Source organism: Hemitrygon akajei, chromosome 11 (assembly GCF_048418815.1).
Source record: "Hemitrygon akajei chromosome 11, sHemAka1.3, whole genome shotgun sequence".
NCBI lineage: Eukaryota > Metazoa > Chordata > Chondrichthyes > Myliobatiformes > Dasyatidae > Hemitrygon > Hemitrygon akajei.
The window spans coordinates 28,116,623-28,260,801 of NC_133134.1; positions in this window are offsets into that span (position 1 = coordinate 28,116,623).

Genomic DNA, 144,179 nt, shown 5'->3' on the forward strand with positions numbered 1-144,179 from the left:
AGAAGGAGACATAAGAGACTGCAAATGCTGAAACAGAGAGCAAAAGCTCTCCTTTATTCTCCTCCAGAGCAGTTCCCTGACGCACTTAGTCCTCCAACAGCACTTTATTTTTCTGGAGTTTAAGAAACATGGCCATCTCCAGAGGCTCCCAACAGCTTCTGTTGGTTGAATATTTTGAGAAGTGGGATTGGTGTCCAAGGAAGTGACTGCAAAAGGGAGGTGAGCTAATCCATTTCCAGTACAGAAAGTTATATAGTGCTGGTCTGAATAAATAGATGATACTTTGAGTTGGTACATTCGTCCATGTTCAAATACTCAGTAGCCAGCCTAGATAGGTATGACACTATTGCTAAAGACTTTTATCAGTAAGCGTATAGAGGGCTATGCACCAAAGACAATCCAAGTGTTTCCAAGCCAGAGACCGTGGATGAACTGATGGAGGTCCACTTTCTACTGAAGTCTATGATAATAGCAGTCGAAAATAGACCGGCCATCATTTGTGGCAGGGCTTACATGATGTAACAGGCTACAAAACAAAATTAGGTAACGTTGCCAACAACACCACATTCCTTCCTGATGCGATTAACACATTCTTTTCATGTTTTGAGTAGAAGGAGATTGAAATGTCACCATCTGCCCCACTAGGCTTTGGTGCACCTGAACACACAGTCACCTTTGCGGATATAAGATCGGTGTTCCAGAGTCTGAATCCATGGAAAGTGTCAGGGCCAGATGGTCCCGGGCCGCGTCCTTAGATCTTGCACAGTTCAGCTGAGGGGGGTACTTGCAGGCATCTTAACCACCTCCTGCTTCAATCTGAGGCTCCCACCTGATTTAAGAAGACCACTATCATCCCAGTAACTTTGTGACTACGGCTGGTCATGATACCCAATAACATCAGCCTCTGAGACAACATTGACCTTTGTGCAACACATCTACGATGGACGCCATTTCCCTGGCCCTGCACTCATCTCTGGAGTATCTGGAAAGTAAAGACATCTACGTTAGACTATTGTTAATTGATCACAGCTCTGCCTTCAGGCTATAATTCCAAGTAAACTCATTTCCAAACTCCTACATCTGAAACTCCATCCCTCCATTTTCAACTGGATGCTTGCCTTCCTGACCAACATAATGCAACAGTAAGGATAGTCAGTAACTTCTCTGCCATGATAATCCCCAACACTAGGGTGCCGCATTGCTGTGTCCTCGTCGCTCTGCTCTTCTCCAAAAATAGTCATATCTGTATAGTCAGGTTCTGCGCTAACTCAATTTACAAGCTTGTAGGTGATTCCATCGCACTGGGCTGAATCTCAAATACTGATGAGTCAGAGTACAGGAAGGAGATAGAGAGCTTAGTGACATGTTGTCATGGCAACAGCCTTTCCCTGCATTGGATGCTGTTGGGACAAAGCTGAAGAGATGGTCATTTATTTCAGAAAGGGGGCGATGCACATGCTTCTGTTTACATCAATGGTGCTGAGGTGGAGAGAGTTGAGACTTTCAAGTTCCTAGAAATAATTATCACCAATAACATGTTCTGGCCCAATCACATTGAAGCCATGACAACAAAAACTCACCAGCAGCCACCACATCCTCAGGAGGCTACGAAACTTGGCAGGCCCATTTGACCCTGACACATTTTTATTGATACACTATAGAAAACATCCTATCATGTTATAGCATGGCAAGTTCTCTGCCTGTGACTGTGGAGAGTTGTGGATATAGCTCAACACCTCACAGGATCCAACCTTTCCTCCATGGACTCTGTCCACACTTCCCTTTATCTCAGTAAAGCAGCCAACATAATCATAGAGCCCACCTGCCCCGGACATTCTCTCTTCTCCCTCCTCCCTTTGGGCAGTAGTTACAAATGTCTGAAAACACCTACCACTAGGCTGAAGGAAAGCCACTATCCTGCTGCTATGAAACTTTGGTATGGTCCTCAGCATTCTTGACTTCTCTTCCTATATGACCTTCCACCTTGTTGTCTACCTGTGCTGTACTTTCCCTGTGTATTGCAAAGGGTTGATATCTGTGCTTGTCACTGTCACTGTGGTCTTGGTTGTATGTGAACTAACTGCAGATGCTTTGCTTATGACTGTAGGAATACAATATGGTGACCATGGGGATGAAATATACTGTGGGATTACAACAGTGGAAGCATCCAAGTCAGGTGAACACGAGGGTGGGACGCGTGAGATCTGGTGACAAGTGATGATCGGTTTTGGTTTGGTGGTTTGAGCTGGTGCTGATGCTTTGGTCTACTTACCACAGCATTTGCTACCCGTGGAGAGGGTACAAATGTAGAGTGCTCAGGGGCTTGAGGGTACTTCTTGGAGCTTCACCTCGGGCTGGAACATGAATGGTGCCACAGATCAGATAGAGCGGGAGGTGTGATGTAGTTAAAGGGGCCCATGAACATCTAGGTAAGTGTTTTACTGCTTGCTATTCTGTCCTAATAAACAAAGTTTGTAGTTTTAAGTAGGTAATTGGAGTTGGTGTCTTTCTGCCTTAACGAGCCAGTACACAAACCTTCAAGTGTAACAAGACATTTTGGCATAGTCGGCAAAGGTGTGTAGGAGTAACAGTAGGAAGGAAGACCTTTCCTACCCCTGTGTGAAGAATACTGGGGTGGAGCGGTAACACTGTGGGGGTTGGCAGCCTGGCCAGTTTGCTGGTAGAGTACAGTGCCCTGGTGGATTGGACAGACAAGCTTGACCCCCAGGGGTAGAGATGGGACACCATTTTGTGTCTGTACTAAAGGGGGTAGGGGTTCCTGGACAGCAAGGGAAGCTTGAGGGGGGCTTTTGGCTGTTGTCGGCCCATCATCGAACAACAACACGAGACAAACTCTCAGAGAGAGGAGGACGTAGGGAATCTTAACCACGAGGTGGAGGCAGTGAATCAGCACTGTACAACCATGGTAGAGACTGCCCAATTGGCACCTACCTGGGCTAAGGAGGCAGAGGAAAAGAGTGTCTGTCACCTGGCCAAGGTCTGGCGGCAGGAGCCAGTACAAAGGGAAAATTGACAATTGAACCGGTGAAGGTCCAGGCTCTCAGATTGCAGGATGATGACACGGACACCTGGGATGGGGATATTTGGTTTGATAGTGAGGACTGCGAAGAGAGGGTGAAATGCCCTTCTCTTTCCTATGCTCCCCGGCCTTTGAAAGCACAACCACTAGGGTTACTAGGTCCATTGAAACTTTGACTGACCAGTCTCCCTCTCCAAGCTCCCCTCAGCCTGCAGGGTCTCCGGGCACCCCGAGACAATGTATCACAAACAAGGGAAAATCTACAGATACTGGAAATCCAAGAAGCACACACAAAATGCTGGAGGAGCTCAGCAGGGCAGGCAGCATCTTGTGTGTGGGACGACGTGTCAGCCAGCGGGATGAGCGGGAGTGGAGACCCGAAATGGACACCACCTCAATGATGACGAAGAACTACACCTCCAAGGAGCTGATGGAACTGGGGATCAGTATAGTAAAAAATCAGGGGAACCATTAGCAACGTGATTGTTAAGGGTATGAGACATGGGTGGAGGTGTAGTAATCTCATCCATCTGGGAAAAGGGTGTCCTTGGAGGACTGTAATCAAACCATGGGGTAAACAATGACTTACGGGGAATGGTTTGGGAATATATCTCTTTGTGGGAGACAGTAACAGTCATGGTAAAAGTATAGCACCTCTCCATGTTATACAGGGATTCAAAATTTCGAGAAAGTAGAACACAATGGAAGACGGGACAAAGCCTCTCCATCAGAACCTAAAGAATGGAATGCAGGTGTTGAGGAATGCAGAGCAAAGACATGGTCACCAGCTCCTCCACAATAAGAGGGGCAGAAAACCAAGATGAGCCAATGTCAGAGAAATCAAGTTAACTGAAGTTGTAGATATGTCAATTGCCTTAACTTAGGAAATTGCTTTGGAGAGAAGAAAAGAGGAAATAACTAAGCAGAAGATTTTGCAGGATCAATTTCCAAACAAATCTAAATATAAAGTCATCAATCTTAAACATGAACCATGGATCAATTATTCATCCAGACAAGATTATGTGCTTCCACATGAAGTTTCCCAGCATTTCACATTACAATATCAAATCTATTCATATCTATTTCTCAGTCATGTTAAACCAGAAACACAGTGTAAGGAGATTCACCTTCAGAACCTTTTTTAAAAGTCAATTTTAGAAGTGTGTTTCTTCTTTTTTGAAGAGGTAGTTTGAAAAGGTTTTCTGTCATTGGGCGAATGTCTTACCATGAAGCTTGAGAGGATTCTGTTTTATGTGATACTCGTTTTCTAAGTGTTCAAATGCCTCCTGGTTGCTAACAGACCAATTGGTGAATATACTCAAGCTGTGGTAAAAGAAAAGGGTGTTCTTTCAAGGCTGAGATGGCCCTAAATCGACATAATCTATGTGGTGAGCATTTGATAGACACTTAGCTTCTAAAGTGGATTTAGTAATCAAATGCCATTGCACAAACACAGTGGCTCATCAACAGATTCAGGAAAGGGTAGACTTGGACTGAGACTTCTCATTGGCTGTAGTCTGTGGTGACTACAGCAAGTGTGTGTGTGTGTGTGTGTGTGGGGGGGGGGGAGTTATCGTGCTCAACTCTCAGAACTATGAAACTAAAATGCGCTTATAAAGGTTAAAGGGTTCAGTTATTATCAAAGTTTACAACTCCGAAATTCTTCTTCTCTGGGTAGCCATGAAACCAAGAAAGAAAATAAGGTAGCACGATCATCAACCCCCAAATCCCCCCTCCCTGCACAAAAAAATGAACAAAACTGGAACAGGCACGTTGACCCCCAAATCCCTCCTCCCACACAAAAAAAAGTGACTAGCTAGATAGTTGATAGGGTGTTGGAAAGCTACATGGTAGCTGAAATTTCAGTAGAAACTCATCAACATTGCAGGTACCTGGAGCTGGACTATATTGAAGTAATTTCTAGATGTATCTAAGTGTGCAAATTCAGTAGATCGTGGTATATCTTAGACACCCATCCCTCCCCACAAAATAATCTTAAATGTTTATAACCAGAAGTTAATGAAATATTTCTGCCTAAGATGGCTGGATTCTTTTGACTTAAGAAGAATACTTGCCTGAATGTTTCTCTATGGTAGACAAAACACAGGAATTGTGTTTGCTAAAGTCAATTACTGTATATTATGCATCTTATATTAAAAAAAACCAATTTGGGTCTTTTTACAAAGCCAAGGATGTCAGCACTAATGGCAAAAAAGCGTGAAATTGCATTCCTTCAAATTAGTTACAAGGAACTGAGTATATTTTTCTTTCGATATAAGGCAACCAGGCATAAATATCACATTTCTACAGAACGTCCATTTTGCTTGGTTCAGAAAAATAACAGCTTTAGTTTTCAAATGACATTAAGAAAAAATCAATTGCTCTGTAACCCCTGCAAATGAATTGTGCTTTGAATGATATGCAAAAGGCCATTTGTCTTTTTCTTGAGGTTTAAACATCATACCAGTACCTAATCAATGAAAACATTTCATTCTGGCTGACAGAATTAGTCAGCACAGGGTTGCAGTTCTAAATGGGGCTCAGGTGGCATGTTGGCTTACTGACATTACCACTCTACATTTCAGTCAACACTGACGTCTGTGGCTATATCGATCACCTGCAAAATGAGTTTGGCATTTCTTAGTTTGGGTCTTAATGTACATAAACTGACTGCATACCTGAAATTCATGAGATATAATTTCTATTTTCCATTAGCCCCGTAAAGTTGTGGATATATGCCTTTCAGCTCAGCTTGTTCAAGTCAAACACAATGTTCCCTCCAATTTGTAATGACCAGTGTGTGCAAAAATCTTATGCTGTGCAATTTTTTGCCCAGAGATAACAACATGTGCACAATAAGTTCTTCAATAAAAACAGTATCAACAAGCCAATTCTCAAACTTGCAGACAAATCATTGTAAACTTTATGTTGTCAACACCATCTGCATCAGAAACCGTAAAAGGAAATGTTATTGGACTATAAGACCATAAGATATAGGAGCAGAAGTAGGCCATTCGGCCCATCAAGTCTTCTCCGCCATTCAATCATGGGCTGATTCAATTCTTCTAGTCATCCCCACTCCTCTGCCTTCACTTCATACCCTCTGATGCCTTGACTAATCAAGAACCTATCTATCTCTGCTTTAAATACACCCAATGTCTTGGCCTCCACTGCCGCACATGGCAACAAATTCCACAGATTTACCACCCTCTGACTAAAGTAATTTCTCTGCATCTCAGTTTGAAAAAGATGTCTTTCAATCCTGAAGTCATGCCCTCTTGTCCCAAAATTCCCTACCATGGGAAATAATTTTGTCATATCTAATCTCTTCAGGCCTTTCAACATTTGGAATGTTTCTATGAGATCCCCCCTCATTCTCCTGAACTCCAGAGAATACAGCCAAGTGCTGCCAGATGTTCCTCATACAGTAACCCTTTCATTTCTGGAATCATTCTCGTGAATCTTCTCTGAACACTCTCCAATGTCAGTATATTCTTTCTAAAATAAGGAGCCCAAAACTGAACACAATACTCCAAGTGCAGTCACACAAGTGCCTTATAGAGACTCAACATCACACTCCTGCTGTTATATTCTATACCTCTAGAAATGAATGCCAACATCGCATTCACCTTCTGCACAACCGACTCAGTCTGGAGGTTAACCTTTAGGGTATCTTGCACAAAGACTCCCAGGTCCCTTTGCATCTCTGCATTTTGAATTCTCTCCCCAGCTAAATAATAGTCTACCTGTTTATTTCTTCCACCAAAAAGTGCATGACCATGCTCTTTCCAACATTGTATTTCATTTGTCATTTCTTTCCCCATTCCCCTAAACTGTCTAAGTTTCTTTGCAGACTCTCTGTTTCCTCAACACTACCTGCTCCTCCACCTATCTTTGTATCATTGGCAAATTTAGCCACAAATCCATTAATAAATACCATAGTCCAAAGCATTGACATACATCGTAAAAAGCAGCGGTCCCAACACTGGCCCCTATGGAACTCCATTGGCAACTGGCAGTCAGCCAGAGTAGGATCCCTTTATTCTCACTGTCTGTTTTCTGCCGATCAGCCAATGCTCCACACACTCTAGTAACTTCCCTGTAATTCCATGGGCTCTTATCTTGCTATGCAGACTCATGTGTGGCACCTTGTCAAAGGCCTTCTGAAAATCTAAGTACACCACATCTACTACATCTCCTTCGTCTACCCTTCTTGTAATATCCTCAAAAAATGATTGTGTACAATCGTAAAATATACTTAACATGGCAACAAGGTACAGGGTGTCAACCTTTTATGCGCAGTTTAAATTCCTTAGTGCACTGGTAGCAAAAGATGTGAGCACGCACACACCTTCGAGGGAACATTGGTCAAACAAGCTGAGTCCATCCAATTTGCCTGAATTTTGCACATATTCCTCTAAACCTTTCCTATCTGTGTATCTGTCTGCTGAGTATACCTACAGGGAGCACTGCCGCAAGAAAGCAGCATCTGTCATCTGGGACCCCCACCATCCAGGTGATGCTCTCTTCCTGCTGCTGCTGTTAGGAAGGAGGTACAGGAGCCTTAGGTCCTTCCCACACACCAGGTCCAGGAACAGTTATAACCCTTCAGCAACCAGGCTCCTGAAACAGCATGGTAAACTTCAATCACCTCAACACTAAACTGATTCTACAACCTCTGAACTCGCTTCCAAGAACTCTACAACTCATGTTCTCAGTATTTACGTATATCTATCTATCTGTTTGTTTCTTTACTTAATTATTTTTATTTGCATAGTTCCCTCTGCAGCTTCTTTCGGTCCTGTGTAGTAGCCCCTCCATACCAGACAGTGATGCAGCCTGTCAGAATGCTCTCCACGGTACATTGAAATGGTGACATATGCATACCTTGATAATAAATTTGCTTTGAACCTTGAAATATCTTTTAAATGTTTAAATGAGTCCATCTCTATCAGTTCATTTTTCATACCCACCACCCCTTGTGTGAAAAATCTGCTTCCTGGGTCCCTTTTAAATCTTTCTCCTCTTTCCTTAGACCTCTGCCCTCTAGCTTTAGACTTCACTTTCCTATGGAAAAGACTATGACCATTCATATATCTATGCCTCTCATGCTTTTTTTAAACTCCATAATGTCACCCCTCAGCCTTCTATGCTCTAGGGAAACAATGCCAACCCCCCCAGTCTGCCATTTTTTTCTGCAATTCTGTAAAGTTTATTTATAAAAACTGGCAAGAAGCTGTACTTAAATGAACGTTAAGAGTCATTTGATCAATTGCTATTTAACAACAATATTGAATAGCTACTTAACCACTATTCGCTAAGTTCAAACACTATAAGACTAAATGAATTGGTTACGCTCTGCAGACCTGCTCACTTAAAACTGGTAAAGAAAAGGTATTTATTAACATAGTGCAGAAAAACTCCAATTGTCTTAATTGACAATTAACAATGTGCTGTTACAGGATTAAAACAAATATCCCTGTACCTGTATTCCAAGGTTCCGCATACTCTGCTGTGTCAGGGTCTCTGGGCGAGAACAATATACAAAAAGGCAGCTTCTATTCAGATTGATTCCTGCTTTACTCAGGCTGCTGAACATGTGTGGACAACTTCGCTCACCACAACACTGAACTGATCACTAAGCACAACCTATGGACTCACTTTCAAGGACTCTACAACTCGTTCTCCACGTTATTTACTTATTATTTGTTTTTTTTTGTATTTGCACAGTTTGTCTTCTTTTGCACATTGGTTGCTTGTCAGTGTTTGCTCAAAGGTTCAAAGGTTAATTTATTATCAAAGTATACAACTCTGAAATTCTTCCATTCTCCAGGTAGCCACGAAACCAGGAAAGAAAAGAGAAAGAAGGACAGCACGATCTTAACCCTCCAAATCCCAAAACAGTCAAAAATGGAACAGACACATCACCTCCAAATCCCTCCTCCTGCATGAAAACTGAGTAAAACAGATCAGGCAGGTTGCCCCCAAAATCCCCCTCCCCGCAAAAAAAGGAACAAAAACAGATCAGGTACATTGACCCCCCCCCCCCCAAATCTCTTATTGCACAAAAAAAACAAACAAAATGGATCAGGCACATTGACCCCCAAATACCCCTCTCACACAAAAAAAACCCAGAAGATTGGATGAAAAACACAGAATATAAAAACTACGAGACTGAAAAATGAAGTCTGTAGTCCAAAGTGCACATCCAAAATTCAGAAAAAAAGCCGGACGGACAATACTGGAGAGAAGAGAAGGCTCTCCCTTCTCTGGTACAGAGCAACCGATCAAAGGGCAAACAGCCAGCGCTCATCCACTGCACGCGTTTTGATGCTTCAATCTACCGTGTCACTCTAATCGGCCAAGAATGAGAGCTTTAATCAGTGAAATGAAGCCAAACGATCGGCTTGCACCCCATCCTGCAGCCTGCCCGCTACGAGGTTCGTGCATGCTGCCTCATAGTATTCTCTAGGAGAGTGCAGAGTGCTGAAACACACGAGCAATCTCCAAACTTCCACACACTCGCCTTGCTGTTTCAATCACCCTCGTCACTTTAATCGGCAACAATGGGGTCAAACATCGGCTCACGTGCCATCCTGCAGCCTTCTCACCTTTGCGTGTAGTTTTTCAGAGCTCATCTTGTACTTCTTTGTTCTACTGGGAATGCCTGAAAGAAGATGAATCTCAGGGCAGTAACTGGTGACATTTACATAATTTGGCAATGTAGTTGCTTTGAATTTTAAACTTTGCAGAGGGTTCAGGCCATCGTGCCCGGAGTCCCACGTCTACTTTGTACATGTTGCTTGGTTATTAAGTCTTGGCCTACATCTGGCATGCAAATGTTGGAACACTAACCAAGGAAAAGCAGCCATCTAAATCCTCTGCCACAAATATCTGCAGCATGGCTATGGCTCCCTGAACAAAATAAATCATAAATCCTTATGAAATAGCACAGAAGGGGAGGAAGCCTTAGACATATGTCAAATAGAGACTGTATGGCTCAGTGGCAAACATTAATTATATCTGTTGGACGTAAGTTCCACGGACTGCACTGATATGAAATTAAATCACTAATTTTGCATGGTGGCTTAACTCTCCATATGTGAAAAGTATAATATGCATAAATTTAAAATTAAATTATCTTCATTTTGTAATACTTCAATCTCTTTTGACAATATGTTACAATTTAACATTGAATGCTTCAGTCTGGAAAACTGTTTTGCAGTAATCTTTGTGCATGATGAGACTTAACAATTTTCTACATAATTCCTAAATAAAGTATCTTCTTTTTTAAAAAAAAGTCATGTAGAATCGGGAAAGGATTGATGGATTTAAAGCTAAGAACTTGGGCATATGGACTAATATAATGTTCCTCACCTTTCCCATCAAATTTCTGACAGCAAAGAGGTGTAATGGGAGACATAACTTTCCCTGTCTACACCAGTCAAACGTGTGTGTGTGTGTGTGTGTGTGTGTGTGTGTGTGTGTGTGTGTGTGTGTGTGTGTGTGTGTGTGTGTGTGTGTGTGTGTGTGTGTGTGTGTGTGTGTGTGTGTGTGTGTGTGTGTGTGTGTGTTTTAGGAGGATGGGTTATTAACATTGACCCTGTGAGTCAATAGTAAGCTCATGTTATATGTTAGCTTTACTGATGATAATGTTAGCATTCTTCTCCTTAGTCTGTTTAGCTTCTTGTTATACAAGTATGTGGAACATACATGAAAAAAGGAGAGTTGTTACATTCAAATATTAAAAAAACATTCCGCTCTAATTCACCAGAATTAGGAACCTGATGTTACATTGGATTACCCCAATCACAATGGTACTTTGTCACATGAGTACATATTGCAAGTACAGATTCAACATAAACAAAGATGGAAGATGTACATTTGTACCAGGTGAGATGCCTAACCTTGAAGGGATCACCAGAGAACATCCATGGAATGGCTGCTCTAAAAATTAACTGGATGTTTCCACTTCTTTTTGACTGGCTCGAGAGGAATGCTCCACACGGCCCATCGAATGAGATCAGATGCCTTCACACCAGGATTACCTTTGCGGGCAACATGGTAGCATAGCGGTTAGCGTAATTGCTTCATTGATTGGGGTTCGATTCCTGCTGCTGTTTGTAAGGAGTTTGTACATTCTCCCCATGACAACATGGGTTAGCCATGGGTCTCAGATTCTCCAAATTGATAGCACTGCTCATCAATCGAGGATGACGACGTGCTGCTTCAGGAAGAGGGGAGAAATGTTCAGAGCAATAGAATTGAAAGGGAGTAAGAATGAGAGAAAGACAAAAACAAAGCAGGAAGAGGGAGGAATAAGAAATGGCAGCAGCTAATCTTCAAAACTATCCAAAAAAAAACTGCTAAATATTTCAAAGGAGCAGTGAAATAAATAACTCCACTGAAAACACTGCTATAAATCAGAGCCCAGCTCAGCACAGGTTTGTCATAAGTCAAGTTGCAATTACAGAAAAACATTTTATTGTTTAGATGGTGAGATTGTGCTAAACTTTGTAAGTTTTTCTTCGTTTATTGAAGAGAAATTGTGTGCTGCAAGGACGTCACCAGTCTTTACAAAGATAACACCGATGCCTGAGAGGATCCCTGTTAGGAGTGAGGCTCCTTCCTCCAGAAAAGTAAAGATTGAGGTGTTGAGGGTGTGAAAGGGTTTAGATGGACTGATCATTTAGAACTCATGTTACTTATCCAGTAACCAGGCCCTGCAATAATCAATTGCCTGTGTCTAAGTACATTGATTCTTCACACGAGAAATCAAAATCTAATACCTAGAAATGGGATTTCAGTCATTTTTGATGTGATAAATCTTTGATGCATTGAATACAAAACCCAGTTAGATCTCCTGCAAACATTCATGAAATACACGTAGGTTAGAAATAGCATCATAATCATCAACACAGAGAACAAAATTAGACTTGCATGAACCCTAGAAGGACCAGACTCGACTGAACACATCTTCCTATAATCTGCTGCGAGCTGGGGCTCCCAGGAATCAGTGACATACTGTACATCTGAGTTGCTGTGGGAGACACGGAGGCTGCAGGGAAGAGAATGTGGGTAAAGGTCAAGGGTCATCCTACAGGTCACATACCTCAGTGAAAACAGCTTGGGGCTGGAGTACATTTTTATCAGAGGGGCCCAGCTTGAAAGCGATGTCTCTGAAGATCCCATGTGAGTAGTATCTTTGCAGACGGGCACATCCATGTCTCCCACCCTGAGGCCCTATCATACCCTGCAAGGTCAGTCAATTCCATACTGATGTCCCCAGCTGATACAGGTTGGAGGAACAACACCTTATATTCTGTCTGGATAGCCTCTAACCTGATGGCATGAACATCAATTTCTTGAACTTCCAGTAATGACACCCCCTTCACCATTCCCCATCTCCTTTACCCTCCCTCACCTTATCTCCTTGCCTACTCATCACCTCCTCCTGGTGCTCCTCCCCTCTTCTTTCTTCCATGGCTTTCTGTCCTCTCCTACCAGACTCCACCTTCTCTAGCCCTGTATCCCTTTCACCAGCCAACCTCTCAGCTCTTTACTTCATTCCACCCCCTTCAGGTTTCACCTACCACCTTATGTTTCTCTTTGCCGTTCCCTCAACTTTTAAATCTACTCCTCAGCTTTTTTTTCTCTAGTCCTACTGAAGGCTCTCGGCCTGGAACGGCGACTGTTCACTCTTTTCCATAGATGCTGCATTCCTCCAGTATTTTGTGTGTGTTTCTTGGATTTCCAGCATCTGCAGATTTTCTTTTGTTTGCATTTACACTTTTATCTAATTTATAACATCCCTGTGCCGATCCCGGCAGAGTACCACTGGTCAAAGAACACTGAGGCTGTCTACAAGAAGGGTCAGAGCCGTCTCTATTTCCTGAGGAGACTGAGGTCCTTTAACAACTGCCGGACGATGCTGAGGTTGTTCTATAAGGCTGTGGTGGCCAGTGCTATCATGTTTGCTGTTGTGTGCTGGGGCAGCAGGCTGAGGGTAGCAGACACCAACAGAATCAACAAACTCATTCATAAGGCCAGTGATGTTGTGGGGGTGGAACTGGACTCTCTGACGGTGGTGTCTGAAACGAGGATGCTGTCCAAGTTGCATGCCATCTTGGACAATGACTCCCATCCACTCCATAATGTACTGGTTAGGCACAGGAGTACATTCAGCCAGAGACTCGTTCCACCGAGATGTAACATTGAGCGTCATAGGAAGTCATTCCTTCCTGTGGCCATCAAACTTTACAACTCCTCTTTAGGAGTGTCAGTCACCCTGAGCCAATAGGCTGGTCCTGGACTTATTTCCACTGGGCATGATTAACCTATTATTATTATTTAATTATTTATGGTTTTATATTGCTATATTTCTTCACTATTCTTGATTGGTGCAGCTGTAACGAAACCCAATTGCCCTCAGGATCAATAAAGTATGTGTGTCTGTCTGTCTGTCTGTCTGTCTGTCATGTACCTACAGCCATCCACCCTACTCCCTCTCTTCCATGGACAAGCCAGTTTTGAATTCTTAATTCAGAATTCTTAACCTTCTAGATCAGCCAACCACAAGGAACCTTGTTTGCCATGGGAAGAAGAAATTAGTTTAGTGAGTGTGGTGAACTAGATATACCTGTCTGACTGCTCCTGTGGCTCCTCCCACAGACCCTGCTGACTGCACCTGTGGCTCCTCCCACAGACCCCTGTATAAAGGCGACTGTGGGCTGCTGCTCTCCCTCATTTTCCCCAGGATGTAGTGCTGTTTATTCTTCCAGTCAATAAAAGCCGATAACTCACTTCCTAAGTCTCAGCGTGAGTTATTGATGGTGCATCAGTGAGCTGGAGTTTTAAACTTCAGACAGTTGTGTGAAATGAGCAATATTGATTTGGTTGTGTATCAGACATCATGGAATGATTTTAAGAACATAATAAGTTGGAGATGTTGTAGGCCATCTGGCCCTTTGGCAGATCTCCTACCTTAGTGTATTTTCCAGCACAATCCAGAATCAGAATCAAAACCAAGTTTAATGTCACTGGCATATGTCATGAAGTTTGTTGTTTGGTTACAGCAGTACAGTGCAATACATAAAAAATCCTAAAAATTACTATGTATGTAGCAATTTGCAATATTACTACATAGATAGCTAGGGTACCTAAGAGTTTTGCACAGTACTGTATTTGTCAATGTGGAGTGGAGAGTGAGTTTGTAAATCTGGTGGGAGCAAAGGATGTTGGTACTGGTGAGGGCGGAAGACTGTGGAAGGGGTGTGGGACAGGTGGCAGAGAAGGAATGCCAGGGGCATGGGTTGGCGCAGGTGTAGATACACCCAGGCCTGAGATTCCAAACAATTGGTTTATTGATCGTTACAGAATGTCTCTCAGGTTCTTCCTGCCCCCTCCCCTCTCCCTTCCCCTCTCCCTGCCTCCTTCCCACTCTCAGTTCACAATAGAGACTCAATTCAAAACCTGGTTTATCATCACTCACGTATGTCCTGAGATTTGTTTTTGTTTTGTGACATCAGTATAGTGTAATACATAAAACTACTACAAGACTATGCAAAAGTCTTAGGCACCCTAGCTACTGTATATATAGAGTTTGTGTCCAAGACTTTGGCACAGTACTGTATATATTTGTAAATTAAAAAAAGAGGTGCAAAAAGAGAGCAAAAACATAGTAAGATAGTGTTCATGGGCTGCTTCATTGTCCATTCAGAAATCTGACGTGTCTTCAGATTCTTGTAGCTCCACCTTGATGAGAAGGTGAGATTTTGAGATCTCGAGACCAATGAGAAGAGGGCATGTGCTGGGTGATGGGGGTCTTTAATGATAGATGAGGCATTGCCTTTTGAAGAATCCCTTGATGTTGGGGAGGCAGGTGTCCATGATGGAGCTGGCTGAGTTTAGACCCCTCTGCAGATTTTCTGTTCCTGTGCAGTGGCCCCTCCTGTGATGTAACCAGTTAGAATGCTCTCTGCGGTACATCTTTGTCTTTGTCCTCAAATACTAATGAACTGTAGCTGCTGACTTGCTTTCTTTGTAATTGCATCAAAATGTTGGACCCAGGATAGATCCTCAGAGATTCCCATTAACTTTGATTTTCTTAACATCTGGAAATCTATTGATCTATATTCTGACTTAACAGAATGACTGATATCTTTACACCACTCCCCCATCCCCATCCCAGTGTAGGAAATTCCAAAGGTTAAGCATCTTTGGAGTGAATCAATTTTCACAAAGGTGGTGACATATTGGCTTAAAGGATGGTGACTGGAAATCTAGTTGGTGGAAAGTGTCATAACTGGTTGCATCGTGGGCTGGAATGGAAACACCAGTGCCTAGGAGTGAAAATGGCTACAGAAAATGGTAGATATAACCTGTCCATCATGGCCAAAGCCTGCCCCACCATGTAGTACACTTACATGAACTGCTGCCACACGAAAGCAGCACCCATCATCCAGGCCATGCCCTCTTCTCATTACTACCATCAGCCAGGAGGTAGAGAAGCTTGGGGTCCCACACCACCTCGTTCAGAAACAGTTATTATCCTACAGACATCAGGTTCCTGAACCAACATGGATAAGTTCAATCACACTATTCTGAACTGATTCCATTATACCAGTGCCCAAGAAGAGCTGGACAAACTGCCTTAACAATATCATCCAGTAGCACTCACATCGACTGTGATGAAGTGCTTTGAGAGGTTGGTTATGGCTAGAGTTAACTCCTGTCTCAGCATAGACCTGGACCCATGACAATTTGCCTATCGCCATAATAAGTCTTATTATGGTGAGCCCATTGGCCCTTCATGCATCCTCGGATCACCTGGACGATACAAATACCTACGTCAGGGGGCTGCTTATTAACTACAGCTCAGCATTGAACACAATCGCTCCTGCAGTTCTGATTGAAAAGCTCCAGAACCTGGGCCTCTGCACCTCCCTCAGCAACTGGATCCTCGACTACTTAACCGGCTGACCACAATCTACGTGGATCGGAAATAACATCTCCACCTTGCTGACAATCAACAGCCACACACCTCAGGGATGTGTGCTTATCCCACTGCCTTACCCTCTCCATACCTACGACTGTGTGGCTAGCCACAGCACAAATCCCAACCATAAATTTGCTGATGACAAAACCATTGTTGGCAGAATTTCAGATGGTGATGAGAGGGCATACAGGAGTGAGATATATCAGCTAGCTGAGTGGTGTCACAACACATACAATAACCTTGCACTCATCGTCAGTAGACCAAAAAGCTAATCGTGGACTTCAGAAAGGGTAAGACGAGGGAACACACACCAGTCCTAATAGAGGGATCAGAAGTGGAAAGAGTGAGGAATTTCAAGTTCCTGTGTGTCAATATCTCCAAGGATCGATCACTTTGATGCAGCTAAAGAGAAGACATGACAATGTCTATATTCCATTAGGAGTTTGAGGAGATTTGGTAAGTCATCAAAAACACTCGCAAATTTCTTCATATGTACTGTGGAGAGCATTCTGACTGATTATTCACCATCTCGTATAGGGGGAAGCTACTGTACAGGATCAAAATAAGCTGCAGAGAGTTGTAAACTTAGCTAACTCTATCATGACTCAAAAACGAGGCATCCATCATTAAGGGCACCCATCACCCAGGTCATGTCTTATTCTCATTGCTACCATCAGGTAGGAGGTACTGAAGCTTGAAGACACACACTCAGTGATTCAGGAACAGCTTCTTCCCCTCTGCCATTAGATTTCTGAATGGATATTGAACCCATGGACACTACCTCACTACTTTTTAATTTCTATTTTGGCACTATTTATTTAATTTAACTATTTATCACACCACTCCCACAGAGCAATGATTGAAACTGTGAGCACACACATGCACACACAAGGACTCAAATACTTGCACTAATGGCACTTTGTGCATTACTGTGATATTCTGGTGCTGCTGAAACTTATTTTCTGCTACATCGATTTAATACTGTTTTTCTATTACTGTCTTGTTTTTATCTACTGCTTTGTTTGATTGCCTGAGTGGAAGTCAGAGTTTCATTGTATCTATTTATAATGACAATAAAGATCATTCCATTCAATTAATATGTTTACTTACTGTAAGTCACGTTTCCCCTATATTATTATGTTTTGCATTGTACTGCTGCCACAAAGTTAACAAATTTCATAATATATGCTGCTGATATTAAACCTGATTCTGATTCTATGACCTATAGACTCTTACAATTCATGTTCTCAGTATTACTTTCTAATTTGTGCAGTTTGTCTTCTTTTGCACATTGTCAGTCTTTGTATATCCATGTATAGTTTTCTCGTATAATTCTATTGTGTAACGCCCTGGCTAAGATTTTTACTTCTATGATGTAGCTATTTCATTTTAGCAGTTCTGTAAGAGCAGTCCGCTCTGCTTTCTGACCGTTCGGGTTTGAGCTGACATCAGGGGCGTTGCTGTTCAACTTCAGAATGTGGTGTCTGCCAATCAGGATGGTAGAATTGGGAGAAGGTTGCAGAGAACACTGGGTAAAGAGTTTTTTTTTGTGAGGGTTACTGGCGTGGGGTGAGGTCTTTGTTGGCGGGAGCTGGGAGAAGACACGAGGAAAGATGGCTGAGAATATCGTCCCTGTTTCACAAGGTTCTTTGTGCAGATGAATGGCTTCACGGAGAAAGGATCAATACTCCTGTGGGAGACTCGTTTGTTCGAGATGGATTCCAAGCAACATTCGGAAAGTTGTACATCAAAAACAATGGCTTCTGGAAGATCTGAGCTCCACTGTACACATGTGATTGTTTAAGTATAATGGCCCATTTTGTTTATTTTTGTTCTTTTCTTTAATAACTGTTTGCTTAAGGTAATATTCTTAAACATACTTCTTTATAATTGTATGCAGTGAACGATCTGTTAGTGCTTGCCGTCAGGTGATTGCCAGGGTCAGTAAATCACACAGCGTTCACACAAATCGGGATCGGCGAGACATCACAACCTTATGGATTTGGTGGGACCAAAGTTGTATACACTCCAGACGTATGAAGCCCAAAAAAGCTGGGTTTCTCGCCTCAGAGTCCAGTGGTTGTTACCAAGGGATGGATGCCCAGTAAAAAGGGGTTCCATTTGTATTTCTTTTCCAGCAAATACCTGCAAGAAAATGAATCTCAAGGTAATATATTGTAACATAAATTTGAACTCTGAACTCATCTCAGTCTTAAATGGTCTTATTCTCAGGCTGATTTCCCTTGTTCTTGACTCCTCGGCCAAGGGAAATTTTTCAATGGAACCAGCAAGACAAGCCCGTAAAGAACTTTATAAGTCTTGATCTCTCATATGGCTCTCCTGCCATCCATGGAAACCATCTAGTGAATTGTCACTGAACTTCTTTGATGGCAAGTGCATCTTTTCTTCAGTTTGGAATTAAGACTTACACAAAGTTCAAAGTACTTATTATCAAAGTATGTATATCTGATACAATCTTGAGCTTTGTCTCTTAACAGAGAGCCATAAAACAAAGACACACAAAAGAACCCGTAAAAAAGACCATCGAATGCCCAATGTCCAGAGAAATAAATACACATCACGCAAACAATAACTGCAAGCAAGCAACTGCTGTTCTGAACTGAAGTCCACAAAGAGAGAGCCGTAGTTCAGCATAGAACTGAATCATGGTGCAAGCTGAACCTCATCTCGGGCACCCTGATCCTTTCAATCTGGTCCAGCGGCTAAATCGATGTTGAAATCTTGGATCCAATCGCCTCAATACCAGGTATGATTTCATTAAGGCCCTATACGATTGCAATGTCCTGTTGCTTCTGTGATATAAACTTTAAAAAACCACTCGCTGCACCTGCAGGTTGGCCAACAAGAACACCTAAGTCCTTTCAATGTCAATAGTATCTGATCTCTCACCAACGCTACACAGTCACCTTAGCAATGGCTGGGAAAAGTGAGCACGGTCAATGTTACATATTTGAGGAGTAAGAACGACAACAGTGTGGTGTGATGAAACATTTTTACTGCGTCATGTTAATAATGGTACACACTGGGCAACTGATGGAGAACTTGGGAGTGACAAACCAGGCCTGTCGAGACAAAAAAACATGTGCACTCTAAAGGCATACCAAAAGAGAGAGAGCCCTCTTCGCATAGGAGGCCCAATCGATTCACTGCGTGATCAATTGGCCGGACGCACACTTGCCACATTCTAACAAATGATCCAATACAGTTCATCCCTTCTTCCTATAGATGGGAACCACAAAGTGAGGTAATCTGAGAAAAATGATGAAATATTTGTTCCGCTTGGTAGCAGTCAATTGGCCACATACCCAATCGCCACATTCTCACAAGACGGTTCAGTGACCATTTGGATATTACCTCTCGCACTCAGTCTGCTACATTTAAAATACAACAGATTATAACAAAGACTGAATTTAAAGTGAGTATGTAAGCAGTTCATACAGTGATAGCATTTTTACTCTATGTTTGTTTATGCATTAATTCCTGGTTATTGAGTTTGGCCATACATTCAATAAAAAAATTAAGACTTCAAAGATGTCAAAGTTTTCAAAGTACATTTATTATCAAAGAATATATAAATTATACAACCTTGAGATTACATGACCTGCAGAAACTCTCTGATGACTTAGCAATAGTTGGGTGTATAAAGGTAGGATGGGAGGATGAATGCAAGGCCCTGGTGAAGGGCTTAGTCAAATGGTGCAATTTGAATCATCTGTAGCTCAACGTCAGTAAGACAAGGGAGATGGTGATGGACTTTAGGAAGACTAAGTCTGCATTGCTCCCTGTACTATTGATGGTGGGGACGTGGATATGGTGAAGACGTACAAGTACCTGGGGGTGTACCTGGATGACAGATTTGAGTGGAGCACCAACACAGAGGCTGTGTACAAGAAGGGCCGGAGTCACCTCTACTTCCAGAGGAGACAGGTCCTTTGGCGTATGCAGGCCTCTCCTTCACATTTCTACCAGTTTGTTGTTGCCAGTACAATCTTCTATGCGGTGGTGTGCTGGGGCAATGGCATCAATGCTGGTGATGCCAATAGGCTCACTAAACTGTTTAGAAGGCTGGCTCTGTTATGGAAGTCAAACTGGACACACTGGAGGTTGTGTAGAACAAAGGACCCAACAGAAAATTCTGGCAATTCTGGACAATGTTTCTCACCCTGTGACTGCCACCTTACCTGAACAGAGGGGTGCTTTCAGTTATAGACTAAGACAACTACGCAGCTCCGAAGAGCACTATATGAGGTCATCTTACCCACAAGAGAGCGAGTGAAATCGGCTCTTGCCTCCGATCCCAATGTTCTGTCTTTCCAGTACATCATTTAAATTGTCCAAACAGCGTATCATACCTCGCACTATGACGCAGGAACTGCTGCAGCAAAAGGCTCCGGGTCCAGTCCAAAGCTAGTTTGTAATATGCAACTACCTTTCTTAAATGGGAATTAAGTAAATAGAAGAGTACTCTGCCAAAAAGCAAACAAATAAGGCCCAGATGCTGTGGGATGCTCCATTACTGGATAGTGTTGGTTTTGACAGCAGCAAGTATTCACAATGAAAATATGATTGGATGAAATATTTGACACTGAACGCTGAACTAGAACTTGGGTGTTAATGTTGCTGTGACTGTTGGAGATGAGATAATCTACTCTCAGCACTTCCTTAATGACCATGACAAATGAATTATCTTGTAATTACATCTAGATCACAGCTTACCAATAATCAGCTACACACCTCATTGAGAAACTGGCAGGAGGAATACAATTGTTGATATTGTACCACTAATCAAAAAGGAGCACAGCATGCAAGTTTTTTTTAAAAGTAAAAGCTGAAACAGGAAGGGATTAAAAAAAAGCAGAGAATTGATGCCACCATCTGCTTCTTCTGATAGACCTTTGACCTTTGAGATGGATTACCAGAACTGTTGCATCGTTAGAGAGAGGTGGGGTGGGAATTACCAAACCACTACCTCAGGAGACCAATTAGCTATAAATTTGGAAGGTCATTTTTCTTTTCCGTCCTGTCTGCAATTGGAAGACAGATTTTGCTTCAAAGCTGAGGTGGTGCCCTCTGGAGAGAAGCCATTTAAAACTTGTGGATTTATATTTATGCTTAAAATTTAATTCCTAACCTGAATTATTCATATTTTTCTGCACTGGAAGTGCATTCTAAGCTGGATTTAGCTTAATACCTTGTTAATCAAATTTGAGTGGCAGCAGGTTCTTGAAGTGGTAAGAATGATTATAATCACAATAATTATTTATTTTGGGTTATTTTCGACCTCATGTTGTCAGGAAGTTTCAAGGCTGGATGGAAATAGTCACTTGGGAATTTAACCACACCCAGCTTCTTCCAAATCTGGATTGAGCTGGGTGATTTATCCTAAGTATAATTATCAGCCTGGGAATTGCAAACAATACAAGTGGCTTTTAGACAGGTGTGTGAACAGGTAGGGAGTGGAGTGTACGAGATGGAATTAGTTAAAATATTACATCCTGGTCCAGATGGACATTGTGGGCTGAATTGTCTGTTTAAGTGCTGTACGATGTTGGGGGAAATTGGGTAGGTTCAAAATATATATAATAATAATAATAATAATAATAGAGTAAGAAATGCTGAAGATTACACTAGTGCTTGGTGGAGTTGAGTCTGTGCATCCTATAGTAGAGAAATATCAAATAGATATCAAGATAATGAGAGGCATTGATCGTGTGGATAGTCTGAGGCTTTTTTCCCAGGGCTGAAATGGCTAATACGAGAGGGCATAGTTTTAAGGTGCTTGGAAGTAGGTACAGAGGAGATGTCAGGGGTAAGTCTTTTTTACTCAGAGGGTGGTGAGTACATGGAATGGGCTGCCGGTGGCGGCTGTGGAGGCAGATATGATAGGGCTTTTAAGAGACTCCTGGATGGCTACATGGAGCTTAGAAAAATAGAGGGCTAGGGTAAAGCCTAGGTAGGTCTAAAGTAGGGACATGTTCAACACAGCTTTGTGGGCCGAAGGGCCTGTATTATGCTGTAGGATTTCTATGTTTCTAAGTATCTTGTGTATAATCTTGTATGATAAAATCCCCTAGAAATATATCTAATTTATACTCAGTAGTCACTTTATTAGGTACCTCCTGTACCTAATAAAGATGCCACTGTGTGCATGTTCGGTGCCTTCTGCTGCTGTAACCCATCCATTCCAAGGTTTGAGGTGTTGTTCATTCACAGATGCTTTTCTGCACACCACTGTTGTAATGCGTGGTTATCTGAGTTCCTGTCGCCTTCCTGTCAGCTTGAATCAGTCTGGCCATTCTCCTCTGACCTCCCTCATTAACAAGGCCACAAAATCAGCTGCAGAGACCCCGAGAGTCATAGGTTTTAATCAAATTTGGACAAGGTCTTATCACAGCTTCTTCTGTGCAGCAGAGAACACCCACAATGCACCAGAAGCAGCCAAGTGAACCCGCCCGTGTTAGACCACTTCTCACTCTATGTTTTTCACACCATTCTCTATAAACTTGAGAGACTTTTGCGTATGAAAATCCCAGGAACTAATCAATTTCTAAGATTCTCAAACTATCCTGTCTAGTAACCAACAACCATTCCCCAGTCAAAGTTACTTAGATCCTATTCTGATGTTTTGTCTGAACAACAACTGAACCTCTTTTTATTTATCTTTTTCAATCTTTTTATTAATATCAACATGATAAGATTAATACATAGTTATTGGGATTACAAAATTACAAAATTAAAATGAACATAAAAGGATACACAAGCAATAAGTACAATATAGTTAAGTCTTCCCAAATCATGCATGATACAAATATCATATAGATGAGACAAAAAAACTAGGTATATTATGTTGAAGAAAAGAGAAAAGAGAAAAAGAGAAAAAAATATAATAACAACTGAAAAAATAATAACAACTGAACCTCTTGACCATGTCTGTATGCTTTTATGCATTGAGTTGCTGCCGCATGATTGGCTGGTTAGACCAATGAGCAGGTATGCCTAATAAAGTGGCTATGAGTGTATTTATTCATTCATTCATGGAATGTGGCAACACCTGAATTTATGACCACCCCTAATTCTTCTGAACCGAGGAGCGTGTTAGATGTCAACAGCATTGGACTGGAGTCGGGTTTGAGGCAGACTGGGCGAGACAGGCAGATCTCCTTCTCTGAAGTACTCTTGTGGGCCAGATGGGTTTTTACAACCATCAAATAGTTTCCTATTCCTTCAACTAGCTTTTTAAATTCTAGATTTATTTAATTACTTGAATTTAAATTCTCCAGCTGCTGTGGCAGGATTGGAATTCGTGTCTCTGGATCAACGGTTCAGAATTCCATCTGCTGTCCCAGTAACTTAACCGCTATCTACCCTGCCAAGCGTCACCCTTCCTGTATGTAGTGCAATTCTCCTTCTGTTTCTTTGTTGGTACTCCAGTCTCTAGCTAACTTCCTGCTGAGCATCTACAGTTACATCTTCTCCTGCAGAACCAGTCGAAAAGTGTTCCCTAAGCAAGAAACGTAGCAGCAAAAGCAACGTGTGCAATGGACTTTTGCTGACGTCTAAGAGGGGTGGGGTTCTGTAAAGAAATGTCATTCAATACATGTCTGACACTCCAAATGCACGGTACATCACAGGAGTACAGAATATGCTGGATGGTGCATAAAACCACCTGTTTTATTGCTGAAGTTGGCACTTTATACCTGGATCCTCAGCTTTACATCAGCCATAGCTGCCATAAGTAAGATGGCCGACATCTTTTCTCCTTCACTAAAAAACTAAGTGATGGTAAGTAGATAATCTTTTAATTGTGTTTTAATTAATGTTGCATTCAATTTAATTTTAATGAATTTGAATTTTTATTATTTTAATGTATTGATATTTCATTAGGGTGAGGCATTAGATTTTCCTGCCTGCCCCCTTGGTGTCACACACAACCTGCTTCATCTGATGAAAAAGGATGACAAGGTGAGTGCAAGCGAACACGTTTCACTAGGGATGACTGCAAGGCATGGGTTGTGCCCAGCCCAGCGTTACAGAAGTGAAATAATTCAGACGCAGGAAACCTGAAGTGCTTGAAATACCAATCAAGTCAGGCAGCATCCACAGAGTTAGTCTTTCATATCCATGGCCTTTCATCAGAACTCACAAAGATCGGGGCTGAAATCTATCACCTGCCATCTTGTACTCTTTTCTCTTCCCCCACCTTCTTATTCTGGGCTCTTTCAGACCTGACGAAGGGTCTTGACCCAAAATGTCCCTTCTATAGATGCTGCCTGACCTGCTGAGTTCCTCCAGTACTGTGTGTGTTGCTAGGGATGAAACATTTAAATTGCAAGTAAAATGGGGAAGGGGAAGAAAGAACAATAATTAGGAAGGGAAGACAGAAGAGGTTAAGTAACAAAATATTAATGTTGCAGTGGAAAAACAGTTTTGATAATGGGACAAATCACAAATCTAAAGAAGGGTTTGACCATCTATACAGGAACAGCAGAATCATTTTCTGAAGTAGCTGAAGTCAATTATTGAGTCCTGTAGGCTATGATATATGTTTATTGTTCCCCAGATTTACATCTGGTTTCACTGGAATTTTGCACCTGAATTTAACACTTCCCAAATTACTGTTAATAAAACGAGCTCCAACATTCTGGTGTGAGTGGCCAACAGACTCAGAGAATCATAGATTTAATCAGATTTGGGAGAAGGTCTCACCACAGCTTCTCCTGTGCAGCAGAGAACACTCACAAAGCATCGCAAGCAGCTGACTGAATCTGTCCGTGTTTGAGCACTTCTCACTTCGCCAGAAACAGTTCTGAAAGGAAAGTTTGCCAACTGGTATTGGATCTACTGTTGCAGGTTTCATCAAGTCACCCAGCACATCAATAAACAAACTACTCTGTACTTTGAAACTCATTCCCTACAGACCCAACAATTTGCATTCGGTGGATGGATGGAATATGACTCATAACCTCAAATAAAATCATACTGCATAACAAAGCAAAATAGCAAAATGCTTGGTACTAATATGGATCTTATGTTTCAACATGCTAATTTGGATTTATGTCATCTATTTATTCATGCACTTAACTATTTTTGTAATTAGCCATGTTTGTTAATTACTTTATATAAAAATGCAAATAAATCATAATCACATAGATGAGACTTAAAATCAAATGCCTAACAGATCTGTGTATTATGCAGCAGAACATCTTTGCCTAGATTCGTTTTTTGATTAAATTTATACTTCCATTGGCTTTTTGCAGTTTTCAGCATCTCTGGGGACTTTTCGACATATTCATAAACCTCTGTGCATGAGGCATTGTAATTCAGTTGTATCTGTTGTTCTGCTTTGACACTTCCATTCAGTCTGTTTTTTCTTCCCCCTTGCTGTAAGGCTGAGTTATAAAACCCTTTCACTGCAGCCATTGGCAAATGGGCACAAGAACAGAAGTGAGACTGGGTTTCTGCCCATCTTTGATCAATCTTCTGCGCCTTTGAAAAGATTTTTTCCTCTTACTTGTTGAAAAGCACAGTTAATAAAATTCAGCTTGTCAAAATCAATCCTGAAGCAAATTGCTTCAGTGAGCTTCTTGAGATCAAACCAACTTATCTCAATGTCCAGCGGGAGAATCGAGATATTTTTGAAAATGGATGTCTCAGAACTGTACCATTTGTCAAGGTGTGCAATGCTTGTCAAAAAAGCATTCTTAGTATGGTACTGTTTTTAATATTTCAGTTATATTTGAGTAATATTGTAAATATATTCTTTGATTAAGCATTCTTTGTTTGTGTACGCAATTCATTATGGGTTTTATGTAAGAGGTACATGTGAATAGCATATGTCATTACCCCATCACATCTGATTCTCTTTCTGATTGTGATTCATATTAGAGCACCTCACTGAAAAGGGAAAAGAAAACAAGTTGGCAAGTTTTCCTGCTTCCTGTGTTTTTCTTTTGATTAGTTTCTTGAGTTACAAAGCATAGCAAGTACCTTTCTTCATTTTTCACCTCGTGGAAGGAAAGTTATTTCACGAAAGTCTGTAAATCTGGTTCTTCTTCACCTTTAGCTTATAATAAAAATCGTACGTTGCACATTCCAACTCTGTACGTTGAATTGGAGCCTAGATTTTTGAATGGTTAATAATATACTCCGGTAAAATTATGCCAAAAGTGTATGTAATGAAGAAGGAGATCTCCTGCTCAATCCTATTTAATACTTCCCGCAATAGTTCAACAACTTCCTCCTCCTCCTCCTCCTCCTCTGATGTGAAATGTGGCTTCAGTTCATGACAGTATTGTATGGTTCAATCTGTCACAGAGAAATGAGAGAAGCACCTGATCCCGTTTGTAATGCAAATATTGCTTAAACTTAACTCCTAAAAACAATCAAAATGTTAACTGATATCTACCCTTTAACAGAGGAAAAGAAGTGCTATGTACTTTTGAGGAAGGTTTTTCAACATTAGTGCTAATAAAGATTCATGTTATTTTTCATGTGTATTATATGACATTTCATATTGTTCATAATTTCATTCAAATTGTAGAGGCCATTGAGCTCACTGAGTCTATCCCTGCTCTCAGAGCATTCCCATTAATCCAATTCCCTTTTACCCATTCTCTCTCATATGGCCATCTAGTTCTATGAACCAGCATGTCTTTGGGATGTAGGTGAGATGGAGGAAGTGCTTGTTGTCATAGTGAGAATGGGCAAATACCACACAGACAGCGATATGTGTCAGGACTGAACCCAGATTAATTCGTCATTTAGTTACTTAAGGTTCTGCTGATCTGCTTAACAGAGGCATCATCGGCGACATAAGATATCAATTGGTTTGGGGTCTCTGGTACTCACTACGGTTTAGAAGAATGAGGGGAGGGGGATCTCATTGAAACCAATCAAATGTTGAAAGCTCTACATAGAGTGAATGTGCAGGGGATGTTTCCTATAGTAGGGGAGTCTAGGACCAGACGTCACAGCCTCAGAATAGAAGGACGTCCCTTTGGTACAGGGATGAGGAGGAATTTCTATCAGCAGTGAGTGGTGAATCTGTGGAATTCATTGCTACAGACTGCTGTGGAGGCCAAGTCATTGGGTATATTTAAAACAGAGATTGATAGGTTCTTGATTAGTAAAGATGTCAAATGTTTCAGGGAAAATACAGGAGAATGGGGTTGAGGGTGATAATAAATCAGCCATGAAGGAATGGTGGAACAGACTTGATGGGCTGAATGACTGAATTCTGCTCCTTATGTCTTATGATTTCTATAACAATATTTGAAATGCCACCAGCAAGTGGCTCATTGTTATTGATGCAAAAATCAAACAAGTCATGTTGAGGAGCAGCATTGCAGTATCCTGCGGGTCATGGAGATGTACAGTATCAAAATGGCCATTCAGCCCACCAAGTCTGTACTAACCATCAACCACCTACATGCACTAATTGCATGTATATTTCCCAATATTCCCACATGTTTACATTTTCCCCTCTGTCTTAGAAAAGAAGGACAAGAATGCGGAAATGAGAAGGGCCAAGTTGAACTTCTCCAAGTCCCTGCTATTCAAGATCACCAGGCAAAGCTTCCACATTTAGAGTGGTGAAGCACTTTGTGTTTTAACCATTTTTGTTTGTGCAACTTGTATATCGAAAAGAAACTTTGGAAGCAAGTTAAACACAGTACATTGCCACACTGATTTTCCATTTTCTACTGCTTTCACCAGATTATGAAACTTGTCCACTTTTAAAAGTATTCTGAGAGATTCTATCATTTCATCATTTGCTTGTCAGACTGTTAAGGAAACGATGGCTAGAGGGGAGAACACTGAGCGAGAAAAAGCAACAGACCATTTGTAGAAAAAGGGTTTGCATCCAAAGATTATGATTGACACTTAATTTTAAATGTCAATTTATGACTACAGGGATCTTTGGAAGTAATTTTAATTCTTTAGACACAGAAGGAGGCATTTTATTGACATGTTTTTCCCTTCAAAACACAACGTTCTCGAGCTCTGACTCCATAGGGAATTTTAGGACAGGCAGATACTCGGGCAAAATTGCAGTCAGTGGGATGAATTGAAGTGTAACATGGAGGAAAATCAAAAAAGGGTGATACTGGACTGAAAATGCTATATTTGAATGCACACCGTATACAGAATAAGGTAGATGATTTTGTAGCAGTTAGAGATTGGCAGGTATGACATAGTGGGCATCACTGAGTCATGGTCGAAAGAAGATCATGGTTGGAAGCTTAGCATCCAAAGATCAACAGGACAGGCAGGAAGGCAGAGGGGATGGGGTGGGTCTGTTGGTAAAAATATTAAATCAAATCCTTAGAAAGAGGAGACATAGAATCAGAAGATGCTGAATCCTTGTGGGTTGAGTTAAGAAGCTGCAAGGGTTAAAAGACCCTGATGTGAGTTTTGTACAGGCCTCTAAATGGTAGCCAGGAAGTGGGAAATTATAAAGGCATGTATTAAGGGCAATGTTTCAATAGTCATGGGTGATTTCAATATGCATATAGATTGGGAAAATCAGGTTGGCGCTGGATCGCCAGAGAGGAAAATTGTAGAATGCCTACAAGACAGCTTTCAGAGCAACTTGTAGTTGAGCCCACTAGGGGGAAATACAATTCTGAATTGAGTATTTTGTAATGAACCAGATCTGATTAGGGAGCTTAAGGTAAAGGAACACTTAGGAGGCAGTGATTATAACATAATAGAATTTACCCTGCAGTTTGATAGAAAATAAAGTCAGATGTATCAGTATTACAGTAGAATAAATGGAATTACAGGGGCATGAGAGAAGACCTGGACAAAGTTGATTGGAAGGGGACATTAGCAGGGATGATGGCAGAACAGCAGAAGTTGGAGTTTCTGGGAGAGATTCAGAACACACAGGATAGGTACATCACAAAGATGATGAAGTATTCTAAAGGGGCAGCATTTGATAACCATGGCTGAGAAAGGACATCAACCTCAGCATAAAAGAAAAAGAGAGGGTATAAAATATGGGAAAAATTAGTGGGAAGTTAGAGGATTGCGAAGCTTTTAAAAACCTACAGAAGGCAACTAAAAGACATGCTGCACAAAGAGTAAAAGAGGGGTGAGAGTGGATATTGGACCACTGTATACGTAGTAATGGGGGATAAAGAAATGGCAGACAAATCTAAGAAGTTTTTTGCATCAGTCTTTACTGTGGAAGACACTAGCCTGAAATTCGAGGGTGTCATGGGGCAGAAGTGAATGTAGTTACTATTACTAAGGAGAAGGTGCTTGGGAAACTGAAAGGTCTGAAGATAGAAAAACCACCAAAACCAGATGGAATAAACTCCAGGTTCTGAAAGAGGTAGTTGAAGAGATTGTGGAGGCATTAGTAATGATCTTTTAGGAATCACTAGATTCTGGAATAGTTTCAGAGGTCTGAAAAATTGCAATTGTCACTCCACTCTTTAAATGGGTGACAGAAGAAAGGATGTAATAGGCCAGTTAGCCTGACTTTAGCGGTTGGGAAAATGTTGGTGGCCATTATTATGGATAAGGTTTAGGGGTACTTGGAGGCCAAAGTGGTCCAAAGTCAGCATTATTTCCTTAACAGGAGGTCTTTGAGGAAAATATGGGCAAGATAGACAAAGATGTTGTTTACTTGGATTTTCAGAAGGCCTTTGACAAGGTGACACACATCATGCTGCTTAACAAGATAAGAGGCCATAATATTACAGGAAATACACTAGCATGGATAGAACATTGGCCGATTAGCAGGAGGCAAAGAATCAGCACCAACGAGGCTGATTCTGTTTGGCTGTCAATTACTAGTGGTGTTCTGCAGGGTCCTAATGAAGGGTCTCGGCCCGAAACGTCAACAGTGCTTCTCCTTATAGATGCTGCCTGGCCTGCTGTGTTCCACCAGCATTTTGTGAGTGTTGTTTGAATTTTCAGCATCTGCAGATTTCCTTGTGGATGATGGAATTGATGCCTTTGTGGCCGGGCTTGCAGGCCACACAAAGATAAGTGGAGGGACTGTTAGTGTTGAAGAAGCAGGGTGTTTGCAGAAGGATTTGGACAGATTGGGAGAATGGCCAAAGAAATATGTAACACTTGGGTGGTGCTTGTCTTATCATGTGTGACTGGTCACCGCACTCTTTATGAGAAAATCAAATTACATAATACTACATTAGGTACCAATGGGCCATCAGAAGCTCTAGGTATTGGAAGGAGGCAGACACTTCTAGAGGCAAGGTTGTTTATAAAAAATAACAATATATACACAATATTTACAGGAGTAGTGACAATTTAAAATTCCAATCTTTTGTTTAGGTTCCAAATCTCAGATATCAACGAAAACCAAATTCCATTTTAGTTTTATCAGTAAGATTCATTAGAATAATCTTTATTACTCCAATTCCTCTAACTAATTAGATCTAATGTTATTCCCTGTTTAAAGGTCTACAGACTAATCCTTCCTTTTAATTTATCCCTAGTTAGTTAGAAAACTAATTGAATTCCTACTCTTAAGTATTATGGTTAACTTCAGTTTCAATTCTGGTCAGTATGTCTACCAATTCAAATTCAACCACTAAATATATGTGTGTCTGTGTGTGTATATATATATATATATACACACACAACTCTTTTCACGACAAATCTCCAACATCACAACTTTTAAACAAAGTAAATCTCATCCAGTACATTCATGTCCTGATGAAGGGTCTTGACCTAAAACATTGATTATAATCTTTTTCCAAAGATGCTGCATGGCCTGCTGAGTTCCTCCAGCATTTTGTGTGTGTTGCTTGAATAAATCACCCATGATGGAATGGCGGGGCAGATTTGATGGGCTGAGTGGCCTTATTCTGCTCCTATGTCTTATGGTCTTATCATCTTATGGTCTTTGTCTAATATTACGTATTTTAATATTTTAATAACATAGGAGAAATACAACATCTTTTCAACTGTTGGTGGAAAGAACTTTAATTAAGCTGGGGAAATGGGGCACGGAGAAGATGTACAATTGGAGGAGGGAAGGTGTAGTCAAATATAGGAGGAAAACAAGACATTATATAATAAGATAACAGGAGGAATGCAGTTGTAAACTGCATCAATTTTAATTCATGAAATGTAACTGTAAGGTAGATAAACTTAGAATATTGATTAGCACTTGTGAATATACCATTGTTGTTATCACAGAGATATGGTTGACTGAGGGGCTGGACTGGCAACTGAATGTTCCGTGGTACTGAATTTTCATGCATGGTGGGGGAAATGTAAAAGAGGACTTGACACTGTAATTTAGATTAAGGAATCCTTTGCTGCAATAATGCTGGAGGATGTCCTTGAAGGTTCTTCAAATAAGACCTTTGTGATAGAACTTAGAACCTTTAAGGGATTAGTCCTTTTATTAGGGTATACTACAGGTCTACACATTCAACAAGGAGACAGAGGAACAGAAATGTAGATAACTTGCAGATGGATGGTTATAATTGTGGGGGATCTCAACTTCCCAAATATTAACTGCAACCAAGCTCAGTTGTGGCTTTGAGGTCGTAGGGGACCTCAACTGGGTGTCAACTCAACTCCTTGGGGAGTGCTTCAGCAGGAAATATTACAGCTGAAAATACATGAGAGGTCCTCCTGCACATTATCATCCACCTTATCTCCCCCCAGACCACAAGCAAACAGTTCAAACTATTCAATCCCCAATGAAATAGTTTCCAAAACAGACAAAAGGAATCCAAACAAATGGGTCCAAAACTAACAGTAAAGCTGCTTTTTGCATTTTGCTGCCATTAGAAGCCACTGAACTTTTGGCGACTGATACTGGAAAAATTGGAATATTGATTTCCAAGCCTGTTCCTCATTAGATAATAAAACAAAAATCAAACAGGGGCCCTTTTGTTCAGGTTGGCTTGGGCCTACTCTGGCTGCTCTGGGACTCAATCTGCTTTGGGATGTTGCAGGCTTGCTTCTATTCTTTGCCCAATGTGTTTTTTCTTCTCTCTTCCTCTGCACAGTGGTTTTTCTGTCTTTTTAAAATGGGGTTATTCGAGTTTCTTACTTTGTGGTTGCCTATAAGCTGACAAATTTCAACGTGTATAACTTACACACTCCTTAATAATAAATCTGCTTCGCTTTGAATCTTTGAAAAGCTTTGCCTAAATACTGTTTCCAGAGTACCTGGACTGGCTTGTCACAGAGGCATGATATTCATCAGGTCATATTGCTGCGCAAATATTAACTGCCCCATGCTCCCTTGCATGGCTGCACTTTTTAACTGTAATTCATACTGGATGTTAAGTAGGAATGCCGTTTTACACGTGCATTCTGCAGTTACGACCGGAAATCTTCAACTCCAGCCACTGATGGACTTGGCATGAACCAGTGTGAAAATAGGCAAAATAAATGAGGGAGGGCATTCCTCCCCCACCCCTGGTGTTGATGTGGAGATTTTGGGGTAGAAGTGGACAGTACATGGTACTCAGCAATCCTCTGAAATGTCTAGAAAGCCTCAACTAAATAAATATCAGCAAAATATAACCGTCCTTCATTGGAACTGCACTAATTCTATTGAAGATTTCTCAAACTTGGACCAAAGAAAACGAAGGTATGGTATATTCCTGTAACAAAATCAAAAACTGTGGCAACGAGATGATTTAGCAGTTAAATATCAAAAGAGTAATGTGGAGACCTGAGCCAGCAAGCCAGAGACCTGGTTCCCAAACTACTACGAAGGCCGTGGAATTAAAATTTGGTTAATAATCTGGAATTTAGAAGAAGAAAATCATTTTAATAATAATGACCATGAAAGCCATCAATTTGTTGCAAGTTCTAAAGTGACGCGGGGAGAAACTCTGCTGTCTTTAACTGGTCTGGTCTATGTGTGGCTCCAGACCCATCCTGAGTAATTGATTGCTTTGATTGCTCTTAGTTATACTTTACTGCCTCATTCAGAGAAGGAATAAGATCAAACTAAGCACTTGGCATTGATCTTTAAAATGAGTTTGGGCATAACAAAGTTACTCCCATTCTAGTTGATGTTTCAAAATCCTTCTCATTAATGAGATGTTAACATCTGGGGATGTGTCCCCAGCACCAATTAAGTAAAGAGCCTGACATAACTGTGCTTACAAAATCACACATTACAGTGTTCTGAGCTCCCCCATTACAATACCTGGGTGTGTCTGATCCTGCTGGAGGAACAAATCTACCAGACTGATGACGAGGTGGGATGACTTAATCCTTGGTCTCTTCACCATTGATCCTAAACTCCATGACGTCTTTAGCATCAGGCGTCAGGTCAAGCATGGAGAAGGAGAACTTCATCTGATTGATTGCCACCTACTGTCCTTCCTCAGCTGAACATGTTGAATAAAACATGAAAGAAACTACCAAGGGCACAGATAACACTCTACGTTGGAGGCTCACTACAGGCTGAGATGACTGAATGCTGAAGGACACAGCTAGCTCAAACATGAGAGAATCTGCAGATGCTGGCATTCTGAAGCAACACACACAAAATGCTGGAGGACCTCAGCAGGTCAGGCAGCAGCTGTGGAAAAGAGCAAGCAGTCAATGTTTCGGCCAAGACCCTCTATCAGGTCTCCAGCATTTTGTGTGGGGCTGGTTGGATCTGCAAAAGGTAGTGAATAAGATAGCATGAGGAACAACATGCAGACTTGACCTTGTCCTCAACAATCCATATTTTGTTTACTTTTCTCTTCTTTTCTTATGGTTTAAAAAGAAGCCGTTTAGCCCAAAGAGTCAATGCTGGTTCTCAGAATGTTCCAATCAATCCTAATCTCCCTCTTATTTCCCTGAAAACTACTCTCCCCTTGTCTGCCTCTCAATTGCTGGTTTAAAATGCCATGGGTGAAGCCCAGCGACTACTTACTGGTTAAAGTCCATGGAACTTGGACAAAGAATACAATTAAGTACTTTATTAATAATACACTTTATCAGACCATAAGACCATAAGACATAGGAGCAGAGTTAGGCCATCTGGTCCATCGAGTCTGCTCCGCCATTCAATCATGGCTGATCTTTTTTCTTTTTCTTCCTCAACCCCAGTTCCCGGCCTTCTCCCTGTAACCTTTGATGCCACGTCCAATCAAGAACCTATCAATCTCTGCCTTAAGTACACCCAACATTTTATTGTAAAATTTATGGCAAATGCAAAGAATGGAGAGGTGAGGATGAATCAACGGTTGAAGATTGCGGGTGTGAGGTGAAGTCGAGGTGAGAACAAGACATGTTCGAGGCAATATTGAGGTGAAGTCGAGGCAAAGTTGGGGTGAGGTTGAGGCATATTTTAGGCAAAATCAGGGCGAGCCGAGGGGAGTAAAGTTTGAGCAGAGGAGAGGCAGATTCAGGGCCTGTCCACTTAAACTGAGAGCAAGGTTTGATCAATTTAACTGACAGGCCAATTTAGAAAGGTAAGGAATGGGTCAAAATGTGTAGGCGGTGTCCAGGCCCAGAGCATATTGATGTAACACTGCAAGGAATGACTTGATGTTTGGATGATTTAAACGCCAGGCCAGATGGATTGAATAGGCCAAGTGTCAGGACAAGAGGTGAGGGTCAGGCTGGTTATGCTTGTTGTTCCATGATGTTTACTCAGCTTTGTGGTGATCTTGTAGGTTTCTGCAAATAAAATGAGTGAGGTGTTTTGTGTTTATCGAAACCTGTAACACATTTTATTGAACTCCAAAATCTTCACAACAAAAGTGCGCTAAAAACCTTTTACATAATAACGTCATCATGTCAGACCGGCCACTTAAAGCAAAGCCCTGTCTGGAATTCAGATGAGCCACCTGACTCAGGTCCTGTGCCCTGTGAGTGGAGGAACTACAGGTGCCTCCAGCTTGTCCAGAGGTGTGTTGACACACTCATGGTCATGTTGTGGACCGGTTTAAGGTGATTTACTGAAATACATAATGGTTTACCTCTCTTATCTATGAGAAAAGTCTTTTCTCCCCATTCTAAAACACGGAATGGACCATCGTAAGGGGGCCTAAGGGGATGTTGGTGTGTGACATGGCAGACAAAAACAAATGAAGTGGAATGTAGGTCAACAGGAATCCAAGAGCACTGTACTCTATGATGGGAAGTAGGGATAGATGAAAAGGAATTGAATTTACTGAGGAGGGTGAGACACTGTTGAGAGGCCAACCAGGCAATCATGGCATCAGGAATAAAATCACCTGGCACTCATAACAGGTGCCTATATACCAATGTTAAATGATCATACCAACACTCGTGGATCAGGGAATCCCCAGAGCAGCCTTTAAGGAGTGGTGAAACCGCTCGCATAGGCCATTGGACTGTGGGTGATATAGTGTGGTGTGGTGTAGCCTAATGCCAAGATTCTGGTCATCGTAGCCCAGAGATCTGAAATGAATTGTGGGTTGCGGTCAGAGGAAATATCAGATGTGGTGCCAATCCAAGCAATCCAGATGCTGATGAATACCCAAGCCACGTCTGCGGCTGTTGTCGACGCTAGAGAGATGACCTCTGGCCATCTAGTACGATCCAATGTGGTAAGAAGGTGCATGAAACCATGGGAGGGGGAGAGAGGAACAACAAGGTCCACATTTACATAGTCAAACCATCACTCAGGGACTTCCAATGGTGCCTGAGCATGATGGTTAATTTTTGCCTGTTGGCACTCCACACAGGCTGCAGTCCAGTCAAGACGCACAAAAAAGCTGGATGAACTCAGCAGGTCTGGCAGCATCCGTTGAAAGAAGCAGTCAATGTTTCCGGTCGAAACCCTTCGTCCAGACCTGCTGAGTTCATCCAGCTTTTTTTGTATGTCTTGATTTGACCACAGCGTCTGCAGTGCACTTTGTGTTTACTGCAGTCCAGTCATGCATGTCCTTTCTGAGGCCATGCCAAGCAAACTTTAGTGCAACCAGTTTCTGTGAGGCCTTCCAGTTTGGATGGGAGAGGCCATGTATGGAGTCGAAAACAGTCCATCTCCAGTTTGTTGGCATGATGGAGTGAGGGCGACAGGTTGAGACAGTGAGGGCACAGGAGAGAAACGCCGGCCTCCCTGAACTTAATGTCAGCCAACTGCAGGCCTGTGACTGCTGTTCTGTAAGCCCAGATTCTCTGGGTCAGTAACTTGGTCAGCTGCCATGCCCAGGATAGTCAACCCTTATGTGTACGGCCTCAACGGATGGCCACGAGAGGCTATTAGCTACAGCATTATTTTTCCCCTTGATATGTTGTATATCCATTGTGAAATCGGTCTGTAGGCCAGGTGGTGTGGCTGCTGTGCCGACCAAGGGTTTGATATTTTGGCCATCACGTGTATGAGGGGTTTGTGAAATGGTGAACATCAAGGAGAAAATGAAAATGGCAGATAGCCAGACAGAGACTGAGAAGCGCACGGTCAAATGTGCTGTTCTTCCTTTCAGGGGGACAGAATTGTAATGCCTGTGCGTGTGTTGGGGAGCGGGTGCGCAAGTAGGATCACGTTAGAAAGGTCTCGTTTGGTATCATCAAATGCCCTGGTCATGTCCACTGACCAGTCAAGCACTTGATTAAGGGTATTGTCTTTAAGCACACTATATAGGGGGAGCATAAGCTCAGCTGCTTGTGGAATGAAATTCTCCATGCCTAAAAACTCCTGTAGATCTTTAGTAATGCGGGAGTGGTGAGAAATCCATAATAGTGGCTACCTTTGACGAGAGGGGTTTCACACCCCCTGCATAGATGAAATGGCCGAAAAAGTCAATGGTTGACAACATAAACTGGCACTTAATAATCAATCTGAGTTGGCTTAAGTGCTCATAAAGTGTATGGAGATGAGATTCATACCTGGACTTGGACACACTGGTGACAAGTATGTCATCCAGATAAACAGTAAGAAAATCTAAGTCTTTTAGTACAGAGTCCATCAGCCATTGGAAAGTTTGTGTTGCATTTTTCAGTCCAAATGGCATGCATAGAAACTCAAAAAGACCAAATCACAGCTGTTTTGGGAATGGCCTTTGAGCACACTGACAACTGATGGTAGCCCCTAAATAGATCAACTTTGGAAATAATTAACTTTCCGCCTAAATGTGCCGAAATTTCTTGAACATGTGGGACCAGGTAACGATCGGGGATAGTGGCCTCATTAAAGCATCAGGAATCACCATATCTCACTTAGGGACTATATGGAAGGGGAACATCCAGGGGCTATTCAATCAGTGTACAATTCTGAGTCTTTCCATGTTGGTAAACTCACAAGTTACTAGCTTTTTTTTGGGTCCAGTCCACATGCACGGGCACAGACTGGTGGGCCAGTTGTGGGAATGTGGTGCTCGACACAATGTCTTGCAACTGTAGTGGAGAAACTGAGGCTGAGGCTGTGGCCTGCTCCAGGTTCCGTGTCTGGGAGTTCCGTGACATTTACTCAGCTCAGCACTCAACAGAGACTGAGGCTGTGGCCTGCTCCGGGCTCCATGCTTTGTGTCTATGGACTCACTTTTGTTCTGAATGCTATTTGCTTATTTATCGCTTGCACATAATGCCAACGAGTCTCACAATACTCAACACCATCCAGGTGAAAACAGCCCTCTCAGTTGACATCCCATCAACATTTATTACCATGGTGTATACCAATAGTGTACAATTACTCATCCATCTTTCAAACTTATGACCTTTACCACAAAGGAGGACATGAACAGTGGGTGCATGGGAACATCATCACCAACTGGTTTATCTGCAAACCCTGATGTGATTGGTCCTGTCTAAATCCTGGAACTCCCTCCAATCCAGCACTGTGGACGTTCCTTCACCAGAAAACCTTCTGGAGGGCAATCAGAAAGAGCAATAAATGCTACACTTGCCAGAGCCCAGTAATGAATTTAAGACAAAACCGCTGACAGATCCTGCTTTCCTGCTTGTACTGCACACTGTTTATTTGCAGAATGTGACCTGTCCAATGAGGCAGCAGGGCTATCAAACTCGAAATGTGCAAACAGTGGTTTTATTGTTGTGTGCCCAAAGTGCAGGTTGTGCTTATGATTACCAAGTCTATTGCTTGCACTGAAGAATGTCAACTGGTTTCAATGTGCTCTTGATCCTGACTGCAGTTAGTAACCAATTTTAGCCCACAGCTCAGACTTGTAGCTCGTGAAGAAAACAATGCTCTCTTTCCAAAGCATGGTGATACCAGATATCAGAACAGTTTTCTAATATGATAGCTTCTTTTTCCTGTTTGCTCATTTTGATATTATTTAATAATGGCATATTGTCTTTTAAATTACAAAAGAGTGTTTCAGGCGTGTAATTATTAAAGCAATTCCTAGATGTTCTTTCATTACTTCACATGCTTTAAAAGTAATATAGAATTTCCAACATTTTAAAGTGCTGTATTCTCTTTCTCTGTTTCTTTTTTCTCTGTGTTCTTATTTTGAAACCTGACCTTTCAGGGACTAAAAAATTCTGGAGCTATAGGCTGGGTGTTCTGTGCACAGGGACTACTTACCACACATCTTTAATGAGATATTATATCATATTCAGAGCTGATCTGCAAGCTGGATTAATTAAACTTTGAATTGAAATGAAACTGGGAAAATTAAAAATATTTCAACAAGTATCCAAATCTATGCTATACACAATTATAATAAACATATACTGAACCTATATACTGAGCATCCATTGGACCTCCAGATTTTGCTAAAATAGTTACTTTAACATAAATTAATTAAACAGTGAATCCCAGCATATGTCGTCATTTTGTAGCTTTTGGTGTATTAATATTGAGTGGGGCTTGGATTGTGTTGTGTGTATTCTATCTTTTATATTTTTGAGTCACTGCATCTGACTCTATCTCAAATTGAGGATGAACGGTATTCTTCACCAGGTTTCCTTTCAAACTGCTCAATCTCTTTGAAATTACATGATATCGAAGTTAATACACAGAAAGTAACGGCGTAACCAGTACATATCTAGCCACACATAAGCGAGCTGAGATTTCTTTCAGCATCGTGCATTATTCAACAGCAAATACATTCCAATCTGTGCATTTTCCATTCAGTATTTCTCCAGACTGGCAGGTGAGGAAAGGGAACAAGAAGTCAACAAACAGGACATTTAAAATTGGTCAGCCTCTGCTTACAGACATAGTGCAAGTAATTTATACAGGACACATTCACAGATTTCAAAAGATAGCAGATTGTCAACACTCCTCAATTTAAAACAGCAACCTAAGCCAAAATCAAAGCAAATATCCTTGAATTTTCAGTCCATACCTGTACAGCAGCTTGATTTAAAACACTGGTGAAATGTGTCTCCTTCAATAGAGCTGCACAGATTAGATAATATGTATTTTAAACTAAAGGCAATGTTTGCTTATGGAACAAGTTAATAGGGAAGACAACTAAGACCTTCTACCATAAGATGAGAAGTGGAGATGCTCAGTGAAGATTCACAGCTGCTCCGCAAATGAATTAATCCATGTTCTTGCATGCAGCAAGAACTAGACAAAATTCAGCCATGGGCTGTTAAGTGGCATGCAACATTCATCCTCCAAATGCCAGGCAGCAATCATCTCCAATGTGAAAGGATTTAACCATCTACCCTTGACGCTCAATGGCTTTACTATTGACCCCCATCATAAAGAGCCTGGGGGTTACCAGTGAGCAGGAATTCAACCGGTTCACTCAAGTAAGTATCGTAACTACAAGAACAGGTCAGGAGCTCAGTATCTTGAGGTGAGTGGCTGTTCACTATCTACGAAGCACAGGCTAGGAGCATGATGCAATGCTCCCAACAAGCCTGGATGAGAGGAGAACGCAATGCCATCCAGGTCAATGTAGTCCTCTTGACTGGCATCTCATCAGCTATTCTAAACATTACATTTCTTCAACTAGTGGCTGCAGTGTGCATCATATATCTAAAGCTTTGCAGTTATTCTTCAGGATACTGCATTTCCTCTGAAATGCTCTTTCACTAAGGGCAGTAGGTGCATGGGAACACAGTCACTTTCAGGTCCCACTGAAGTTACACCATCATCCTGATTTGGGCCTTACCCACCTTCCTTTCTTCAAAAAAAAAACAAAAATTTAATTTGGCTGGGTTCTGAATCTCCAAGAAGCTTTTAGACCATATGTGTCAAAAGGGTATCTGAGGAAATATCATATAAGCGCAAAGTCACCCAAGTGGCCAAAAAACTATATATATATGTAGGGAATAGTTGAGGCTTATTAGGAATGATTAAAGAACATCAAGAAGAACAGTAGAAAGACAAAAACAGTCCTGACAAAGGGTCTCGACCCGAAACGTTGACTGCTTCTTTCAATGGATGCTGCCCAACCTGCTGAGTTCATCCTTTTTTGTACGTCTTCCTTTCTTCATCACTTGGTCGAAATGCTAGGATAATCTACCCAGCAGTACTGAGAGGGTAACTTAATCAGGATGGCTGCAGTAGCTCAAGATGTAATGGTATTGTGTTTGCTGACTACAAAGCTCTGAACTCAAATGTAAACCTCCGATATAAATAGCCATGAGTACCCTCACCAAAGGGAGATCATACTGTAATTACCCAAAGTCCAGCTCACTTCTCTGCTTTTTCTCCACAGCAAGTTTAGCTGCCGATATCTACTATTTTAGCATGGGTCCCTCCTCCCTACGAGGGAGAAGATACATCCAGTTAACAAAGTCGTTTAAAGACATTTGTTTTCAGTGATACATAGTTAAATCAACACACATTTAAAACTCCCAAAGGATTTCTATCTTATAAAACATTTCCAAATAACAAACCATTTCTGAAACACGAAGGGTTTCCAAAGCATAGGTACAATTCCTATAAGCTAAAAAGACACCAGTGACACAGATGTATGAATCGTCCATTGCAGAAATCGAATCCAGAGGAATGGGTTTTAAACACCCTGTCTTTCTACCGTTCTTCTTGATGTTCTTTAATCATTCCTAATAAGCCTCAACTATTCCCTACACACACACACACACACATACATATATATATATATATATATATATATATATATATTTATTTATTTATATAGTTTTTTGGCCACTTGGGTGACTTTGCATATATATGATATTTCCTCAGATACCCTTTTGTCACATATGGTCTAAAAGCTTCTTGGAGATTCAGTTCCCAGCCAAATTAAATAACCGTTTGTCTTATACTGCATCTCTGAGCAGCAATAAGCCAGTTGTAGTGACCAATATCCTGCTATCTATTGACGATGCATCTGTTTGCAAAACTATGCTTTTTCAACTTCAAGCTGTTTATTGCTTTCCATTTACATTTAGAACTGAAGACTGGCTTCTGTTTACGACAGGAAGCTAAATGAAGAATATTAGTCAGAAGTTTAACTTACACTTCCCTGACCTTTACAAGTGGATCTACTGTGTTTAGAAAGCTGACTTTGGCAAAAAGAAGAGACCCCCTGACCCAAGAAGCAAATATCCTTCAAAAAGAAGGCAGTTGACAATTACTTTGTCATGGACAGTCAGGGATACATGAAGCCTTGTCAAAAGCACCCAGATTTCAAAGAAGAATATGGGCAAAACTTGAAACAAGAAGTATAAATCTGACAAAAATCTAAAAATGAATTTGTTTTGGTAAGAGAATGCAATGAAAGAATGAGTATAGGATGATGTAATCCAGGGAGACTCAGCTTTTGGGTCTAATAGGCCATTTCATTGTTTGCTAACGTTAGGGAAGATTTTATTCCCGGTGACAAGTACTAGGGTGCACACACTGTACTCTGTTCAAGGTTCAGATCTACTGAAGTCCATAGAAGAAGTTCAGACACATGAAGGATTGTGCCCTGATTTGTGCATCTAAAGGTCCGTGTTTGCAAGGCAGGTGCTGGGGAGGGTGGGGGGGGGGGGGGGGGCGGGTTTAAGTTTAAGCTTAATTTCCTTTCAGTCATTCCCATGAATACAGCCAAAAGGCACAGCAGTCTTCTGGGGCTAAGGTGCTGACAGCACACAGCACATAGCACATATGGCATGTATAATTACAAAAAAATAATATAGCCCAGGTTGCTGAGTGTCATGGCCTGTGGGCTGACGGTGCATGGGATGCTCTGGTCCAACTTGTCTTCCACTGAGTAAACACTGGAGAGCAGTACCGAAGGAAGGGGTCAGCTCCCAACCCAGTATAGATTTCAGTGCACCCACAGAAACCTCTGCTCTCCCCCACACTACGGTGTGACACCACTCAACAACCAAGGCAACACAGCTACCCGCTGTCAGTTTTCCCAACTGTGGATTGGACTTGCAGTATTCCAGATTACCAATGTCCAACGGGATCTTGCAATCACAATAAAAACATCCAAGACAATAATTTGCACTGTTTGTTGGACCGTGCACCACCTCCACACAGCAACGGTATGCAACAAGTCCAGGCGACAACACGGTATGCATCTTCATCGCATCGCTAGCGAGCAACATGCTGATGGGGTAGACCCGCAGTACTTGATGTTCTTAATACGCAGCAGTGTCTTGCAATTGAAAAAAGACATAGAGTCAAACCATTACACTTTTGCTTGGGCCTGGAGAGGCTGCTGCAACTGTGCACACCACCATCTTACAAGCTTAATCTTAAATGGGTGCAATTAAATAAATCATTGAATATTAAGTTTATGTTGGTGTTCGTTCGGTTCACTGACAGATGGAGAGCTGCTCCTTTTATCAGCACAGGTCTATTTGTGAGACTGTGCAATGGGGTAGATTGTTAACTGACCTCTGAAATGGCCCACTGAGTCTTTCAGGAGACAATACTGAATGGCCAATAAATGCCAGCTTTGGCAAAGACGTCCACATTCTGTAAATAAATATATAAGAGAAAATATAACTGCCACTTCAGAAATGTGAATAAGGACTGTACCAACTTGCATACTGCCATATGAAAAAATAAGTATGTTTTCAACTTTATTTTTAACTAAAATACTTTTCATAAATGCTGCCTGATCTGCTGTGTTCTTTGAGCATTTTGTAAACGTTACTCTAAAATATTGAAATCTAATTTTTACTCCAGTTAAGTCTCACATATAAGTTGTGATTGTAAGGAAAGATCTGTTTGAGGTACCCAAGAGAAACAGCACAGTGACAGGTCATCAGGCCTAAACAATCCACATTGATGAACATGCTCCATTTAAGTTTCTGGTCATCTTATCTAACTAACTGCTCTCTATCCCTTCTCACTGTGATGCTTGTTCAGCGACCCCTTAGATATACCTACATTTCTCAAATCAACCACTCCATGTTGTATTGGGTTCCACATTGTCCCATCCTGGTTGCTCTTCTATTGATGATTTTAGGTTAAGCTCTTCACCACAAGTGAGAATATCCTTTGTGAATACAATCCATCAAAACCTTGCACCACTGTAATGACCTTCATTAAGTCACCCCTCTGCTTTCTGTTCTCAAGTGGAAGGAGAACCCGTTTGCTCATCCTTTCTTCACAAGTTGCTTGGAAATGAATGGAGCACATTGGTTGTATTGACCGAACTTGAAGGCAACTTGGGAATGAAGGGCTGTAACAAAGAAAACGTGGTCTGCGACTGTCTGCATATATGAGCGCCTGGTCAACTCAGCCAGCTCCTCTATTTCTGCATTTAACACCTATTGTATGTCAGTAAGTGTGATGGGTTTTACACTAAATGACTCACCTAAATAGATAAAGAGCAAATCAGAAGAATTTGGAAGCTCTGGCTCGGGAAACAAGGGTAGTTGTGAGCTTGGGTTAGATCTGAAACAGGTCAAAGTTGATACTCATTAGACCACATGACCATAAGACATACAAGTAGAATTAGGCCATTCAACCCACTGAGCTGCTCTGCCATTCTATCATGGCTGATTTATTATCCTTCTCAACCCCATTCTCCTGCCTTCTCCCCGTAACCTTTGGCACCTTTATGAATCAAGAACCTTTCAAACTCTGCTTTAAATATACCTAATGACTTGGACTCCACAACCATCTGTGGCAATCAATTCTACAGATTCATCACCCTCTGACTGAAGAAATTCCTCCTCATCTCTGTTCTAAAGGGACATCCTTGTATTCTGAGTCGATGTAATCTGGTCCTGGACTACCCACTATAGGAAACATCTTTTCCATGTCCACACTGTTTAGGTTTTCAACATTTTGCAGTTTTCAATGAGATCCCCCCCCCCCCCTTATTCTTCTGAACTCTAGTTAGTACAGGCCCAGAGCAATCAAAAGCTCCTTCTAATGCTATCTGGAAGGATACCTTCCTTGTGAATGAATGAATGAATGGCTCAAATCATCAGGAAGCATACTACCATAATCAGGGATCAGTGTAGAAAACGATTTAATAATCAGGTCAGGAAACGTTAATACAATTTCACATTCATCTTCAAGCACACAACCTTTCTCACACACGATGGTGTTTATTCTGCAGGATCTTAAGCCTCGCTCTCAGTGCTCTTCCTCACATTAGTAGCTTCCTTAACCACCCATCCCTGTCACTCACCTTCATCTTAAATTCACTGTCATGTCGCTCCTTGCAGTCACACTCATCAGATACACCCCACTCATCATGTCAAAGGTTTGTTCCTTCCCTCATTACAGAACAAAGGGAACAGAGAACATGAGCTAAAGAGAAGGAGCACAAGGTTCTTGACCACAGATCTCACAGTGAACCTCAGAAACAGCAGTGTAAACAGGTCACTTGTCCCTATTTATTTATCTATTGAGGTACAGTGCAGAATAAGCCCCTCAGGCCACGCCGCTCAGCAATCCCCCAACTTAATCCTACCCTAATCGTGGGACAATTTATAATGTCCAATTAACCTACCAACTGGTATGTCATTGGACTGTGAGAGGAAATCAGAGCACCCGGAGAACGTACAAACTCCTCACTGGCAACGGCAGGAGTTGAACCCTGGCTGCCTGTACCGTAAAGCATTGTGCTGACCAGAATCGGAATCAGCTTTAATATCACCGGCATATGTCGTGAAATTAGTTAACTTTACGGCTGCAGTAAAATACTGCCATAAAATTAGCAAATTACATGACTTATGCTACCTTGCCACCATTGAACAAGAAACCTGCTCATCTACTAAGCTCTACAGTTTGAGATATTAGCTTTACACCCCATTTTATTTATTTAAGTCATGAATTTTAGTTTCCAGTTGACATGGTAGAATTTGAAGTCGTGTCGGGTTATTGGTGCCACATTCTGGATTATTAGACCAGTAATATAACCACTACATGACCATGTATACTGCACAGTTTTAGTTTCTGCCTAGGTTTTATTCTTGTTGCATAGGAGGACAATAATTATATTTTTCAAATGCTCCTGGAAATGTTACTGAAGATATCCTCAGAAGCAAATATTGTATTGCAATCTGCAATATTTTTGTGTTGAAATTTCAATAGCAACAACTTTTTTATTACAGCTGACATTATTGGGTGTTTATTAACTTTATTTATAGATTATTATTCAGAGTTCTGGCTGCGCTAATGACATAGCGAATCAGCAAATCATTCCGTTCTTCCCAATAATTTTCTGTCATTCTCCTAGATTTAGAATTAATCACTGTTATTTTTATGCACACAAAAGCTGACTGTATAATTGAGGATCTCTAATGCTTTTGTCAAGGGATTTGTTTGTTCAGTAGCGCTGACAATCAGAAGCAGGTGTTTTTTTTTCCCTTTTATTGAAGCGTTATTGGATCTAAAATAATGTGTATAATCATTCTGTTAAAACCAAAAGACAATTGTCTCTTCAGTTAATGCATGAACTATTCATTAGCCTTATCATTTTACATAACAAGTTACCTATCCAAAGGAAAGAAATCCTTCCTAGATAATGTGGCTGACAATTAAGTATAGTCCAATTTATAATCATGCCCTAATAATGATATTCCAAGTAGTAGTTTGATATATTGGTGCATGGTTTTTAATATTTCTTCATATATCATTTAAACCTCCCTACATTTTGCCCCATGGCAGATCTTCCCTTCAGTTCTCTCCTTCCCCCTACTCCCTTCCTCAGCATCCTATAAATCTGTTTATCCTCAACCCTCCACTTGTCGTGGTGGAGAAGCTTGTGTGGTCCTGGGATCCCGAGAGTGATGCTGTCTGGAGCTATGCTCCTGGTAGGGTCACCCATGGTGGTAAGGTCAAGGGTGAGGTCACTGACAAAGAAAAATCCAACCGAGACCTCAACGGTGGAACAGGCAGATGAAGTTACTTCAAACTCAACGGCTGTTGAAGGCGAATGAAGACTGCAACAAATCCATCAGCTCCAATCGCCGTGGTTTCCATGCCATTGGAATCAGTTGGTTGATTTGTGAAGTATCGTGTGCTTCTTGGAGTGCAACATCAAGTACACGTTAAACAAATACACGCATAGGCGTCTTCGCTCTGAGATAGATCAACAGAACGAAGACCATCATCCTCAACCTCGAGGGATAGCCACAACGAACCTTCCACTGCTCTGATGAAAAGTCACTGCACCAAGATCTTAACCCTCAATTCCACCCTGTAGACTCTGTTCTAATGAGAGGTCATTGAGTGAAACTTTAGCTCTAAATCCTTCTCCATAGATGCTGACGGGCTTAGCAAGAGACTTCTGTTTTTATCAAGGGATTTACATCATCTACACTTTCCTTGTGCTTTACTGGTTATAAACTGTTCAGTGCATCCCACCGCTGACCAGCTGCTGGGATTACTTTTTTTGAACAATGAGGAACTAGCAATAAAAGTCTTGTTTTACCTTTTGAACCAATTACAATGTAGTTTGTTTTCATTATTTTTGCATGCTATGCATTCACAACATGTTTATACCAGACCAAATTTCGTAGGTTCTCCTATCTTGATGCTGCTTTAGATAGACCACAAATTGACTTTCCTTCAGAACGCCTGCAATGGTGAGGGAGTCACTTGAGATGACTCGAGTTCCTGCACGTGTTCACTATTTGGAGGAGAGGCGAAGTTTGTTTTATAGTGTTGGATCTCCGTTTAATTTCTGATCCTTGGGGCTCTTCTGGGAGTCAGGAATGATGAGTAGTCTTCATTCCAAGATTTCAGTTTAATTTAGAGTACAAACAAACATACAAGTACTAAGCAAACTAAATTAAGAGCTGAGAAATTACGCTAAGAGATGTCTGGATGCAAAAACAAAGGATTAAAGAAAACAAGGTGGCGCCTCTGAAAAATCCATCACTTTTATAGATAAGTTAAAAGAAATTCCTTTGATAGGAATTAACTAACTAATAGGATACATAATTAGAACAATTACATCACATGGGTAATGCACTAAAACTTAGCCGATGAACGTTGAGAGAGGTGATAAACCGTTTGTTCAACAGCTACACGAGGAAATCTGCAGATGCTGGAAATTCAAACAACACACACAAACTGCTGGTGGAACGCAGCAGGCCGGGCAGCACCTATAGGGAGAAGTACAGTTGACGTTTCAGCCCCTGACCCTTCATTAGGACTAACTGAAAGAAGAGATAGTAAGAGATTTGAAAGTGGGAGGAGGGAGGGGGAGATCCGAAATGATAGGAGAAGACAGGAGGGGGAGGGATGAAGCTAAGAGCTGGAAAGTTGATTGGCAAAAGGGATACAGAGCTGGAGAAGGGAAAGGATCATGGGATAGGAAGCCTAGAGAGAAAGAAAGGGGGAGGGGAGCACCAGAGGAAGATGGAGAGCAAGCAAGGGGTGGTTGTGAGAGGGACAGAGACAGAAAAAAGAGACAGAGAGAAAAAAGGGAAAAAATAATAAACAAACAAACAAACAAACAAATAAATAAGGGATGGGGTAAGAAGGGGAGGAGGGGCATTAATGGAAGTTAGAGAAATCAATGTTCATGCCATCTCTGGAGATGGCTTCTCTACTGATGTCTACTATAAGCCTACAGACTCTCACAGCTACCTGGACTATTCCTCTTCCCATCCTGCCTCTTGCAAAAATGCCATCCCTTTCTCGCAATTCCTCCGTCTCGACTGAATCTGCTCTCAGGATGAGGCTTTTCATTCCAGGATGGAGGAGATGTCTTCCTTTTTTAAAGAAAGGGGCTTTCTTTCCTCTACCATCAACTCTGCTCTCAAATGCATCTCTCCCATTTCAAACCCATCTGCTCTCACCCCATCCTCCCGCCACCCCACTAGGGATAGGGTTCCCCTTGTCCTTACCTACCACCCCACCAGCCTCTGAGTCCAACAGATAATTCTCTGTAACTTCCGCCACCTCCAAAGGGGGATCCCACCACCAAGCACATCTTTCCCTCCCCCACACTTCCTGCTTTCCGCAGGGATTGCTTCGTACGTGACTCCCTTGTCCATTCGTACCCCCCATCCCATCCCACCGATCTCCCTCCTGACACTTATCCTGCCCTTACACTTCCTCTCTCACCACCATTCAGGGCCCCAGACAATCCTTCCAGGTGAGGCAGCACTTCACCTGTGAGTCGGCTGGTGTGGTATACTGCGTCCAGTGCTCCTGGTGTGGCCTTCTATATATTGGTGAGAATGGATACAGACTGGGAGACCGTTTCGCTGAACACCTACGCTCTGTCTACCGGAGAAAGCAGGATCTCCCAATGGCCACACATTTTAATTCCACGTCTCATTCCCATTTTGATATGTCTATCCATGGCCTCCTCTACTGTCAAGATGAAGCCACACTCAGGTTGGAGGAACAACACCTTATATACCGGCTGGGTAGCCTCCAACCTGATGGCATGAACATTGACTTCTCTAACTTCTGTTAATGCCCCTCCTCCCCTTCTTACCCCATCCCTTATTTATTTATTTGTTTGTTTGTTTGTTTATTGATTGTTTTGCCCTTTTTTCTCTCTCTGTCCCTCTCACAGTCACTCCTTGCCTACTCTCTATCTTCCTCTGGTGCTCCCCTCCCCCTTCCTTTCTCCCTAGGCCTCCCTGGGAGGAAGCTCTGTTCAATAATGGTCAAATGGAAACTCTAAATACCTTCAAGGCAAATAATTCAAATATATTTTTTGAGCTTTCTTTTGATATTATAACCTTTTGCATGGAAGCACAAATGTTCAAAGGAGAGAATAATAACATCCTAACATGTCTATAGCTTGTTAGAACAATGCAAATCTTATCCACAATCTCAGAATTACAGTACAGAACTGTGTAGAAGTCTTAGGCTCATATATAAAGCCAGGGTGCCTAAGACTTTTGCACAGAACTGCAGCAATTTTATGTATTGCACTGTACCGTGGCCTCCAAAGAAAAACTAATTTCATGATATATGTGAGTGATAACCCGATTCTGATGTGGGTCTCTATTCTGGACTGAGCGTGGGAAGGGGGCAGGGAGAGGGGAGTCTTGGTTGGGAAAAGGAAGCAGGGAGCTGGAAGCACCGGAGAGACATTCTGTAATGATCAATAAACCAATCATTTTCAATCAAATGACCTTGCCTGGTGTCTCAGGGCTGGGGTGTGTGTGCAATCACGCCACCCTCACCTCTGGTACCCTCCTCTGCCACCTGTCCCGCTACATCCCTCTAGCTTTGCCATTACAACAGCCTTTGCTCCCACCAAGTGCAGCACTGTGCAACAGAACTAGAAACAGAATCAGGATCAGAATCAGGTTTATTATCACCGGCATGTGACGTGAAATTTGTTAACTTAGCAGCAGCAGTTCAATGCAATACATAATCTAGCAGAGAGAGAAAAAAATAATAAAATGAAAATAATAATAAAAAAACAAGTAGATCAATTACGTATATTGAATAGATTTTTTAAAACTTGCAGAAACAGAAATACCGTATATTTAAAAAAGGTGAGGCAGTGTCCAAAGATGCATTGTCTGTTTAGGAATCGGATGGCAGAGGGGAAGAAGCTGTTCCTGAATCGCTGAGTGTGTGCCAGATGGTAACAGTGAGAAAAGGGCATGTCCTGGGTGATGGAGATCCTTAATAATGGACACTGCCTTTCTGAGACACTGCTTCCTAAAGATGTCCTCGGTACTTTGTAGGCTAGTGCCCAAGATGGAGCTGACTAGATTTACAACCTTCTGCAGCTTCTTTCGGTCCTGTGCAGTAGCCCCTCCTTAACAGACAGTGATGCAGCCTGTCAGAATGCTCTCCACGGTACAACTATAGAAGCTTTTGAGTGTATTTGTTGTCATGTCAAATCTCTTCAAACTCCTAATAAAGTATAGATGCTATCTTGCCTTCTTTATAACTACATTGATATGTTGGGACCAGGTTAGATCCTCAGAGATCATGCCACCCAGGAACTTGAAACTATTCACTCTCTCCACTTCTGATCCCTTTATGAGGATTGGTATGTGTTCCTTCATCTTACCCTTCCTGAAGTCCACAATCAGCTCCTTCGTCTTACTAACATTGAGTGCCAGGTTGTTACTGCGGCACCACTCCACTAGTTGGCATATCTCACTCCTGTACACCCTCTCTTCACCACCTGAGATTCTACCAACAATGGTTGTATCATCAGCAAATTTGTAGATGGTAGTTGAGCTATGTATATAGAGCGTAGAGCAGTGGGCTAAGCACACACCCCTGAGGTGCGCCAGTGTTGATCGTCAGCAAGGAGGATATGTTATCACCAATCCACACAGATTGTGGTCTTCCAGTTAGGAAGTCGAGGATCCAATTGCAGAGGGAGGTACAGAGGTCCAGGTTCTGCAACTTCTCAATCAGGATTGTGGGAATGATGGTATTAAATGCTGAGCTGTAGTCGATGAACAGCATCCTGACGCAGGTGTTTGTGTTGTGCAGGTGTTTTAAAACCGTGTGGAGAGCCATTGAGATTACAACTGCCGTTGACCTATTGTTGTGATAGGCAAATTGCAATGGGTCCAGATCCTTGCTGAGGCAGGAGTTCATTCTAGTCATGACCAACCTTTCAAAGCATTTCATCGCTGTCAATGTGAGTGCTACTAGGCCATAGTCATTAAGGCAGCTCAAATTCTTCTTCTTAGGGACTGGTGTAATTGTTGCCTTTTTGAAGCAAGTGGGAACTTCCGCCCATAGCAGTGAGAGGTTGAAAATGTCTTTGAACTCTCCCGCTAGTTGGTTGGCACAGGTTTTCAGAGCCTTACCAGGTACTCCATTGGGACCTTCCACCTTGCGAGGGTTCACTCTCTTTAAAGACAGTCTATCATCGGCCTCTGAGACAAGATCACAGGGTCATCAGGTGCAGCAGGGATCTTCACAGCTGTAGATATATTCTCCCTTTCAAAGCATGCATCGAAGGCACTGTGTTCATCTGGTGGTGAAGCATCGCTGCCATTCATGCTATTAGGTTTCACTTTGTAGGAAGTAATGTCTTGCAGACCCTGCCACAGTTGCTGTGCATCTGATGTCACCTCCAACCTTATTCGAAATTGTCTCTTTGCCCTTGAAATAGCCCTCTGCAAATTATACCCGGTTTTCTGGTACAGGCCTGGTTTGCCAGACTTGAATGCCACAGATCTAGCCTTCAGCAGATGACGTACCTCCCGGTTCATCCATAGCTTTTGGTTTGGGAATGTCCAGTAAGTCTTTGTAGGCACACACTCATCCACACAGGTTTTAATGAAGTCAGTAACAACTGCAGCATACTCATCCAGGTTCGAAGATGAATCCCTGAATACAGTCCAGTCCACCAATTCAAAGCAGTCCTGTAGGTGCTCCTGTGCTTCCCTTGTCCATACCTTCTTAGTCCTCACTACTGGTGCTGCAGTCTTTAGTCTCTGCCTGTACTCAGGGAGCAGAAGTACAGCCAGGTGATCAGACTTCCTGAAGTGAGGGCGTGGAATAGCATGGTAGGCATTCTTGATGGTGATGTAACAATGGTCCAGTGTGTTGTTTCCTTTGGTATTGCAAGTGATCTGTTGATGGTAATTGCTTAGTGAATTTTTCGGACTGGCCTGGTTAAAATCTCCCAAAATGATGCTGAAGGCATTAGGGTGCGCTGTTTTGTGCATTTTGGTCTCATTGCTTAGGTCATCTAAAGCCTACTTGATATTGGCCTGAGGTGGAATGTAAACTGCTACCAAAATGACCCCGGAGAACTCCCATGATAGGTAAAAAGGATGGCACGTTACTGCTAGATATTCCAGGTCTGGTGAGCAGAATTGGGACAGCACTGATATACTTGTGTACCAAGAAGAGTTGATCATGTGGCACACTTCTCCATCTCTACTTTTGAGAGTCTCTATAGATCTATCCTGACGGTGTATAGTAAACCCATCGATCTGGATCGCTGCATCCGGTACGGAAGGGATTAACCAGGATTCTGTGAAACAAAGGACACACGTAGTCCTAATGTCCCTCTGATTCAGCACCCTGGCTCTGAGATCGTCGATTTTATTCACCAGAGACTGCACGTTCGCCAGCAAAATAGTCGGTATAGGGAGTTTGAAACAGTCTTAGGCATCCTAGCTTTTACATGTGCCTAAGACTTTTGCACATTATTGTATTTCTTCAACAACAAGCAGTTTTTCTCTCTAAAAAGATGCCGTGGTCTCCCCATGAGCTGTCATCTGTGGCAGAGAATCCATGCTCCAATGCCTTCTGTGCAAAGAAATATTGCTTAGCTTCTCTCTTCACTCTGTTCATGATGACTTTAATTTGATGATTCCACTTCAGTGAATCTACAACTACAGGAAATGGAATTTCCCCATTAACCTTAACAAAACCTTTCATAATTGAAAAATCTCTATTAAATCTTCTCATTGTCTTCTTTGCACTGGTTGAGAATAACCACAGTGTCTCAAATGTTTCTTTATTCCTCAACCTTGGCATCTCCTTAATGGATATACACTGCACTGCCTCTGTATATTTCAAAATCAGGCACAATGTGGGAGAATAAATAATGACTACATCTTTTCCAGTAAATAATTTCCAATGCTTTATCTACCTGCATTTGCACAGGTACAGGAGCCTTAGGTATCACAAGACCAGGCTCAGAAACAGTTATTACCATTCAACCATCAGGCTCTTGAAGCAGTGTGGATAACTTCACTCGCATCAGCCCTAAACTGATTCCACAGCCTATAAGCTCACTTTCAAGGCCTCCACAACTCATATTTGCAGCATTATTTATTTATTTATTATTATTATTATCATCTATTTTATTGTTCTTGCAGTTTGTCTTTTTCACATTGGTTGTTTATCTGTCCTTGTGTGCGGTTTTTCATTTATTCTATTGTATTTCTTTTTCTTTACTGTGAATGTTGCAAGAAAATGAATCTCAGGATTGCATATGGTAACATATATGTACTTTGATAATGATTTTACTTTGAACTTTGAACTTGCCAAGAATTTCTTTCTTGTGCTTCCAGTCTCCTTACTCCTCAGAATTTCTCCAATATGTGTTGATTCCCATCTCATTAATTTTTGTCAGTAGATTTAAGTGCAAGTTTAACTTCATTTGTCATCTACGGGCCGTTTGAAGTCAATAAACCTCAGAAAGAGAAGGAGCTTTGTGCATTTCCTCTCTTCCCAAAGCCTTTTATAGACTTCAAAGTTTCCCAAGTCTTCCATACATTCATACATTTCACTAAAGCTTTTTTAAATTCATTTGGTTACTTTCTGGAATTAGAGGATTGCCCAGTCATGAGGAGCTATAGAAGTTGGATCTGTATTCTTTGGGGGCTAGAACACTGCTCCCAATGCATCCTCCTCTACATTGGTGAGATCCGTCGTAAATTGGGGGACGACTTCATCAAGCACCTTCGCATCATCCGCCACATGTGTGAACGCCTGGTGGGTAAACATTTTCATTCTGATCCGATGATCCATGGCCTCCTCTTGTGCCATGATGAGGCCACCCTTAGGGTGGAGGAGCAACACCTTATATTCTGCCTGGGTAGCCTCCAACCTGATGGCATGACTATCGATTTCTCCTTCCAGTGCACAAATCCCACCCCCCACCTTCCTCCATTCCCCACTCTGACCTTTCACTTCTCACCTGCCTATTACTTCCCCCGGATCCCCACCTCCTTTCCAGTCTCCTATTGTCCACCTCCCCTCCTATCAGATTCTTTCTTCTCCAATCCTTGACCTTTCTCACCCACCTGGCTTCGTCCATCTCCTTCCAGTTAGCCTCTCCCCCCACACCTTTTAATTCAGACATCTCCCCCTTTCCTTCTCAGTCCTGAAGTAGGGTCTCTGCACAAAAGGTTTTACTCTTTTCTATAGATGCTGCCTGACCTACTGAGTTCCTCCAGCGTCTTGTGTGTGTTGCTTTGGATATCCAGCATCTGCAGAGTTTCTCATGTTGATGCCACTAAGTTTGTTTAAAGATTATTAACCTGCCATTTCATCATTTACATCGGTTATGATCCATCATATGATGATATATGCCAAGAAAAGACTGTTGCCTTTCTAGTTTCTATCCTGTGAGAGATGCTTGAAGGGGTGGCATGTGTCAGTAAGAGTTAATGACATTTTGTTTGTTTAGTAATCCTTCATGGTTTTGTCCCGGAATTAACGGATAACTGAAAAGGAAACCACTATTATTACCACAGAGATCATTATACTGAGAGAATGTGGACATCTGAGATACTGCCCTTTTACAGGGCTTTTAGCTCATAGTTTGCTTCAACTTGCATCTTACAAAGCTCATCTTAAAAGGATCTGCTACTTTCTCAAAGGAACAGGTCTTCCTAAAGTTCAGTTCTTCCCAGACTTTTCAGTTTCTGACCTGATTAAGCCTCAGGAGACATTTTTGGGGGCTGTAGGATGTGTTCCACTATTACACAATCACCCTTAGCGGCCCTCATCCAGAAGCTCCAAGTCCTGTGTTTCCTCTATGTGACTGCAGAGAGTCTGCCTGCCAGTAGAACAGGCCCACGTGTCACCACATAGATCAGAATGTCACATCCACCTGGTATCGCAGTAGCCAAGCATCAGAAGTCCCTACAAAGGACTGTGAGAACATTTATGAGGATCAAGGGGTCTCCCTACCAGCATTGGGGACATTTATCAGGAGCACTGCAAATGCAAGGATTATTATTAAGGATCCCACCCACCCATCCAGCGTCCTCTTTGACTTTCTACTATCAGGCAGGAGAATACGATGCATAAAAAAGATGAATGGTCAGGCTGAGAAACAGTTTCTTCTCCCAGGCCATTAGGCTTCTGAACTCCTGGCCACATAATATTCGAAGTTTCACTGATTAATCTGTTATGTATCTACAATATTTAATGTTAATGCACTTTAGTTTGTTATTTATGTGTGATTCATCTGTGGATTTAGTCCTTACCTTCATAAGTTATCGTGTGTTGTGTGTGTTATGTGCTTTACCCCCTGATTCGAAGAAACGTCTCATTTCTACATGCATTATATCCATGATATACATGCATGTCGTTAAATGAACTTCACTTGAGATGGCTGATTCCCATCCCTAGACCTTCCAACTAAATCACATGTGCTCTTCAAAAGTTTTGGTAGTTTGAGACTCATTTTACTGAAATATTTCATTTCTATATCACTAACTGAATTTTAAATGCTCCAGTATTGAGATGAGAATTGAACCCGTGCCTCTGGACTCTGAGTCAAAGCCTCAAATTAATGAGTGGAAGACCATTTCCACTTGTAACTCCTTCAAGTTGCTGCCCCCCCCACCCGTATCAACAGACCTGAGGCTGGTGATGATGGTGCACAGGAACAGTGTTTGCCTTTTCACATGGTTACCCTGGACCTTTGAGAGCGGAGGCGTGCAGGGGCAAAGGGTCAAAATGGGCATCTTCTATTGGGGTAGAGCTGAATGGAAGAATGCTTCAGGACTCAACTGGCAACAATATCTGCTAATGACCCAAAGCCATTGTTCTCCATTTCTTTTCCCTCTGGGAAGGATATTTTGAGGAGAGGAAAGTTGGCTTCATGAATCTCTCATAACGTACTGAATGGAACTGGGGACTACTTCCATGAAGTAGCTATCTAGTATAATGACACCCCCAAAATGCCAGTGACAACTCACTGGGAGACATGATGAAGGACCTTGGCCCAAAACGTCAACTGCTTATTTCTTGCTATAGATGTTGCCTGGCCTGTTGAGTTTTCTCAGCTATTTTGTGTGAGTTCCTCAGATTTACCGCAGCTGCAGAATTTCTTCTGCCAATCATCTTGCATGTCCTGATTTGTCCATTCACCTAAGATGGAAACCCAAAACTCACAAGCATCAGGGCTAATCCTACATTTGTATTGCTCATCCAATTCAATAATAAGATGCAGTTTTCAATCACAAAGTTCTTCGTTAAGTTTCTTACGTATTAAACACCATCTGCATTGCTGTAGAGTCCAGAATTATCTGTGCAATTGGAGTGCCAAGAGTCACTGTCAATCTCATGGTTATTGATTTCAACCTGAGCCACTAGGTGGCAGTCCACATCAAATAATGCTTGCATTCAGGGCCAGGGAAACCTGACCTGCTGTCAGTATTGACTTGAGCAATCACCCGACAGTAAGTACCCCCGGGGTAAGCTGTCTTTTACCCTTTCTCTCTATACCTACCACCCCTACCCCCCACACCCACCACCACCTTCCAACTTTATACAGCTACAAACAGGCATTAACTAAGGATCTTGTTATGATGCTAGTGCCTCATCATAAAATATTTTTAATGCAAACTAGTTCCTGTGTTCGTGTTGAATTAACTGCCATTGAACCATCCACATGTTTCCTGAGTAAAGTAACTTGTATTTGACTTGCCTGTTAATTTTGGCTCCACTTTTATTGATTTAAAATATGCTTTTAACTTATTCTTTTTGAACTTCATTCATTTTATGTTGATGAAGTGCTTTAAAGCTGCCGTGCTTGTAGGAATGCAGCACACAGACATACAGATGTGTTTGATATGTTGCCTCAAGCCATGGTAAAAATCAATTTCATTCAGACCACCTACCTCGCCCAGGAAAGTTCAAAGTAAGTTTATAATCAAAGTCACCATATACTACCCTGAGATTCATTTTCTTGCAGGCATTCGCTTTTGAACAAAGCAATACAATGGAAACAATGAAACACTACACACAAACAAAAACTGACAAGCAACTAATGAGCAAAAGAAGACTAACTGTGCAAATGTACAAAAAACAACTAATAATAATAATAATAATACATAAATAAATAATACTGAGAACATGAGTCGCAGAGTCCTTGAACACGAGTCTATAGATTGTGTGCAGTGATCAGTTCACTGATGAGGTGAGTGAAGTTATCCACACCTGGTCAGCAGCCTGATGGTTGAAGGGTAATAACTGATCCTGAACCTACTGGTGTGGGACCTACCGCTCCTGTATCTGCTTCCTGATGGTAGAAGTGGGAAGAGGGCATGGTCTAGGTGGTGGGGAGATTCTTGATGCTGGATGCTGCTTTCTCGTGGCTGCATCCTTGTAGTAGATCTGCTCAGTGGTGGAGAGGGCTTTTCTTGTCATGGCCTGGGCTGTGTTTACTGCTTTGTAGGCTTTTTGCAGGAAAGGTACATATAGTGTCCTTTCAACACACACAGAATGCTGGAGGAACTCAGCAGGCCAGGCTGCATCTATGGAGAAGAGTACAGTCATGTTTTAGGCCAAGACCCTTCATCGGGGTCCTTCAAAAGGACCCTTTCCTTCTACCTCTTCTTTAGACCAGTGTACGCATGTCACCATGCAGTCAAGCACTTTCTGGTACCACCCGTTACACCTTGTCGTGTGCGACTATTTAATTATGCAACTTGTTTTAGAAAAAATTGCACTTAAATAGTATCTTTAATGACCACGGGATGCCTTTAATCTTTTTGTAGCCAATGTGTCAGATCTTTTATACAAAATACTCTATAAGGATATGCACTCACAGACATGATAATAAGTAGCAGATCTGCAAAGTTATATAGAATTACGTATTGGCCAAGTCACCATGGTAACTCCCCTGCTTGTCTTCACAAAATGGTTGGGGAGTTTTATGTTCACTGATTCTAATAGCCTACCCATTCCCAATGAGCTAATACATTCTATGCAAGTTTTGTGCAGAAAGGAACGGATGTCACCGCCCACCCAGACAGTCTCCAGTGCACTTGAATCTACAGTCACTCTCACGGACATTAGATCAGTCTCCCAGAGGGTGAACGCATGGAAAGCTGGTGGACCTGGTCAAGTCCATAGATCCTGTGCAGATCAGCCTGGTGGGGGTATCTACAGACACGTTCATCCTCTCCCTGCTTCAATCTGAGGTTACCTCCTACTTTAAGCAAACCACTATGACCACTTTGACTACGGCTCTGCATTCGATTCTACAATCCTAAGCTAATTCATCTCTGAAATTCTAAACCTCTCTCCTTGACTTCCTGAGTAACCGTCTGAGTAACAGACTGTAATCAGCAAAAATAGGCAACAGCATCTCCACCATGATTATTCTCAACAGTGGCATCTTCAGCCCCTACTCTTCTCCCTGTACACTCATGACTGTGCTGCTTTAACAGATGCCACTGTTGTTGGTCGTATCTCAAATAATGAAGAGTCAAGTACAAGAAGGAGATTGAAAGCCTAGTGACTTGGTGCCCTGACAGCAATTGCTCCCTCACGTCAGCAAAACACAAAAGCTGGTTATTGACATTAGGAAGAGGGGAGGTGCAGGAGCACCAGTTTACAGCAATGGTGCTGAGGTCAAGAGAATTGATAAATACAGTTTCCCTGGAGTGAACATCACCAGTAGTTTGTCCTGGTCCAATCACATTGATGCCCTGGCCAAAAGGCTCACTAGTGCCTGTACTTCCTCAGGAGGAAAAAGAAATTAGGCACACCCCCTTTCACCCTCAGCAGATTTTATCAGTACAGCATAGAAAGCATCATATCCAGATACGTCGTGGCTTGGATTGACAACTACTCCACACGTGACCGCAACAAACCGCAAAGAGTTGTAGACACATCACTGAAAATACCCTTTCCTTCATGGACATTGCCCAGACTCCTTGTAGCCTCAGGAAAGCAGACAGCATAATCGAATATCCCATCAACCCTGGACATTCTCTCTTCCCCCTCTACCATCGGCAGGAGATACAAAAAACTGAAAGCGGGTACCACCAGGCTTAAGAACAGCTTCTATCCCACTGATGTAAAGCTGCTGAAGCTTACCTAGTATTCTCTTGGACTCTTGACCTCACAATCTACATTGTAATGAACTTGCAGCTTGTTTTCTACCTAAATAGCGCTTCCTGTGCATCGTAACACTTCATTCTTCAATCTGCTGAAGTTTTACCTTCTGTTATCTCAATCCATTGTTGTAATGAATTAATCTGTATGGACAGTAGGCAAGAAAAGTGCATGTGCCAATAATATACCAATTTACCCACTTAAAAATCAATTGGTATTAATTTACTAATTGATTGTGCTTCAGTTCAATATCTCTTTTAAAGTAAGGAGATGTGACTGTGGAGCACTTCTCCAGTCCTCTACCAGAGCGATGATATAGGTTGTGTACTCAGGATCCCTCAGACTCAAGGCAAGGTCTTTGGAAATTCTGATGTTCAGTAACGTTTAAAATCATATATCTACTCAGAAACTTCACATGGAAAACCATTCACAAGATTGGAATCTGTGGTCTGTGTACCATTGTGCACCATTCCTGCAGAATAGGTCAGAGTTAACTAAACCTCAGGACACTCAAGAGTTTCAAACAGACTTTAACTCTTAGTTGAAGATTAATAACCAACATGTATATTTGCATCACATGGCATAGGTTGTTGTTATTGAGTGGCGTCAAGTCATTGTTGGCTCATGGCAAACCTATGGATAGTGTCCGTGGGTTTTGATGGAAAATATGGAAGTAGGTAGCCAGATCGTTCTTCCACGCAGGATGGGACTCGGCCGGTTTCGAACTCAGGGTCATCTACCTTGAAGTCCACTACACCACCAGTCCAACTAGCATATGCATATGATATTTTTAATATAACTACATAGAAATATCACAGAGCATCATGTAAGAATTGTGTTATTTAGGAACTTTGACACATACTTTGATAATAAATTTACTTTGAACTTTCAACTTCCAAAGGATTTCTTTCTTGTAGTTCCAGTTTCCTTGTCCCTTCATATCAATCAATAGTTTTTTTCTGAAGATTTAACTTCCTTTGTCATCTACCTGCCCTTTGTGACATATTCACACTTTACTAATAAATTTACTTTGACCTTTGAAATTGGAAGCTCATGCTGGGGACAGGAATGGGGTAAAGGTTGTTCATAATTTGGTGGACTATCAACTAAATACCAGGGGAATTTATAGAGTCACTGTGGTGAGGGAACGCGGCTTGTGGTTGTGATCTGAGACTATTTGGTTGGACTTTGACTATGCTTAGGTGAAGGAATTTCCATACATTAAGCCTGATAACTAAGAGATAGTGGAGGGGTTGAGAGTGGCAGATAGATACATGGATGGGAGTGGTCTGGAGGGTTATGGACTGGGTGCAGGTCAATGGGACTAGCAGAATAAAGTTTTGGCAGAGACTAGAAGGGCAGAATGACCTGATTTCTGTGCTGTAGTGTTCTACGGTTCTATGGTTAATGATGCTTTTAGCACACGTACTGAGATTATTGCTATTGCTGCAGTGCAGCGTGCGGTGGGCACTGGAGGAGTGAGAGAAGCTGAGTACAGATCCTTGGGGATCATCCCGGATGATATAGTTGGCCTGGGAATTGTACGTAATTCAATGGTTGCAATAGGACAGACAACTATGGAGGTGTGTAATGGATAATGACAGGGGATGGCGTGGCCAAGCAACTACAGGTAGGTCAGGGAAGATGAAGGTGTATGGATTATCTTGGTCACAGTTACATAAGATATTATTTGTGAATTAAGACCATATTGTCGTAAGATATAGAAGCAGAATTAGACCATTTGGCCCATCGAATCTGCTTCACCATTTCATCATTTCCCTCATAGCCCCAGTCTCCTGCCTTCTCCCTGTATCCCTTCATGCGCTGACCAATCAACTATCTACCAACCTCTGGCTTAACTGTACCAAATGATGGCTTCCACAGCTGCCTCTGGCAACAAATTCTACAGATACACCAGCCTCTGGCTGAAGAAATTCCCCCAACTCGCCGTTCGAAAAGAAGATGTATCACTATTGAGCTCAGAGGTTGGAGGAACAATATGATGAGTAGGAAGAAGATGGATTTTAATTTTGTACACAATATGCTGCAGGATTTTGAAAGAAAAGTGGTTGGTGTTGTCATGATAGCGTGCATGGACAAGGACGTTTTGGGAGAGAATGACTTTCGAGGATTTGTAGGAGAGCAGGTAGTATCTGAAGAAGCGTGAGCGATATTAACTGACAAGAAAGTAAAGTTGGCAGCTTGATGGAATTTATATTTGTGGAGCAGGAGGTGGATAAAGTAAACTGGATGGGCAACAAGAGAGAAAAACCTTCCCTGCTTGTTCACGTTCACTGTCCTATTATATTACACAATGACAGGAAAGATAAAAATATGAACAATAGCTCATCTCTGCACCACAATTGTTTTCTCATCAGTGTGTGACTGATACAGAAATACTGGAAGCTGAGGGTCCTAGATGTTAAAGAGCAGAGATAATCCATTCTGCCCTTCCAACCTGTTCGATCATTGCTAATCCATAACACTACTCCATCTGCTGGCACAACAGAGAAAAGCTCTTCCTGATGCCCTGCATTCACATTGTAAGACTATCAAAGATGTTTAAAATGTCGGATGTCTCTCAAAGCATTACACCCATCAATTTGCATTTAATTGCTGTTATCAGTGACTTGAAGGCAGAAAATGTTTCTTGCCTGCTGTGAACCACTTCGATACAACACTGCTGGGTTGTAAGTCTCATAAAGCATCATCAGGATGTGTCTGCAGTATGAAAATGGCTTTCATGATAGTGCCTTTGAAATTGCAGACAAAGGTTTTGAAGGCAAAAAAATTCTAGCTTGGTAACTTCATGCAAACTAATGCAAAAATGGTCTAATTATGTTAGAGCCCACTCTTTCAAACCAAGCTTTAAAAAAATCAGTCCATTGTGCATGGGAGGAAAATTGGGTTAGTTGTGTTAGTGATAGCCCATCTACATCACTGCACTCTCAAACCATAATCTTGGGCCTCTCACTCCTTGGCATGACTGGGCTACATTCTGATTTGAACTAATGCAGTACAACAGGAGTATCAAATTTACGAATGTTCCCCATGCTCTTAAATTTGCATTCATTCCAAAATGGAATAATTTTAGGGCTCATGTCAATGGCCTGCAGTTAATATTATATTACCTCCTTCATATAACTACATTAAGGCAAAATTACCCAGAATTCCAACAAGACACTGCCTCTGGGGCAGGATCAGAAAGTAAGATGTGAACCCTGCTCACTTTCCAAAAGAGAGTGAGCATTAAGTGTTAATGGGGAACCTCTCTTCATTGCTCTGGCCTCCTGGTCAATATGCATCTCTAAAACTTCACTCTTGCAAGCCAGGCAGCAACAGGAGAAATCAGAAGACATAGAAGCAGAATTAGGCCATTCAGCCTATTGAGTCAACTTCACCATTCAATCATGGCTAGTTTATTTTCCCTCTTAACCCCATTCTCATGCCTTCTCCCCATAACCTTTGAAGTCCTTACTAATAAAGAACTTATCAACCTTTGCTTTAAGTGTAACCAATGACTTAGCCTCCACAGCCGTCTGTGGAAATGAATTCCACAGACTTACCACCCTCTGGCTAAAGAAATTCCTCCTCATCTTTGTTTTAAAGATATGTCCTTCTATTCTAAGACTGTGCCCTCTGGTCATAGACTCACTATTGGAAACTACCTTTCCACATTCACTCCATCCAAATCTTTACATAGTAGGTAGGTGTCAATGAGATTCACTCTCATTCTTTCAAACTCCATTGAGTGCAGGCCCAGAGCATTAACCCCTTCATCCCATTAATCCTCATATATTAACCCTTTCATTCCTGAAACATTCTCATTAACCTTCTCTGGACCCTGCCCAAAGCCAGCACATAATTTCCTACTTAAACTCCCCACAATACTCCAAATATGGGTTGACCAATGCCTTATAAAGTCTCAGCATTACATCCTCACTTTTATATTCTAGCTCTCTTGAAATGAATGCTAGCAGTTGCATTTGCCTCCCTTACTCCAACTCAACCTGCAAGTTAGTCTTTATGGAATCCTGAACTCGGACTCCCAAATCCCTTTGCATCTCAGATTTCTGAATTCACTTCCTGTTTAGAGGGTATTCTATGCCTTTATTCCTTTTACCAAAATGCATAAGCATGCACTTTCCTGCACTATGCCTCACCTGTCACTTCTTTGTCCATTCTCCCAATCTGTCCAAGACTTTCTCTATACTCCCTGCTTCCTTGACATTACCAATCCCTTTACATATTGTTGTATCTTCTGCAAACTTGTCCAGAGAGCCAAACTCAGAAGAAGAGATTAGCTTGGCTGCCGTTACTTCTGACCATACATATCGATCTTTTGTCCTTGTATTCCAGCTGGCTGCCCATGATGTTCAGCTGTGCTGCCCAGCCAGTTGACATGACATCGTAAGGCAACCAGGAAATCTCACCAGTCGCCAAAATCATGCACTGCGTGTGCTGTGGTTTGGTTTCCCAGTCCTGCTCAGACAAGAAGTGAATTTCAGAGCAATCGTTGTATATTCAAAATTCATTATTCATACAAACGCAGTGATTATTTTCTGAACTGCACAAGTCACATGAGCTTACATTTTTCATCCAGAGCCATGACTCCCACAGAGTGACACCTGGTCTCTCTGCTGTGGTTATTTCATTGTACAACTCCTTTGCTGTACATTTCACAGCAGGAATCTCTCAGGGACAATTGATTGATGAACATATGAAAGTCAATTATGAAAATGGGTACCAGGCAGAAATTATTACTGATTGATGATTTTGTTAATTCTAACAGTTGGCATGATTCAGAAACCCTGTTGTGTTCAGTGGGCGTAATCCAGGAACCATTCAGCAGCAGGATTTTTGTTGCCATTTGCCATAATTTTGTAAATTTGTATGATGACTGGATCTGTCGTGATGATCAGACCGATGACAGTGCTGCTGGGGTGGCACCACACCCACTGGACTTGGTCCTGTTGCCCTGTACAGGACTGCAGTGCAGAGCTGATGCGAATGTAATGGTGCAGAGTGTGGGGAGGGTGCAATTCTGCCCCCGTCCCTACGCTGGTCCAGTGGGATCTTCATGGAATGTGCTGGGACAGTGTGAATCTCTGTGGACCTCCCAGCTCTCAGGCTGTGAAACCTGCCCAAGGGTGGCAGATTAGCACAACACTTTACAGAGCCAGTTCCTGTGGGATGGGTAATCCCTGCTTCTGTCTGCAAAGAAGTTTGTACATTCTCCCCATGACTGCGTTAGTTTTCTTGGGTTTCCTCTCATGTTCCAAAGACAGACAGATTAGTAAGTTGTGGGCCTTCCACGTTAGCACTGAAAGTACGGCAACACTTATGGGCTACTCCCAGCATGCCCCAGGGCTGTGCCTCCCATTGATACAAGTGGCACGTTTCACTGTATGTTTCAATGTTGGTGTGCCAAATAAACCTAAACTTTATCTTTATCACTGGACCTGTTGGAGCTGCTTAGTGCTGATGCCTCCATGAAATCACTGCAACAGTTTTGCCTGAGTCCTATTCCAAGCACAACTGCAATTCTGGCATTCTACAGCTCGGGAATTTGATATGAGGACTTGCCACAGCTTCTCCATGAGAATCTTCAATAGCTCCACTTGAGATTCAACCGTGCTATTTTGCCTGTTTTTCACGGTACGAGTGAGCCAGCCTTTGCAAGCGGTTGTTGAAGGTGCAGCTGCCAATGAAGTTTCATGACCCCATCCAGTAATGGAGTTCAAGGCCATGCTGGCTGCTGGACGACGGCAGTCTACTCCTATCAGTGAGCAGAGTCTTGTTCCAGATCGGAGGCTTCATTTCCCTGCTGGGGTCTGGGGTGACCTCCTGTACTGAGAAAGATTCAAGGGAATGGTCATGTCAAGGGGAGGGAGCAGAGATGAAGGGTCAGAGAGATATGATATTGTGGGGGGAGGGGAGGTGACGGAATCTATGCACCCTATCATCACTAAAGGATTATGCGGAAAGGATTATTGGTGTGAAGCTGCCGTCGATTCAGGACTTATATGCATCTAGAGTCAGGAAGCGAGCAAGCAAAATTATTATAGACCCATCACACCCTGGACATCACCTGTTCCAACTCCTTCCTTCTGGTAGGAGCTTTAGATCACTGTATGCCAGGACAAATAGGTACAAGAACAGTGTCTTTCCGTATGCCATCAGTCTTTCTGTTTGTTACTGCAGAAAGGAGTTATAGAGAACTTATTATATAAAGTGGAATTGCTTGGAGAATGTGCTTCATCGTGTGTATGAGATGGTTGTTGTGTATTAATAGTTATAATGTGTAAGATGCTTGTGAACCTTGTGAATGAGTGTTTTAGAGCCTCCATTATCTGCTGGAATTTGCAGCCAACTCTATTACCAGACCAAGTGAGATTATTAAGCTTTTTTCTACACGGTGACCAGGTCCATGGTATCCTTCTCCAGAGATTTTCTCTCTTGTCTCCTGTCTCCGTGAGGACAGGGAAAAGAGGGCTTTCAGAGATACCTGCAGCAAAGGACTTTGTCCCATGGTGATCAACGCCTTGCACAAGTCAGTGTGCTAGCTTTCATCCCTCCTGCTGATATTTAGCAGCTACCGGTAACCAGTGAAGTAGCTGCAACGCTTGTTAAAGTTGCATGAGTAGCTGAGCTCTGACCTCAGTTTCAGCCGGCCAAATCCATACGTCCGAGTACTAATGTTTAACACGCATAATAGTAGCAAAGGAGTGCAGAATGAATCCATCCACCACAGCATTGGGATGAGCCGCTGCTGCTTCAAGCACTGTCATTTTAACACAAGGTTTTGAGGGCAATTGGATTACCGAATGATTGAGTTTTGGAGTAACAATGAATGCGACCTTGCACTGGTGGGTATATGCAGAAAAGTGAGTAAAAAGAAATCTGGGTTTGCAATTTTAAATATTGACCCTATAGATTAAACCGGTAAATACCTTGGTTGTATTATTCTTTCTCTCTGATTATTTTTCTTTGAGATACTCAAGCCGTACATTTCATTTTTGGATGGGTGTCACCTGTGAAAACTATCTTTTCAATGGCAGTAAGTGAGGTGGTAAGAGTTGTACTGGGACTCTTCCCTTTCCTCTGCACTAAATGCTGTTCAGCTTTAGTTTACAGGTCTTCCCGGGGTTATGACACAGTTCTGTTCCTCGGTATTGTTTGTTACCCCAACTAGTAGTGGACACAGCCCAGCCCATCGCGGGTAAAGCCCTCCTTAATTATTGAGCACTTTTACAAGGTGTGCAGTCGCAGGAAAGCAGCATCTACCTTCAAGAACCCCAACCACCCAGGCCATGCTCACTTCTCACTGCTGTCATCAGGAAGGAGGTACAGGAGCCTCAGAACCCATACCACCAAGTTCAGGAACAGTTATGATCCCTCAACCATCTGGCTCTTGAACCAAAGGGATAACTTCACTCTACTTCACTTGCCCAAGACATATGGACTCATTTTCAAGATCTCTCCATCTCATGTTCTCAATATTTATTGCTTATCTATTTATTATTATTATTTATTTTCTTAATTTTGGATTTGCACTATTTGTTGTCTTTTGTACATTGGTTGTTTGCCTATCCTGTTGGGTGCAGTCTTTCATTGATTATCAATCATATCAAGCATTCAGATATCACTATGAAGCAAGTTCCCACATCTGTGAAAATACAAGTGTTTCCCCCCACCCCCCTTCTACAAAGGTAGAGCATTCCTACGAAACCTTTCTTAAGCCGAAATGGTGTAAAGCGAAGAACCATTAATTTATATGGGAGAAATTTTCATAAAAGCGAAAATCCTCTTTGTAATGTGAAAACAGTTTACTAACGTAGGTCTTTTGTAAAAGCAAAGTGGCGTAATGCAAACATTTGTAAAGCAGGGGACATGTGTACTTCCAACTGTGCAGTAGTAGGACATTCAAACCTGTGAAGGGCCTGCATACTGTTCTGCACAGGAACCAAATGCTAAGAACATCTGGTTTCTGCAACCTTGAAAATGTTGTTGGCATTGGTATTGGTTTATTATTGTCAGATGTACCAAGATACAGTGAAAAGCTTACCTTGCATATCGATCAAGTCATTACACAGTACATTGAGCTAGAATAAGGTAAAACAGCAACAATGCAGATTAAAGATAAAAGCTTCTGAAAAATGCAGTACAGCTAAATGATAAAGTGCAAAGTCATAAGCAGGTAGATTGTGAGGCCAAGAACCTACCTTTTCATACAAGAGGTCCATTCAAGAGTTTGATAACAGTGAGATAGAAACTGTCCTTGAGCATGCTTTCAGACTTCCCAATAGGAGAGGGGAGAAGAGATAAAGTCCTGGGGTTGGTGGTGTCCTTGATTATACTGAGGCAACAGGAAATACAGACCGAATCTGGAGAGGGAAGGCTGGTTCTTGTGTAGCAGGAATCAGCCTTCCACCTAGTGCACTTTGTCCTTAGTTGGCCAATGCTTAATAACATCATTATTTTTAGTCACCACATTGTACGTTAGGTAATGTTGTAGACTGGAGGTTAGACAAAGCAAATGTACCCTATAACCTGCCAGTGACTGGTGTTGACAACAAATAGTGAATTTCATATAATCTTCTCAATTTATGCACTCATTAAGAGTTATCATTTTTCATAGTCTTTGTAAAATAACACTGACATGTAACCTTTTGCAAACAATTTGTAGGCACTTCGTTGGCTTATTTGCATGCAGATATTGTATTCTGTCTTTTGTAAATAGACAATAAAATTGCCTCGCGTAATCACCATGGAAGGAGTGAAAGCTTCATCCCGCATTTCCTCTGGAAGTGCAGTCATTTCAGTTGAAGCCCTCCTTGACTGACAACCCATTGTTGACCCTGAATTTGCAGCAACATCCTATCCCTTCTGTAATTCGGGAAGAAAATAAAAACTGAAGGGAGAGCACTTTAACTTGTCCTGCTACCGTTCAGAAATATCCAAAGCTTTTAATTTGTTTTCCTTGAAACAGATGCTTCCAGCTCATTATATAAACAGGTTAATTCCCAACCTGCAGTGGTCAGTAATGCAGGTAATTTAGCATTTGATTAAGAGCAAAAATTTTGTCCACTTTAATTAACAATACGACTAATGATTATGCTTCTCCTGCCCATACAGTGATTCATATCAGAGGACCTAATTGAAGGTTCCTATCAAAGAATAATAAATCTTCCCTGTACAACAGGCTTCCTTGTTACTTTGCTGTAGGGTATGTGGAAATTTAGGATTATATTTACTGCTAGCTTTGTTTGACGCAAAAGTACGTTTAGCTTTTCCTGTGAATTGCCATTTATGGAGGTAATATAAAACCAAAAAATGCAATCTTCCTTGCCTGAAATTTCCTGCTCAAGGAATCTTACACTGAGGTTCTAAACAAAGAGTCTGATCCCAGAATCTGGGTGTAAGTCAAGGATCAGGGGTCAATGTTATTCGCCATATCGATTTACATGTATTAAGAATTTGCTGTGGTGTGCTGGTGAAACATGCAACAAAAAAGAGCATTCAGCAAGCAAGGAACAAGCTGATGTTTGATTGATTTAAGTGTTGGGCCAGATTGGAGCGGTCCAGTACAGGCTGAATTGAGCTGGTGGGTTCCAGGCTCAAAGTGGCAGGGCCCAGGTCCAAGAGCAAGGAATGACTCACGATTTGGCTGACTAAAGCACCGGGCCAGATTAAAAAGGTCAGAGCGTCAGGGCCGGTGGTGAGGGATGGGCCGATACTTAGCTTGCTGCTCTGTGAGGTTTACTCATCTCTGCGTTGAACTGAGGCTGTGAACTGCCACTAATGGGCTCCTGGATTGGCTGTGACTGGCTTTGTGGCTGGGAACTCAGTTTTGTGAGCTTCAGTTCTGAAGGTCATCATCTTGCTTTGATCACTTGCATGGTTTTTGCACGTTGGGTGTTTGATGGTCTTTTTATAATGGATTCTTTTGGGTTTCTTTGTTTTGTGCCTCTCTGTTAGGAGACAAAGCTCAAGGTGGTATAAAGTATACATACTTTGATAATAAATGGACTTCAAACTTTGAAATTTAAAGAATAAAGATTTGTATAAAATAAAGTTAGAGGTTGAAGTACAGATATAGAATAAAATTTGCATAAATACATTAATACCAGCATGTATTTACAAAGTAAATAGCATTATGAAAAATGGTTTACAGTGCTTACGGTGCAGGGTAGTGATAGAGATAATAGCTGGAGAGAGTGGAGAGGCTAACTAGAATGGTTGATCTGATTAACTGCCTGGGAGAAGAAACTTTTAATATGTGTGACGTTTTTATTTGTTTTAATAGCCCTATAGCATTTTCCAGAAGGGAACTTTTGGAAAAGTCAGTTTGCAGGGTGAGTAGTGTCCACAATAATTTTCCTGCCCACTTCTTCATCCTGGACACATTTAAGTCCTAAAAGAGCCAAGAAGGGAGAGTTGTTAACTGTTCGTCTTTCAGACATCCTGAATGATCTCTGCAGAGGAACATCAGGAATGTATCCCCAATGAACTAGCAGGAACTGGTCTGAATTAACCTGGCTTTGGTTAAAGCAATGGAAGAGACCTATCTGGGTACCAAGTACCTATTTGGGGAGCAGAGTAATGAGGTAATACTGCGTATATACTTGGGCTAGATCCAAGGGAGAGGAGATACTGACTAGGCAGATAAGACAGAATCAATGAAGTTATATGAATTGCATGAATGCCTTTAACTGAACCAATAGTTAATCCATGTTCTCTCTGTGCCTAGTCAATTACTGTTGTTGAGAGCAGGAGTAACTCCAACGGAAAGGCTGCCACAGGACGAACCTCCAAACAATTGGGCCGAAGATCGTTTATTTTCTGTGCAATGCACCACTTCCATTGTTACCCTTGATTCTTCATGTGCAGTCTCCTGTATAAACTGCTCCAACTATGGTACTAACTTCTGGCTGAACTCCAGCATTTAGGGAGCATAAAACCCAAAGTTTTCTTCATTTCTCTGTTTCATGGATTACTTCTGTAACGCTCTTCCATCTTCGCCTTGTGCTTTCACTCTCAGATTGTACCAGTATGCTCATTTCCACTCCTTCCCTGCCTGATCACTATTACTTGTAGCACAGCAGTTGTACTTCCTTTTTGAAAGGCTTAAATAGAGCAGACATTTCCTATAGTGGAGTTGGGGGGGGGGGGGGGTGTCTAGGACCAGAGGGCACAGCCTCAGAATGCAAGGACGTCCCTTTAGAATAGAGATGAGGAGGAATTTCTCTACCAGAGGGTGGTGAATCTGTGGAATTCATTGCCACAAGGCCAAGTTATTGGGCATATTTAAAGCAGAGGTTGATAGGTTCTTGATTAGTAAGGGCATCAAAGGTTATGGAGAAAAGGTAGGAGAATGGGTTGATAGAATAAATGGCCTAATTCTGCTGCTATGTCCTATGATCTAATTCTCACCTTTGACTCATGTTTTCACAGATGTTTTCAACTAATGAAATAAAATAGCTGATATTATGCTCCTTTGATTTCCCTTTTGATGCCGTGCTTTACCTGTCATGTCTTCTTCTGGCATGGCCTCTCTCTGGTCTTTCACACTGCTCCTTTATTTCAGCACTAAGTTGCCAGGTTCTCTTCCAGCAGCTGCAGCCTCAAATTAAACTGGTTCCAGCTGTCAAATCCCACTCTGGAAATCTTTGCCGATGTATCAACAATATCCAACACATTTATTCTCTCTGCATCTCTCCCATATGTTGATATCTCTAACTCCGCCCTCTCCCTCCGATAAGAACATTACAAATAGGAGGAGGTACAAGCTGTTTGGACCCTCGATCCTGTGTCGTTATTTAGTATAATCACGGGTGATCCTATGCTTCAGGTCGATCTTCCTACTCAGTACATTTTAATTCTAGTAAACTTGAATCAAGTCAACAACTAAATCCTCGCAGCCCTGTGCAGTAGAGAATTCCCAAGATATATAGGCTTTTGGGTAAAAAGCTAACCTCTAGGTAAAACAGATTCCAGGAAGAAAAGGATAAACAATTTGGCATGTTAACATTTATGGCATGTCGGGCTCTTGATTAGTAAGGGTGTCAAAGGTTCCAGGGAGAAGGCAAGAGAAAGAAATAGAGGGAGATAATAAATCAGCCTCAATGGAATGGCGGAGTAGAGTTGATGGGCCAAATGGCCTAATTATGCATCTAAGTCTTCTAATCTTAATAGGCCACTGATAGTAAAATAAAAATGCAAATAAATCACAAAGCAGATAATGAATAAGGAATAATAAACCTTCCTTCCATGTGGTCAGTGTAATGTATGGATCTATTTCTTTTAGAGCAATGACTCCCCATAGTTCTATGTATGATTTGTTGTCAGCACATGTCTCTCCCTTGCTGCATTGTGAATACACCAGTTAACGCCACCTCCCGCATACGTGGCGTTTTATTTTAATTAATATGTAGATGCACAGACACAACAAATTGGCAAAGAGTACGAACTTGAATGTCAGAGAATATCCTGAACTGCACCGACAGTTACGGGACAAAACAGTGAGAGGAAAAAGCTAAAGAGAAGAGTACAGAGAAGGCCATCACAGATGCTAACAAAGGGATGCTTGAGTGACGGTGCACAGTACATAGTTGTAACCCCTGGGTCGCCTCAGACATCGCTCAAACTCGTTCTCGTCTAGGGGGAGCAGCCTTCGGCCCCGCCAAACTGGGTAATCAGCTGGTGTGGATGCTGTGTGATGTCCCCGCCTCGCCCAAAAAAACAGACAGTACACCTTATGCGATTTAATGAGTACAATTTATAAAGATTACTATAACTAAGCGATTACTAACGATACAGTATATATGAATAAGAGAAAAAAGAAAAGGCGCCAAACTTATCAAAGTCCAAACCACTTCGTGCACAATCGTTGGAGCTCAATTACGGAAGTCTTCTGGCCACCATTCGATCCCCTCCGACTTCCTCGACCCGCCTCCTGGGACCCCCACGGTGGTCGACCAGACGCTCCACACTCCTCTGTCTCCGTCTTCTCTCATCACCGAAAACCTTGGGCCGGGGACCGTCGCCCAGCTTCCAGCATCCCGTCCTCTCTCTCTCACTCCATCGCGCCGACTCCCCAAAATCCCCGCCAACAATCAGTTTACAGTCCCAAACAAGCTTCCAGCACTTATCATAACAAAGAACCTAGCATTCCTACTATTAACACAGGCGCCAGCATTCCTACTTTTAACAAAACAAAGACGCCATTTTGATTACATACACAGTAACAAAAAAAAAGAAACCCCCCGTTACATAGTGAAAGAAGTTAAAGTGAAAATAATGTGGTGATGACTTCAGTCAGGAAAGCTGGCAAATTTCATGGCACTAATGAAAGCTGGAAGTCATATATCGAGAAGGTGGAACTGTATTGTACTACAATCAACATGGAGGAACAAAAAAAAAACCCATGCTTCTTAGATTAATGGGTCCTAGGACATACAGTCTCTTACACAGCTTAGAAACCCCTGAAAAGCCAGCAATCAAGATGTTCGATGAAATTGCAATCATTTTACAAAATCATTTGAACCCTAAACCACTGGTAATAGCTGAGAGATTTAGATTTTACAAAAAGGAACTAATCAAACGGTGAAAGCATTTCTGAATACATTGCAGAAATGTGCAAACATTCCCAGTGACTTTAGAGATGGACTTTCTGATGTATTAAGGGACAGGCTTGCTTTTTTGTACTCAACAAAGGCTACTGGCTGAAAGAGTCACATCCTTAGAATGGACATTGACCATTGCAATATCGTTAGAGACTGCAGCAGAGGATGCAGCAGAAGTACAGAAAAAGAGAGTAGAATGTGAAATGCACAAAGTGACCGGATGGTGCAAAAAGCCAAAAATGTTATTGATGTGGCAAATCCTGCCGTGATGCAAATTTGGATTGGGGATGATGGAGATTTACAAGGATGTTGCCTGGATTGGGGAGCATTCCTTATGAGAATAGGTTGAGTGAACTCGGCCTTTTCTCCTTGGAGTGACGGAGGATGAGAGGTGACCTGATAGAGGTGTATAAGATGATCAGAGGCATTGATCATGTGGATAGTCAGAGGCTTTTTCCCAGGGCTGAACTGGTTAGCACAAGAGAGCATAGTTTTAAGATGCTTGGAAATAGGTACAGAGGAAATGTCAGGGGTAAGTTTTTTACGCAGAGAGCAGTGAGTGTGTGGAATGGGGTGCCGGCAGCAGTGGCGGAGATGAAGACGATAGGGTCTTTTAAGACAATAGACAGTAGGTGCAGGAGTAGGCTATTCGGCCCTTCTAGCCAGCACCGCCATTCACTGTGATCATGGCTGATCATACACAATCAGTACCCCCCTCCTGCCCTCTCCCCATATCCCTTGACCCCGCTATCTATAAGAGCTCTATCTAACTCTCTCTTGAATGCATCCAGAGACTTGGCCTCCACTGCCTTCTGGGGCAGAGCATTCCACATATCCACCACTCTCTGGGTGAAAAAGTTTTTCCGCATTTCTGTTCTAAATGGCCTACCCCTTATTCTTAAACTGTGGCCTCTAGTTCTGGACTCACCCATCAGCGAGAACATGCTTCCTGCCTCCAGCATGTCCAATCCCTTAATAATCTTATATGTTTCAATCAGATCCCCTCTCATCCTTTTAAATTCCAGTGTATACAAGCCCAGTCGCTCCTATCTTTCAACATATGACAGTCCCGCCATTCCGGAAATTAACCTTGTGAACCTACGCTGCACTCCCTCAATAGCAAGAATGTCCTTTCTCAAATTTGGAGACCAAAACTGCACACAATACCCCAGGTGGGGTCTCACCAGGGCCCTGTACAGCTGCAGAAGGACCTCTTTACTCCTATTCTCAATTCCTCTTGTTATAAAAGCCAGCATGCCATTAGCTTTCTTCACTGCCTGCTGTACCTGCATGCTTGTTTTCATTGACTGATGTACAAGAACACCTAGATCTCGTTGTACTTCCCCTTTTCCTAACTTGACTCCATTTAGATAATAATCTGCCTTCCTGATCTTGCCACCAAAGTGGATAACCTCACATTTATCCACATTAAACTGCATCTGCCATACATTTGCCCACTCACCCAACCTGTCCAAGTCACCCTGCATTCTCATAACATCCTCCTGACATTTCACATTGCCACCCAGCTTTGTGTCATCATCAAATTTGCTAATGTTACTTTTAATTCCTTCATCTAAATCATTAATGTATATTGTAAACAGCTGCGGTCCCAGCACCGAACCTTGCGGTACCCCACTGGTCACAGCCTGCCATTCCGAAAGGGACCCGTTAATCACTACCCTTTGTTTCCTGTCAGCCAGCCAATTTTCAATCCATTTCACTACTCTGCCCCCAATACCATGTGCCTGGACTCCTGGATGGATACATGGAGTTTAGAAAAATAGAGGGCTATGTGTAAGCCTAGGTAGCTCTAAGGTAAGGAAATGTTCGGCACAGATTTGTGGGCCAAAGGTTCTGTATTGTGCTGTAGGTTTTCTATGTTTCTAAATGACTGTTGGTTCAAAGAAAAAAGTTTTCAGGAAGTATCACAGACAAGCTCACCTAGAGAGTGTGTGCAAATCAGACAAAAAGCACAACCAGAAAGAAAAAAACACCGATTGAAAAGTTTCACGCATAAAACTAAGCAAATGCATAAAGTGACCGAATGCGAAGCAGGCAACACAGAGTCTGACAAAGGTGAGCTGATATGCCTAGAACCACATAGTATTACTGAAGCAGATCACAACATCATCTGGATCACAATAGATGTTTCTGGTGTAAAACCAAAAATGGAACTGGACACAGGGTCAATTTTGTCTATAATTTCAGAGGCTGACTGCAACAGATTGTTTTCTAAGATGCCATTAGAGAAGATCTCAGTGATGCCAAAGACCTGCACAGGCAAAAAAGTGTCTCCCAAAGGCAAATTGAAAGTGAATTTGATGTATGGAGGCCAAACACAGCAGTTAGAGATTGATGTATTGAAACGTGGAGGGCCAGCACTTCTCGGATGTGAATGGTTGAGAAAAATCCAGCTAGATTGGCACACAATCAAAGCTCTCAGTGTGGCATCAACAGGCAACTGCAGCCCAAATGGTAGCACTAACCAGAGACTGGCACAGCTGCTTAATGCTAATGAGAAGGTGCTTGAGAAGGGAATAGATAAATAGATTGAAGACTTGGCCAAAAACTGTTTGGGATGCCAAATAGTTCAAATGCACCCCCACAGGCAGCGTTACACCTGTGGGAGTGGCCATCAACCCCATGGCAAAGAGTACATATTGACTTTGCAGGCCCATTCATGGACTCCATGTTCCGATTGCTGTGGATTCTCATTCGAAGTGGCCAGAGGTTATACCAATGAAGTCAACCACCTCAGCAAAGACTGTCTCCACTCTGAGGACTATCTTCACAAGCAATGGCTTACCAGAACAAATTATAAGTGACTATGGACCGCTGTGCATGTCAGAGGAATTCTGACTGTTCATGAAGAAAAATGGCATCAGACATTTCAAGTCAGCTCCTCACTGCTCACAAACGAATGGGTTAACTGAAAGGTTTATCCAAACCTTCAAGAAGTCCATTAAAGTGATGGACAAGGAGGACTTTTCTCGACAGCACAAGATGGACAACTTCCTTTTTGTGTATCGGAACTCTGTTCATGCGACGACAAATCAATCACCTGCAATGTTGTTCATCAACAGGAATCTGAGATCTCGCATAGACCTCCTGAAACCAGACGTATTGAAGGAAGTGCAGAATAAACAGTTCAGCCAGTTGCCAAGTGAATCAGCAAGCAGTGTCAAGGTGGGACAGGAAGTCCTAGCACGTGATCACCAAGAAGACAAGAGGCAGGATAGCTAGAAGAACTGGACCACTAATGTACACAGTGGGTGTTGGAGGGTAGACATAGAGATGTCATGTGGACCAGATAATGGATGTTCAACCAAAAAACACAACTGAAAACAATTGCATCCAACAAGACTGGACACATTACAGTCACGGGACTTACCGCTCAGTGATGATCATGTGACTGACAGTAACATGACACCAGCAACTGAGAATAATGTCTTAGACAAGACACCTACCAAACCTAATGCCATCCATAGGTCCAGAGGTGTTATCTCTTGTCTACACATGTGTATTGATCTGTTGCCTGTGCTTGCACATCGTTCTATCGTTCTCTCTCTCTCTCTCTCTCTCTCTCTCTCTCTCTCTCTCTCTCTCTCTCTCTCTCTCTCTTCTGTCTCTCTCTCCCTGCAATGTGAATACACCAGTTAAAGCCATCTCCCACATGCATGTATTTTAAAATTTTAATTGATCTGTAGTTACATAGACGCAACAATCGAGATTCCAGACCAACCCAGTACCTATTCTAGGCCAAAAGGAAAACATTTACCACTGGAACTAGCATTGGGAAATGAATGAAAGTAGATATGAAAAGCATGAGACAAGACAAAAGATTCTGCATGACCCCTTCATCATGACTGACTGGAAAGGAAAGCAGGAAAATGTTTAGCACTAATGAAATTAATAATTTAATAATGAGAATGGTTTGTAATACTGGCTGTGGATAATAATTGATTTTTAAGGCTGGCCATCACACTACTGGGTGACATGAGAAACTGCTCCTTAACCTGCAGTAACATTTATAGAAAAATCCATAGGCAGCCACTGAAGACCCTTTGTTGAATGTAGAATGCATTCTGTAAGATTCCTAATTCACAGAGACACTCACATTGCCAGCCAAAAGAAGGGAAGAACCCAGGAACACAAGGCAAAGTCTGTCTGGCCCAATGAGCCTGCCCAGCTGTTCAATATGATCAAGGCTGATCAGTCCCAGTCTTTATCTCCTCACTTGGGAATTCCCCAATTTTTCAAAAATGTATCTGCATCCTCATTAAATCCCTCCAATGATCAAATCTTCTGTGGTGTAGAATTCCAGACATTCACCACTCTCTGAGAGAAGAAATTCCTATTTGCTTCAAATTTAAATGGACCACCCTCTTGCGTTGCGACCGTGCCCTTTGTTTGAGACTCTCCCACCGGTGGAAACAGCTCAAAATCTACCCTGTCATACCTTTTTAGTGTCTGAGTTATTTCAGTCTTCTAAAGTCCAAACACAGATCCAGCTTTTCATGATGGTCTCATCCCAGGGATTATCCTGCGGAAATCTCCATTGTCAGTATATCCTTCCTCAAACAAGGCGACTAAAACTGTGAGCTCTAATCCAGGTATGACCTCACCTACATTCTACACAATTGTAACAATTCATCCCTTTTCTAAACTCTAACCTTGGACTTTGAATTTTAATAAAAGCAATAAAAGCCTTTGAGCTCCCAGTGTCTAAACATTTTAATTCTGATTCCCATTCTCATTTCCACGTGTTGATCCACGGCCCCCCTCTTGTGCCAAGAAGAGGCCAAACTCAGGGTGGAGGACAAACAACTCATATTCTGTCTGGGTACCCTCCAACCTAATGCATGAATATTGATTTCTCCTTCCAGTAAGCAAATGCCACCCCCTTCTTCTATTCCCCACTCTGACCTTTTACTTCATCTCATGTGCCTACTACTCCTCCCCCCCCCACCCCTGGGGCTCCCTCCTCCTTCCCGTCCCCTATGATCCACTCTCCTCTCCTATCAGATTCTTTTTTTCTCCAGCCCTTGATCTTTCCCACACCCACCTCGGCTTCACCTGTCACCTTCCAGCTAGTCTCTTTCTCCTTCCTCCATCCATCTGGCATCTTCCCCCCTTCCTTCTCAGTCCTGGAGAAGGGTCTTGGTCCAAAGTGTCGACTGATTATTCATTTCCATTTATTTGCAGTCTCTGTCCATTTTGATAATTATCGGTCTTCAGATTCTTTTTACTAATGTGCTTGAAATCACAGTTTTCACCCACTCACTATCTACATCCTGTAGAAGAGTCCAAATATTCTCATCACGACAGGCCCTCCCATCTGTTCTTGTGCCTATTTTCAAGTCTATATAATTCCTGTTTAGAGCTGAGGGATGAAGAATACTGGAGCCAATCACAGTGGTAATGGATGTCCCAGCAGGTGAAGTAATGGAAAGAAGGACTCAGGATTGAACTGACTGGGGAAAAACCATTACTCTGACTAGAGTTATTAAAGTAGAACACATCCTCACACTTCTCACACTCCTGCCTCAGGCTTATACCTACTGCATTCCTAACATTCTTATCTTTTGCTTCTTCTGTTTATCTTGTGATTGTAGAAGCATTTCATTGTGACTTCTCCCCTCTCCTTTTCCCTCATTGCTTTGTATGAACAGTGTGCCTACCTCCCCACACTACCCCACAGTAGTCAACGGTAGCTAACCTGACCTGTACATCTTCCTTGGGCTGCACTTTGTTTTGTCTTGTGGAATAGGGGGCTTAAATAGCTTGGTCTGAACCCCGCTGAGCTTAGAGGGAAGAGAATGAAGCTCATTGAAAAACATTCTAAGAAGGATTGAGCAAAGGATGGTAGAAAGCTGCTTCCTGTAGCTGGAGGGCCTATAGCGAGGAAGATTACTTCAGGATGAGGGCTCAGTCAACACAACATCATTGGCTGAGGGGCCTGTACTGTGCTGTACTGTTGAGTTGTACAAGACATTGTTGAGGCTGCATTTAGAGTATACTGTACAGCTTTTGTCACCCTTCTATAGCAAAGATGTAAAGTGTGTACAGGAGATTTACAAGGACGTTGATGGGAATTGATCAACTGAATTATGAGGAGAGTGTGGGAGAGTGAGAGATGATCTTATAATATACTCTGAATGGTGTCTTTTCTTAGTACACCTGCATATCTGTTTGTTAACACAAATAACTTATCAGCTCATCATGTGGCAGCAACTCAATGCATGAAAGCATGCAGACATGGGCAAGAGATTCAGTTGCTGTTCAGACCAGCCCTCAGTAAGGGGAAAGAATATAATCTAAGTGACTTTGACTGTCAAATGATTGTTGGTGCCAGTTGAGGTGATTTGAGTATCTTAAAAACTGCTGATCTCCTGGGATTTTCATGCACAATAGTCTCTAGAGTTTACAGAGAACGGTGAGATAAACAAAAAAAATCCAGTTATGTGCGAAAATGCCTTCTTAATGAAAGAGGACAGGAAGCCAACTCAAATAATCACGTGTTACAACAGTGCTCTGGAGACGAGCATCTCTGAATGCATAACACCTTGATTCTTGAGGTGGGGGGGGGGGGCTACAGCAGCAGACGACCACGAACATAACAGAAATACACACAGTGGCTACTTTATTATGTAGCTCTGTACCTAATATTGTGACCACTGAGTGTATGTTCTAAGATGCAGATATTTACCAAGGAAATTGAAGAGACAAGTCATAACTTACATAGGTGAAGACATCCTAAAAGAGAGAGGGTGTTGTGATTTATTAGCAGTTGGAAGTTTGCTTTAAGGGCATGAAGTCTGTGTGAGTGGGAAAAAAAGAGCTGTGTGTTACCAGGTCAAACGCACCTGCTCATATAATCTTCTTCTAGTGGTGGATATAACGTGCCAGCATATAAATCACAATATATGTTACAGAAATTTTTAGCATAGAGCTGGAAATAATTTCAAGCTGCTCCTGTTCTCCTGCTATTTCCCTGCACTTCTAGCAAAGGCAGGAAGAGTTCTGAGAAATGCCTCAGCCTAAGTAACCAATTAACAAACAGAATCTTGTGCTTGGATTTCTATAATGCTGCACAAGAAATTTGCTCCTATCTCATAAGTTAAACGTGGAGCATGAAGTATATGTATGTTAGTTCCACTTCTGCAATCAGCCTGCAATAAAATCCATGGAACTGAATTTCAGAGTAACACATTCTACAAAAGCATCTACAATGATATATACCACATATCACCAGGCAAAATCCCACCCTTGATCCCAACGCTTGGGAAGCAAAAGAGCAATAAAAATAGCACCAAGCAGTCTCATGGTGGATGTGGAGAGGATGCTTTCTATAGTGGGGAAGTTCAGAATCTGAGGCCATGTCCCTTTAGAACAGAGATGAAGAGCAATTGCTTCAGCCAGTGGGTGGTGGATCTCCGGAATTCATTGCCACTAGATCTCATGGAGGCCAAGTCGTTAGGTATACTTAGAGCAAAGGATGATAGGTTTTTGATCGGTAAGGGTGTCAAATGTTATGGTGAAAAGTCAGGAGAATGGCCTTGAGAGGGACAATAAATCAGCCATGGTGGAATGGCAGAGCAGACTCGATAGGCCCAAAGCCTACTTCTCCTCCTATGATCTATGGTCTATGGTTCTATTGTGAAAGTAACCCAGAAAGGTTAGTGGGAGCCACCTAGAATAGACATCGATCTATGACCAAAGATTAAACTTGCATTGTCTCCCCTCTCCGCAGTGGTCTGACATTCAAAAACATACAATTCAAAAATGTAATTCATTTTACAAAAAAACTAAACACTGCGTACAGATATATGAAACTAACTGCTATGAACCGTATAGGTGTTAGGGTAAATAACTGCCCCCAACTTTAGTTAGAACATCATAAGTTAAAGTGTGCAAAATTCAGTGTGCAAAGAACTGCCAACAGTTAGACCATTAGAATAACCTCAAATTCTCATTGATATTTAAAAAGTGAACATCTTGTTCCTGATGGAATTGCTTAGGTAGTAAATACCTGAATAACTGGTAATATATTCTACTGTAGCAGATGTTAACATCCATCTTCCCATCAAGATATGACATTACTATTATAATTTATCTTTTTCTAATTAAGTAACCATGCTTCCATTTTGTCTCTTATAAATAAAAGTTCAAATGAAGGCCAAGAACACATATATACAATTCAAAGCAAATATGTGGATATAATTGATTTCAATATGACAGTTCAGTGTTGGCTTTCGTCCAACTACTCATCTATGCCAGTATTCAAAGTGAATCACGTACCATGGAGATAACAGTTCATCTTCAAATGTTTACATACACTTTATCATTAAAAATCTGCCATAAATGTGGATAATTCAAATGTCATTGATGCTTGAGTCCACCTTTTTGTTAATTTAAAACAGAAACTGGAAACCAGTTTAGCAGAAATACTTGATATAGCCATTGACCTGAGTTTATACTATTCACAACTAATTATATATATAATGAGATAAATGGCTTCATGCAGAAATCTATCTCTGATATATGTCCCGTCGACTCTTACCAATTTTTACTGATGCACCATAGAAAACATTCTGCCTGGATGGATAACAGCTTGTATGGCAACTGGCCTGCACACGACTGCAAGAAAACTGCGGAGTTGTAGACATAGCTCATCATATCACAGGAGCCCAACTCCCCTCTACAGATTCCATCCATACTTCAGTAAAGCAGCCAGCACAATGAAAGGCCCCAGCCACCCAGAACATTCTCTCTTCTCCCTTCTCCCATTGGGCACCAAGAACCAAAAGCCTGTAAGTACTTTCTACCAGGCTCAAGGATGGCTTTAATCCCACTATCATAAGTTTCTTGAATAGATCTCTTGTACAATAAGATGGACCAGCAATCTACCTTGTCATGCTTTTGCATGTTATTGTTTACCTGCACTACCCTCTTTTGGTAGCTTTTATGCTCTATTCTGCATTGTTTGTTTTACCTTATTCTAGCTCAATGCACTGTGTAATGATTTGATCTGTATGAAAGTTTAAAAGATAAGCTTTTACTGTATCATGGTGTATGTGACACTAATCAACCAATACCAAGACCAATGTAATGCGTTCGAGTACAAGATTGGTTGGGAAATTGTACCTCTATCAAATTTGCTTGCCAACTGCAAATTAACAGCGAGTCACAAAGAAAATGTGGAAAATGGATTTTAAGTGCTATGTTGTATCTTTCAGCTTTAAGGAAGTCGAAGTCTGTGATTGGGTAATAGGATAGAAGTGGTTTCCTAAGTGCAATATGTTAGAATTGCATGACTTAATTATGCATAATTTGACATTGGAGAAGTCCTTCAAAATGTGTTTCTTAATTTTCACAGGAGGAAAAAAGATTTTTTTTTTTGCCAACAATGCATACAAAATACAAATGTGAATGGAAAGCCAGAATACCCAAATACTAAGCACAAGGAACTCATAGATCTTACTTTCACCTAGATCATGACATGTCTCCTGTCTCCAAGGAAAGACGCATTCTGACAATTGTTGGGGAAACATATAATTCCTGAAGGTAACATGGTCTCATGAGCTCTTACTGTCTTTCACAGGGGTTAAGTTAAGAATGATTAACATAATTATTAACATTTACAGATTTTGATAATAGATCTTCTTAAAATTATACTTTAAAATGATGCATGGCTCCGGGGTTGTACCCCCAATGTGTTTCTTTTCTTTTCTCACTTTTCTTGCTTAGTAGGGTTTTTTTTATTTCAAAAAAATTTTCAGTCTTTAAGATAATTTCTTTTTTTTGAGGCATTGTAAGTGTTGTTACTTTGATGTACCTGTGTTATTTTTGAATAATAATAATAAAAAGATTTGAAAAGAAAGAAAATGATACTTAGGGATACATATACAATAGAAATAACTGGAGAATTAATTTGTTCTATTCACAAACTCAGGAATAACATTTGATAAGGACTTGCTGAATTATAATGTCTGTTCCATAATCTCTCCCTATAGTTCTCAAGTGCTTATCTTGTTGATAAATTTCTGTGTTCATGCAAGGGCCTCCGAGTTACCTTATTAAGGATTTATTCTGATTGAATCGAGAATTAGTTCAACCAAATGAAACTCGATTCTTTGGCTTAAACTGGGCCAAATTCCTCACCAGAGTTCTCAGAGGAGCTGATTATCCGAGTCACAGTATCTGAAAATGGGTGGCTGGGTTAACCTGGCAACTCTCTCACAGTTATATGCCATGAGGTATTCTACGCAACTATGCAGAAAATAATGCATAGTTTTCTCTTTAATGAACTCCCAGCTCAACTAACAACTAAAATACTGTTGGTATTATTCTTTTCAATGGAAATATCAATGGCATTTCAAATCTTTTTGCAGAAACTCATCAACTCATTTCTGGCATAACCCACCTTCCACTCAAGCACTCTCTATCAAAACCATGACCTCCCTGTCACCTTCCACCAAACCCACAATCTTCACAACTGGTACCTGATCTACGAAGCATCTCCCACTTCAGCTAACCTCTCTCTTCCAATTTTGCTTTGATTTTTATCATGTCTAATAGCACTTCTTAAAGGAGCCTTACTAATTGAAGCTGCCTATTCTCTAGCAGAAAGCCAGGTAAGATCATTTTAGGACCATGTTAATTGGCTGGACTTGAAGATTCTGAGAGTTATATTGCAATATTGCAAGGGGTACTTATGTAACCCTGCCAGGTAAAGAGATGGGGTAGAATTCGACTGATGTTCTCTGAATATTATTCGATAAAAAAGAGGTGTTTGGGTCTTATTGGAAGTGTGAGGGATGGTGAAGACCCTAGGACCAGGAGACAGATTCCTACATTAGAAGCTAGGCTTTCAGAAGTGGCAATGGAAAATGCTCCAACATGTATAGTTTGAAATTCTCTTCTTAAATTGACAACAGATGACAACTGTTAATTTTAAATTTAAGCTAAAGGGTGATTGATGCAGGTGTGGAATGGGTTGCTACTGGAAGAGGTAGATGCAGGTTCAGTAGTAACATTTAAGAGAAGTTTGAATAGGTACATGGTTGGTGGGGTGGGTGGTGGGAGTAGAGGTATGAAGAGATATGGTCCAGGTGCAGGTAGATAGGACTAGATAGAAGATCAGGTCAGCATGCATTAGAGGGCCCAAAAGCTCTTCTTCCATATTGTAGTACTCTATGACTGTAAGTATTAAATGTTAAAGAGTGAAAAAAGGGAATAGAGTAAGCCATGATCTTTCTGAATGGTAAAGCCATCTAGAGGAGTGGATAGACTCAACCTCTTTTTGGGTCCTTCTTTAAAAATGTGCTGTTAATAATTGCACTTAAAAGGTGATGTTTAATTCATTGGCCTTATATAAATGTATGCTAAAGTGTAGAGGAATTGGTGTGGGAATTAATTGCAGTGTTATTTGCAATATACCGCGTGGGAGAGTAAACTGACAGTATATCACACCGTCCTATTCAAACTACCGGTAAGTCACTCTGGGTCACTTGGGCTTTATTTACATTGAGAATACAACAAGTTTGACAACAGTGTCAGCCTTGAAACTGACAAACTTGACAGCAATAATAATAAAACAAGAGATAACACATCCCACTGCAAATAAAATGGCAGTAAAAACTCGCTGAATGTGAAGTAATGATGACTGAATACAAAAAAAGTGAGCAAGTGCCATTTGGCTGAATAGTTCTAGTTTTGAACTATCTGCAGCTAAACTTGATGCAGAGAAATTGTTGGTTCAACATTCAGTTTTTTATGAGAAACTTGTATTTTCAACCCACATGACAGTAACATAGATTTAAAGACGTCCTGTCTCATAAAGCTTCAGAAATTAAATTCCAGGATTTAATTCACATTGTGTTCATAATAATGCTAACTGTGGCGTGCAGAACATTTCAAACCCATGGACACTATGGGATTATCTTCCATATGAAATATTCAGTAATGATATCAATGGGTGTGGGAGACATGGCCAGGGGGGCATTACTTGCTGGCACAAAATAACCAGAATATTGGCAGGAAACTAGTGGCACCTGAATCTTCTCAGTACAAAGCAAATTATGATGAAAAGTAACATCTACACGCAGCTATTCTGAGCCAAGACAGATAATAATATTTGCTGGCAGCTTGTGGCCATGCTTAGATTTAAAATCAATATACACTCAGTGGCTGCTTTATTAGTTAGACCTGCTCGTTACTGCAAATATCTAATCAGCCAATCACGTGGCAGCAACTCAGTAAATAAGAGCACATAGACATGGTCAAGAGATTCAGCTGTTGTTCGGATTGGGGAAGAAATGTGATCTAAGTGACTTTGACCATGGAATGCTTGGTGGTGCCAGATGGGGTGGTTTGAGTATCTCAGAAATTGCTGGTCTCCTGGGATTTTCACGCACAACAGTCTCCAGAGTTTATAGTGAGTGGTGCGAAAAACAAAATGAAACATCCAGTGAGTGGCAGCTTTGTGGGTGAAAATGCCATGTTTTAGCTTAAATTCAAATTCAGGTTTAATTGTCATTTAACCATACACATGAATACAGTCAAATGAAACAGCATTCTTTAACGAACCCACACAAAATGCTGGTGGAACACAGCAGGCCAGGAAGCATCTATAAGGAGAAGCACTGTCGACGTTTCGGGCCCAGACCCTTCGTCAGGACTAACTGAAAGGAAAGATAGTAAGAGATTTGAAAGTAGTGGGGGGAGGGGGAAATGCGAAATGATAGGAGAAGACCGGAGGGGGTGGGATGAAGCTAAGAGCTGGAAAGGTGCTTGGTGAAAGTGATACAGAGCTGGAGAAGGGAAAGGATCATGGGACGGGAGGCCTCAGGAGAAAGAAAGGGGGAGGAAGTACCAGAGGGAGATGGAGAACAGGCAGAGTGATGGGCAGAGAGAGAGAAAAAAAAACAAACAACTAAATATGTCAGGGATGGGGTAAGAAGGGGAGGAAAGGCATTAATGGAAGTTAGAGAAGTCAATGTTCATGCCATCAGGTTGGAGGCTACCCAGCCGGTATATAAGGTGTTGTTCCTCCAACCTGAGTTTGGATTCATCTTGACAGTAGAGGAGGCCATGGATAGACATATCAAAATGGGAATGAGACGCGGAATTAAAATGTGTGGCCACTGGGAGATCCTGCTTTCTCTGGCGGACCGAGCGTAGGTGTTCAGCGAAACGGTCTCCCAGTCTGCGTCAGGTATCACCAATATATAAAAGGCCACACCGGGAGCACCGGACGCAGTATACCACACCAGCTGACTCACAGGTGAAGTGTCGCCTCACCTGGAAGGACTGTCTGGGGTCCTGAATGGTGGTGAGGGAGGAAGTGTAAGGGCAGGTGTAGCACTTGTTCCACTTAAGAGGATAAGTGCCAGGAGGGAGATCTGTGGGAAGGGATGGGGAGGACGAGTGGACAAGAGAGTCACGTAGGGAGCGATCCCTGTGGTAAGCAGAAAGAGGGGGGATGGAAAGATGTGCTTGGTAGTGGGATCCCGTTGGAGGTGGCGGGAGTTACGGAGAATTATACGTTGGACCTGGAGGCTGGTGGGGTGGTAGGTGAGGACAAGGGGAACCCTATCCCGAGTGGGGTGGTGGGCGGATGGGGTGAGGGCAGAGGTGCAGGAAATGGGAGAGATGCGTTTGAGAGCAGAGTTGATGGTGGAAGAAGGGAAGCCCCTCTGTTTAAAAAAGGAAGACATCTCCTTCGTCCTGGAATGAAAAGCCTCATCCTGAGAGCAGATGCAGCGGAGATGGAGGAATTGTGGGAAGGGGATAGCATTTTTGCAAGAGACGGGGTGGGAAGAGGAATAGTCCAGGTAGCTGTGAGAGTCTGTAGGCTTATAGTAGATATCAGTAGATAGGCCGTCTCCAGAGATGGAGACAGAAAGATCAAGAAAGAGGAGGGAGGTGTCGGAAATGGACCAGGTAAATTTGAGGGCAGGGTGAAAGTTGGAGGCAAAGTTAATCAAGTCAACGAGCTCAGCATACGTGTAGGAGGCAGCGCCACTGCAGTCGTCAATGTAGCGAAAGAAAAGAGGGAGACGGATTCCCGTATAGGCTTGGAACATGGACTGTTCCACAAAGCCAACAAAAAGGCAGGCATAACTGGGACCCATGCGGGTGCCCATGACTACACCCTTGGTTTGGAGAAAGTGGGAGGAGCCAAAGAAGAAATTATTGAGAGTAAGAACTAATTCCGCTAGATGGAGGAGAGTGGTGGCAGAGGGGAATTGGTCTCCCGAGGCCTCCCCTCCCATGATCCTTTCCCTTCTCCAGTTCTGTATCACTTTCGTCAATCACCTTTCCAGCTCTTAGCTTCATCCCACCCCCTCCGGTCTTCTTCTATCATTTCGCATTTCCCCCTCCCCCCACTACTTTCAAATCTCTTACTATCTTTCCTTTCAGTTAGTCCTGACGAAGTGTCTTGGCCTGAAAAGTCGACAGTACTTCTCCTTACAGATGCTGGCTGGCCTGCTGTGTTCCACCAGCATTTTGTGTGTGTTGTTTGAATTTCCAGCATCTGCAGATTTCCTCGTGTTTGAGCATTCTTTAAGGGGCAATTTGTAAAACACAGCACCAACAGTCACACAGAACACAAAGCATGTATAGCACATGTTGTTGCAATAGCAGAAAAACATATGGTCACACAAAATTATATAGCCCAGGTCCCAGAGTGGTGTGGCCTGTAGATTGATTGTGCATATAGTGTTGTCCTGAAGCCATATTTCTTCACAACCAAGCACATAGCAGCTCCTCATCATGTGAGAGTGCTGCCACAGATGTATGCAGCACAGCCTGTCTTCCATCGAGCAAACACTGGGGGGCAGCATAAACTGGAGAGGCCAGCCCCCAACCCCACACATATTTCAGGGCACCCACAAAGGCTTCTGCTCTCTCCCTCACTGCCTTCAGTGTCTTCTCCCCGGGTGGCTGTAACAGCCAACACCCGGACATGAGGACCTTGTCTGTATGACTGAGGCAACACCACTGCCCCACCGTCTCACCGTTGAACCAGTGACCAGTGTTAATGAGAGAGGTCAGAGAAGAATGGCCAGACTCGTTCAAGCTGACGGGAAAGCGACAGTAATTCAAGTAGCTACGCGTTGCAACAGTGGTGTGCAGAAGAGCATTTCTGAATACACAGCACACCGAGCTTTGAAGTGGGTAAGCTACGGTGGCAGAAGACCCCAAATATAGACTGAGTGACCACTTTAATAGATATAGGAGGTGCCTAATAAACTGTCCACAGTGTACAGTGCCTGATAATGGTACCAAGCTACATCTTTTCCAGTTTAGTCATTGGGTGCTCTTCATGGGGCAGGAGTGTTTCTGAATAGTACCTGAGCACAGAACCAAGCATAAACAAAACAAATTGCAGCATTTTGGAAAATATGGTGAAACATTTCGAACATGAATCTTAACCGGCAGTGTTAATTTTGTCACAGTTATCTTCATACTTCAGCGCTACAGGAAGAGACAGGCAGCACAAGCATGAACTAATGTCAGTCAACATGAAGGCTGGTCACTGCCCTGTTCGGTAACAGTTCACAGCTGTTTAACTATTAATTTGTCTTTATTTCCACACACAGCTAATAGCATAATTTACATCTTCACTTAATTGTTCTTTCACACATTGTCTAATCTTTAGCAGTCATTAACTCCTGTTGAGAAAGGAACTTTACTATCAGTTGGTGGTGCATTGCTTGAAGTTGTTTATTGCAGTTTATCTAAATCACAACATTTTTTTGGAAGGCCCGTCTGTGTTCACCTGGCTAATGCAGTGAACAGTGTTCCAACCACGTTGCTCTTTGTTCCATTTAAAAAAGACGTATAATGCTTTACACCAGTGCTTCACAAAAATTGACGAAGAGCAGGATTAGAAAGCTGTGGAACATCTCCGTCATTATATTTTAGAGAGGTTTTTAGGTAAATTTCTAAAATGAAAGCTTGGATGAAATCTTTCATTTTGGTATCATAGAATGTGGTATCTTATCACACAGAAGGAGGATATTTGGATTGTACTTTGCCTTTGCCTACTCTACGAAAGAACTCTTCAATCAGTACCCCTCTTCTGTCCTTTCACTATTCCATTAAAACCTTTTCAACAATATATCAATATACCATCTTGAAAGATAAGCTTGCATCTAGTTATATCATGATAGTGCACTTCAAGTCATATCATAAGGTATATTCTTTTTATTTCTCCTCCTGACCTTTTGCTAATAATCTTCAGTCTACGTCAACTGGTTAAGATTTCTCTACCTGTGTTTCACATCTGCTGCATCAAAGCTGTTCTTTGCTTCTGTTAAGTCTCACAAAACCTTCTCACCTTTAAAGAGAACAATGTCTCTATTTAATTAAATACCCTGAAACTGAGTATTAGATTAATGATTTTCCCCTGGATCCTCATTGTCTTGTACATCCAACATGTTCCATCATTCTTTGAATAGAATGCAATGCAAAAGCTGGGGGGGGAGGTCAGCAAATTATTAAGGACTGGCAAATGTATGCATGCTTGGTAATTGGTTGATGACTTTATTGATGGGATACAGACATGGTCAGGGGCGTGCCAATGGAAAATTCACTAGCGTATGAGGTTGCATGACTCAATGGGCCATGCACACTCAAGGCATTTTCCTTGAATGTTTCTCCATTTTGGGTCATGTGAGCAACATCAGGACTTGAGGAGGTGAGCAGGCAACATTGGGTCACAAAGGTCAGACGAGGATCGGGCCTTTAGAGAGGGGATTGGGGCCAATTTATAGATAAAGTAGATGGGGCCAAGTGTGACTACCAAAGATCAGAAAGCATAGGGTTAGTAGTAGTAGCAGTGTGATCATACGAGTCTAGTGCATCTAAGGTTATTCCCTTAATAGAGAGCTCCTGCGAGTGACTTTTTTGATGTGGGGAGACTGATGAACGGGCAGCCAGCTCATGATACTTCACAGATCAGAGTCAAGGTCCAGAGGTAGGAAAGACAAGACGTCTGGGGACTTTTCACTGCTACAGCCTTCACTGCCTTTGTGATGTGCCATCATCTTCTGCCACCTCCACAGCAGAACTCTTGGCTTGATCGCTCTTTGTCTGGAAACCTCCCCTTGGCCAAGGGTGACCCTACCAAGAGCTAAACTCCAGACAGTATCGCCCTCGGGATCTCAGGAACTCACAAGCCCCTCCACCCTGACTAGGTGATGATCCTCGGAGAAGGCACAGGATTAGCTTGGCAGTTGAGGTGATGTTTTGGTCGATCAGGGAATGGGGAGATTGATGTTGAACGTGAAGGTGTCAGTTTGGACCAGTAAGTATTTTAGTTGTGAGCTTGTGGGTGGAGAAAGGTGTTAAAGACACACTTGGGGTGACAGTGGTAAGCAGTCTGGAACACGCACCTTCATAGGGTCAGAATCACAGTGTTTGCATATGATTTTGTTTGACATGAGCCACATAAAGTGTGACATCAGCCACGTGGCAGACACATAGAGAACACAGAATGAATTCTGTGATGTTTCCTCAACTCACAGTAAGTCCCTAATATTCCAATAATGCTCACTTCAAGTTTGATCATGCTGTGAAATAATATGTGCTGCTACTAGGCAAACCATCTCTGGGATTGATATTTGTTTAAAGTTTTTTGAGTGGTATTTAATGAACAAGTTATTTTTGTTTAAATGATATTCCAATAATTAACCATTTTAATATTAAGAGGTCAAAATACACATTATTTTTTATGTTGGTTTATGAAGAAAATAACAAAAAGGGAACATGATTTTTTGGCAATATTATTAATGGAGACACACAAAATGCTGGTGGAACGCAGCAGGCCAGGCAGCATCTATAGGAAGAAGCACTGTTGACGTTTGGGCCGAGACCCTTTGTCAGGACTAACTGAAAGGAAAGATAGTAAGGGATTTGAAAGTAGGAGGGGGTGGGGTGAAGCTAAGAGCTGGAAAGGTGATTGGCAAAAGGGATACAGAGCTGGAGAAGGGAAAGGATCATGGGACGGGACGCCTAGGGAGATCCTTTCCCTTCTCCAGCTCTGTATCCCTTTTGCCAGTCACCTTCTAGTTCTTAGCCTCACCCTACCCCCTCTGGTCTTCTCCTATCATTTTGCATTTCCCCACCCCCTCCTACTTTCAAATTTCTTACTATCTTTTCTTTCAGTTAGTCCTGACGAAAGGTCTTGGCCCGAAACGTCAACTTACTTCTCCCTATAGATGCTGCCTGGCCTGTTGCGTTCCACCAGCATTTTGTGTGTGTTGCTTGAATTTCCAGCATCTGCAGATTTCCTTGTGTTTGATTATTAATGGAGATACAGTTTAAAAATCAGGATTATCGATGAAAGTAATCAATGAGAATTTGGGAGGGCGAGAAAGAGAATGAAAACTATACATGAAAAAGACCCTTACCTTTATATAGAACCGTTCACAAAATCAGGACATCCCAGCTCATTTTACAGCTAATGACATGCCATTTGTTACAACTGGTATGTAGGAAACATTTCTTTTTGTGCACAGCAATGTCTTTCAAACAGCAATGTGAGACAATGTCCTGATAATTTGTTTAGTTACGATTGATAGGATAGGGCATTACAGAGAATTCCCAAGCACATCTTTAATATAATGCAAAGGGATCTTCCAGCATCCTCCTGAGGGAGCAGACAGTGCCTTGCTGATGCATCATCCATAAGTTGGCATACTTTGCACTGCAATACTTGTACAATCCTGTACTGTGGTGCTGGAATTAAATTGTTGGTGCAAACTCCAATCCATCTAACGGTTTAGTGCCGGTGAGAACGGAACTGACTCTTGTTGTCAAATCCAGCTGAGGCAGAAGCTTCACCTTGAAGTGGAGGCAGGACTGTGGAAGGTATGTGGGGGTGGGGGGGAGAAAGCCTAGTTGAGGAAATGATGGAATACAGATTTCTTTTTATTCTGACCCTGTTAAAATTAGCTTCAGATAAAACACCTCAGACTGTAAAAGGTGTCCTTTGCTGCCCCATTTAATGGTTGTTTTTTCAGCACTTCATTATGATTCCAGTCCCCTCATGCGCTGTCATGTCATCATTAATAGAAAAACACAGAAGGATGTTGTATTGCTGCAGTCCATTCTCTGAGGCCTCTAATTATTCCTACTTGTCTATTTCTGCTCCTTTAGGTTTTGTGTATTTTGCCTTCAAATATTTATCCAACTCTCATTCAAAGTTATTATCGAAATTGCTTCCACTGCCCTTACAGGTGATCCAAATTTTAGTGATAAAATAAGACGGAAAATACTTGACATTCATAGTAGCTCAGGCAAAATCTGAACAGATGCAGCCTGATTTACTGAGTATTTCCAACATGTTCCGTTTCTTTCTGATTTCCAGCTTATGATGTGATGTGACTTTGGGGGGAAAAATCATCAGTTTGAAACCTTAATTTTATTAGTCTCCTCACAAAATGGCGTCTGATCTGCTGAGAACATATTCTGTTTTTATTTCAAGTTTCCAGCATTTTTGGTTTTTCATTTTCTTTTCAACCAGCTTCAAAGGCCCAATTTCAGGGAACCGTGTGAAGGAGAGATTCAAGCAGTGCCACTATCCTGCAGAGATCTGTAGAAAGGAGTATATCACTTGTATTCTTGATCAGGAAGGTTGACCAAGGTGTGTCTCCATTTCTCTATATACTGGCTACAACATCACATTTATTCCATCAAATCATCACTCTAACACACATGATTGCAGATCCTTTGTCATTGACAGTGGGTAGGGCGTGATTCAGGCACTTGGTGCCACAGTGTTATAGCTATAGGCATTGGGGTTCAGAGTTCAGCTCTGATGTCGTCTGTAAGGAGAATCAGAACCAGAATTAGAATCGGGTTTAACATCACCGGCATATGTGCTGAAATTTGTTGTTTTATGGCAGCAGAACATTGCGCAATATAATAATAATAATAATAAACCTATACATTATAATAAAAACATATATAAAAATTAAATTAAATATGTAATGCAAGTTGCTCCTGAAATGTTAAAATTGTGCCTTCAGGCTCCTTAACACCTTCCTGATGGTAGCAATGAGAAGGGGCCATGTTCTGGGTGATGTGAGGTTCTTAATGACTGATGCTGTCTTTTTGAGGCAATGCCTTTTGAAGATGTCCTCAGTGCTGGGGAGGCGAGTGCCCATGATGGTGCTGGCTGAGTTTACAAATTTCTGCAGCTTTTTCCAGTCTTGTGCGGTGACCTCTCTATTCCAGACAGTGATACAACCAGTTAGAAAGGTCTTCACAGTGCATATGTAGAAACTTGCTAGTCTTTGGTGACATACCAAGTCTCCTGAAACCCCTAATGAAATTTAGCCACTGCTGTGCCTTCTTTGTAATTACATCAATATGTTGGGCCTAGGATAGATCTTCAAAGATATTGACCTTCAGGAACTTACACTTGTTATGAACCCCGTAACTGGGTCGCTTACCAGCAAAGATAGAGAGGTCCGTTGAAGTCTGATGATACTATTTTTAACAGTATTTATTAGTAAAAATACACAAAGCTAATATCACTGCAAATATACAGATAACATACGTAGTCAATACTAAATCTAAAAGTGCGGGTATAATAATAATCAATAAGAAATAAGCTCTATCGTTGTCTAGGGGATAATGTATTGTCCGATGGAAATATAAAGTTCACTCAGTTCATGCAGGCTGCAGCCTTTGGGGACTGCTGGGTTTGCAATGGTTGGAGAGAGAGAGAGTTTTGGGAGAAAAACTTGCCAGCTTTCCTTTTATGATTTCGATCCGTCGGAGTCTCGTTGGTGTGGCTGTTCACTTGTGGCCTTTTCTTTAGCTAAGCAGGGAAGGACACACACGAGCCCCCCACCAGCTGTCGCTATTAAACGCTGTCACGGGATTTCTAGCGTTTCTCCTGGTGCGTCTAAAGGGGTTGTTCCCCAGACCCTCTTTTATCCTTACTCACGGGGTCTCAGATGTCAATCAGGTTGGGATGATGCAATCCCTCAACCAGCCCACTCTGGTCATCCCCTGAGGGGCTTCAATGAATAGTACAGTACTCAATACACAATTCCGTCTCCAAGAGACAATAGCCGTTATCAATGGTTTTGTTTCGCTGAGGCCAGGACACATTCCAAACCTTGTGGATTCTCTCTCATTTCCTGGGTCCCAGCCCCGAATTAATAGTGATTTTGCGATTCTCAGAAAGGAGGGGGCGACTTTGTACCCTTCGGCCCCTCAGAGTTGTGGCACATTCGTAACACACTCTACTCATCCCTTCCACTGCTGAACTCTTGACGATGACCGGTGAGTGTTCCCTCAACCTCCTCTTCCTGAAGTCCTCAATAAATTCCTTGGTCTTACCAACGTTGAGTGTAAGGTTGTTGCTGTGACCCCACCTTGCATTCAATGTTTGTGCGTTCCTCCCTGTAAACGCATGGGTTTCCTTCGGGCACTCCAACTTCCTGCCATGTTCCAAAGATGTACTGGTTGATAGGTTAATTATTCAATGTAAGTTGTCCTGTGATTTGGGTAGGGTTAAAATAGATGGATTGCTGGTTCATACAACTCACTGGGCCAAAAGGGCCTGTTCCGTCATGTATCTCTAAATAAATAAAGATAAATAGTCATTTACTCAATTTTATTTTTCTTTTGTCTTCTAGACAATAGTTAACAAGAGACCTTCAGCACAGTTTGGGAATTGACAAGCCTGATCCTTGTTTATCCTATAGATGCCCAGTGAGACAGGAAAAGAAACCAGCCTGGTGTGTGGATGGAGCTCAGCTAACTTATTCCTTCAGTTTCTGATGCAGTCTTGTAGCTATTTCCTCAGGTTTCAGCAAGTTCACCACTCTTAATAATGAAGTCCCTCAAGAGAGAAAAGCCTGTGGCCTTGCTTTCTTCACTGATCCCCGCAGAGGTGTTCAGTATGACGAAGTATCAATTGCTCAGACAGGGCAGAGCGTAGTAGATAGCAATTGCCATAGGTTTCCTTCATCTTTGCTAACCTGAGGCTGTTAGACTTCATGGAGAACAAATTCAATCCTGAGGCCTCCTTGTAAAACACATCCTCCTTTCTATTGTGGGTATATTCTCCCAATCAAGGCAGGTGTATGTAGATGATGAGCAAGGTCCAGCAAAGGGGAGGAAAAAATAGCCCTCTGATAAGGAATAGTTTATGAGATAGCTTTCCCACGCTGAGTTCTCAGTGCTAGATATCAGTTTATAGATACTTTGCAGGATTGACCAGCTTGATTATCCAAGTCATATCATCATTCAATACTGTTTATAGACCCGAATATTATATCCTTTATCTTTCCAGATGTTAGCATTTGTTTTAAAACCAAAAGGGTGGTTTGGTTACCTCAGAGATCAATAAATATTAACCTTATGGAGACCGCCTCTGTCTGTCGATGGAGTAGCAGTAATTTTGTGCTGCTCTTAGTTTTCTCTCTCTCCCCCCAGATTAAATTTTGAATTTAAAATTTTTAATTGCTGGTTCTTGAAGGGGAGTAATATGTCTATGCCTACGAGAAGTGGGAAGAATCTGCATGAACCTACTGACAAAGGTAATGGAAAAGGAAAGATGCCGAAGGAAAGATCTGATGAAATGCCAACATGGGCTGAAGGTATCGTTCGGACACTGAATTCAATTCAAGATCAGAATAGGGCAATTAATGATCAACTGGAAAAGAATAATAATGAAATGAAGTTATTTCTGGGAAAACTTAAAGATGTGGAAACTCAAGTTACTAAACATGAAGTATTGAAGTTAATTAAGCAAAAATTGTCTGAAACTACAACCCGTTTGGAAAAATATTAAAATAAGATTATAGACCTAAATATTAACCTTATTTTGATTGGCTAGATTCACACACTGGTTTGGACAGGTATGTGTTTGCAGGTTTCTTTCCCAGAGAAACACTTTTGTTTTAGTGAGGTTTATAAAAAATTTCAGCTATTTATTATATGTCTGCTGCTAACCCATAATGAACCAAATTTATTAAATAATTAATTTTTGGACCTAATCGGCTTAATCCAAAACCAGATTCACTAAATATACACAAAATACATTTCATAAACCTGTTTTGCACTTTTACAAAAACTACAGGTATTAGTAATATCTTTGTACCTAAAACAAACTGGATCACATAGTGCCGTAACCTTCTTGAGCCTTGTAGAACACAGAAGGAAAGAATTTGAATTTAAATAATATCTTTCATGTCCTTGGAATTGTCCAAAATATGCTACAATAATTCATCTTGAATCAGAATGAGGTTTATTATCACTGATTTCAATTTACATGAAATTTGTTGTTTTGCAGCATTAGATTACTATAAAGTACAAAAATAACTAAAGAGTGCAAAAAAAATGAGATAGTGTCATGGGTTTCATGGACACTAATTCAGCAATCTGATGGTGGAGGGGATGAAGCTGTTTTTGAATCATTGAGGGTGGATCTTCTGACTCCTGTACTCCTCCCCAATGCCATTAAAGAGAAGAAGGCATGTCCCGGATGGCTGTGACTGCTTTGTACTGTATACAAATGCAGGAGACATTTAATTCAGAACAAAATCATCCAGATTGTAAATGAGATTATGGCCTAAACAAAATGCATTGCTGCTGTGATTTGAATACTGGCCAACACACTGGGATGACTTCTGCCCCTAATCCATGTGCTGCAATCAGATATATTGAAGGTCTCTCTGCAATAATGTACAGCTTTAGTTCCTGTCAGTTTTTATAACACTCTGGCAGAAACTTCGGAGAAACCCTGTGAAGATAGCAGTCAAAAGTGTTTCTTCGCAGTTTACGCATACATTTTTATAATTGTCTGCTTTGCTTAATTAGAAGTTTTATATTGTTCAAACATTTTTTACATAACCTACAAATTGCCAAATTTAGTAATTAATATACTTTTGAACTCATAGGCCTGTGACTTATTACTGTCACAATCACTGGCATACACTAAAAATAGTTTGCTTTCTGTGCCATCCAGAGAGATCATGCCACAAATAACTACACTGAGGTAATAAAAAGAATACAGAATGCGGAATTTACAGAGAAAGTGAAGTGCGGGTGAACAAATAATGTGCAAGAGGCCACAATGAGGTGGTTTGGGAGATCAAGAGTTCATCTTTTAATATATGAAGAGGCCTGTGTCTGTGTCTGATAACAGTGAGACAAAAGCTGTCCTTGATTCGATTAGGCCGCAGTGCCCAAAATAAACGCCATAAAGTGATTTCCCCCTTTACTCAGAGAAATTGAGCAAAATCTTGTAATCTAGGCCAATTGGAACTCTGCAAGGATGCCCCCAGGCCTGGCTATGAAAGGAGGAAGGTTGAGCATGGGGCTAGCAACACCATCCTGTAAAAACCCAGAGCTACAGGCACACCAACAGAAACTCCAAAGAGCTCATTCCTGGGAGAGGAAGCATCTTTGAAAATGGGCTACAACTGGGGTCACCTTAAAAGACTGGTCTAAGACAAAGGTCTCTGGTGAGCTGCTGTTGGTGGCCTATGGCCCAGAAGGGGTGATGGTCTTAAGTAACTAACTAGGCCTATTTGGATTCTGTGGATGTTTGAAACTCTTCTGACACTTAACTAACAAAGAAAGAAAGCATTAGAGTTTAGATAACAGTTTTCACATGCCTGAAACTACTTGAAAATTTGTAGGTGTTTTGCCTATATCTTACAAGATTTCAGCTATTTTCTGAGTGCATTGTCAAGGCTGAAGTTTCCATGGCAAAGGTAGGGATGACTTCCTGATTATTAGAATAGGGTTCTGGAAAGCACCACCCTCTCTCCACAGTCCCATGTTTCTAAGAGAAATAGCTAAATAGGCATCAGAAATAGACCCAAAGAGGATTTGGGGCTGACCTATGTCATCCTAAGAAAGGATCCTCTCACGGACCCTCAGATGCTGAATAGCAGCAGTGCTGAAAACCACTAGGGGTATGATGTAGTATTAGAAATGGTTTATCATGCTCTCTCTGTGAGAATGATATCCATTAGTATCCTATTGTTGTGCTCCGCTAAGGCTCTTGAATAGCAGCTAATCACAGCAGGAGTTTGCCAACCAAGAATAAATGGGGAACATTTACAAAGAGGAGCTAATGAAAATATTGTTTAGCTTGAATACAGAGGTCTATCAGTAGACTGAAAGGATGACATACTGTGCTTGTAGTCATTAAAGTGAAGTATTAGTCAGCTATGCCAGTACAAGAGGCCCGGAATTCATCTATAGTTGAAACCACTCAAATTCCATTAACCTTTGCTTTGTAAAAGTCTACCATTTCAGTGTGAAAGGAAGGTGACAGAGTGGTACACATGCAGCACTAATAGCTGAATTGTATCCTTTTAGATTTGAATGACAATCATTTGTCGTTCTGTAGAGTAATGATGAATTTCACAGATATTTATGTAATCAGATGTTGAGTATGGCTCATGGCACATTCATGCAGACTGCTGCTCTTGAATGAGCACAGAAGGCCAAAGCCAGGAGAATTTGACTTAGAATTTATGGATACAGAACTTCCTTCCAATTGGTTACCTTGGCAATGCGGCTCATCCTTAACCTTCTTCTGCATCAGCGTGAGATTTTGTCCCTTTTTATTCTCCATCCTTGAGGCACAAGCGGCCGTAAGTGAATGCATTACCGATAGGTGTCTAAGCTGTCAGGACTCGTTTCTCTTGTAATTTTTCACAGCCATCACAAACTCCTCAATCTGAACTCAAATCAAATCCAGTTCTTAAACTGATAGGCAGTGTTCTAACACAATGTCATTAAATCCCAAAGGATTGGCCAATAACAAAGGAAATCAAGTGCCTGCGAAGAGTAAGATAACTTCTATGTCTGACAGATGTCTGTGGGGTATTCTGTCTATATCAGATGTTTGTCTTATGGGAGAATAAAGACCTGTATTTTTTTTTTGCATTCAGCTTGAGTCCTTTGTTTCATGGGGGGAAGCAGGGTGGGCGTTTTAAAATTGTTCATGATAGAGATGTCACTTATAAGCTTGACAATACTACACCACACAAAGAAAAGTAGGTTTTTTGATCACTAGTTTTAAGCAGCTCTTCTGCCAAAATTATGACAGACAAGCAGTTTACCAGAAGAAACTGTCCTTAAATAGTGCTCTCTATTTTCTCTATTTCAATCACTTTGTAATCAAACATTCCCTTCTACAAAATTCAATTCCCATTAGTTTCCTTGATGTTTTGGAAGGTCAGTGTAAACCATGTCTGCTGCCTTTATCTCCATCCTCTCTGGTAGCAATTTTCTTCAAGACCTCCATCAGTCCTACCAAGTGCAATTCTCCTTTCTGAAATTCATGTTGGTTACTTAAAATTATGTTTTATTCATCTCGATATTTAGTAACTGCATTCTTAGTAAAAGACATTCAACATTATTCCACTGCAAACATTAAACTAACTTGCTTGGAAACTCTTCCCTGGCCAAAAGCAGAAATGTACAATGTAGTAACGTTATCTAATTCTACTCCGTCTCCAAACTCCAACATTGAAAATTGTAGAGGCAACATGTAATGCATCTGTGTTACCCTGAAGCCTTTGCTTCTTTACAGGCTGAGGAATAAATTTCCAAGCAACTGCCTTACAACCTCTGAGCCCTCAACTCTTCCACAGTTCCAATCTCTTGCACAACCATGATATATATCCCTCCATCTAATATCCAAGTTGATGGAGCTCAAAGTTGGGAAGAGTCCTAATACTGAATGAAAGAAATATCATAGAATAGTTATAGTGCAGGTGGAATGAGTTTCTGCTGGTAATTGGTAGTACAACAATCCAATTCTTTCCCAGCAAGATGTTTCATTTAGTTGCCTTTTGAAGGCTCTGATTGATTCTTTTTTATCCAATTATAGGCAATGAGTTCACAAACCTTCTTCCCTCAAGAAGCTTTTCAGTGCAATAGTGCAGGGCACATATGGCAAGATTAGAGAGGCAATGGAATCCATTGGATTTCTTTGGATGTGAGGATAGGCCGAAGTGGGGAGTGTGGAGACTGCTGAAGGCTTTCAGAACCTTTCCAACCCATTCCAAATAACTCATACCCCTGAAGGTCATTAATGAGCTCCCTTGGTTTATATGGCACCCCAGCAGATGTTGAGCCACAGATTATCAGATTTTATTGAACACAAGTTTATCATGTCATGCCAAGATCTAACCTACTCTGGAGGAGTCTGTGGATTTACATGATATGAAGAGAGTGTTGTTAGTGAGCTGAAGGAGTGGATTATAGAGACAAATTACAGAGGATTAACACTTCTATGTGACATACGAAGTATTATTTACTAGAAAGGGATTTCTGTTCTGTTGCTCCTGGTTTTCATGGGTTAGAGTCCATAGAAATCCCACTAAGTAACAATACCACTAAATTAGATCACTCGTTTCATTGCAATGTAAGGTCTGGCTATGTCCGCATGGTTTGTTGGATTTGGTTTCCTTACCTATGCTTCTCAATATTTCCCTTACACCTTTTGTGTCACATTGAACAATGTCAAACCGGTCTTCAACACTTTTCCAATGGAACATGGTGCCTCCATTGCAACACATTAAGTACTGCAAAGGGACAAGGTAAACAGCCAAATAAGTCAGGAGTGCATTATGGTCATGACTAATGATTCTATAAAACACCCGGATTTTCTTTCATTCCAGCTTTCCCTGGAAATGAGCCTTTGCATGGACACTGAAAAATTCCACACTTGGCTGCACTATCATTTTCAATCTCCACACTTTAACTCAGTTTAGGGCCAAGAATCTGCAATTTTGTGTCAAGGACCTACATATGGTCCTGGAAGGACAAACTGTTTGAAGTAACTATTAAAATGAGATATGACTTCATTACTGAGGGCTCAATTATAATAATTTCCCAGATGCTCCATTTAATATGATATGTTCTGGTTGAATATAATGTGTCTGATACCTAAAGGCACCTGGACACTGATTAAATTGTGGCTTTGGCTCCTGGACAAGACATAAAATACACAGGCGCCGTAGGCAAACGTACATTGCGCATTGGATTTTTCTGGGCAGATCAGTAAATTGAGAATTACTACGTGTATACTAAATGGCAAACTTTCAGAATTCTGCATAAAATGTAAACTCATTTTCTCCACAGATTGCCCCATGAATGATAAAACATTTCTGTATTCCAGTGATCCAATTTCTTATTGTCTGTAAGTGAACCATTCACAGATTAAATTATGTTAATTTTACACTTTATTGTAAATGAACCACTTGACCTTTGTTGAAGCATATAATGAAAACTGCAGAAATTTACATTTACAGTTGTTCGACATTGAAGAGAGTGTACTGCCCTCAAGAATGGGTCTCACGTAACTGGTAGAACCTCAAAGGAGTTGCTAATACATCCAGAAAAGGTTACACATTCTGTCTATTGTGCTCCATCCATACAAAATGGAAATATTCACCAATCAAAATGCTCAACACCATCATCCCCTCAGCACCAATCAACAAGCTTCAAAACCTGAGACTTGTTACCTCCTTCTGAAATTTCCTCATCAGCAGGTCACAGCTGGTGCATATCAATAATAATATTTCCACCTTGCTGACCATCCACACAGGTGCTCCTCAAGGATGTATGCTTAGCCCATTGCTCCACACTCTCTGTTGACTATGTGGCTAGGCACAGCTTAAACACTGATAAATGCCATTGTTGGCAGAATCTCAGACAGTGAAAAGAAGGTACATAGGAGTGATATAGATCAGCTGTTGGGCTGGTGTCACAACAGCAGCCTTGCACTCAACATCAGCAAAACCAAGGAATTCATTGTTGACTTCAGATAGGGGAAGTCAGAAGACATGAAGTTAGTGAAGTTACCATTCCTAGAGAGAAGATTCTTGGGAAACTGGAGGGCCTGAAGATAGAGGAGTTACCTGGACCAGATAGTGTACACCCCACGGTACTGAAAGAGGTAGCTGAAGAGATTGTGGAGACATTAGTAATGATCTTTCAAGAATCACTAGATTCTAGAATGGTTCTAGAAGACTGGAAACTTGCCAATGTCACTCCAAGGAGAGAGACAGGCAGAAGAAAGGAAACCCTAGGTCAATTAGTCTGACCTCAGTGGTTCGAAAGATGTTGGAGTCAGTTATCAACGATAAGCTCTCAGGGTACTTGAAAGCACATGATAAAATTGGCCATTGTCAGCATGGTTTCTTCAAGGGAAAATCTTGCCTGACAAATCTGTTGGAATTCCTTGAAGAAACAACAAGCAGGTACTTGGATGTCACACATGAAGCTGCTTAACAAGCTATGAGCCCATGGTATTTCAGGAAAGATTCTAGCATGGATAAGGCCATGGTTGATTTGCAGGAGGCAAAAACTGGGAACAAAGGGAGCCTTTTCTGGTTGGCTACTAGTGGTTAGTGATATTCCACAAGGGTCTGTGTTGGGACCAAATCTCTTTACATCATACGTCAATGATGTGGATGATGGAATTGATGGCTTTGTTGCAAAGTTTGCAGATGCTATGAAGATAGGTGGTGGGGAAGGTATTTATGAGGAAGTAGAGTGGCTACAGAAGGACTTAAATTAGGAGAATGGGCAAAGAAGTGCTGGATGGAATACAGTGTAAGGAAATGTATGGTCATGCACTTTGTTGAGTTTGTGGTAAGGAAGGCAAATGCGATGTTAGCATTCATTTCAAGAGGATTAGAATATAAAAGTGAGGATGTAATGTTGAGACTATAAAAAGCTCTGATGAGGCCTCATTTTGTGTATTATGAGCAGTTTTGGGCCCCTTGTCTTAGAAAGGCTGTGCTGAAACTAGAGACGGTTCATAGGAGGTTCAGAAAAATGATTACAGGATCGAATGGCTTGTCATATGAAGAGCATTTGATGGCTCTGGGCCTGTGTTCACTAGAGTTCAGAAGAATGAGAGGCAACATCATTGAAACCTATTGAATAGTGAAAAGCCTTGATAGAGTGGGTGAAGAAGTTATTTCCTATGGTGGGAGAGTCTAAGACTAGATGACACAGTCTCAGGGTAAAGGGGTGTCCTTTTAGAACAGTGATGAGGAGTAATTTCTTTAGCCAGAGGTTGATATGTTCTTGATTGGTCAGGGCATGAAGGGATGCGGGGAGAAGCCAAGAGATTAGGGCTGAGAAGAAACTTGGATCAGCCGTAATGAAATGGGAGAAGAGACCCGATGGGCCAAATAGTTTAATTCTGCTCCTATATCTTATGGTCTTCTGGAGAACACAGACCAGTCTTCATAGTGGTGTAAGCAGTGTAAAGGGTGAGAAGCTTCAAGTTTTTGAGGGTCAACATCTCGTTGGACCTATCCTGAACTCAATATAATGATGCAATGACAAAGAAAGCACACCAGTGTCTATACATTAGGATCTTGAAGAGATTTGATCTGTGAGTAAAGACTCCAACAAGTTTCTACAGATGCACTGGTTGTATCATGGCCTGGTTTGGAGGCTCCAATGTACAGGATTAAAAGATCCTGGAGATCCAATTCCACCAACTGCACAACTTCCTCCCCCTTTGATGAGATCTTCAAAAGGTGATGACTGAAGAAAGCAGCATCCTCACCATCTGGGACTCTCGCTATCTGGGACGTGCCCTCTCTCATGACTACCATTGTAGAGGAAGTACTGGAGGCTGAAGCACACTCAATGTTTTAGGAGCAGTTTCTTCCCCTTTACTATGAAATTTCTGAAAGGTCCATGATCCTCAAAATCCTCTTTTACAGTATTTTTTTCTATTTTTATTATCTTATGGTAATTTTTTTGTGTTGAACTGTACTGCTGCCACAAAAACAACAATTTTCATGACATATGTCAGTAATAATAAATCTGACTCTGATCACATGGCACTGACTGAATATATATGAATACTAAGTGACTGGACACATGACTTGCATTACCCACTCTTCATTTGCTGCACTTGAAAGGAAGTAATTGTTTTTTTACAGGGGGACTTCTGTAATTTCCAACACATTCTGCTTGCTGCAGAGCACAGAAACTGTATAAAAAGATTATGCTTGCTGAATAATTATATAGGACCTGTGCTGTTGATTGCACTCAGAGACATTGAATGTACCTTTGGGGGTAGATTTCAAAGTCTATCACCATAGGTGGCTCTGTGGTACTCCTGCTTTTGGAATTAGGGAGGACATGACTGCCAGACTGAATCTGCGATCACGTAGAGATTCATTTAACATAAAGAATAAACCCACTCAAACATATCTTCACTGGTCTAATTATTACAGAGAGAAGTGACCTCTACAGAGTCTTTGTGCAGACAAGGTCCGGATCTTCACTGCAAATTACGACTAAGAAGGTGCTCAGGAAGCTTAATGGTCTGAGGGTGGATAAATCTCCTGGACCTGATGAAATGCACCTTTGGGTTCTAAAGGAAGTAGCTGGAGAGACTGTGGAGACACTACCGATGATCTTTCAAGAATTGATAGTTCCTGGCATTGTACCGGATGACTAGAAAATTGCAAATGTTACTCCGCTATTTAAGAAGGGTGGGAGCCATCAGAAAGGAAACTATAGACCTATTAGCCTGACATCACTGGTTAGGAAGTTGTTGGAATTGATTGTTAGGGTTGAAATTATGGAATAGCTGGAGGCACATGACAAGGATAGGCCAAAGCCAGCATGGTTTCCTGAAAGGAAAATCCTGCCTGACTAACCTACTGCAATTCTTTGAGGAAATTACAAGCAGGGTAGACAAAGGAGATGCAGTAGACGTGGTGTACTTGGATTTTCAGAAGGCCTTTGACAAGGTGCTGCACATTAGTCTGCTTAGCAAGATAAGAGCCCATGGAATTACAGGGGAGTTACTAGCTTAGGTGGAGCATTGGCTGGCTGGCAGAAAACAGAGAGTGGAAATAAAGGGATCATATTCTGGCTGCCTGCCAGTTACCAGTGGAGTTCCATGGGGGCTGGTGTTGGGACCGCTGTTTTTTACGATGTATGTCAGTGATTTGGACTATGGTATTAATGGATTTGTGGCTAAATTTGTCAATGATACAAAGATAGGTGGAGGAGTGCGTAGTGTTGAGGAAACAGAGAGTCTGCAGAGAGACTTAGATAGTTTAGGGGAATGGGCAAAGAAGTGGCAAATGAAATATAATGTTGGAAAGTATATGGTCATGCACTTCGGTTGAAGAAATAAACAGGCAGACTATTATTTAGATGGGGAGAGAATTCAAAATGCAGAGCTGCAGAGGGAAGTCCTCATGCAGGATACCCTAAAGGTTAACTTCCAATTTGAGTCGGTGGTGAAGAAGGTGAATGCAATGTTGGCATTCATTTCTAGAGGTACAGAATATAAGAGTAGGGACTTGACATTGAGGCTCTATAAGGCACTTGTGAGACCACACTTGGAGTATTGTGTGTAGTTTTGGGCTCCTTATTTTAGCAAAGATATACTGACAAGATGAAGCCACACGCAGGTCGATGGAGCAATACCTTATCTCCCGCCTAGGTAGCCTCCTTCCTGCCGGCATGAACATCCAACTCACTGACCTCCGTTGATACCCCTGCCCCCCACCCTTACCCCCATCCCTATCTATTATTTTAGTCTGGTTCTCTTTCTCTCTCTTTTTCCCCCCTCACTATAATCTCTCCCCCCAGCCCTACCTTTCTTTCTCTTTTATTTCCCATAATTCTCCACCTTCTCCCTAGCCCATTTCCCTCCAGCCTATCACTTCCCAGCTCTCTACTTTATCTCTTCCCCAACTTCTTATCCCCCCTCGACCATCCCATGTTACTTCACTCCTGATGAAGAGTTTCGGCCCGAAACGTCATTATTACCTCCTCCCATAGACGCTGTTTGGCCTGCTGAGTTCTGCCAGCATTTTGCGTTTTTTAAAGAGACAATTACTTTACTAGCTTCAAAGCATCATCAGTTATTAGGTTGTAATTTCAATTGACTTTTAACTTCTGCATTGTGAATGGTGATTGATCTTGCAAGTAAGGAATTCAAACACGTGTAGTTTACCAAATTGTCAATTTCTGTAAATGCTAGTCAATTCTGTATAAGAATGGCATTTCTCTGATCAGAATTCAGAACACTGTGGTGACAGGGGCAATGAAGTGTGATTAAGGAGTGAGTGTGAGTCAATCAGCGACAACAATACCTAGGATGTCCCCATTTGTGTTGTATGACAGTACCAGCATATTAGACTCTGACTATATGTGGCAGCTCAAACTGGGTGTCTCTCAGGTACTGTGGACCATAAGCACCATCAAGAATTATTCTCTAGCCCAAACACAAGGAAATTTGCAGATGCTGGAAATTCAAACAACACACACAAAATGCTGGTGGAACACAGCAGGCCAGGCAGCATCTATAGGAGAAGCACTGTTGACGTTTCGGGCCGAGACCCTTCGTCAGGACACTCTCTAGCCCAGTCTATAATCTCATACACTGCATATCTTTCATTCTGGCATAACAATTAAACTGGGCAAACCAGCCCTGGTTCATTGAGGAATACAGAACGCCATGCCAGGAGCGATACCAACATCACTAAAAATGAGGTGTGAATCTTATGAAGACTCTGTGTAACAAGAATGCTGATTATCATACCACGTGATTCTTATAAATGATTTAGTTAAGAAAATGGAAGGGTGGGTTAGTAAGCCCACGGAAGAAACAAAGGTTGGTGTTGTGGTGTAGAAGGCTATTTAATGGTCCAATTGGTGGGAGAAAGGAATATCAAGAATCTCTTCCTCCTCAACTATGGTGGGACCCTATATGTGAAAGCTGAAGATAAGGATGAAGCATATGCAACCACCTTCAGATATATATGTCGTTGGATGATCTACCACATACTCCCCCTGAGATTCTGCCATTAATAATAACATTCTCAGCCAACTCTATTTATTCTATCGACACACCAGGTCTACAGCAGATGCCATTTCACTGGCTCTCCACTCAGCCGTGGAACACCTGGACAATGAAGATGCGTACATCAGGATGCTCTTCATTGTCTACAGTTCTGCATTTAATACTATCATCCCCTCAAAACTAATGAATAAGCTCGAAGATGTAGACCTCAATACTTCCTTGTGCAATAGGATCCTTGATTTCTCACACTTGCAGATTCCAGTCAGTTCAGATTGGCAACAACATCTCCTCCACAATCTACATCAAAACAAGTGCACCACAAGGCTGTGTGCTTAGCCCCCGCTTTACTCACTTTGTACTTAAGACAGTGAGGCTAAGTATAGCTCAGAGGTGGAAAGAGTCAGCAATGTTAAATTCCTCAGTTTTATCATTTCAGAGGATCCTTCCCAGGGCCGGCATGTAGCTGCAATTATAAAGAAGACACGGCAGCACCTCTACTTCCTCAGAAGTTTGCACAGATTCAGCATATTATCTAAGACATTGTCAAACTTCGATAGATGCATGGTAGAGAGTATATTGACTGGTTGGATCACAGCCAGGTATGGGAACACCAATGCCCTTGAATGAAACAAATTACAGAAAGTAGTGGGTATGACTCAGCCCACCACATGCAGGAAAGCAGCATCCATCTTCAAGGATCCACACCATCCAGGCCATGCTCTCTGCTCACTGCTGTCATCGGGAAGGGGTTACAGGAGCCTCAGGTCCCACAACATCAGGTTTGGGAACAATTATTGCTCCTCAACTACCAGGTTCTTGAACCAGAGATGATAACTTCACCCACCCCGACACTGAATTGATTCCACAACCTATTTTCTCCTTTTAAGGACTCTACAAATCCATTCTCAATATTTATTGCTTATTTAATTATTACTGCTTTCTTTCTTTTCTCTTTGTATTTGCACAGATTGTTACCTTTTGCACATTATTTGTTTGCCCTTTCTGTCATAGAGTGTTAGAGTCATAGGAAAGTACAGCGCAGAAAGAGGCCCTTTGGCCCATCTAGTCGAACTGAACCTTTTAAACTGACTATTTCCCCTGTTGGTGCGGTTTTACATTGAGTCCATTGTGTGTTTTTTTTCTATTTACTAAGAATACATGCAAGAAAATAAATCTCAGGGTACTATATATGGTGACATATATGCACCCTGATAACAAATTTACTTTGAACTTTGAACCTTACATCAGTAAAAGGCAGAGATAAGATTAGCTTAATTCGTCAACTACCTTAAACATTTATTTATTCTTCAGTGTCTGCACTGTGTAATATTTGCTAATTGACTAACCAAGACTTCTCCAAAGAGCATCCCAAACCCATGACCCTAACCACCAAGAAGGACAAATTTAGCAGGTGCAGGGGATCACCATTACTGGCAAGTCACACACCATCTTGATTTGGAAATATATCACTGGTCCAAATCCTAGACTTCCCTCCCCAACAGCGCTGTGGAGGCTCCTTCCTCAGAAGAGCTCAGTGGTTGAAGGAGGGTGCTCACCATCACTTTCTCAAAATCAGTTCAGATCCTGGTCTTATCAGCAATTCCAGCATCCCAACCCTTTCTTTTTAATTGCAAATTTGTTCTGAATGTTGATCCTATCAACCTGAATTAATCAGGTAAACAGCAATTGCTAAGTGTGAACTATCTGATTAGCTGATTTTGCAGTTTCTGCTTATAAATGAATGAGAGCTTTGACATTTCATTAACTGCTGGTTCACATTCTCATGCATTTTATTTGTTTGTTAATATTAATTGACTTATATACTTGACTACTAACTTTAGCTAAGTTATTTGGCTCAGTTGTGGATTGCTTATCACAAACATTTCTTCTTAATTTGATTCTGTCGTATCTGGACATTGTTTTCAAGACCCACAGTTATTGCCCCTATCACATTACCCTGAGTGCTGTTGAGTAAGGAATTCTAGTGTTATGGGCGGGACGGTAGCGTAGCGCAGTTCTTCGCTCTTACAGCGCCAATAACCCAGCCTCATTTCCCGCAGTGGTTTGTAATAAGTGTGTACATTCTCCCTGTGACCTTTGTCCGGGTGCTCCAGTTCCCTCCCACAACCCAAAGCCGCACAGGTTAGTAGGGTAATTGATCACATGGGTGTAATTGGGTGGCGTGGGCTTTTTGAGCTAGAAGGGCTGTACCTTCAAATAAAATAAAATAAAGTTCAGACCCATTTATGAGGAAAAGACAGTGATATACTTCCAGATTTTATGGGCTGTGATCTGGAGGGAAATCAGCAAGTAACCTTGTCCCTCATGGTCATACAAGTTAGGTCTGAGATGTTCTGTTAAAGTAGCCAATGTAAATTACTGCTATCCATTTCCTGCAGGCAGATTCATGTCAGGTGATGAGTCTCTGATGTACTCTCATTGCCACAATGGTCCAGTTGAGTTTCTGGCCAATGATGATTGCCAGGATATTGGTGGAGGACTCCATCTTGGCAATGACACTGAAAGCTCAGCTCACTTTGCAGAACACCTGCATCCAATCCTCAGGGTCAACCTATTGCCTGGGACTTACATCCACTCTGATCAGTGGCCTCCTGCGCTGATAGAGTAAGGCCCAATGTAAGCTTGAGGAACATCACTTCACCTTCTATCTGAGCATGTTGCAGACTTCTAGACTTCATATTGAATCCTGTTACTTCTAGTATCATGATTTCTGTGAGAACTTGGCAGGAGACTGGGGTTGAGAGGGAAATGGATCAGCCATGATGAAATGACGGAGCAGACTCTGTGAGCCAAATGGCCTAATTCTTCTCCAACGCCTTATGGTCTTATGAAGCAGTCAGTTGCTAGCCACCTGTGAAACCAGTTTAGCTTGTCTGTCAACATACTCTTTGTTTTCTTTATTCCTCTGGGAGTGGAAGACTTGCCGGGACAGATCCTTATCTATTTATTTTATTTATTTAGAGAAGCAGCATGGAACAGGCCCTTCCAGCCCAGTGGGCCTTCCCATCCAGCAACCCACCTATTTTAATACTAACAATCGCAGGACAATTTACAATGCACAATTCATCGACTAACAGGTACATCTTTGGACTGGGGGAGGAAACCGGAGCAGACAGAGGAAAAGCAGATGGTTCATGGTGAGAGCATACAAATATAGATGGTGCCAGAATTAATCTCTGAACTGCTGAATGCCTGGAGCTGTGATAGCATTGCGCTAACTGCTATGTTACCATCGCTCCCTACCATGACCTGCTGGGCATCTCTTCCCACGCTCTACATCCTACACCACTAACAATGTTTTGTTTATGTTCAAAGTCAGAATCAGGATAATCAGAAACTCAAATCCTCCGTAGTACACCCTATCCTCGTTATATGCGGGAGACAGGGTCCTCGCAGTCGACGCATAGTATGGAAAACGCACAATGTGAGTAATTATTTAAATGGGGATGTGTTCCAGAGGGCTTCCTAAATATGTTTTATCTGTAATTTATTCACATTTCCATACCAATATGACACAAAAGCAGTACCACAAGGCAACATTCATATTATATTTCATCAATTTAAGGTAATATTCAATATAATAGATCATTAAAAGCACGAGGATTTAGTGGATGGTAAACTAAGAGATGCTTCATCTTACAGTCTCCTTTGGCACCGGAACACTTAAATAGAGTCAACCTATCCTTTGTTGCCTTGAAACCTGATGCAGTCTTTTCGTCCTTACTTATGTTAGTGTGTTTCAGCATACGCTTCCAAAAAAGCCCGGTCTCGTCTGCATTAAACACCTGCTTTGGTGTGATGCCTAGCTCAGCTATCATAGCCCGCAACTGCACAGGGTAGCGTTCAGCAGCTTCGTGGTCAGCTCTAGCTTACTCACCACACACAGCTAAGTTGTGAAGCCTGCGACAATTAACAAACATAGAAAACCATCCCCTACTTGCATTAAAGCTAACAATATCACTTGACACTTCCTCACTGGCCTCTGAACAAAGGCGGCCATAAATTTCCAAAGCTTTCACACGAAGATGATCAGAACTGAGTGTTGTTTTTTTCACTTTATTTCATGCTCAATGTAAAAACAACACTTTCTCTATTTTTGTCATAATCGGGTTACGCACTTTGGTAACAATCTTTGAAGACACTTGTGGTGAATCAATCACTGCACTTGTTATTTTCTCAGCATTTTTCTTTATGTTTCTGATTGTGGACTCACCCAGGCCGAAGTAGTGTCCCAGAGCTGTGTTACCTTCACCTGACATGGCCCCGTTTATAATTTCCAACTTTTTTTCAAGTGTTAAAGTGGTTCTCTGCCGCTTGGCTGATGGTCCAGGACTTCACATAGGACACTTAGAAGGCATAGTTAAATATTTCAAGCACAAAATCAGTGCACAGTAGATAATAACAACAAATGTTTAAGAGCGCAAGATCGCACATCCACACACTAAACCAATGCGAGACTGGCGGGAGTGAGACTGTGAGGCATGTGCACATGACTTTTATTGGCAGGAAAGCGGTGCTTCCCATCCCAACAGCCTCGCATAACTGTGAGTTTTGGGACGCACATAAGAAGAAGTTGTAGAAATAGGGTTGACACATAACTGTGAATCCGCATTATCTGAAGACGTATATAATGAGGATAGGGTGTACTCATCTTGATGAGATGCAATCATCTCCATGGTGTCATCACCTGTACAAAACAACCTTGGAAATTCATCCTGAAGCCCAAGAAACATTTCTCCGTTGTTGTCCAAGAGTACTGGTCTTTCATCAGACTTAGTTCAGAGCCCAGCTCAGCATTCTTGCTTTTATCATTCCAGCTCCCAAAACTTTCATTCGTTAAACGTTCAGACACCCACAAGACTCCTTGCATCTTCAAATCCTAACGGCTATCCCTCTGCATCTCTCTCCTTTTATGATACTCCTTAATACCTACTTCACTAACCAAACTCTTGATAAAATCCTTCTATTTCCTTTTGTTCTCTTGCCGTCAAATTTTGTTAAGGAATTCTTCTGTACTTTAGGAAATTTCATGCCTAAAAAGTAATGAAGCTGTTTTTGTTTTTATTTTAAAATACAGACAATTTCACAAAATCTTAGCCTGCGTCAATTATTTTTGAAAAATAAGTTCACTTATGTGAGATCTTAAAACCTGCTGGTATTATCGGTGGTCTTTAAAAACTAGTCAATTATATTTTGTAACCAATTCATGGATCTTCATGATGTGAAATGTATCAGGTCAAAAATGAGAAAAGATTTTAATTGTTTGCATCACAGTGGATAAGTTAAGCCAAAATAATTGCCGGTTATCCATAAAATGAAAGGTGTTAAGCATTATTTAAAGGTGATTTTAATTGTCATTCATTACACCATAAAATGTGGAAATTACCATGGCTTAAATGAATGATGTCTTCTAATAATTGCCTTAATTGGTGTTTCAGTTAATGTGAAGTATTCTAACCTATTTATCTAATACTGTGCGGAAAGTTAAAATATACTAGTAGTTTACTATGGATTGTGAAAGTGTGGAGCTGGTTTCAGAGACAGAACAATGCAGGCTTGAGTATGACTATTTAAGACTCAAGATCGTTTAATGTCATTTCCAGTACACAAGTGTAAAGGACAATGAAATAATTGTTCTCCAGAACCAATGTAGCACAAAAATACACATAATAAGATAAAGAACACAATAATAATTTAAAAAACAATAAATATAAATACATAAGGTAGCTTATACATATTGATTGTATGTCCATAAAGTGACTCTAGGTACAGCAGTATCTGTACATAAGGTGGCTGATAAGCAACGATAAAGTAGTAAAGTAGTGGTGATTGGGGGTGTGGAAGGGTAGGTTAGTGGGTGGAGGTGTTGATCAGCCTTACTGCTTGGGGAAAGTAACTGTTTTTGAGTCTGGTGGTCCTGGCGTGTATGCTATGTAGCCTCCTTCCTGATGGGCGTGGGACAAACAGTCCGCGAGCAGGGTGTGTGGGATCATTCATGATGTTACTGGCCCTTTTCCTGCACCTTTCTATATATACAGTATGTCCTTGATAGCAGGTAGGCTGGTGCAGGTGATGCGTTGGGCAGTTTTGACTTCCCATTCTAAAGCCTTCTTGTCCACTGCTGTAGCATGCAATGATGCAGCTTGGTAGGATGCTCCCCACTTGAGTATCGTCCAGCTCTCTTTAGCTTCCTCAAAAAGTTAAGGCATTGGTGAACTTTCCTGATTGTGTAGACTGCTAGCACGAGAGGATGTGGCAGATGTGCACTCCCAAGAGTCTGAAACTGCTCGCAGTTTCCACTGCTGTGCTGCCGATGTAAAGAGGGGCATGAGTAGTGTGTATTCTCCTGAAGTCGATAACCATCTCGTTTGCCTTGTTGACTTTGAGGAAGAGGTTGTTTGCCTTGCACCAGGCCTTGAGCTCTTCCATGTCTTCTCTGTAGGCCATCTCATTATTGTGATAAGCACCACCACTATTGTGTCATCAGGCATTTAAAACAGCATCATTATTGGGTGCTAAAGAAAGTTCTGTGTCTTTTCTTCTTTTGTGAATTCTGTGAACAATGGAACCTATACAGCTCATTTTCTTCTTTCTGCTTTGGGCCACGTGGTTAGTAATTTATCCTGCCAGACTCATGACAACACTCATCCAAAGCTATGTTTTAGCAGTAATAATTTAGTTGTGAGTTCATGTTATTGAGAAGTGGATCTTGATAAAAAGTATCTTTAGTTGCCATTTAAAAAGTCTGTCGTAACCCAGGACTTACTCTAATAGCCTAAATTTTTGGTCATAGTGTGTCTAATTAAAATACTGAGTGTAGTATTTAAAATTCCTAAAGGAAATCCTAGAGAGAAAGTAAGCTGTTTGCTTGCATTTCATTTACTTTAGGAAGTGATTTGACCTTTAAAAATGACTAATGAAACCAATTTTCCCAGCTAGAACAAAAAAGCTAAAAGGCTGAGCTGAAATAAAAAGAAAATCTGGTAATATTTCCAAAGCCTACTCTACCTCTGATTTGGGGACTGCCAGCTGAGATGGGAAGAAAGAGGAAATATTTGGTCAGATTGTTCTTCACTATTTCTAACTTGAACACAGAGCACTGTTTCCCTACTCCCGGCAAATTCTCCTGATCCAGATTTCCATTTTCAAATCTATTCAATGTTATATTCCAACTATCTACATAATTTTATTTCCACCAAGCATATTTCTACTGTGAACTCTGACTATTGTACAACTGGAAACATTGATTTGAATAACCCCATTCTTACTCCTCACTGTTCTACCTTATCTAGGGAAAAAAAACAATCATTTGGTTATTTGGAGCCTATTATACTGGCATTATAGTGGCCTCAAAGTATTTTTCAGCCACTGTAATACTTCTTCAATTATAGTCTCTCTTTTAAATATGGAAGCATAGCAAACAATTCATGCTCCCACAAGTAATAATGTGAAAATGATCTGTTAAGGTACTTTGATAGTGTCAGTAGTGAACAAATATTGGCCTTGTTAATGGTCAATACTCCACAATCTCCTTTGAAATGAGCATGAGTTGATTTACACACTCCAAGGATGGCAGATTGGGCTTTGGCATAACTGCTCACAAATAAAACAGTACTTCAGGTGGTACAGCATCCCCTTGGCTTTGTGTTAGACTGCCAGCATACCTTTTTGTAACACACACAAAATGCTGGTGGAACGTAACAGGCCAGGCAGCATCTATAGGAAGAAGTACAGTCAACGTTTGGGCTGAGACCCTTCATCAGGTCTAATGGAAAAAGGAGATAGTAAGAGATTTGAAAGTGGGGTGGGGGGGAGACCCGAAATGATAGGAGAAGACAGAAGGGGGAGGGATGAAGCTAAGAGCTGGAAAGTTGATTGGAAAAAGGGATACAAGGTTGGAGAAGGGGGAGTATCATAGGACGGAAGGCCTTGGAAGAAAGAAAGACAGTTCATCTATTCATCTTTGAACAGAGTTGTGCTCAACAGAATCACTTTAATTATTTGTTTTGGTGACTTATGCAAATCATGCACATGCAGTTCAACTTTTTGAGTGATTATGCAGAAGGTTTGAAGTTAATAACTCATCTCCTTCTACCTTAGGTCACAAACTTATCAATCACCACTTCTGGAGGTCCAAGATGCTGACTTCTACAAAGAAGGGATCCGTATGCTCCACGATCGTTGGACTAAGTGTGTAAATGTAGGAGGGGACTATGTTGAAAAATAAATGTGCTAGATTTTTAAAAATTGACTCCTTCTACCTTAGGCCACAAACTTATCAATCACCCCTCGTACTCTGCACAATACTGTCCATACCACTTTTTTGTTTGTTCTGTTTCTGCCATTTTTTTGTTATGTATTAACAACCATAGTCAATTGCCTGTTGTTTAAGTCCAACCTCAAGTGCTGTGATGAATAAGGGGGAAAGTTATGACATCATCATAGCTCAGGTAAAACCTGACTCTCTGCCTGAAGGTACGTTGAGTGGGTTAGGGAGATCCCGGTCATACCATGTGCTAGAGAAATGTGGCCAAGACCATTCAAAGGGAATATTCTGAACTTTACTCCATTAAATTCTGGTCAAGATGGTGTCAGTGTATAATGCTCCCTCAGTCAACACTTTCCAGATAACTTACGCAAATGCCTTTTTTACTTCTCTTACATCTGTTTTTCACCTTAAATGTGTTTCTGGGGCTGTTAGAGCCTGTGATTTTCAGTTTGGAGATCACTTGAGTGACCCAATGTTTTGCTGTCTCTGAGAAGATTCTGGGATGGCCTTGATGCGAAGAAACTTCAAGACAGGGTGCGAGCCGATGTTTGACTCCATCTCCCTGATTAAAGCTTTGAAGAAGATTGAGACATCGAGGTGTATACGGATGGCTAGCGAGAGTTCCGCACTGACTGCTTTCCTTTCGATTGTTGCTGGAGAAGGAGCCTGTGAGTGGCCTATAACTGCGTGACTCACTGTGGCAGGTGGGTCGGCCTCTCTGCCTCATGTGGTGTCCCTCTCTTTCAATGAATGTCAGTGATATTGTAGGATGGTATCGTGGTTCTGCATTTATAGACTGGGAGTTGACGTTCTGTTAGTTTGTTTGTGTGGGGGAAGAGTTGTTTTTTGGGGATCGATGTTTCTGTTCCATTTTGTGTGGGGGAAGGGGAGGTTTTGGGGCTTGATAGTCAGGATGCTGTTCTTTTTAGTATGGGCGCTGGGTTTGTTGCTTCTCTCTGAACCACTTTCATGTTCTTTCTTTGCTTCATGACTATTTGGAGAAGACAAATTTCAGAGTTGTATACGGATACACGCCTTGATAACCTTTGAAGGCCATTATCTGATTCACAGAAACTGCATCACTGTGTGATTAGAGTATGGGAATCATTCTAGCTAACACTGTACTACAGTGATGAATGGCAATAACGCGTAGGCTGGGCCCAAAAATAACACAATTTCTTCCGTCCAGTTTTCTCAGAAACAGAAGTCTCAAATTGCTCTTCAAAATTTATAATGTGCTTTGAGCACATTCTAAGAGAATGGTGGGCTAGCAAGAGATGAGGTGATTACGTGATTATTATAATCAAATATGGGGCACTGGGGTTCAAATGCTTATAATAATTAAATAATTTCTTAAATTAAGCCTGTAATCCCTAGCTGACGCCTTTCCTACTGAGTGCTCCCCACCACCCCCTTTATGTTTATCATCCCCTTAGAAACTTCCAGCACCCCCAGGAGGTGATAGCACCCACTATGGGAACTACTCTGGAGCAACACACACACAATACAGGAGGAACTCAGCAAGTCAGGTACAATCTATGGAAATGAATAAACAGTCAACATTTTAGGACATGCTGGTTCTGATGAAGAGTTTTGGCCCAAAATGTCATCTGTTTATTCATTTCCCTGGATGCCTCATAGACACCAAATGGCCACCATAATAGCGTAGTTGTTAGCACAAAGCTATTGCAGCTTGGGATGTTCTGTAGTTCATGGTACAATTCCCATGCCATTCTGTAAGGATCCTCTGTATGTCCTTCCTGTGGAATGTGTAGGTTTTCTCTGCACTTCCAGTTTCCTCCCATAGTCGAAAGACATAGCAGGTAGGTTCATTGGTCATTGTAAATTGTCTCATGATTAGGTTAGGTTTAGCTGCAGGGGCGGCGTGGCCAAAGAACTGGACAGCCCTACTCCAAGCTGTGTCAGTAAAATAAAATAAAAGCTATAATTGTAGGCTTTCCAATGATCAGCAGGAAGGATTTTAAATTATGCCAAGCAGACAGTGGAAATGTAACGAGCAAATTTCAACAATTGCACTCTTTGTTCAGCCATTTAAAAGAAGGAATACCTGTGACGTTGTTATATGGTTCTGTTCATTCACACAGCACCAGCTCCTCTACGATGAACAGATACAATGATCAGTTAGGTGGAGGTCACAGACCAGACGCTTGAGCTTTCAAAATTACAAATTATAAACACAAGAGGTTCTGCAGATGCTGGAAATCTAGAGCAACACACACAAAATGTTGAAGAAATTCAGCAAGTCAGGAATCGCGTATGGAGGGGAATGAACAGTCGATGTTTTCAGCCAAGACCCTTTATCAAGACTGGAAAGGGAGCAGGCATAAGCCAGAACAATTAGTTAGTGGTAAGGAAGGTAGCAAGTAATAGTTCATCTTCAGCCCTTTACCTATTCTACCTATCACCTCCCAGTTTCTCTCTTCATCCCCCTCACCACCCACCTACCTTCTCCCTCACCTGGAGTCACCGATCACCTGCTAGGATGTACTTCTTCCCTTCCCTCACCTACTTATTCTGCCTTCTGCCCCCTTCCTTGACACTGCCTGACCTGCTGAAAATTACAAGTTACTCTTATTGGAAAATTCAGCTGAATTGTATTAGAAATATGCACACCATCTCCTGACCTAAGCCAACATCAGCGTGTTTTTCAGCTGTGTAGTCAGTTTGGATTTACCCCGACAGTTAGAATGGAATGACTAAAATATTAAGTTTGCATTGGGATGTATAAATAATTGATATAAGTAAAAAAAAATCAGTTGACACATAATCCAAGTTTAGGCATCATGTTCCATGTCAGCATTGAGAAAACTTAGAGAGAGTTACTGTTCTCATTGTGCTTCTACAGACGTACCACGGAGAGCATGCTAACTGGCATCCAGTATGGGTGTGGCGTCGGGGTGACTCTACTGCACATGGGGGTGCGGTAGGAGCTACTGCACAGAATCAAAAGAAGCTGCAGAAAGTTGTGAGTTCAGTCAGCTCCATCATGGGCACTATGCTCCGTAGCATCGAGGACATCTTCAAGATGTGATGCCTCAAAAAGGTGCCATCCATCATCAATGACCCCATCATCCAGGACGTGACCTTTCTTCATTGCTGAAAGTCAGGAAGGAGATACAGAAGCCTGAAGGCACACACTCAGTGACCCAGAAACAGCTTCTTCCCCTCTGCCATCTGATTCCTAAATGGACATTGAACACATGAACACTAACTCATTATTATTTTTTTGCCCTACTTATTTAATTTAACTATTTTATATATATATATCTATCTATATATATAACTACATATATATTTACTGTAATTCACAGTTTTTATTATTATGCATTGCAATGTACTGCAGCCACAAAAAAATTCACACATATGCTGGTGATATTAAATCTGATTCTGACTCTGATTTTGATTAATGTTAACAAATCCTGCTTACCTTGTTTTACATGGTTTGCCAGGATAGGATCAAAATGCACAATTACATTATTACAGGAAAACCATCTCAAGAGCCATGACCTCTGAAATCCTTCCATCTTTTATATCACCACCCAGTAACCCTCCCCCTCCTCCAAGTATCTATTTATCTTGCTGACTGTAATGGGCTAGAATAATCAGATCCGAACTATTTGAGTGTCCAGGAGATGTGGTAATAGGTGTTCAAGGACAACCAAGTAACATAAACCTAATTTATTTTCATAAAAATAGAAAGCACAAATAGATCACACAGAATACTATGTAGCAAGGCACCAAGATTTCAGAGTGCACAATTCTTAGTCACCACTTGATTGTTGCCGTTGTCAGGGAACTCTGCCTCACTCACGAAGCCACCCCTGCATCTTAAGCATCAATCGCAATTTCCAGCCCTTGGTTGAAGAACAAGAAAGGCGGGAAAGGCAGCTCAACACATTCACAAGGCTTCACAAATCAGACACACAGAGATTAACAAACTCGTTGATCCTACATCCATTAAATGTTGTTTGTTGTGAACAGGGCTGATAAATCAATTGGACATAGTAGTGGTCTCTCCTCATCCGTTAGTCCACCAATGTTTTGGACACAGCATTACTTTGGACTTACAAAGTGGTATTAATGTTTTCAAAAAAGCAATAAACCTGTATCCAAAAGAATCCATCAAGCCAGCTTGACAGATATGCACATTTTTATAGAGCCTGAGAGTAAGAAAGAATCCAGCTACTATCAACAAACGTTCTGCAAACACTAATAGATCTACAATGTTTACCTTGTACAGACAGACTACATGCTCAAGTTCAGAAAGAGTTAAATTATCATTTTGACCTTACAGGCATTCACCCAACGTTTTACAAAGTCTAATCTAACACATTGATTCCCTATGAAGGAATCAGCTGCTTAATCCATGCAGCTTCTGTTTTACGTTACTTTGCACTGGGTATGATGGTCTCATTACTGACAACCTACATAAACGGCTGAAGCCCCTCCACTTCAGCAAGCAACCTTTCTGCTGATCTGAAAATCTGAAGGAGAAGATAACTACATGTATGGGCTGGTATTTTGATTGTAAAGTGCTCACCCCTTGATGTGTTCTAGCTGGTTGGCTTTTAATTATCCGCTGTATTTCCATTGTAGTCTATCAGTCAGCCCAGATGACACCCATTAAAACATAAATTGTTCCTACAGAGGTTAATTTCATACGAGTGAAGGTGAGAAGCAGCACTGCTCAGTAATGGAGTGTTTTTTTCTAGCTTTTGTATTTAATGCTTGAAATTATCACAAAGCTTTTTAGTGATGTGGTTTCACCTTAACCTCGCATGACCATCCATTTACTGCATTGATATGAAGTTTCCATTGACCACAGCATTCCCCTTGAGCGAGATTGGCAATTTAATCAAAGCTGATGCTGAGTGATGAGCAGCTTTTTTCTACGAGTTTGCGCCAACAAGAAAACGTTTGAGGCTTTCCCAAACTCAACTCACACGGAATGCTAAAGCTGTCAGAGTGAGCAGACTTTAATCAACAGGGCAAGATTCAAATTAATCTCCACGGTTGAAAGGGTGCGATGGGGTTAAAATGATGTTGTGTGCACTGGCTGAGAGTGGGGCATTTCATTTTGGTAGTAAGGAAATTGGCCCATAGGAATCAGCAGGCAACTTAACACTTTGCTTGCTGATGTCAATGAAAGATAACACTGACAGCTGCAATGTAGGCTGCTTATTTGTACCATCCATGAGGCATTGAAAAATGCCCTCTTAGTACAAACCCCCCCCCCCCTGCCATTTTCAAGATGCAAAACAACCTTCAACATCTACAAATGGGCTACTTTCAGATCAAATGACAGCACAAAGCAGAATCAGTGTGGATTGGGGGAGCAACCAAGCATATCACATCAAAAGGACAGACAACCAGTGTGCCAAATACTCAATAAAAAACTGTGCAAATACAAAAAGAAAGAAAAAAAGAAATAGTAATAATAATAATAATAAATAAATAAGCAATAAGTACCAAGAGCATGAAAGGAAGAGTCCTTGAAAGTGAGTCCAGAGGTTGTGGGAACAGTTCAGTGATGGGCAAGTCCCCTCCTGATGGCAGAGGAGTAATAACTGTTCCTGAACTTGATGGTGCAAGTCCTGAGGCTCACTGTGTAGATGTGCCCAATGGTGTGGAGGGCTTTATCCACGATGTACTGGACCATATCCACTATATTCTGTAAGATTTTCCATTTAAGAACATTAATTTTTCTGTACTGGGCTCTGATGCAGACAGTCAGTATATTCTTCACCATACATCTATAGTAGTCAAAGCTATAGATTTTAATCTTCGCAAACTGCTGAGGAAGTAGAGGTGCTGCTGTGCTTTCTTTGTAATTGCATGTACATGCTGGGCCCAGGACAGATCTTCTGAAATGATATCACTGAGGAATTTAAAGTTGTTGACCCTCTCCACTTCTGATAAACCGTGCCTCACCCCCACCCCCTCCCCAGTGAGGACTGGTTCATGGACCTCTGGTTTCCTCCTCCTGAAGTCAAGGGAGTCTGGACAGCCCCTTGTGAGGTTCAGGAAATCCCTTTCATGGCTGTGAAAAGAGATTCTGCAGACGCTGGAAATCCAGAACGTCTCGGGCAAAATGCTAGAGGAGCACAGCAAGTCATGCAGCACCTATGGCAAGACCCTTCATCTGGACTGTTTATTCCTTTCTATAGATGTTGCCTGACCTGCTGAGTTCCTCCAGCATTTTGTGTGTGCTGCGTATCATGATTGCTCACCTTTTTGCAATCCTTTAAGAAGAATCAATACTGTTATTGGATATGTTGCAGTAAGCAGTGGACCACCACTTGAACAGAAAGCACGTTGAGTAACTGGGAGAGATCCAGTCTTGATCTGCTTGGCATTCGGATATCCATTTCCTCCAGGCATTCCAGTGTGGATCATTTTTCCATGTCGGATCATTGATATTAAACTATCTCTAGTGTTTTGCAGCAATATGGCCTCAAACTAACCTCAAAATATCATCTGTCTGCAAATTTAGGAAGGTCTTCTTGTGTTCTATGCATCCATGGAATTCATGTTTCCTTTGAGCACATAGGTCCAGTAACATTATTTGCTTTGCTAACCTAGTATTTAAGGATGAAGAAAATAATTTGAAAAAGGACAATAAATGTTCTAATGTGAAGTAAGTCGATTATCATTTATGAACTCTACTTAGAGCCATGATTCTATTGAAATGCTAATTATAGCTTCCAAATATAATCTTCAAGAATATGTTAATGACCATGCACAGAGGTTTAATTAGAATAATTTTTGACAACTGATTCAATGTAATTCTGAAAAAAAAAATCAAAACATCCCCTGCTTTAAAAAATTATTTTCTGGATAATCATTGCAAACCTTTAACGGGTTTGTTCAAGACCAAAGACCACATGTTATGAAACAAAATAGTAATACAGTGCAAAAGAAAAGTGCAATAGATTTATTGAAAAGGCTCTGCGATGAATTAGGCTGAGATGATTATGTTCCATTGTTACATTTCTTCACATTTCTGACTGTGGTCATGAATTATTATTAATTCACCAAACCTTTCCCTTCAGGCTTAAGAATGTGACTTATAACATTAAAGGGTATATCATTTTCCCTTGCACTAATGTTCAGGAGGAAAGTATGGTGTATTCACTGCACAATTAGAATGAATCCAATGCCACCGGCTTCTTAATTAAAGTCGACTTCCAAAGCCGAGTTTACCCAGTAGAATTCAATGTGTGAAAGGAATCGAGAAAGGAAGCCTGAAGGAGTAACATCGACAGACTTATTAGTAACCACAGAAACAAAGTGTTAATTAGGGAATGTGTGATTCCCACCTTCTGACTAATTTCCAAGAATGTGAACAATATGCAAAAAAAGCTGCCTACCTTACAATAAATCATAATTACAGCTAACATTATATTGACACTAATGGTCCCGGGGCAGCAGAGAGGAATGCTCGCTAATTCATATTAATGTCAAATAAGGCAGCTAAATAACATCACAAGAATCTATGAGGAAATATGTTGACATATTTAACCATCACCGCCTGCACATTGAGAGCTTTCTATGTATAGTATATGCAGAAAATCTTTCAGCTGAAGTCTTTTCATTCCCTTCAATGCCAAATGTTCAAAAATTAATTGGGAAATTATGTTAGAATAGTTAATGATCACAAATACTAGAATGGCAGAGTATGCAGTGAAAACGCAAGGAGTTCTGCATTGAAGTCCAGAATACCCATCAGCTGAGCAGAAGAAAATGTGAACCAATTTGCAGATTTGTAGATTAATGATTTGGCTTTGTTTGATCAGAGTCAGACTGGAACAGAAGCCATTTTTCACAGCTCCAACTGGGCAGTAAACAAATCGGCACTCACATTACACATTTACGTTCAGAGTCAGATTCATTTTATATCACACAATGTATACATTGAAGCATACAGTGAAATGCATCGTTTCCATTCACAACTAACACACCCAAGGGTGGTGCTGTCAGCAGCCTGTAAGTGCCACCACACATTCCTGTGCAAACATAGCCTGCCCACCTTGCTTGGCAGAACAACACAGAACGCAACGAAACAGAAATACCAAATGACAAAGCACCATTAGCAAAACAAGTCACATTCTGCCCTCCCACCCACGTTCATACCCAGTTCTCTAACACCAGGACAGACCATCCTTGGCTTCCAGCCTCCAGCGGACTCGCGGATATGCAGGCATTAGGCCTTCAACTTCCCCAAAGCACTCAGAGTTCCGGTTGTCGGATCTCAACTTCTGAACTTCCAGTTGAACTTCAGGGTTCAATCTTCAGCATTAACACAGGACTCGATGATAATAATGAATAAGGACCCAAACGCTGGGCCTCGAGTTCTGGACTTATGATGACGCAATCCCATCCATTATCATGGACCCCCACCATCTAGGTCATGCTTTCTTCTCACTGCTGCCATCAGGAAGAAGGTACAGAAACTACAGGATTTAGGCCACCAGGTTCAGGAACAATTATTATCCCCCAACCTTCAGGCTCCTGAATCTGAGGGGATAACTTCACTCAACTTCATTTGCCCTATCACTGAACTTTTCCCACAACTTATGGACTCATTTTCAAGGTCTCTTATCAGGTTCTTAATATTTATTGTTTAATTATTATTACTATCATTATTTATTTTTATCTTTATTTGTACACTTGCACAGTATTTTTGTCTTTTGCACATTGGTTGTCTGCCCTGTTGCTGTGGTCTTTCAGGCTTCTATTATGGTTAATGCATTTATTGAGTATGCCCACAAGAAAATGAATCTCAGGTGACACATATGTACATTGATAACAAATTTACATTGAACTTTGAACTTAAAATACTTATTGATGGAGGAATTCATCCACGTCATGTCCTGCTGGCAGTAAAGGAACAAAATCAGTGCAGACACCTGGAGTGGATAAAGGACTGCCTTCATGCAATATTGTCGACGACTGCCTCCTCCAAATCCACATTTTCATTGTAATATTCAAGGCATTACCTTCAAAGCGGAAACTACAAAGAATCCAATACCATCAAATTCTTCCTAGTTTCCAATTTGTTGAAGAAGTGAAATTGTTTCATTTTCACTTCTACTGTTTCTGTCACCAAGCCTGAATGCTTGAAGCCACAGTGAGAAGAACAATTTTGAGTTGTCTTACTGCTATTTCTCAACAACTTATCAGTGTCAAAAATCACTGATTTTTGGACACAAACAACGCAGTTAATGCTATTTAAAAACAGTTTGCTTGAAGCATGGAGTTATGTCTAATGGCCATGCAAGTGCAAGCACCTTCATGCTAGCTAGAAACTATTCAGCAACAGTCGTCTGCTCCAATTAAGTGACGTATCCCAAACAAATGAAAGGAATCCCACACAAAATGCTAGTGGAACACAGCAGGCCAGGCTGCATCTACAAGAAGAAGCACTGTCGATGTTTCGGGCCGAGACCCTTCATCAGGACTAACTGAAAGGAAAGATAAGAAGAGATTTGAAAGTAGGAGGGGGAGGGGGAAATCCAAAATGATAGGAGAAGACCGGAGGGGGTGGGGTGAAGCTGAGAGCTGGAAAGGTGTTTGGCAAAAGGGATACAGAGCTGAAGAAGGGGGAGTATCATAGGATGGACAGCCTTGGAAGAAAGAAAGGGGCAGGGGAGCACCAGAGGAAGATGGAGAACAGGCAAGGAATTATTGTGAGAGGGAAAGAGAGAAAAAATAATTAAAAATTAGGGATGGGGTAAGAAGGGGAGGAGGGGCATTAACGGAAGTTAGAGAAATCAATGTTCATAGCTACCAGGTTGGAGGCTACCCAGACAGAATATAAGGTTATATTCCTCCAAACTGAGTGTGGTTTCATCTTGACAGTAGAGGAGGCCATGGATAGACATATCAGAATGGGAATGGGACGTGGAATTAGAATGTGTGGCCACTGGGACATCCTGCTTTCTCTGGCGGACAAAGCATAGGTGTTCAGCGAAACGGTCTCCCAGTCTGCGTCGGGTCTCACCAATATATAAAAGGCCGCACCGGGAGCACCGGACTCAGTATACCACACCAGCCGACTTACAGGTGAAGTGTTGCCTCACCTGGAAGGACTGTTTGGGGCCATGCTCTGTCAGCCAGAGAAAGCAGGATTGCCCAGTGGCCACACATTTTAATTCCACATCCCATTCCCATTCTGATATGTCTATCCATGGCCTCCTCTACTGTCAAGATGAAACCACACTCAGGTTGGAGGAACAACACCTTATATGCTGGCTGGGTAGCCTCCAACCTGATAACATGAACATTGACTTCTCTAACATCCATTAATGCCCCTCCACCCCTTCTTACCCCATCCCTTATTTATTTATTTATTTATTTATTTTCCCCTCCTTTTTATCTCTTTGCCCCTCTCACAATCACTTCTTGCCTGTTCTCCATCTCCCTCTGGTGCTCCCCTCCCCCTTTCTTTCTCCCTAGGCCTCCCGTCCCATGATCCTTTACCTTCTACGGTTCTATATCCCTTTTGCCAATGACCTTTCCAGCTCTCAGCTTCACCCCTCCCCCTCCTACTTTCAAATCTCTTACTATCTTTTCTTTCGGTTAGTCCTGACGAAGGGTCTCGGCCCAAAACGCCAACAGTGCTTCTTCCTATGGATGCTGCCCGGCCTGCTGCGTTCCACCAGCATTTTGTGTGTGTTGCTTGAATTTCCAGCATCTGTAGATTTCCTCGTGTTTGCGAAAGGAATCCCAGCTCTTTTCTCTATTAGTTTTTGTTCTTTAAAAGTGGCTGCCCCGATTAACTAAAGGGCCATTTAACCAGAATCCACTGTATACCCAATGGCTTGGCACCCGCAACTGCCTCAGCAATGAATTCCTCAGATTCACCACTCTCAGGCTAAAGAAATTCCTCCTCATCTCTGTTCTGAAGGGACGGCCTTCTATTCTGAGGCCGTGCCCTGTGGTTCTAGACTCCCTCACTTCTGGAAACATCTTCTCCACGTCCATTCTATCTAGACTTTCCAGTATTCAATAGGTTTCAATGAGATCCCCCTTCATTCTGCTAAACTCCTGTGAGTACAGGCCCAGTGCCATCAAACAGGCCTTGTACATTAACCCTTTCATTACCGGAATCATTCTCATCAATCAGATCAAATCTAGTTTAATTATCATTCAACCATTCATGGATACAGCCGAACAAAACAACATTCCTCTGGGGCCAAGGCGCAAAACATAAACAGGACATTCAAAATAGAGAGGGAAAAACCATAGCCACGCAAAGACTCACATTTATAGTCCAAGACCCTCGGCGACACACCCCTCAAATTGATGGTACACTTCCCAGCAATTCAGCCTGTCATTGCTCTGATTAAACACTGGAGGGCAGCACTGATGGGAGAGGCCAATCGCCAACCGAGCATGGGCACCAAGCTACACTGCCTCCAGCGTCTCCTCACCTGAACTGCTGCAGCAGGCAAGTCCATGGCTTGAGCCTCGAACTCGCTACAACTGAGGCTATACAGCTCCCATGCTGCCCTTCTCACCACCAAACAAGGGAAACAGGCCAATGGCATCTTACATTATCAATGTCCGACAGGTTTCTGCGAACGCAAGAGAAACATCCAATGCAGTCACTCACTTATGAAGCTCCTCTGGACCATCTTTAATGCCTGCATAACCTTTCTTAGATAGGGGCCCAAAACTGATTACAATATCTAACTGCAGTCTGACCAATGCCTTGAAAAGCCTCAACATTACATCCTTGTTTTTATATTCTAGTCTTCTCAAAATGAATGCTTACATGCAATTTGCCTTCCTCATCACTGACTCAATCTGTAACTTAACCTTTAAGGAATTCTGCACAAGGACTCCCAAGTCCCTTAGCACCAATGATTTGTGGATTTGCTCCCATTTAGAAAATAGTCTACACCTTTATTCCTTCTACCAAAGTGTGTGATCATACATATAGGGACAAGTGCCTGTATGACAGTGCTTATAAAAAGTATTCATCCGCCCCCTCACAGAAATGTTCATGTTTTATTGCTTTACAACATTGAATCACAGTGGATTTAATTAGCTGTTTTTGACACTGATCAATGGAAAAATACTCTTTGATATCAAATTGTAAACAGATCTCTACAAAGAAATCTAAATCAATTCTAAATATAAAATACAAAATAATTGATTGCTTAAGTATTCACCCCTTTTGATATGACATGCCAAATCATCTCTGTTGCTGCCTATTGTTTGCATAATTAGTTAAATGGAGGTCAGTTTTTGGAGACCTGTGTGCAGACAAAGTGTTTCAATTGACTGCAGTAAAAATACACCTGTATCTGGAAGGCCCCACTGCTGGTCACTCAGAAGTCAGCCGGAAGACGGTTCTGATAAAGCCCAAATTGAATTTTTTGGCCATTAGACTAAACGCTGATGTATTTAAGCCGAACACCATACATCATCAAAAACACACCATCCCTACCGTGAAGCATGGTGGTGGTTGCATCATGCTGTGCGGATAATTCACTGTAATAGGCCCTGGAAGGCTTGTGAAGGTAAAGGGTCAAATGAATGCAGCAAAATTCAGGGAATTCTTGGAGGAAAACTTAATGCTGTCTGCAGGAGAACTGTGACTTGGGAGAAGATTTGTTTTCCAGCAAGGTAATGATGCCAAGAATAAAGCCAAAGCTACACAGGAATGGCTTAAAAACAACAAAGTTAATGTCCTGGAGTGGCCAAGTCAGAGTCCAGACCTCAATCCAATTGAGAATTTGTGACTGGATTTGAGAAGGGTTGTTCCCTCACAATCCCTATGCAATCTGACAAAGCTTGAGCAGTTTTGTAAAGAAGAATGGAAAAATTGCAGTGTCCAGATGTGTAAAGCTGATAGAGTGCAATCCATTTAGACTCAAGGCTGTAATTGCAGCCAAAGGTGCATCTACTGAATACTGGCTTGAAGGGGGTGAATACCTATGCAATCAATTATTTTGTGTTTTATTTTTGTAATTAATTTTAAATCACTTTGTAGAGATTTGTGTCACTTTGACATTAAAGTCTTTTTCTGTTGATTATTGTCAAAAAATACTAAAATAAATTCACTGTGATTCATTGTTGTAAAACAATGAAACATGAAAACTTCCAGGGGGGGTGTGAACACTTTTTATAGGCACAGTATATTCTATCTGCCACTTCTTTGCCTATTCTCCTATTCCCTCTATGTCCTTCTGCAGACTTTCTGCTTCCTCAACATCATCTGCTCCTCCAGCTTTCTTTGTATCAACCACAAACTTGGCCATAAAGCTATAAATTTCATTGTTCAAATCATTGAGATACTTATAATATGAAGAGAATTGAACCCAAAAGTCCCCCTGTAAAACATCACTAGTCACCAGCAGCCAACCAGAAAAGGTCCCCTTTATTTCCACTCACTGCCTCCTGTCAGCCAGCCAAATTTTCATTCATGCTGATACCTTTCCTGCATTACCATGGGCTCTTATCTTGTTAAGGAGCTTCACATATCATACCTTGTCAAAGCTCTTCTGAAAATCCAAGTAAACAACATCCACTGACTCTCCTTTGTCTATCCTGCCTGATACTTTCTCAAAGAATTTCACCAGGTTTGTCATGCAAGATATCCCCTTAAGGAAACCATGCTGGCTTTGGCCTATTTTATCATAGGTCTCCAAGTACCCTGAATACTCATCCTTCAGTGCCTCTCTCTCTTCTTAAAGACTGGAGTGACATTTTTTCAGTCCTCTAAAAGCATTCCAAAATCTAGTGTTTCTTCAAAAAAACTACTAAACTGATAGTAAGGACTATTACTACCTCTACAATCTCTTCAGCTACCTCTTTCATAACTCATGGGGAGCAGTCTATTTGGTAATGTGGCTTCCCAATCACCTTCTCTTTAGTAATAGCTGCTACACTCACTTCTGCCTCCTGAAATTCTTGAACCTCTGGCATACTGCCGGTGCCTTCCACAATGAAAACTGACGTAAAATACTTATTTTATTTGTTTGCTATTTCTTCTCCCACCCCCCCCCCCAGTACTGCCCCTCCAACTTAATTTTCCTGTCGTCTCATAACCACTGTTGTTTCTCTTCTTTACTTTTTGTGTCTGAAAAAATTTAGTATCCTTTTTTATTATTGGCTAACTTACCTTCATATTTCATCTTTTCCTTCCTTTTTGTTTTTCTAGTTGCCTTCTGTTGGTATTCAAAAGCTTCCCATTCCTCTAACTTCTCTCTAATTTTTGCTACATTATATGTCCTTTCTTTTGCTCTTATGTTGTTTTTGACTACCCTTATCAGCCACAGTTGCCTCATCCTCCCTTTAGGAGGATTACATTCTTCTTTGGGATGTATTTATCCTACACCTTCTGAATTGCTCCCAGAAACTCCAGCCTTTGCTATTCTGCCGTCATCCTTGCTGGTGTTCCCCTCCAATCAACTTTGGCCAGCTCCTCTCTCATGCCTCTGTAATTCCCTTTACTCCACTGTAGTACTGATACATCTTATTTGAGCTACTCACTCTCAAACTGCAGGGTGAATTCTATTATATTATGACCACTTCCTCTGAAGAATTCCATTTCCTTAAGCTCCCTAATCAAATTCAGTTCATTACACGTTGAGAGATATTTTTCTGTAACAGATGGAGAAATTGGAAAACACTCTAAGGTTGCAGTGGATGAATTAAACAACTGTCATTGAAAAGAATGCTGGAAACACTCAGAAGTTTGTGCAGAATCTGTTGAAAGTGAAACAAAGGTAATAAGTGTTTGGTATTTTCTACTCCAGAGATTAGTGGAGTCTAAATCATTGAGGGTAATTAAAGATCAGGTAACTAAAGCTTTGAGGAACTGGCACAGAGAGGAGATGAGTCCTCTGTCATATTAGGCTTCTGTTGGTTTATAAAAGCTTTCCATTATGAGCATTCTGAATGGTGGGGCAGGTTTGAGGGGCCAAGTGGAATACTTCAGCTTCGATTTCCTTTTCCTTCAAGCTGATGACCTTTCTTCAGGATTAGAGTTTTCCAGGATTTGCAATTCGATTTTTTGCATTTTGATCACTGTTTCCTGTTAATTACCAGACAAAGTTATCATTTAAAAATGTGATTTCGACAGTAAGCATTCTAATACGAAGTAAGTGAATTATCATTTATGAAGTTTCATTCAAACCCCAACTGCAAATGTCAAATGCTGCAGGAAAATGAAACCACAAGTGCAGAATGATAAAGTATTGTGTCGCCACAGGAAATTGTTGAATTCATTTTCGTTTAAAGATTAAGAACAGCTTTGTATATGAGTTCCAAATTTAAGCTCACTCAACCACAGACATTTCTAATTAGATCATTATGTCTTGCATATGTTACGCTGAATTACAGCAGGAGAATTTTCTATAAAGGACACTGCAAAAGAATATAACAGTTCGAAGGGATATTTAAAACAGTGATTGGCTTTGTTCTGCAGCAAGACTTGTGACCTAAAGGCGGTGATTTTCAAATGCTCACCAAATATTGCTTACTGGAAGAAGGCATGACCAGAAGGTGCACCTTTGGCATCATTTTTAGTGTCCAGATTCAAAGGCACTTATGTGAGATTATTATGAAAATGGTGTTATTTAGTAAGATGTAAATAATGCATAATGCTTCTATAAAATATACTATGACCATATGACCATAAGATATAGGAGCAGAAGCAGGCCATTCTTCCAGTCATCCTCACTCCCCTGCCTTCTCCCCATACATTTGATGTCCTGGCGAATCAAGAACCTATCTATCTCTGCCATAAATACACCCAATGACTTGGCCTCCACAGCCACTTGTGGCAACAAATTCCACGAATTTACCACCCTCTGACTGAAGTAATTTCTCTGCACCTCTGTTCTAAATGGACGTCCTTCAATCTTGAAGTCATGCCCTCTTGTCCTAGACTCCACTACCATGGGAAATAACTTTGCCATATCTAATCTGTTCAGGCCTTTTAACATTCGGAATGTTTCTGTGAGACCACCCCTCATTCTCCTGAACTTGGGAATACAGCCCAAGAGCTGCCAGACATTCCTCATACGGTAACCATTTCATTCCTGGAACCATTCTCATGAATCTTCTCTGAACCCTCTCCAGTGTCAGTATATCCTTTCTAAAATAAGGAGACCGTGTACTGTGAGCTAACTGTAAGCTGTCAGACCGAACAAGAAACCTTATCCCATGAGCACAGTTCTTTATGCTTTAAGGCTTGGAAAGACCTTGTGGGCATACCGTATAGTTTCGGATATCCCAAAGTTCTTTACGGCCAATTAAGTTTTTCGAAATATTGTTACTCTTTTCCTTGAAGAAATCTTGCAGAATCAGAATCAGAATCAGAATCAGGTTTATTATCACCGGCATGTGACATGAAATTTGTTAACTTAGCAGCAGCAGTTCAATGCAATACATAATCTAGCAGAGAGAAAAAAATAATTAACAAAATAAAACATAATAATAAATAAATAAATAAATAAATTATGTATATTGAGCAGATTTCAAAACTGTGCAAAAACAGAAATACTGCATATTAAAAAAAGTGAGGTAGTGTCCAAAGCTTCAAAGTTCATTTAGGAATCAGATGGCAGAGGGGAAGAAGCTGTTTCTGAATCGCTGAGTGTGTGCCTTCAGGCTTCGGTATCTCCTACCTGATGGTAACAGTGAGAAATGGGCATGCCCTGGGTGCTGGAGGCCCTTAATAATGGATGCTGACTTTCTGAGACACCGCTCCTTGAAGATGTCCTAGGTACTTTGTAGAGACTCTACCAACAATGGTTGTATCGTCAGCAAATTTATAGATGGTATTTGAGCTATGCCTAGCCATGCAGTCATGTGTATATAAAGAGTAGAGCGGTGGGCTAAGCACACACCCCTGAGGTGCGCCAGTGTTGATTGTTAGCGAGGAGGATATGCTATCACCCATCTGCACATTTGCACATAAAGGAACTCAGTAGGTCGGCCACCATCTATGGAGAGAAATAAGGAGTCGAGGTTTCGGGTCGATACCCTTTATCCTTGAACCGAAACGTTGACTCTTTATTCCTCTCCATTGATGCTGATGGAGCTGCTCAGTTGCTCCAGTATTTTGTGCGTGCTCTGCAGAATCTCCAGTGTTTGTTATTGTTGTTGACAATTTGCAGATGATGTTCAACAGTGAAATAATGATGAAGTAATCTGGATTTTAGTGATGTTGGGAGAAGGATCAATATTGGCCAAATCACAGGAGAAATCTCAACTGCTTTTAATAGTGTCGTGGAATTTTTTTATGTGTAGCTAAGGGTGCAGTCTTGGCCACGGCTCAATGTTTTATCTGACAGTACAGCATTCTTTTACTCTACCCCTTCTGGGGCGTGATTTGCAGATGATTATTTTCAGACTGATCTCAAACTGTCATTAGGATTTCTAGAAAGTTGAGAATAAAATCATATTTTGTGTAGAAACAAGCCAATTTTTTCCTTTGAGGCGTGACACACTTAGTGGTTTGGTTATGGATACATCTCACATTTGGCAGTAATTTTCCTGAGTGAATAAGTTTTTCCTCATCACCCTCAATAGGCTTTGTGACAGATTATTGGGGGAAGATTGCAGCATTATACACCATGGTGTAGTGAGACCTTTCCTCCACCTCTCTTGAGCTGCAGAGTGAGTTTTAATGACATCTCTTGGATGGGTATTTTAAAGAATTAGGGAGATTTTGATTGGTTTGAGATCCATATATTCCTTTTTATCTCAGATGCCTTTCACCTCATGGATACTCAGCCGATGAAGCAAACAGGAAAGCAATTTCTCTGCAGAAATCATTCTAGCTGCTTGTATCGCTATTTAGTATTGAAGGGCCATGGCACAGGATTCGAAAAGGCTGTAGAACATTGCAAACTCAGCCAACTCCATCATGGGCACTTGCATCTCACCATCAAGGACATCTTCAGAAGGTGATACCTCAGAAAGTGGCATCCATCATTAAGGAACCCCACCACCCAGGACTTGGCTTCTTCTCATTCATACTGTCAGGGAGGAGCCCAGAGACACACAACTCAACGTCTTAGGAACAGCTGCTTCCCCTGTCATCAGATTTTTGAACATTTCACAAACCCCTGAACACTACCTCACTATTTTGCTCCCTTTTTCCATTACTTATTGCATTTTACAGTATATTTTACGTATTTCACTGTACTGCTACTGCAAAACAATAAATTTCATAACATATGTCAGTGTTAATAAGCCTGATTCTGATTCTGATTCCATTGACAGTGACAAGGAAGTGGCCAAACATATCTGTCCAGGGGATAGTACTGATGTTGCCTTTTCTGCTTTTGATATTCCAGGAAGAAACCATGAGTGATATTATGTAAAGTGCTACTACATATTCTTAATATTATCAGACAGGTTGTAGGTGGGATTCAGTGAAGTTGCATTGATGTTGTGGTATAGTCAAGAGCACGCGAGTCAGGCACCGGCTGGTGTTAATATGGCTGTCTGCCCTGTAATAACTCATTCACTCCCTGATGGCAATGCAAAGCCATTAGCAATTTGTTACCTTTTTGCCCTCATTTAATTACACCCCAAGGAAAGGCTTTTGGCAGAAGGATTGCAGACAGAAGTGACCTTCTGCAGTCTCTCGATGACATGATTGGGTGTTAATATTTCATGTGAGAATTAAGCAATAACTTGCCGGAGGGACTTGCTGAAAGGCAGTCAGCACGCCACGCTGCTCGCTGTAATGTCTAATATTTCAGTAAGATCTGTACCAGAAAAATGATTCAGAATGTATCATTCAATCTATTTTACCAATTCATTATCATTATGATGAAAAATAAGTAAATCTCTTCTACAATGAAGACTGCTGGATAAATTCTGCGGAATTATTGATAATGGATGTATTTAAACTAAATAATTTTAATTTAAAATGTGACTCATTCAATGTTAGGAATTACATATTAGAACTCTTACTATATTAACCAAATTAACAACAGTAAATTTGCAGATCCAAGCTCAATAGATCAATAAATCAATCACAGTATCCATTTGTACAGAATACATAAAGCAATCGTTTTGCACACTACTTGCTTAGTACTTTACTCAAGTTGAAGAATGAGTTAACATTCCTTCATCAGCATTAATTCAATGCTTTTCTGAGCAGGTGGTCTTAATATCTGGATCCTTCAAGTTGAGATATTACATCATTTTCAAAATATTGCTGAGAAAGTCGTGAATAGCACGTTCAGTGAGTTGGCCACACCGCAGGTAAAGGCTACACAGGCAGAAAGGGAAGGGGTGGCCATTAGACAGCGTAGCAGTAGGCAGGTCGTGCAGGAGTCCCCTGGGGTCATCTCCCTCCTAAACAGATATACTGTTTTGGATACTGTTGGGGGAGATGTCTCATCAGCGGAAGGCAGCAGCAGCCAAGTTCATTGCACCATGGGTGGCTCTGTGGCACAGGAGGGAAGGAAAAGGAGTGGGAGAGCTATAGTGATAGGGGATTCGATTGTAAGGGGAATAGATAGGAGTTTCTGCGGCCGCAAACGAGACTCCAAGATGGTATGTTGCCTCCCTGGTGCAAGGGTCAAGGATGTCTCTGAGCGGCTGCAGGACATTCTGGAATGGGAGGGTGAACAGCCAGTGGTCGTGGTGCACATAGGTACCAATGATATAGGTAAAAAATGGGATGATGTCCTACAAGGTGAATTTAGGGAGTTAGGAGATAATCTAAAAAGTAGGACCACAAAGGTAATAATCTCTGGATTACTACCAGTGCCACGTGCTAGTCAGAGTAGAAATAGAAGGATATTTCAGGTGAATACGTGGCTTGAAAAATGGTGCAAGGGGGAGGTGTTTCAAATTTCTGGGGCATTGGAACCAGTTCTGGGGGAGGTGGGACTGGTATAAACAGGACAGTCTGCACCTGGGCTGGACTGGAACCAATGTCCTAGGGGGAGCGTTTGCTACTGCTGTTCAGGAGACTTTAAACTAATGTGGCAGGGGGATGGGAACAAGTGCAGAGAGACAGGGGTGTAAAATGAGGGTAGAAGCAAAAAGTAGTAAGGTGAAAAGTAAAAGTGGCAGGCAGGCAAATCCAGGGCAAAAAGCAAAAAGAGCCACTTTTCAACATAATTGTATAAGGGCTAAGAGTGTTGTAAAAACAAGCCTGAAGGCTTTGTGTGTCAATGTGAGGAGCATTCGTAACAAGGTGGATGAATTGAATGTGCAGATAGTTATTAATGAATATGATATAGTTGGGATCACAGAGACATGGCTCCAGGGTGACCAAGGATGGGAGCTCAACGTCCAGGGATATTCAATATTCAGGAGGGATAGACAGGAAAGAAAAGGAGGTGGGGTAGCATTGCTGGTTAGAGAGGAGATTAACGCAATAGAAAGGAAGGACATTAGCCTGGAGGATGTGGAATTGATATGGGTAGAGCTGCATAACACTAAGGGGCAGAAAACGCTGGTGGGAGTTGTGTACAGGCCACCTAACAGTAGTAGTGAGGTTGGGGATGGCATTAAACAGGAAATTAGAAATGTGTGCAATAAAGGAACAGTAGTTATAATGGGTGACTTCAATCTACATATAGATTGGGTGAACCAAATTGGTAAGGATGCTGAGGAAGAGGATTTCTTGGAATGTATGCGGGATTGTTTTCTGAACCAACATGTCGAGGAACCAACTAGAGAGCAGGCCATTCTAGATTGGGTATTGAGCAATGAGGACGGGTTAGTTAGCATTCTTGTCGTGCGAGGCCCCTTGGGTAAGAGTGACCATAATATGGTGGAATTCTTCATTAAGATGGAGAGTGACATAGTTAATTCAGAAACAAAGGTTCTGAACTTAAAGAAGGGTAACTTTGAAGGTATGATACGTGAAGTAGCTAAGATAGACTGGCAAATGATACTTAAAGGGTTGACGATGGATATGCAATGGCAAGCATTTAAAGATCACATGGATGAACTACAACAATTGTTCATCCCAGTTTGGCAAAGGAATAAACCAGGGAAGGTAGTGCACCCGTGGCTGACAAGGGAAATTAGGGATAGTATCAAGTCCAAAGAAGAAACATATAAATTAGCAAAAAAAAGCGGCACACCTGAGGACTGGGAGAAATTCAGAGACCAGCAGAGGAGGACAAAGGGCTTAATTAGGAAAGGGAAAAAAGATTATGAGAGAAAGCTGGTAGGGAACATAAAACCTGACTGTTAAAGCTTTTATAGATATGTGAAAAGAAAAAGATTGGTCAAGACAAATGTAGGTCCTTTACAGTCAGAAACCAATGTATTGATCATAGGAAACAAAGACATGGCAGACCAATTGAATAACTACTTTGGTTCTGTCTTCACTAAGGAGGATATAAATAATCTTCCGGAAATAGTAAGGGACCGAGGGTCTAGTGAGATGGAGGAACTGAGGGAAATACATGTTAGTAGGGAAGTGGTGTTAGGTAAATTGAAGGGATTAAAGGCAGATAAGTCCCCAGGGCCAGATGGTCTGCATCCCAGAGTGCTTAAGGAAGTGGCCCAAGAAATAGTAGATGCATTAGTGATAATTTTTCAAAACTCCTTAGATTCTGGATTAGTTCCTGAGGATTGGAGGGTGGCTAATGTAACCCCACTTTTTAAAAAAGGAGGGAGAGAGAAACCGGGGAATTATAGACCGATTAGTCTGACATCGGTGGTGGGGAAAATGCTAGAGCCGGTTATCAAAGACACGATAACAGCACATTTGGAAAGAGGTGAAATCATTGGACAAAGTCAGCATGGATTTGTGAAAGGAAAATCATGTCTGATGAATCTTATAGAATTTTTTGAAGACGTAACTAGTAGAGTGGATAGGGGAGAGCCAGTGGATGTGGTATATTTAGATTTTCAAAAGGCTTTTGACAAGGTCCCACACAGAAGATTAGTGTGCAAACTTAAAGCACACGGTATTGGGGGTATGGTATTGATGTGGATAGAGAATTGGTTGGCAGACATTAAGCAAAGAGAGGGAGTAAACGGGACCTTTACAGAATGACAGGTAGTGACTAGTGGGGTACCGCAAGGCTCAGTGCTGGGACCCCAGTTGTTTACAATATATATTAATGATTTAGACGAGGGAATTAAATGCAGCATCTCCAAGTTTGCAGATGACACGAAGCTGGGTGGCGGTGTTAGCTGTGAGGAGGATGCTAAGAGGATGCAGGGTGACTTGGATAGGTTAGGTGAGTGGGCAAATTCATGGCAGATGCAATTTAATGTGGATAAATGTGAGGTTATCCACTTTGGTTGCAAGAACAGGAAAACAGATTATTATCTGAATGGTGGCCAATTAGGAAAAGGGGAGATGCAACGAGACCTGGGTGTCATTGTACACCAGTCATTGAAGGTGGGCATGCAGGTACAGCAGGCGGTGAAAAAGGCAAATGGTATGTTGGCATTCATAGCAAGAGGATTTGAGTACAGGAGTAGGGAGGTTCTACTGCAGTTATACAAGGCCTTGGTGAGACCGCACCTAGAATATTGTGTGCAGTTTTGGTCCCCTAATCTGAGGAAAGACATTCTTGCCATAGAGGGAGTACAGAGAAGGTTCACCAGATTGATTCCTGGGATGGCAGGACTTTCATATGAAGAAAGACTGGATCGACTAGGCTTATTCTCACTGGAATTTAGAAGATTGAAGGGGGATCTTATTGAAACGTATAAAATTCTAAACGGATTGGACAGGCTAGATGCAGGAAGATTGTTTCCGATGTTGGGGAAGTCCAGAACGAGGGGTCACAGTTTAAGGATAAAGGGGAAGCTTTTAGGACCGAGATGAGGAGAAACTTCTTCACACAGAGAGGGGTGAATCTGTGGAATTCTCTGCCACAGGAAACAGTTGAGGCTGGTTCATTGGTTATATTTAAGAGGAAGTTAGATATGGCCCTTGTGGCTAAAGGGATCAGGGGGTATGGAGAAAGCAGGTACAAGGTTCTGAGTTGGATGATCAGCCATGATCATACTGAATGGCGGTGCAGGCTCGAAGGGCCGAATGGGCCTACATAAGATTACAAGGACTGCTGAGAAGATCATCGGGGTCTCTTCCTCCCATCCAAGGTATTTATCTGGAGTTCTGGATGTGCAGGTCCTTTAGCATTGTCAATAATCCCTCCCATCCAGCCCACAATCTCTTTGACGCTCTGTCTGCCAGAGAAAGCAGGATCTCCTAGTGGCCACACATTTTAATTCCATGCCCCATTCGCATTCTGATATGTCTATCCATGGCCTCCTCTACTGTCAAGATGAATCCAAACTCAGGTTAGAGGAACAATACCTTATATTCTGTTTGGGTAGCCTCCAACTTGATGGCATGAACATTGATTTCTCTAACTTCTGTTAATGCCCCTCTTCCCCTTCTTACTCCATCCCTGATTTATTTATGTTTCCCCCCTCCTTGTTTTTCTCTCTGCCCATCACTCTTTGCCTGTTCTCCATCTCCCTCTGGTGCTCCCCCTCCCCCTTTCTTTCTCCCTAGGCCTCCCATCCCATGATCCTTACCCTTCTCCAGCTCTGTATACCTTTTGCCAATCACCTTTCCAGCTCTTAGCTTCACCCCACCCCCTCCTGGCTTCTCCTATCATTTCGGATTTCCCCCTTCCCCTACCCCTCCTTCAAATCTCTTACTATCTTTTCTTTCAGTTAGTCCTGACGAAGGGTCTCAGCCCGAAACGTCGACTGTACTTCTCCATATAGATGCTGCCTGGCCTGCTGTGTTCCACCAGCATTTTGTGTGTGTTGCTTGCGTTTCCAGCATCTGCAGATTTCCTTGTGTTTGAATCTCTTTGACTATCTAATGCCATCTGACAAGGGGCACTGTGGCATTAGGACTAGGACTGTTTGGATGGGAAATACTTTCTTCTTCCAGGTCGTGACATTACTTAACTCTCTGCCACCACCCAAGTTTCACCACGTATGAAGCGCCAGTGCTTACTTTTTGACTCGTGTTGTAAATTCACCTTATTGTTTATTAAATTATTTGTAGTTAATATTACCTTATGTGTTGTGTGTGAGTTAAATGTATTGTACTGTGCTCCTTTGTCCAGAAGAACGTTGTTCCATTTGACCGTATGTGTGAACACAGCTGAATGGCGATAAACTCGAACTTGAACTTGCGAAGCTACAGCTGTTGGAATCTGGAGGAATTTGATGGGCCAGGCAGCACCTGTGGGTGTAGGAAGGAATTGTCAATATTGGGGTTTGAGATTCTGCAAATGGGGGTCCTTTGTAAAGATGCAGGTCAGGCTCAGTTGGGAGAATGTTGGGAGAGTTGGGAGTATTGACCTGAGCTGGAAACTAAAGTGACCTTCCCATCAGTTTCAGACAATGAAGGGACAGATCTGATCATCAGCAGAGCACCAGATTCTTCAGACTTAGAAATCTTAGTGCGTATTGTAATGTTTTTGTGCACCACAGGATGCTCTATTTCAGTTGTCCCACGGTATCAGTAGGACACTATTAGATTCTGTTGCAGATGATTCAAACAAATGATTTTTATTGAAATATAGATCAGCAGGTTTGTGTCGTGACATCAGTTGAAGTGAACCACTTCACTTGCTTAATGTTGTGCAGCCAGGGGCTTGAGCACACCAATACTGGCCTAAAATGGACGCTCGAGGATCACTTAACAGTGATTTATATTTGATCTGCTCCCAGGAATTCAAAGTATGAATTTTCTTTCAGAAATTTTCTGGTCTTTTTATGCTGTTTTCATTCCTAATTCCTGGATCTTGATGCCAATATCATCAGGTTCCATCCCCCATACCAGGATGCAAACAACTAGACGATTATTTCTGCAGTTAATACTAGCCACTCTCAGGCAAACCATCCCTCACTGACCTCAGTCTATGGACCACAGACCGCTGTCATGGAGACTAATCTGATTCTTAAAGTCAACATTAGTCATCAATCCCTAAGACAAATCTTTCTCCACAATATTCCTAGAACCCACTGTCTCTCTTTCGTAATTTTCTTTAATCTTCAATTATAACCATATAACAATTACAGCACGGATACAGGACATCTTTGCCCTTCTAGTCCATGCCGAACGCTTACACTCACCTAGTCCCAACGACCTGCACTCAGCCCATAACCCTCCATTCCTTTCCTGTCCATGACAGTATGACAGTATCGACCCTGCCTCTACCACTTCTACTGGAATCTCGTTTCACACAGCTACCACTCTCTGAGTAATGAAGTTCCCCCTCATGTTACCCCTAAACTTTTCCCCCCTAACTCTCAACTCATGTCCTCTTGTTTGAATCTCCCCTACTCTCAATGGAAAAAAGCCTATCCACGTCAACTCTATCTATCCCCCTCATAATTTTAAATACCTCTATCAAGTACCCTCTCAACCTTCTACGCTCCAAAGAATAAAGACCTAACTTGTTCAACCTTTCTCTGTAACTTAGGTGCTGAAACCCAGGTAACATTCTAGTAAATCTTCTCTGTACTCTCTTTATTTTGTTGACATCTTTCCTATAATTCGGTGACCAGAACTGTACACAATACTCCAAATTTTGCCTCACCAATGCCTTGTATAATTTTAACATTACATACCAACTCCTATACTCAATGCTCTGATTTATAAAGGCCAGCATACCAAAAGCTTTCTTCACCACCCTATCCACATGAGATTCCACCTTCAGGGAACTATGCGCCATTATTCCTAGATCACTCCGTTCTACTGCATTCTTCAATGCCCTACCATTTACCATGTATGTCATATTTTGATTATTCCTACCAAAATGTAGCACCTCACACTTATCAGAATTAAATTCCATCTTCCATCTTTCAGCCCACTCTTCAAACTGTCCTAAATCTCTCTGCAAGCTCTGAAAACCTACTTCATTATCTACAACGCCACCTATCTTAGTATCATCTGCATACTTACTAATCCAATTTACCACCCCATCATCCAGATCATTGATGTATATGACAAACATCATTGGACCCAGTACAGATCCCTAAGGCACACCACTAGTCACTGGCCTCCAACCTGACAAGCAGTTATCTACCACTACTCTCTGGCATCTCCCATCCAGCCACTGTTGAATCCATTTTACTACTTCACTTGTCAAAGGCCTTACTGAAGCCCATATAGACAACATCCACTGCTTTACCCTTGTTAACTTTCCTCGTAACCTCTTCAAGAAATTCAATAAGATTTGTCAAACACGACCCTCTACACACAAATCCATGTTGACTGTTCCTAATCAGACCCTTTCTATCCAGATAATTATATATACATCTCTAAGAACACTTTCCATTAATTTACCCACCACTGACATCAAACTTACAGGCTGATAATTGCTAGGTTTACTCTTAGAACCCTTTTAAAACAATTCTTTTGGCTTTCCTAATTTACTCATTCTTCCACCTCCCTACTGATCCTCCCCTAACTTTCAGTTCTGGGTCAACATTCCTGATTCATCTGTGCCCCAATAAAATGCTCCTTGAGCATTGGTCTATCTTCCCCAATCCTCTATACTGTCCACTCTCCTCATATGATCAGCAGTGAAGTGCAGCCAAATGAGCTCCTCTACAAGCTGTTGAATTAGGGTGTAGAATTGTTATTTTTCTCATGTTCTCCTTGTAGTTTAACTTTCCTATGCTTGCTTGTATTTTTATATAATGAGTTATATATATGCACTTGTTTAGTAATGACAGTACAGATGCTTCTTAGTTATCAGTAGCAGGTGTCATGCCACTTAAATCTGACTATTTTATAGGCTAATTATTATCACTGGAATTTGGTTATCTCTAGTTTGGTATGAGATGACTGTGACTACTTTTTCCTTTGTCTTTTCTTTGTTTTCTTGGTGTCTCTCTTTGATTGATCTTTGTTCCTATAATATCTGTTGGCCATCAGCAGACAGACAGACATACTTTATTGATCCCGAGGGAGGTTGGGTTTCGTTACAGCCGCACCAACCAAGAATAGTGTAGAAATATAGCAATATAAAACCATAAATAATTAAATAATAATGAGTTAATCATGCCAAATGGAAATAAGTCCAGGACCAGCCTATTGGCTCAGGGTGTCTGACACTCTGAGGGAGGAGTTGTAAAGTTTGATGGCCACAGGTAGGAATGATTTCCTATGACACTCAGTGTTACATCTCGGTGGAATGAGTCTCTGGCTGAATATACTCCTGTGCCTAACCAGTACATTATAGAGTGGATGGGAGTTATTGTCCAAGATGGCATGCAACTTGGACAGCATCCTCTTTTCAGACACCACCATCAGAGAGTCCAGTTCCACCCCCACAACATCACTGACCTTACGAATGAGTTTGTTGATTCTGTTGGTGTCTGCTACCCTCAGCCTGCTGCCCCAGCACACAAGTTTTATGCCTGATTCTTGACTACCAAAGAACATTTGGATCCCATAGCATCAGGATCCAACATAGTTCAGTATATTCAGGAGCTGTTGCTAAAAAGCACTGGGAGCCCAACATGTTCAGGGTGTCTAGGGCTCTTGCCTCACCACCCCAAGATCCTTTCTCTATCACCCTCATGGAGTACAGTATCAGAATGCAAAGTTCCAGCCATTCCACATTCCTGAGGCACTAAGGAATCTGACGAAATAACGTGAACCTCAAATGATTTCAAGAGACAAAATCTGCAAGAATGCAATTTATATTTCAGATTTTTTTCCTATGGTTAATTCATTGAATATATGTACAATAATTAAATTTGTGACAAAACATTTAATGACGTTTGACATTTTTAACGTTTTGATTTTTGTTTGTCAGTGTTGAATGTTGGTGAATAACTGAATGTCAGAAGTACTCAAATTGTTCAACTTTGACAGATAGCTCTACTGGAGGCTTTGTTTAGCTGCCTATCAATGTATATTTGACAGTTTCTGTCTTATTTACTTCCTCCCATCTCATCGCAATGATAGTTAACTTTTGTAGATGGAAATCTTTCCCTTGCATATGGGATGAAACTAGCCTCATCCAGCAAGTTCTTTTTGGGGTTAATTGTGGGCTGCTCAGCAATGTTTGTAAATTCTGCAACGTTGTTGACTTACATGGAATTTTGACCAGTCTATTCACACTGATTTAGTTTACGTTTTAACCAAGAGAACCTGGATTGTCCCAGATATTGTGGATCTTCTTGAATAATTCAAAGGGTATTTTTCAAACAATCGCTTAAGTAAGAAGTGCTATCCTTTCAAAATTCTACCTTTGAATATTCCTGTGCTATTGATTTCTGCCACTTACATAAGAACATGAGAAATAGGAACAGAAGTAGGCCATTTGGCCCATCGAGCTATTCAATAAGATCGTGGTTGATCGGGCCATGGACTGATTGTCACCTCCCTGCCTTTTCCCCATAACCTTTAATTCCCCAACTGCAACAATCTATCCAAACATATTTATCTTAAATAAATTTACTGAGGTAGCCTCCACTGCTTCATTGGGCAGGGAATTCCACAGATTCACCACTCTTTGGGAAAAGCAGTTCCACCTCATCTCTGTCCTAAATCTACTCCCCTGTATCTTGAGGCTACGTCCCCTAGTTCTAGTCTCGCCTACCAGTGAAAACAACTTTCCTGCCTCTATCTTATCTATCCCTTTCATAATTTTATATGTTTCTATAAGATCTCTTCTCATTCTTCTGAATTCCAGCAAATATAGTCCCAGGTGATTCAATCTCTCCTCATAGTCTAACCCCCTCATCTCTGAAATTGACCTGGTGAACCTAAATGTGAATTAAAAGAGTTTTGTAAAAAAACTCTTTAAAATTTAATGGCTTTCACTTTGCCGATACATTGTATTGTCCTATTAGAACTTCTGCTTTGCTAAACCAATAAATTTGAAGGGTTTTCTAGTATTTAGCAAATTGTTATTTAATTAAGTTTCTTCAGCACTCCAGAAAACAATGTGTAGCACATACAAGGATCATATGAAAAAAACTGTATAGTAAATTTCTAGAGGGAATTAAAGCAATAGAGAGAATAGTTTGAGGCAAGTACAATAATATCATTTTAGAAGCACTTGAACAGGCACATGGAAGGACGGGGCTTGGAGCAATCTGGGCCAAATACATGAATATGATTACGGTAGTTCTCCCAAGAAAGACAATTTTTCACATAAAAGTAAAAATTGGGATGTTAAAAGAGGTATATAAAAACTTGGCCAAAAATATATAAACAGAGGTTTCTTGAAGGTCTAAACTAAAGACACAGCCACAACTAGAGCAAAATGATTGTGGAATAGCTGACAGTGCTGGCGACTTGGGTTCAGTTCTGCCACTTTCT